Source organism: Musca autumnalis, unplaced genomic scaffold (genome assembly GCF_047663935.1).
Source record: "Musca autumnalis isolate F117 unplaced genomic scaffold, ASM4766393v1 scaffold_5, whole genome shotgun sequence".
In the NCBI taxonomy this organism is placed as follows: Eukaryota; Metazoa; Arthropoda; class Insecta; order Diptera; family Muscidae; genus Musca; species Musca autumnalis.
In genome coordinates this window covers 73,358,717-73,502,895 of record NW_027412088.1, presented here as the reverse complement: position 1 = coordinate 73,502,895, position 144,179 = coordinate 73,358,717, and the positions used below count along the sequence as shown (strand labels likewise).

Here is a 144,179-nt window from a genome sequence, read left to right as displayed (position 1 = left end):
AGAGTTATCTTGCGCTCCAACCACTACACAGGCTGTCATAGGGGATTTTTGCATCTTTCAGGCTATTTTGTCAGGAAGTATGGACTTGTCCCTGATGAAACTTATAGCGTCGTATGGGGGGCAGTGAAAACAAGTTGCTACAACAAAAACCATAGCGATTCGAGAGCAGGTCCTAAACTGAATTTTTCCGAAATTTTGTGTGGGAGGTACCCGAAGGAGTGGACCGATTGAGTCCATATTGGAACCTCATCTATGTCTGGTAGAAATTTCGCGATGTGCAAAGTATGGACCAAATCGGTTACTTACTTTAAGAGTTATCGTGCGCACAAATTTTCCGAACATTTCCGAACTTTACCCATATATAAACCATCTTCGACCTTAAACTTAGTTTAGCCAAATATTACGAAAGCCAAATTTTGGATCCAAACGGTTGATCCGTTCGAGAGTTATCGTGCGCTCCAGCCAACCAGACAGAGGGACGGACATGTCTAAATCAACTCCAAATTGTCTGAAACACATTTCGTCCAAACATACTTGGGGTCGAAACCCATTATTTCGATGAGGCACATTTTGCCCGTATGAAAGTGTATATACCCTCGTTAGCAAAAATGCTGAGGGTAAAACAGCGACACATTTCCAGTGGAATTGTTTGTACTCCCAAGGAACAGTAAATACAAAATTTAAGCCAATTCAGTATGATAACACTAGAAATGCAAACAACTTATAATGGGCATTTTCTGAAAGTACATATTGAGACTACAAAAACCTTACTTGGGTTTTGTGTTCCTAGATCGGGTTTAGATTTTATTGCCTCATCTAAACCGACCTAAAATGAGCCTTTTTTCCAGTGATCGGGCCTTTATCTCCGAAACTAATAAGAATTTTGCTTTGCAGTCTTCAGCAATATTGTAGCACTAAAGTAGTAGAACTTACGTGTCAAACAGATGAACTAGGAAAAGCTGCATCTAGCGCATGAAACTCGTTAAAATATAGAAAAGTTTACATAATTTCTGAAATTCTGGTCAGTAACAACTAAACTGTTGGGAGTTGCAACAAGTAACCTTTCTACGTTTTTCCAAATAATGTGACCATCAATTCTTCAGAACATTCTGAAACTCTAAAATGGTTATTTTACGTTGTTTAAGGGTTATTTCATAACATACCTTTAACAAAACTTATTTCAAACAATGTTCACACAGGCTGTTTATTCTCATGTTGGGGATTTCAATGAATTATTGAAATATTTACCAAATTGTTGTTGAAAAATTTGCTACAAACAAGGCGATAGAGGCATTTTACAACAATATAATGTTCTGAAGAGTTGTGTATTACATTCCAGAGAATATTTTCCCAAAAGGTAACATTAAGAAGAATTTAAAATTTTGGGAGATACGCTGCGAAATATTCACAAATTATAGAATTTATAGATATATTATAAAATTAGAGGCAATAAATGCAGTTTTGCGAGTTCACTATTCCTCCAAATATTATCTTCTTGCTGTTATCTACATGTTTGCTGCAGATGCCAAAACAAGATTCGTATTGGTTTCAGAGATACAGCCCCGATTTGTTTTAAAAATTCGATCTTTAATCATGTTTAGATGAGGCCATAAAAACCGAACCCGATCTAAGAATACAAAACCCAAATATGGGTTTTGCCTATTGGTCCTCTACTTTCATAAAATTCTGGACAGAAGTTGTTTGCACGCGATTGGCTTAAAAATGTTGCACAGTGTAATACACATAAATTATTTTTATTTTTATATAATTTTTGGGATGGGATTCTTTCAAAACTATCATAAAAACTTGAATTCCAAATTACTGTTGACATCATAAAATGTATACACTTTTTTCCTTTTCAAAACAAAAAACTCGAGAAAGCAACTAGGATTTTTATTTATTTGACACTCATATCATATTTCAACAATTCTTCAAATTAAGATAGAAAGCTTAAGGGTATGTCAACTAAATTTTTGTTATTTATTAAAAATATCTTTAAAATTATTTCCTCCTTCATCCCCAACTACCGTCAAAACTATAATTGCCATTTCAGAAGCGACATCATATTTTTGCTTAAATTTAAAATTTCAAAACAAAGACACTTCATAACTTGTTTTTTTTTTTTGTGTAATTCTTATAAATAACAAACTTAAGTAATTTGTTGCTAATTGAAGATATTCAATTAAATTGAAGTGAATCGAAAAAATAACAATTCAAATTCATCAACAATTCATTATTGAGAAAAAAAATCACACACAACCAACATTAACAACACTAGTTGGCTCAATTGAAATTCATTAGGTTTTTTGTTTCATTTCATTTCTATGGCCATCATTAAGATCAGCTGTAGACAACAAGAACAAAAATCTCATCACAATAATGACAATTACATGCCAAAACCCAATGGCCAGAGACACACCAACACATTTTGCTGTCACCGTTTGAAATGGCCAACAGAATTTATTTGTTATGTTTTTGTTTTTTCCTTTGCTATTTCAAGTGAGAGAATAAGCTACAACACTATACAGAAGTAAAAAAAATCGCAGTTATAAATTAATTTAAAAGTCAAGGTTGTCTTTGGCAAAATGAAAAACAACAAAAAAACCCATCGACTGCATTGTCATAATTGAGGTATACAAAATTATTTGAAACAACAAGTATGATTGAATGAAACAACTGATTGAACTGATTTTATGAAAAGCTGTAACGAATTGAATATACCCTTCACCTTGGATTTCGTTAAGACCATAAAAAGAAATGAAAGATTTATACACAATATTAATGGGCAAAAATAAAAAAAATATTATTTTCAATTCTTATAAGGAAAAAAATAAAACCTTACGAAAACTTTTTGGAAGGTTAATAATAAAAAGGAATAATATAAATACAACAAATTAATTAAAAAATATTTTCACTATTTTCATTACCGATATTTAAATAGATCTGTAAACCGTCATAATTGCAAAAATATTCATTCTTCCCAAAGGCTTTAAATATTTTAAAAAAATATTTTCACTATGTTCATTACCGATATTTAAATAGATCTGTAAACCATCATAATTGCAAAAATATTCATTATTCCGAAAGGCTTTAAATATTTTATTTCAAATGTAAATTTCTATAAAAAAAACTCTGTTACGTATTAGTAATATAAATTAGGGGGGTTCCATGTGTCGTATAACAAATATAATTTCCCAAGTAAATATACTCTGGGATTTGACTGGAGAGTATTTTTATTTTTTAGTCGTTAATGTAAATGACAGTTTTATAATGAAATAGTTTTATTATATTCCCAAAAATTGTAATATTCGTATATAAGAAATTTATATACAAAAATAACAATCCACCAGATTATGCTGTAATATATTGACAGTTATTTTCTGTTGTGCTTTGCCCAGAGGTCAAAACTCATTTTTTTTGTTCCATTTGCGGTTCTTTGCAGTCATTAACAATCAATTGTTTACCAGCAGAAGTGGCACATAAATATCTTTTTTTAGATTTGAATTCATATTAATGACTCTCAATTTTGACGGGGGGAAAATATTGTGGTCAATGGAACCTTATGGTGGCATTTCCGTTAAAATGGTTTTGAAAAATTAACAAATTAATTTGGCAAATTATTTCACACTTCTAAGAATAGAAGACCAGCAATTCCGCCATCATATTTTGAAGACAAAATGGTGCATAATTGCCAAAATGACATAATCAATTATGACCTTTTTTTGAAAAGAAAATAATTATGGGACACATAAGGTATTTTAGAGATTTGTAAAGCTTTAGCACGTTTCCAGCTGCTATATATAGCCCCTGATAAAATATTCTTTAACAATTTAAGATTAGAGCTGACAGAGATATACCCTCAGTCTGTGTGAATTGAAACTTTCATCTATGGACAGATCGAATACCGGCTACATAACCAAGATCCTTTTCCTTATATATTTTTTCGATAGATATCGCACGCACAAGTAATTTCAGTTAGTCACCCTATAATGTAGATCTTTTGGACCATTATATCAGGAAACATGGAAAAACATAATATCGCTGTAAACAGCACCACAAGAAATACATTCATTAATTTTTCCAAAGGATCTTCGAGCAGACCTTAAACTTCACTTAAACAAAGGAGTGACAAAATTATTAGGAGATCCACAGTTTGGACCAACAAATTTTGGACCAAGGACGTTATACTTGCGCCTTAAAAAAATTGTACCACGAGTACAATCTGTAGCAAAAAAAACAACGATTTAAAAAGAGGACCTAAGGGTTATGGCCACTTGCAAATTTTACAAAATCTAAATTTTTGTATTAGTCCATTTTAAAGTACAGTTAGAATAATCAAGTCGATCAGACAAAAATTGGCTGTGATATGAGCGTTGGAAAGGAAAAATTCATTATGATTTGTATGTAATATCGAAGTACCAATTGTGGCTCGAAAACGGATGATCCTAACTTCATATGTTTTTGTGGGATTATTATACACATAAAAAGCTTGCCCTCAAGCGAGAGAATTATTAAAAAAAATTAGACGGATTTATGACGAAAAAATGACAAATTTTTATACCCTCCACCATAAGATGGGGGGCGTGTATTAAGTTTGTCATTCCGTTTGTAACTACTCGAAATAATCATTGTAGACCCCACAAACTATCTATATTCCTGATCAGCGTGCAATTCTACATCGATGTAGCCATATCCGTCCATCTGTCCGTCTGTGGAAATCACTCTAGCGTCCGAAAGGAGTGAAGTAGTTGGATGAAATTTAGGTCAAATCTGTTATATATACGTAGGACTTTTGGTATTTAAGGAATTTTTAAGATATTTGTCCTATTTTACCACCAAATCGGTTGTAATTTGGTATTATGTCTTTTCAGAGACTAGCAAATATTTCTACCAAAGTTTGTTTATATAGGTCAACGTTTTGGTATAGAACCCATATAACACTCCGTATATAGTACGCGTCACTTTACCATATTTTGAATGTATTAGTCCCATTTGACCACAGAATCTGTTGTAACTTTGTATTTTTTGTTTCCAGAGGCTAAGAACCATTTCTACCATAAAATGTTTACAGAGGTCCACGTTTTGATATAGTCCCCATAGGATGATACCTCCCGATTTTCGGTATTTTGAAGGTTTCAGCCTCATTATCACATCGAAGTGGCTGAAATTTGGTATTTAGTCTTCGTTGGAGGTACAGAACTTTCCCCCAGAAATTTGTAGGTATAGGTCCACGCCCTCATATAGCCCCCATAGAACGGGGTATTTTCGGTATTTTGAAGGTTGTGGCCACATTAATCCACCGAAATGACTGAAATTTGGTATTTGGTCTTCATTTGGGATATTAAAAGTTCCATATGAAATTTGTTGGTATAGGTCCACGCCTTTATATAGCCCCCATACCTCCCGATTTCGGTGTTTTAAGGTTGTGGCCCCAATATTGATATGGCTGATATTTGATATTTAGTCTTTGTTGGAGGTATAAAACTTTCTCCCAGAAACTTGTCGGTACAGGTCCACGCCTTAGTATAACCCCCATAGAACGGTACCTCCTGATTTTCGGTATTTTGAAGCTTGTGACCTCAATACCCCACCGAAGTGACTGAAATTTGGTAGGAAGTCTTCGTTAAGGGTATACAACCATAGGACGATATCTCACAATTTTCGAAATTTTTGGAATTCATAGGACGATATCTCACAATTTTCGGAATTTTTGGAATTCATTTCAATACAGTTCGTGGTGGAGGGTATGTAAAGTTCGGCCCGGCCGAACTTAACGCTTTTCTTACTTGTTTTAGTTAAAATTGAAATGTTGACTTTGACAGTTCACTATATATATTTCTTTTTTAATGGATTTTTTTAATTCGGTTTCGCTTAAGGACAAGATTATTATGTTCTTAATGTTCCCACGAAAACATATGCTGATCGGTTTATTCGTTTTCGAGCCACAGTGGGAACCGCAAACTGCTTTAGTACAAACAGTGTTTCGTAGTGATCTGCACTTTTTCGATTTTTTTTTGTGTGGAAGGTACCCGAATTGGTAGCCCCATATAGTCCATATTCGAACCTGATATATGTCTGGTATAAATATTACCACGTGCAAAGTATGTACCAAATAGGTTACTATCTTTGAGTGTTGTCATTATTCCTGAAGATGCAATTCATGAAATTGCGCAATATCAAAAATTAATAAAAATAATTAAATACAAATGACCTCGAGCTTGATTCAATAAAAACACCTAACATATTAATATAAAGGTCGAAGAAAACTCAACACAATTTTAGCGAAAAAATTTTGAACCTTTGTGGGGGAGGTATCTGTTGGAATAGACCGATATGGCCTAACATCAAACTTGATCTAAGTTTGGACAAAAAATTGCGAGAGTCAAATTTTGGACCGAATCGGTTGATCCGTCGGAGAGTTGTCGTTCGCTACCGCCAGGCAGAAAGACGGACGGACATGGCTAAATCGACTCCAAATTGTCTGGGGTCAAAAACCCCACATTTTGGTATATACTAGAGTTGGGCAATCCCGTTCAATTGAACTATCCGGATCACTGTCCTCGTTCAAAGACGTATGAGTAACTTCATAAAAACAACGTGTGAAATTAAGTATACGCAGTTTTGTCAAAGAAATTATCGGTGTCCATTGAACGAGATAGTGATCCGGATTGTTCAATTGAACGAGATTGCCAAACTCTAGAATATACTTTAAAGGCTGAGGTTATAACAAGGGTGGACTAACCAATCTCACACCAAAAAATGGCGCCCGATTATATTTTAATTCAAAGATATGGAACCACCTTTTTTGTAGGTGTTGGCCAGTACCAAACTTCGTCTGTCTGTCCGACTGTCGGTCCGGCTGCGAAATCAAGGTACAACTCGCAATTTTTAAGATAGGGCTTTATACTTTGGTGCAGAAGTTTATATTACTGCTAGGATGTTTGGTATTGAAAATGGACTTAACGGGTTCACGTTTTGAATAACCCCCATAGAACTGCACCTCCCGATTTTCAATATTTTGAAGTGTGTGGTCTCAAAAACCAACCGAAATGGCTGACATATGGTATTCAGAACTTTGTTGAAATTTGTTAATATAGGTCCACGTCTTCATGTAACTCCCATAGAACAGTCCCACCCTATTTTCGGTATATAACGGTACCTAACGATTTTCGGTATTTTGAAGGTTGTGGCCTGAATATCACACCGTAATGTCTGAAATTAGGTATTTAGTCTTCTGGTGGAATACAAATTTCAGCCAGAAAATTTTCGGTATATTCCTAATATAGCCCCAGAGAAAAATCCGAGACGATATTCGGTATTTTAACCGCATAGATGACATTTTCTATTTGGTCTTCGTCATGGGTAGAACACATTCTAAAGGACGGTACCTCCCGAATTTGGAAAATTTTAACGTTTTAGCCAAATTATTCACATTTAAGGGATTAAAACATTCCCGCAGAGAATAGTCGGTATAGGTCCATATTTTGATTTGGTAATTTCAAAATCTGTTGACGCTTATGCGTCGATACCATCAACTTGGTCTTATTGTCTTTTACTGCCAGACTTACTTTCGCAGACTCCCTTTCGACTTTTTATCAAGTACTTCATTTACGATCCTTGATATCAATGTCGTCGGCATACTTCCTTATGCGGCATTTCCTTTAATGTGTTTTGGATCCTTTTCACGCAGAAGATTAAAAAGAGTTCACAGAAAAGAAAAATCGCTATTGCTACAAAATTGTTTGGAGGGGGTTTTCCTACATTAAGTAATTAATGAGCTTTGCAGGAATGCTAAATTCGGACATGGCTTAGAATACTTTTGAACGCTTGAGGCTCTCGAAGGCTGCTTTGTAATCAACAAAAATGTTGATCTACATCTCTTGTGCCTTTTCCAGGATTTCAATTCAAGTTATTTTTAATTACAAAAATGTAATTATCATCATCGCCGGGATGAAATCATGATATTGGTAGCGATCAGTAAAATTTTGCAACACTGTCAGTTGGTTTTGAAAAACATTACTCCCTGTAATAGAGGGTAATAAATGAAGTTAAGCCATTGGGGAATACTCCAGTTTAAGCAATCAAATGAGATTGAATCTTCAACAATAAACAAAACAAACAATAATAGCGTGTGACAGTGTTGCCATATCCAGAAATAGCTCTTATCACAGGATGCCACATGGAAATGATAATCATCATAAGGCGCCCCTTCATCTACGCCGCCTAACCATCAAACCCAACGGCGCTTCACGAACGTGAACAGTGAATTTGCAAGATCTAAAGCCGCAATAAAATGACCAGAGAGGAGACTTATACCCCTATAAGTTATCTCTGAGCGACATTTTTGTTGCACATTTCGAAGCTGAAAAACGTCATCATGTGGTACTTTTATAGCGGTTCTTAAAAAAATGGACGAAAAAGACATTGAAGGGAGCGAGTTAGAAGGTCGAAATGCTCTACGAAAATAATCCTCATTCGATTTGACTGAAGACATGTCATCTCATAAATAAGCTAAAACAACAGTTAACAAAGAAATAACGCTAATTTCAGATGCCTTACAGAGTCTTCAACAAAAACTTAATCACGTCATAACTCAGAAGTTCGACTCACGGCGGATCTGTCCTTCGGGATTCTTAATATACTCACCAAGAGCTTTCATCCCCAAAAGGAAAGGAATTACCTCTGCACCAGATTTTCACCTCCTTTTTGTGTAACAGTGTTATTCATTCTCTAGTAGCAGCACGACATTCTTGGTCATATCATGGGTTCCTTACTGGAGGCCTCTGCTATCCAAGTACGGACTATGCGGCTGTTTGCATGCAGTAGCAAATACCTTGACACTGGGGCAATATTTTATCAAGGGTGGATTGAATTCTATCAGCCTCATTCCGTTGTCAGATGTGTCAGTGTGGAGACTGAGTTGCCAGACTGTTGGGCTTTTTAAATTTTAGCATGAAAATCGCCTAGAATAATTTCAATGTAATGGCCACTGGACACCGGTCATGTGTTTTTTAGCGCTCATAAAATATATATTTGGTTCTTGGCTATGGGGGACATGGGCACTGATAAAAGTGGAGTTGAGGAATATCCCTTTTATTATATTATTTTTATGTTATTGTAGCAGAACTATCTTCCACCGGGGTCTAACTGGAGAGTAGATATTTCATTATATACATTTGCAACTAAACTCTTGTATTACATCATGGCAGCTATAATTCAGGTCGTAAACTTAGGCGTTGTTGTGATTTATTTCCTTCTCTTTCGTTTTTCCTGAATGACAGTAATCTTGGTGTTGTACTTAAAAGTACATCTGCCAGATGGTAAACTGCACCTTCCCTAAAAAGAATACGGACATTCCGGAGCAGATTCGTAGATCAAAACCTTTACGGCGGTAGTCAATTTTAGAGAGGTTATTTTTATTGTTTTTTTTTTGTATTAGAATCCTTTTATACGGATGCATTATTAACCCGACTCCCAACCCAACATTTATTGTTCTTGTGGAAGAAAAGCACGGCATATGTTAGCTCACTATCAATAAAGGGTTTAAAGGTAGCTACCCAGGTAATACCACGACGTTGCCAGTGTTCATTTGAGATAAAAGAGGGACTAAAATAAGTCCTGGGATTTGCTATGTTAAAACCGGTTAGGACCATTCCTTGGTATCTTTCATCACCAACGTCTGATTGTTATAATCACAAAATATTATTTCGCTAATCTATAATTTAATAATCAATTTTAGTAGTATCTGGACTTGATGACCCCTTAAAAATTATTCATGTATTTTTTAAATTGTATTTACTTAATAAATCACATTTATGTTTGAAATAATAGCAAAATAAGCATATTCTTAACCATACATACAATTTTAATTAAAATCCATAGATCAACCTTATAAAAAACCGCAAAAATCCCAATCCGCACGACACTTGGCTTAATTAGATTTCATTGTTATATATCACTTATCCAAACAATAATAAAAATGCTACAAAAATAACTTCATACAATTAAGCTGAATAACATTATCCATTACAAATACAAAAGACTTCACAAGATCATCCGACCTCCACACCCCCCACAAATCATATTTATCTTGATAACTTATTAATCCAAACAATCCATTCCCTTTTTGCCAACTCACTTGAAGTCATTAGCGTAGATGAGTTTTTTTCTCAAATTTTTTTCCGAAGAAGAAGAAGAAGAAATTCTTTACAAGAATATGTCATAGTTAATTTGGTTAAACACCAAGACCGCAAAAAAAAACAAATAAACGAACCAAACGAAAATTAGGTCACAAATCAGTTTTGTTATTATTAACGTATTTGAATGGCATCGTAAAATAGAGACGTGATAATAATCCCAAAAAGGTATAGAGGAGGGGAGAGAATATTGGCAAAGCCAAGCAAAAGCGAAAAAAAAAACTTTATAATAAACTGGCAAAAAAATATTTGTTGTTAATAACAAAATACCCGGCACCCTAAGACTCAGAATCTCAGAATAAACAAAAAAAAATGACAAAAAGCCACAAGCTATGATTCAAACCCCCCCAATCCCAAAGAAAGTAAGAATAAAACATTTTAAGCTATGAAATGTAGGTGAATTTTGAAAAGAAAGCGAAGAAAAAGCAACAAATTAAAAAAGCTTACCGCTGATATAATCTCTGTTTTTGGGAAAGGCGTTTACATTTTGATTGAAATGATCAGAAAAAAAAAGAAATTATAGAAATTTTGTTTAAGAATTTTAAATGTTATTTTTATAAGCATAACAAATTGGCCTCCCATAGAAATGATGATGAATGGTTATAGAAAAGTTGTTTTTGTTTTATTTTTTTCGAAGAAATTTTTATTTAGGTGAAATATTTTACAAAGCTACCGTTTCTCCATCATCATCTCCACAAAATTTAAGCACCATTTTGATAATCTTTGATGATGTGGTTGTTTTTTTTTTTTTTTTTTTTTCAATAAATAAGAATAGAAATGAATAATTAAGAAATAATGATGGTCTAGACTGAAGAGCCCTAGATTACCTTCGGGGAAGATGTTTAATAGATTTTGTTAAGTAATGATTTGCCGAAGGAGAATATTAAATCATATGTAATTAAAACTATAGGCAATTGGTTGACTAATTGATGGAACACAAAACTTGCACGTGGGCTAATTCTTGGCAAGGCGAAGGAGAGAGAGAGATGGAGAGAATAGTGTTGATGTTTTTTTTTAAAGAATAATTCTTCAAATACCTTCTGAGGCGTGGATTTCTTAAAAAATATTTCTTCCACTAACTGCAGAAGAATATTTCTTTAACTACCTCCAGAGGCGTGAATTTTTTCGACTAACTTCAGAGGCGTAGATTTTTGTAAAAAAAATATTTCTTCAACTACCTTCAGATACTTTGATTTTTTAAAGAATATTTCTTCAAGTACCTCCAGACGCGTAAATTTTTTCGATTAACTTCAGAGGCGTGGATTTTTGTAAAAAAATGTTTCTTCAACTACCTTCAGATGCATTGTTTTTTTAAAGAATACTTCTTCAAGTGCCTTCAGAGGCGTGATTTTTTTTAAAGAATATTTCTTCAAATGCCTTCAGAAGCGTGGTTTTTAAAAGAATATTTCTTCAACTACCTTCAGAGGCGTGGTTTTTAAAAGAATATTTCTTCAACTACCTTCAGAGGCGTGGATTTTTTAAAGAATATTTCTTCAACTACCTTCAGATGGGTGGATTTTTAAAAGAATATTTTTTCTACTACCTTTAGAGGCGTGAATTTTTTTAAAGAAAATTTTTTCCACCTCCTACAGAGGCGTGGATTTTTTTAAAGAAAATTTCTTCATAGACGTGGATTTTTTTAAAGAATTTCTTCAACTACCTTCTGAGGCGTGGATTTTTTAAAGAATATTTCTTCAACTACCTTCAGATGGGTGGATTTTTAAAAGAATATTTCTTCAACTACCTTCAGATGGGTGGATTTTTTAAAGAAAATTTCTTCAACTACCTTCAGAGGCGTGGATTTTTTTTAGAATATTTCTTCAAATACCTTCAGAGGCATGGATTTTTTTTAAGAATATTCCTTCAACTACCTCCAGAGGCGTGATTTTTTTTAAAGAATATTCCTTCAACTACCTTTTGAGGTGTGGATTTTTGTAAAGAATATTTCTTCAACTACTTTCAGAGGCGTGGATTTTTTAAAACAATATTTCTTCAACTACCTTCAGAGGCGTGGATTTTTTAAAACAATATTTCTTCAACTACCTTCAGAGGCGTGGATTTTTTAAAACAATATTTCTTCAACTACCTTCAGAGGCGTGGATTTTTTAAAACAATATTTCTTCAACTACCTTCAGAGGCGTGGATTTTTTAAAACAATATTTCTTCAACTACCTTCAGAGGCGTGGATTTTTTAAAACAATATTTCTTCAACTACCTTCAGAGGCGTGGATTTTTTAAAACAATATTTCTTCAACTACCTTCAGAGGCGTGGATTTTTTAAAACAATATTTCTTCAACTACCTTCAGAGGCGTGGATTTTTTTAAAACAATATTTCTTCAACTACCTTAAGAGGCGTGGATTTTTTTAAAACAATATTTCTTCAACTACCTTCAGAGGCGTGGATTTTTTAAAACAATATTTCTTCAACTACCTTCAGAGGCGTGGATTTTTTAAAACAATATTTCTTCAACTACCTTCAGAGGCGTGAATTTTTTAAAACAATATTTCTTCAACTACCTTCAGAGGCGTGGATTTTTTAAAACAATATTTCTTCAACTACCTTCAGAGGCGTGGATTTTTTAAAACAATATTTCTTCAACTACCTTCAGAGGCGTGGATTTTTTAAAACAATATTTCTTCAACTACCTTCAGAGGCGTGGATTTTTTAAAACAATATTTCTTCAACTACCTTCAGAGGCGTGGATTTTTTAAAACAATATTTCTTCAACTACCTTCAGAGGCGTGGATTTTTTAAAACAATATTTCTTCAACTACCTTCAGAGGCGTGGATTTTTTAAAACAATATTTCTTCAACTACCTTCAGAGGCGTGGATTTTTTAAAACAATATTTCTTCAACTACCTTCAGAGGCGTGGATTTTTTAAAACAATATTTCTTTAACTACCTTCAGAGGCGTGGATTTTTTAAAACAATATTTCTTTAACTACCTTCAGAGGCGTGTACTTTTTTAAACGAACATTTCTTCAACTACCTTCTGAGGCCTGGATTTTTTTAAAGAATATTTCTTCAACTACCTTCTGAGGCCTGGATTTTTTTAAAGAATATTTCTTCAACTACCTTCAGAGGCGTGGATTTTTTTAAAGAATATTTCTTCAACTTTCTTCCGAGGTGTGGATTTTTTAAATAATATTTCTTCAACTTCCTTCTGAGGCGTGGATTTTTTGAAGGTATTTGACTTCAGAGGCGTGGATTTTTTAAATAATATTTCTTCAACTTCCTTCTGAGGCGTGGATTTTTTGAAGGTATTTGACTTCAGAGGCGTGGATTTTTTTAAGAATATTTCTTTAACTAACTTCAGAGGCGTGGATTTTTTTAAAGAATATTTCTTCAACTACCTTCAGAGGCGTGGATTTTTTTAAAGAATATTTCTTCAACTAACTTTAGAGGCGTGGATTTTTTAAGAATATTTCTTCAACTAACTTCAGAGGCATGGATTTTTTAAAGAATATTTTTTCACTCTTTAGGATACCCCTCCCACAAAATTTCTAAATTTTTACCGCAAGTGCATTTTAGTTTTTGAAATTTAATAGCGGGTATAATCGCAATGCCTGCAAGTCTTCTTTATTTTGGCTAGCTATTTCAAATCTTTTGTACCACAAATTTATATTTTTCCATTTTATTTTTCAATAAAAAGAAAAATATAAAACTCTTTTTTTTATGACTCAGGTTTGTGGCTTAAGTCTATTGTTTTTTCTTGGTTTAAATTCTTTTAAATAACAATAAAAAAATTTTAAAGTAAAACCAAACATTTCAACTTTCAAATATTAACAAAATACAATTAATTCACAAATTATTTATTTTTTTCACCCAAAACAGTAGCAAATGAAACAAAAATCTTTTATTTATCATTTTCTTTGTGGGGGATAATTTTAAGCTTAGCACCAAAAACAATCTAAAGACCAGGAAGAATAAATACCCCAAAAACAGTCATAATAACAACTTTATCTCTATAAACAGTTCAACAAGTTTGAATTAATTACTCCCAACAAAACCGCAGTGTACATACACATGTATGCTGTGGGAATTTGCAACATTTTTTTCGCGAATTAAACAACATTTAAACATCCAACATGGAGAGATTTTATTTTTAAATTTAGTTTCATATTTTCGTTCGAATTATGAGTCATTTGGGGCTAATTATTTTCGGATAGCATAATGCATTGAAAACATTTCTGCATTGTTCGTTATAAATTTGTATGTTGTATATCTTTCAAACCAAAGGTGAAATATGATTCTTATGTATATGGTCCGAATGATTGTGGTTTCGTATGGGTAGATTGGTTTTTGTATTTTGGTGTTTTTGGTAATCAATAAAGTTTTCTTAGAACAAACTAGAAATTCCAAGTCATAGTCTTGACTTATATAGTTCATGGTCTAAGAATTTTTCTTGGGTTATTGGGGAAGTTTGATGATACGTCAATCATCATTTGTTGAAAATTGTTTCAAATATTCAGCAAAATTTTTCTCATTAAAAATGTTTTTGTAATAAATCAACAGGAAATTATTTCAAAGAATTTTTTGGCTTTCCCTTATCAAAATTACTTTTGAGTTATAAATTGAAATAATAGAACTTTAAATTGAATAATACAACCAAAAATATTTTCTGTTTGTGTCTTAAGTCTTTTGTTCTCGTAGTCATATAAGGGGATTTCTGGGTGAAATCGGGCACTTTAAAAAAGTGTTTTTGATTTCCTTTATTTTTTGCTGTATTGATGCTGCTCCTAAGCGAAACATTTTAGTATATTTTTAGATTTCTTTTTCGAATAACGGTTCCGGAGATATCGCGCCTTTACAAAGTCGAATTCTTTAAAAACTATAAGCAAAAACATATTCTTTACTTCCTAAATATTGATCTAAATAGATTTTTTTGTTTTTTATCGTCTATATATAAAAATATAGAAAAAAATTTACACAGTGGGCTTGGGTGCAATTTTCGCGATTTAATATTTTAAATCAATTTTTATCAATGATTATTATCATTATAAAACAAATTACGAACAGACACAACGCGCAAGTTGGATATCGGTTAGTTGCAATCACAACAGTCATAGCCTATTCCACTAAACTTGCCCAATTGCTTAGTGAAAGCACTTCTCGTTCCATGCAAAAGCCGCAAAATCCATACTTGAATACCAGAGGCCTCCAAGAAGGTACCCATGGTATGACCAGGAGTGACGTTCTGCTAGAAGACTGCAGCACAAAGGGCAATCAGTAACCACTCGTAGCGTAGTAAGGGAGTTATCGAGAGAAACGGAAAAAGAGAAAAATGGAAAAGCGGGAGTGGGAGCCATAGGAGCTACAATGGAGATCGGAAATTCTAGCAAAGAGTGAAACATCAAATTGATGTCTTTGGTAGAGACGAGCATGGTAATCTGGTAACAGATACAATAGCGTGCCAATACTAACGAAGACGATGAAGATCACACAGATAGAACCACAGAAGATGCTGCTGAGTGTACACCACCCAGACACGATGATGTAAAAACTGCAATAAACCGGCAGAATTTTACCATCGAAACTGTTCAAGAGTAGACGCGACACGCTAATAACGTGAACATAGCGTACCTTAGCACCATCTGGTGTTCTATGTCCCGTCCAAAAGAAAGGAGATAAGGAACATACATAAGTCTGTTCCCCAATATCAGAAATATTGTGTGAACGACTAACGACTTTGGTCAATAAAATAATTTGGTCATATTAGTAGTGCTACTTTAGACCTGAAAAATCTGCCACTGAACAGATATTTACCTTATGGCAAATTCTGGAGGAGTTGAGATATATTATTACTCCGTAGAGGATTTCCGTATTCACTTTTGAATTGGTGCCACCCTGGTGCAATGGTAAGCACACCCGCCTAGTATGCTGAATTCACGGATTCGATTCTCATGTCAAACTAGTACATCACATTTTCAAAGGTGGCAAAAATACCCATCAACGTAATGTTGGCGACATTTCCTGAGTAGGTCAGCCATGTAAAACTTTTCTACACGACACGCCGTTCGGACTCGGCTATACAAAGTGGGTACCATGTTATTGACCAATATGAAGCGGGAGCACTCATTAATATGGGAGAAGACCCCTTTCTCCCTTTGCAGATATTTGTGGAAACACATCCATATATAGTTTCTGTGCTAAGTCAGATCGAAACTTTGCTTAAATCAAGTGGAGTGCGAAAATTGCGTACTCGGATCAATAAAAGACTTCATTTAAGCAAGTTGTTCAATTAATTGAGTTATGCTTCTGCTACCTGCAGCTTTTTGCGCTAATTGTGATCGATTTTTAAGCGATTCGAGTTAAGACAATTTAAGCTATTCGCTGATTTTTATACCCTCAGCCTTTAGGCTAGAAAGGGTATATACACTTTCATACGGACAAAATGTGCCTCATCGAAATAATGGTTTTAGACCCCAAGTATGTTTGGACGAACTGTGTTTCAGACAATTTGGAGTCGATTGAGCAATGTCCGTCCGTCTGTCTGTCTGGCTGGCTGGAGCGCACGATAACTCTCGAAGGGATGAACCGATTCGGTTCAAATTTTGGCTTTCGTAATATTTTGCCCAAACTTAGTTTAAGTTCGAAGATGGGCTATATCGGTCCACTTCTTCCGGTACCTCCCACACAAAAGTTCGAAAATGTTCGGAAAATTTGTGCGCACGATAACTCTTGAAGGGAGTAACCGATTTGGTCCATACTCTGCACATCGTGACATTTGTACCAGACTTAGATATGGTTTCAATATGGACTCAATCGGTCCACTCCTTCGGGTACCTCCCACACAAAATGTCGGAAAAGTTCAGTTTAGGGCCATCTCTCGAATCGCTTTGATTTTTGTTTTAGCAACTCGCATTCACTGCCCCCCATACGACGGTACAAGTTTCATTAGCGGCAAGTCCATACTTCCTGAGAAAAAAGCATGAAAGTTGCAAAAACCCCTATGACACCGTGTGAGGTGGTTGGAGCGCAAGATAACTCTAGAACGGATCTGCCGATTCGGTCCAAAATTTGGCCTTAGTAATATTTTGTCCAAACATAGTTTAAGTTCGAAGATAAGCCACATCGGTCCACACCTTCAGGTACCTCCCCCACAAAGGTTCAAAAAAGTTCGGAAAAATTGTGCGCACGATAACTCTTGAAAGGAGTGACCGAATTGGTCCATACCTTACACATCCTAATATATCTACCAGATGTAGATCATGTTCAAATATGGACTATATTTGTCCGCTCCATCCGGTACCTCCCACACAAAATTTCGGATAAGTTCACTTTAAGACCTGTAATCGAATCACTTTGATTTTTGTTGAAGCAACTTGCATTCGCTGCCTCACTTACGATGGTAAATTTTTTTTAGGGGCAAGGCCATACTTCTTGGGCAAACAGCCCGAAGGGTGTAAAACCCGCCTATGGCACCATTTGTAATGGCTGGAGATGCACTTCAATAATGGTCAATGTCGATCCATCCCTTTTAGTATCTCCTCCGCAAAACTTTTGATCTTTAAGCCTAATCAACATTTTTGTCGGTTCAAACGCCCAAATTTTTAAAACCCGCTTAATACATACGTTTTTTTGTTTCAAAGTACACAGGCTGAGGGTATGTCTCTGTCGGCAAAGCCGACTGATACGTTTTTACTTGTTTAGCTTGTCGATTCTACCAGTTTCCGCAGTAGGTCTCATGTTTTTTTGTTTTACCCAATATTCCATAATATATAATTGTTCCACAAACATCGCAGGCGGGACATGGGATGCTTCTCTCATATCAATGAGTGCACCCCGATTCATATTAGCTCAATGATACGGGACCTACAGTTTATCGCCGAGTCCGAACGGCGTGTCCTAAGACACCACATGTTGAGAAGTTTTACATGGCTGAAATACTCAGGAAATGTCGTCAACATTACTGAGGGGTATTTTGCCACCATTGAAAAATTTGATGTTGCCTAGCTGGACAATCGAACCCACGACCTTCTGAGTGCAAGGCGGATGTGCATTAGGGTTATGACTTTTTTACAACCTCATATCCCTGTATTATAGCGTGATGAGTTTTGCCATAAGATTACATAAAATCTTAATTATAAGGTGATTCGGTGAAAAAACCTCACGCACAAAATGATTTTAAAATTTGAATTTTTCAAAATTATGGACAATTTTTTGAAGTCACTGAAAACAGATATATAATTGAAAATAAACTTTAAAGACACATGACATAATTAAAATGACATAAAATTTATTTCTCACTATTTTTCTTCAATTCTGAAAATCGTAAAAATGTCGTAAACGCTTTTATTCAAAAATATAATTTTTTAACAAAAAACAAAAAATTTAAAATTTTTTCAAAGTGACTTTTTTCGCGATTTTTTAATATTTGAATGAAATAAACGTTATTATAGTTATTAGTAGGCTTATATTTATTCATTCGTGCAACAAAAAATTATTTTTTGAAAAAAAATTTTTTTTTCATTTCATATATTTTTTCAAAAAAAATTTTTTTTTTAAATCGATTTGTGCGTGAACTTTTTTTATATTTCAATGGAATAAACGATAGCATAGTGATTAATAGGCAAAAGTTCATTCATTCCTGCTACAGGAAATCATTTTTGAGGAAAAATGTCAAAAAGTCATAACCCTAATGTGCATACCATTGCACCACAATATTCCATAAAGTCGTTATACTTACTGAAGACCAAATAAAAGACTTCTATCATTAGAGAATTCCATTTACAGAAGGCCTCATAAAGAACTTGTATTTCCAGAAGTCCCTGTTAAGGTCTTCTATCCATTGAAAATCTCCACTGAAGGTTTTTTATCCATAAAAGGCTTCATAAAGATCATCTACATAGAAGGGATTTCTACGTCTCTAAAAGAGATCTCATAACGGCCTTGTTGTCAGAGAATACTTCATAAAGGTTTTACTATCTACAGAAAATTTATTTTATCCAAAGAAAACCTACTTAGAGGACATCAAACGTTTTTAGACAGTGGCTAGACCCCTCAACAAAATACTATCCGCATTGTGTTTTTTATACCCTCTATTACGGCTAGAATGTTTGGTAATGAAAATAGGCTATATCACTGGATACTCGGTATTTTAAATACTGTGGCCTCAATATTACACCGAAATGGCTGAAATTTGACATTTATTCTTCGTTGGGTGCACACAAATTTCCACCAGAAATTTGTCAGTATAGCTCCACGGTTTGATATGGCCCGATAGAACAGTACCTCCCGATTTTCGGTATTTTGAAGGTTTTAGCCACATTATCTTACTGAAATGGCTGAATTTTGGTAGTTGGCCTTCTTTGTTTAGTCTTGGTAAAAATTAATATTGCTGAAGTTTGAGCTCAATCGGAATATGTTAACACGTGCCACCTGGGGCATCAAAGTTTCCATGGGCCCTATATAGCTAATATTAAAATTCGAGCCGATTTTCACAATTTTTCGTAGAATTAGGTTTTTAGCCACTACAAAGAACTGGTAAACTGTTTTCATCTATCGGTCAATAAATGTGGTCTGTAGAGCGATTTCGTTAAAATTCGCTTTTGACCCCATACAAATTACTATGGAAACTTCAAGGCCCCAGTAGCACGTCTTAACATATTCCGATTTTGCTCAAACTTTGGCAATCTTATTTTTTAACAAAACTAAATATTTTAGGAGAGTCCTGCATAAAAAATTCGACGTCGATTTTTTAAAACCACTCTAAGGTCCACTATAACCCGCATAGAACGGTACCTACCAATTTTCAGTATTTTCAAGGTTTTCACAACATTATCTTACCGAAATGACTGCAAGTTGGTATTTAGTCATATTTGGGGCTAAAAAACTTTCCCCCCAGAAATTAGTCAGTAGAGGTCTACGTTTTGCTATAGCTCTCAAAATCGATTCCTCCCGATCACAAAGTTTTAGCCATAATATACTACAAAATTGTTAAAATTTGATATATAGTCTTCATAGCACCTTCCTACTTTCGGCATTTTGAATTTTGTGGCCTCAATATCCCAGCGAAATGGCTAAAATTTGATATTAAGTCTTCGTTGGGGTATAAAAATTCACCTGAAATTTGTCGGTATATATCGAAATGACTACAATTTGGTATTTAGTGTTCATTATGGGCATAAAACATACATGCCGAGATTTGTGGGTACAGATGCACGTTTTATCGTCTCATTGGTATTAAACCTTCTTTAAAAGAAAGTTAAATTTTACAGTGGCGTAGCAGTTCGACACTTTCATAATGAAAGGAAACTAATTGTTCCATTTTATTTTAATAAAACTCGTTGTGGAGGGATGGTATATAAGTTCGGTCCGACCGAGCTTAACATTGTTCTTACTTGTTTTTTTATTTATTTGATATTACTCGTATTATTTCTCAATATTTCAAATAATTATGAAATTCAAACATTAATAAAAATTAATTATTATTCAATAATAATGTAACAGACTAACAACTAAGAGATTAGCAAATATTGCGCCGAAATAGGCGGTTTTGTTTAACATTTAAATCTGTGTTAATGGCAGAAACGCACAAGACATCTAGAAAAGACCAAACCTGTTACAATAACAAGTTAGCAAAAATACTATCCGAGTAAAGACTAGCATACATACACGGCTTACACACACACACATGCATAGATGGATATGTACATTTCTAGTAGTACATACCCATCTATGCATGTGTGTGTGTGTAAGCTGTGTCAGTAACATTTTTTGTCTTTAATCTTTGGCATAAAATGTTGTTAATTAAATTACAAGTTAAAATGATTTCAGGGTTAACGTGTAATCAGAGAAGTCAGTTGGCTGATTCGTTGGTTGGTTGCTTGGATGGATGGATGGGTGCTTGCAGCATTCATTCATCTTATGGTTCAGCAAGAAACAAGAAATAAATACCCAAAAAAAAGCACAGCCTAAAATAAAACAAGAAAACCACAAAATATGGCAACAACAAGAACGAACCGGCCAGTTAAGGCGGATATTTGTTTGTTTTTATTTTTGCCCATAAAAATTTAGCAATACCCGAAAAATATGGTTTTTTATTAAAAATTAATAAAAAATTAATTATTTAGCAATAATATTCCGCATTTATTAAAGTAATATTCTACAGATTTTCTTTTTAATTAAGTGAAATTTTGCAATAAAATTTCTTTTCTCAAGAAGTGCGTATGGGAAGAACAACAGGTGAGTCACAGCATGGAGTCACTTGTTTTTTAATCTTTCATTTTAATGGCAAATTTACATAAATTTCTACTTGTGGTGTTTTGCGGCAGACATGTGTCGTCCATCGTTGCTATCTCTTGCTGTGTCTGCGGCCACAACGAGGCCAACAACTGATAACCTTTCAACAGTTCTATGACTTAATTTTTTTCAAGCTGTTACTTTTGCTTTGACTTTGAAAGTTTACACTGCGAGAGTGATTTTTTGTTTTCTTGATGACACAGATTTTTATCTTCTCAATCTTTTTTTTTTTTTTTTTTGCCCAAATCCCCCAAAAGATTAAGAAGTCAATGTTAATGATAGACCAAAAAAACACATCTACCGCCAAATATAAACCGTTCTCTGGGCTAAGTCCATTTATAACATTTTGTCTCTTCCCCCCTCCTTCTCTATTCTATGCTATCTATGCTATTCTAACACCAACCACAAAGTTAATAATTTTAATCACGTACCGTTTAGTTTACTCTATATGCCGATATTTAGCATAAAATTGCGGTTTGAAACCAACATTTCTTTTCAACATTCAGTGTTGGTTTAATGTTTGTTAAATTTATTAGCTATTGTAATCAGATCACAAACATGTTAAAGTTTCTTAAATAGTGGGAATTTTTATTACGTTTTTTGAGTTTTTTTTTTCAAATTTGATTTAATATTTAAGATTAAGATTTTACAAATTAACGGATTAATTCGTAAAGACACAAAACTAGAACAATTTGTTCTTGAAGAAGACATTAAAAATTAGAGTTTTTTTTGGTTGAGACATTCCCACGGCCATAAATTTGTATACAAAAAAATTAATTTTTCGACCTCATATATTATAGACAATGTACTAATCAAGGCATACCTTAACTTTTAAGGTTACAATTATGTTTATGCTAAAGAGATTATGTCATATAATAAAATACATGCTCTGTGCCATAAACTGTAAGAATCTGCTATTTTTGAAATATATATAAGAAAAATATTAGACATTTGGAGACTAGTCGATTTTTGTAGGTTCTGCAGCAGACCAACGATTCTATAGAAAATTGAGAGATAAAAAAGCCATCTATTTGTTGTTCACTAAAAACAGTCAAAAATAACTACCTATTTCTGGTGACATGCTCTTGGTAAAATAACGGGTTTGTAAGGAGGTTTGTAATGAGTTTATTGCGGCAAAATACAACATTTGAAGTGTTGCCAGAGAGGAAACTCCACACCAAATATTTATATTTAGCTGCTTAAATAACAACGTCACCGGTCGAATAAATCGATGGGTTTGGGAAATCTTTGCGGTTTTCCTTTTCATTTGCACAAAAATATCTTCGATCACACTATGCAACACTGAAAATGCAAACAACTTCTAGTATGCATTTTTTGAAAGTACATATTTAGACTACAAAAACCCTAGTAGGGTTTTGTCCTGTCAGATCCAGTTCGGATTTTATGGCCTCATCTAAACCGGGCTAAATCTACACTTAAAGGCATTTATCAGGCCTTTATCTCAGAAACGAATAGGAATTTGGCCTTGCTGTCTTTAACAATATTGTAGTCCTAAACTAGTAGAACTTATCTTTTAAAAAAAACGACATAAGAAAAATTCCATCTAGGGCATCAAAATCTATAAAATATAAAAAAAATTTACATAATTGCTGAAATTCTGGTCAGTATTGGCTAAACTATTGGGAGTTGAACCAAGTAACCTTTTGCAAAAATCTTCCAAATAAAGTTCTCAACAATTCTTTAGATCATTCTGAAACTCTAAAATGCTTACTTCATGTTGTTTCAGCGGTATTTTGCAACACGTATTTCAAACACAGTTCACACCAACAGTTTATTCTCGCATTTCGGATTTCACTACATTATTGACATTTTCCTTAAATCGTCGTTGAAAAATTTACTGAAAACAACGGCATAGAGGCATTTTACAACAATGACATGTTCTGAAGAGTTGTGTATTACATTCCAGGGAATATTCCAAAAGAAAATATTCATAAAAAAGTAACGATTTTGGAGATACGGTGCGAAATGTATAAAAATTGTGGAATTTTTGCATATATTTTGAAATTTGAGGCAATAAATGTACTTTTTCGAGCTCATTATTTCTCCAAATATTTTATTCTTGTCCTTATCTACAAATGTTCTTCAGAGGTCAGAAGAAGATTCGCATTGGTTTCAGAGATGTAGCCCCGAATTTCTTTAAAAACTCAATAAATAACCATGTTTAGATGGGGCCATAAAATCCGAGATGGATCTGACACAACAAAACCCAACTAGTGTTTCTTGTCGTTTGGGTCTGTACTTTCAAAAAATCCTCAGTTCGAATTGTTTGCACAAGATCACCTTAAAAATGTTGCACAGTGTAATTCAATTCAACCCGAAATAAAAATTAATAAAAAATTAGTGAGAAATAAGTTGTGTTTATAGAAACATCTGTGACATCTAGATGACAATAGTTCTTAATGCTCGTATTTCCTATGTAAGTTATGCTATGTAATCTCAATTTGATTTTTTTGTTTTTTTTTTTTTTTTTTTGAAATAGTTATTTCAATTCAATTAAGTTAAAAATATTATCCTTAAATATTGTACAAGAGATGACAGTGTGCCGTATGATTAGTAACGGTGCTCATACGCCCTCTTACCTAACAATAATGTCACATATATGCAGTGTTATTAAAAAATAGTACTTCGTCGAAGATGTTTAGAGTTTTCAAATCTAAAATTTTATTCCAGTTATCATTAATGATATCTTACAAAATACGAACTGGGACTTTGAAGCACGGCGGACAAAGTCCAAGGTCACATAAAAAAGTCCTGTTTATCCATGAAAGGACTTTTGCCATATAAAAAGCTGAAGAAATTCTTGTGCAATAACTACATAACCTCTCCTCAAATCGTTTGTTATGTGATCGAGATATTTTTTTTTTTTTTTTGATTATGTTTGTAACATATGGAAATATTTGTCGGAGGCCCTATAAAGATCTGTTAGCGATAACCTGTGCCCCCTGACCGATCTTTTTCTTCGATTGGATAATAATTGTGGCCTGTAGAGCGATTTCCTGAATATTCGCCTTTGGTCCCCATACAAAGTATTATGGAAATAAATATCGGGTTATCGTTAACCAATCTTTAAAGGATCTCATACATATTTTCTTAGCCACAATAATGAACTGTGAAGTTTTTTCATCGATAGGACTATAAATGCGGCCTTTATAGAATTTCACCTTTGGTCCATACAAATTACTATGAAAACAAATATCACTTATGTGGCACGGGTTAACCGATCGCCATAAAAATTCAGATAAAAGGTTTTTGGATCAAATGAAAAAAAATAAATAAATTTATAAAAAAAAAATAAAAGTTACAATAAAAATAGTTTGTAATTTTTTGGTTGGTCCGCCCTAATATATATTTATGATCAGCATAAAATACTAAGACGGTATTACGATGTCCGTCTGTCGTTCTCTCTGTACAGAGGTTTATATTACTCGCAGCATGTTTGGTATTGAAAATATATTTTGATATAGACTCCATAGAACGATGGCCCCAATTTCGGTATTTGGAAGTATTTAGCCTCCTTATATTACGAAATGGTGTTTGGTATTCGTTCGCTATATAAAAGATTCCCACAGAGAATGGTCAGTACCAGACCACGTTTAAAAAAACCCTCACAAAATGGCAACTTTCGATTTTGGGTATTTTGCTGGTTTTAGCTCCATTATCCAAACGAGATGCCTAAACAGTCCTCAAGACAATTTTCGGTATAGATAATAATAATAATAATGTTCCACAAACATCCCAGATGGGACAAGGGAGACTTCTCTCACAGCAATGAGAGCCACCCCGATTAACATTAGCTCAATGATATGGGACCTACGGTTTATCGCCGAGTCCGAACGGTGTGTCTTAAGACACCACTTGTAGAGAATGTTTACATGGCTGAAATACTCAGGAAATGTCGCCAACATTGCTGAGCGATATTTTGCCACCATTGAAAATTTGATGTTGCCTGGCCCGGGAATCAAACTCCAGACCTTGAAAGTGCAATGCGTGTGTTCATATAGCCCCATAAAACGGTTCCTCCTGATTTTGGGAACTTTGTAGGTTGCGTTCCATGTGGTCTTCGATAAGTATTCTATAATAACTTCGGGACTTTTATGAGCAAACCCTGCTGTCATCCATAAAAAGATATTTTGGTATTCTATAAGAAGACCCTATTGTGTTCTGTGAGAAGATTTCATGGTCTTTTTTGGGAATTCCCTCTTGTTTTTTTATGCGAAACCTTGTGGTCTGCTTAGAGAATCATATTGCCTTCTACGAGAAGACATCGTTGTCTTATACGGAATACTTTGTGGTTTTCTGTAAAAAAAAACCTGTGCTCTTCTATGAAAATGGTCTTCATCTTTAAGAAGTCAATATGGTCTTCTGTGGGTAGACCAATTGAAGACAATTTGATTTCCTATAAGAAGAACGTCTTTAGGAATTCCTTGTCGTCTTCTAAAAGTACACTTCCTGGTCTTTTATGATTCTGAGAAGACCCCGTGGTCTTCTTCTACGAAAAGTGAAGGGAAGAGCTTGCAGTTTTCTATAAGAAGGTACTGCAGACTTCTATGAGAATGTGTTGTGGTGTTCTATGAGAAGTCCCTGTGGTCTTCTATGAGAAGACGTTTGGTTATCCATAAGAAAACCGTCCGGTCTTCTATAAAAATTATCCTTTGGTCTTCTATAAAAAATATCGTTTGGTCTTCTATAAAAATACCGTTTATTTTTATACCCTCAGCCTTTAGAATATGCACTTTGATACGATGAAAATATTTCTCATCGAAATATTAGTTTTAGACAACAGGTCTGTTTGGACGAAATGTGTTTCAACAAATTTAGAGTCGGTCTGGCTGGCTGGCTGGAACGCACGGCAACTCTCGAACGGATCAACATATTTGTTTGGCCCTTGATTTGGCCCAAATCAAATCAGATCCAAATTATGATCAACTTGGAAGATGGACCATCGGGTTACCCTACAACAAAAGTTCGTCTTCGCTAAAACGGTGCACACGATAACTCTCGAAGGGAGAACCAAACTTTGCACACCGTAATATTTCCTCCAGACATAAATCGGCTCCGACTATTTAGGTTCACTCCTTTAAGTATCTCTTTGGGTATTTTAACATTTTGGTCAAAAGTGTAGTTCATGAACTCTTCTCAAAGCGTCATTTTTATTTTGACAGTTCACAATTTTTGTTAAAATATAATTTTTAAAATTCAGTTTCGCTTATAGAAAAGATTATTAGGTTCTTAAAATGCCCACAAAATGTATGAAGATCAGTCAATTCGTTTTCGAGCTATCATAGGAAACGCAAAACGCTTTTACAAAAAAAAAATTTACCACAAAACTATTCAATATATTTTTTAAAAACAAAAATTCCAAAAGAAGTTTAAGATGTGCACGGTGCTTTTGAAACAAATTTAAATGGAAGGTGCTTGCACCTGGGAAGTTTTTTCAGATTCTGAAACTACAATGTTCATAGATGAGAAAAATCAAAAAACAAAAAAAAATCGCTGGAGTGCTTTTTAAATAAATCGGGATTCAAGTTGGCATTTTTAAGGGTTTTTGCGATTTCGCTTGGAAACCGCAAGTTCTATCAAAATAAGAATAAAGAAAATGTTGTAGCTATTAAAATTCTCTACAAGATTAAACCTTATAGTATGTTTGTAGGTTTTACCATTTTGGAGATATAGAAGTTCAAATTGGGACAACGCACTGACTGTATCGCCCCTTATAAAACAATGTCATGAAGGGTGCGCCTTAACTAACTTTTAATGAAAACCGCTTACACAAGGAAAGTTTTTGTGAATTCTGAAACAGCAATGTTTATAGATGAGAAAAATCCAAAAACAAGAAAAAAATCGCTGTAGGGATTTTTAAATAAATCGCGGTACAAATTCACACTTTTAGGTTTTCACGATTTTGTTTGGAAACCGCAAGTCCTATCGAAATGGTGCTAAGGAAAATTTTGTAGCTGTGAAAATTCTCTAGAGGAATGACCTTTATGATTTGTTCCCAGGTTGTACCAGTTTTGAGATAAAAAAAACTCAGGTTACATTTTAAGTTTTTTTTTGTGTTTTTCGCGATTTTTCTTGAATGCGCAAGTCTTATCCATATGGGACCTGAGAAAATCTTAAAGCTGTGAAAATTCTCTACAAGACTGGCTTATGTAACTTTTCTTATGTTGTACCATTTTTAGATATTTAGTTTAGTTTAGGTTGGGAATTTGCAGTCATGACATTGTTTTTACAGAAGAAACTACCACTCGCGATGACGAAGGTAGATACGTAGTTTTTCTTCTATTTAAAGAGGGTCAGTCACTCACTTCGGGTGTGGGAAACTCACGGAAAAGTGCGATGGACCAGTTCCTTCGGAACGAAAAACGACTGTTACGTAATCCGCAGCTCAAAAAAGAATACGACGCAAATATCGAAGAATATCTGTCATTAAAACATATGGTGCCTATAAATCCTTTACAAGTGGGGGTCACACCTTAAACAAATATAACTATTTAATATATTTTGGCAGTAAATATTACAGGGGGTTTCCTTGTGTCTTTTGAGGAAATTTTCCGGTTTTTTATTTTATTACACTGTGCAACATATTCAAGGTAATTTTGTGCAAACAACTTCTACTGTGGATTTTATGAAAGTACAGATCTAATCGACAAAAACCGTATTTTGGTTTTGTGTTGTTAGATCGGGTTTAGATTTTATGGCCTCATCTAAACATGGCTAAATATTGACTTTTTAGAGCAAATCGAGGCAATATCTCTGAAACCACTTCGAATCTTGAAGAAAATATTTGGAGGAAAATTCACCTCGAAAAACTGCATCTGTTGCCCCAAAATGGATAATATATCTAAAAATTCCTTTATTTCGTATATGTCGCACCGTATCTCCAAAACTGTTAAAATTTTCGCTAACTTTTCATTGAAAGAAATATCCACTGGAATGTAGTTCACAACTCTTCAGAACATTCCATTCTTGTTGAATGCCTCTAACACGCTATTTCTAGCGTATTTTTCAGAGGGAATTTGGGAATTGAAATTCCAAATATTAAAATACACAGCCTGTGTGAACATTGTTTGAAATATGTCTTGCAAAAGGCATGATATGAAATACAGCCTAAACTACATGAAATAAGTAAATATTTTAGAATTTTCGGAATGTTCTGAAGAAATGGTGAGCACATTGTTTGGGACATTTTTAAGAAAGGTAACTTGGTTCTACTCACAATAGTTTATCTGCTACTGACCATAGTTCCAGAAATTATGAAAACTTCGATATATTTTATAGATTTTAAAACGCTAGATGCAGTTTTTACTAGTTCTTCCGTTTGACACGTAAGTTCTTCTACTTTAGATCTATAATGTTGCTGAAGGCCGCGAACTAAAATTCTTTTAGTTACTGAGCTAAAGCCCTTATAAGTGGGAAAAAGTGTCGTTTTAGCCATGTTTAGATGAGGCTATAAAATCCAAACCGGATCTAACAACACGAAATCCAATTAGGGTTTTTGTAGCCTCAGTATATACTTTCAGAAAATTTCCATTAGAAGTTGTTTGCATTTTCAGTGTTGCACAGTGTTATTAGTGAAAACTTTAGTCTGATCCCTACGCAAAAATTACAAAAAATATATTTCTACTTTTTTGATGTAGTTTGGTTTAAGTTCTTTGATTTAAGTTCTTGGTGTGTGCAAATCAAATAGTAATTACCAAATTTATATCCTTCATTGTTAATTTTTTCCCAAAATATCCTCCCAAATTATGTTATTTCTTTAATGCTTCATAAAAGATTATTTTTAAATCATCCACGATATAACTAATGGTTTTTATATTTCTTTTATTGCAGGTATGTTATTGATAACCAAGCCAAGTGTGAGTAAGAACCTCTTTAAAAAACAGATTTTCGTTACTAAACAGATTAAGTTCTCTTATAAACGGCTATTAAAATTGGTATTAAGTTACGTAATGAAATATAAAAAAATTTCAATTTTAAACGGTATTTATACTTTATGATCGGCTTAATGATGAGTCGTAAATATTTGAGGACCACAACATTTGCAGGTTCCAAAGAAGGATTAATGGATTACAGGCAAATTTAATGAGACATGCTACCAATTTAAAATGTAAATTGACCCAATTCTTCATGTAGTTCTACCAAAAAACAACAATATTTAACGACAAATTTATTAATGTTTTATTAAGATTTTTTAATTCATGTTTTGCCCAACACTGTTTGTGGCTTAAATCTTTGTTTCTCCAAAAACTCTTCGAGTTAATGACTGACATGAAACCACAACAAAATTTGCGTGTTTTTTTTATAAAAACCCCGACAACAAACGGATGTCATAAAGAACTAATAAACCACATTTCAACAACAACAACAACGACCTGAAACAAATTTAATGTACTCCCCCACATTGAATCAGCGTAAAAATTAAAAAAGAACATCAACACAGCATCATTAGACAGACGACATTCATGACACTTGAATCCCCATTGTATGGGTATTTATCGCGGAAAGTCACCCTCTTTGGCCAAATACTTGAAGTCATGACTAATCATTGCTAAATTAAGAATAATATTTATTATATTTCCATATTAATTAATTTTTTCACACACAAAATGCACTCCCAATTATGACAGTGCTGATAATGATGATGATAATCATTTAATGTTTGTTCTTGTAATTTATTTATTATTTCAATTTATAAACAATTGAAAAACTACAAATAAACATAATCACTTAGCTGCCAACCCACTATAAACAAACAAACAAATCTCAAGCTCAGCAAATGATATTTTTAAATTCAAAAAGCTAAAGACGAAGAAGCCGATAAAACTTTATTCATTGAATTTTAAATTTTTGATGAAAAAGAAGCTGAACAACCAACATGCAAACCATTTAAAGTGTCTGGGTGGCTGACTGGCTGTTTGGCTGTGGTGCTGATGAACTTCATTTCAATTCCTCTGCCAGCCTGTCGGTCTGCCTCTGCCTGCCTATCGCGCTGGATGACTGTTATGATGTGTGTGTTGTTCACTTTTGGTGTTGATGGGTATAACTGCCAGCTTTTGTTTTAACCGAAAACCACTCATATTTCATGACGTTTATTGTTGTTGTTGTTTATTGGTTTAATGAAGAGCCAACAAGTGCGTGAGTGTTGTCTGATTGTCATTAACAAGACCAATATTTGGTAAAAACACAGCAACAACAACATCTAAAACCAGGAGAAAAAGGAAACAAACATACAGAAAAAATTAACAAGTGGAAAAAAGCAAATGACACGCTACAGTATAGCATGCTTGATTCGCTGATTGCTTCCCTTAGTGGAAGAAATTTATGGATACAAATTATTGATATATGGAAGATATATTCTGTCTGGAAAACAGGGAGCCATTCTTCCAAAGACTGAAGACTTCTTCCATATATAGAAGACATCCTCCAACTGGAAAACGTTTTCATCTATGGAAGAAATCCGTCTGTAAAAGAATATCTTCCATCTAAGGAAGAAGACATTCAACCTATGGAAGATACTCTTCCATTTATGGAAGAAGATCTTCCATTTATGGAGAAAGATTTTCAATCTATGGAAGAAGCTCTTCCATTTAAGGTCTTCTATCTAGGACTGTGGTCTTTCACCTATGAAAGAAAGTCTTCCATCTATGCAAAGGGTTTTCCATACATGGAAGAGGTATTCCATTTATAGAAGAAGGTCTTCCATCCATGGAAGACGTCTTCCATCTAAGGAAGAAATCTTCTTTTCTGGGAAGAGGTCCTCTATCTAAGGAAGAAGGCACTCCACCTATGGAAGAGTTCTTCTATTTATGGAAGGTGGTCCCATATGAATGGAAGAAGGTCTTCCATCCATGTAAGAGGTCTTCAATGTATGGAAGAAAGTCTTCCATATATGGAAGAGGGTCCTCCATCTATGGAAGAAGGTGTTCTATCTATGGAAGGATGTCTTCCATCTATTGATGAGGGTCTTTCATTTATGGAAGAGGGTCTTCCATCTATTAAAGTTGTCTTCCATCTATGGAAGATGTTTTCGCTTTATGTAAGAAGGTCTTTCCTTTATGGAAGAAGATCTTCCGTCTATGAAATATGATATTCCATCTATGGAAAATTGGCTTTTATCTATGAGAGAAGGTCTTCCACCTATGGAAGAAAATCTTCCATATATGGAAGAGGGTCTTCCATCTATGGAAGAAGGTCTTCCATATATGGAAAAGGGTATTCCATCTATGAAACAATGTCTTCCATATATGGAAGAGGGTCTTCCATCTATGGCAGAGAGTATTCCATCTATGGAAGAGGGTCTTTCATCTATGGAAGAGGGTCTACAATCTATGGAAGAGGGTCTTCCATCTATGGAAGATGTCTTCCATGTATGAAAGATTTCTTCCATCTATGGAAGAAGCTCTTCCATCTATGGACGAATGTCTCCCCTCTATGGAAGAAGGTCTTCCATCTATGGAAGAAGGTCTACCATCTATGGACGAGGGTCTTCCATCTATGGAAGAAGGTCTTCCATCTATGGAAGAAGGTCTTCCATCTATGGAAGATGTCTTCCATGTATGAAAGATTTCTTCCATTTATGGAAGAAGGTCTTCCATCTATGGAAGAAGTCTTCCACCTATGGAAGAAGGTCTTTCATCTATGGAAGAAGGTCTTTCATCTATGGAAGAGGGTCTACCATCTATGGAAGAGGGTCTTCATTCTATGGAAGAGGGTCTTCCATCTATGGAAGAGGGTCTTCCATCTATGGAAGAGGGTCTTCCATCTATGGAAGAAGGTCTTCGATATATGGAAGAGGGTCTTCCATCTATGGAAGAAGGTCTTCCATGTATGGAAGAGGGTCTTCCATCAATGGAAGAGGGTGTTTTATCTATGGAAGAGGGTCTTTCATCTATGGAAGAGGTCTTGCATCTATGGAAGAGGTCTTCCATTTATGGAAGAAAGATTTCTTTCATCTATGGAAGAAGGTCTTCCATCTATGGAATCCATCTAAGGAAGAGGGTCTTCCATCTATGGAAGAAGGTCTTCCATCTATGGAAGAAGGTCTTCCATCTATGGAAGAAGGTCTTCCATCTATGGAAGAAGGTCTTCCATCTATGGAAGAAGGTCTTCCATCTATGGAAAAGGTCTTCCATTTATGGAAGAATGTCTTCCATCTATGGAAGAAGTCTTCCATCTGTGGAAGACGGTCTTTCATCTATGGAAGAAGGTCTTTCATCTATGGAAGAGGGTCTACCATCTATGGAAGAGGGTCTTCATTCTATGGTAGAGGGTCTTCCATCTATGGAAGAAGGTCTTCCATCTATGGAAGAAGGTCTTCCATCTATGGAAGATGTCTTCCATGTATGAAAGATTTCTTCCATCTATGGAAAAAGGTCTTCCATCTATGGAAAAAGGTCTTCCATCTATGGAAGAAGTCTTCCATCTATGGAAGAAGGTTTTTCATCTATGGAAGAGGGTCTTCCATCTACGGAAGATGGTCTTCCATCTATGGAAGGGGGTCTTCTACCTATGGAAGAGGGTCTTCCGTCTATGGAAGAGGGTCTTCAATCTATGGAAGAGGGTCTTCAATCTATGGAAGAGGGTCTTCCACCTATGGAAGAGGGTCTTCCATCTATGGAAGAGGGTCTTCCATCTATGGAAGAGGGTCTTCCATCTAAGGAAGAGAGCCTTCCATCTAAGGAAGAGGGTCTTCCATCTATGGAAGAGGTTCTTCATCTATGGAAGAGGTTCTTCCATCTACGGAAGAAGGTCTTCCATCTATGGGAGAAAGTCTTCCATCTGTGGAAAAATGTCTTCCATCGATGGAAGAGGGTCTTCCATCTAAGGAAGAGAACCTTCCATCTAAGGAAGAGGGTCTTCCATCTATGGAAGAGGGTCTTCCATCTATGGAAGAAGGTCTTCCATCTATGGAAGAAGTTCTTCCATCTATGGAAGAGGTCTTCCATTTATGGAAGAAAGATTTCTTTCATCTATGGAAGAAGGTCTTCCATCTATGGAATCCATCTAAGGAAGAGGGTCTTCCATCTATGGAAGAAGGTCTTCCATCTATGGAAGAAGGTCTTCCATCTATGGAAGAAGGTCTTCCATCTATGGAAGAAGGTCTTCCATCTATGGAAGAAGGTCTTCCATCTATGGAAGAAGATCTTCCATCTATAGAGAGGGTCTTTTATCTATGGAAGAGGGGTCTTTCATCTATGGAAGAGGGTCTTTCATCTATGGAAGAGGTCTTCCATCTATGGAAGAGGTCTTCCATTTATGGAAGATAGATTTCTTTCATCTATGGAAGAAGGTCTTCCATCTATGGAATCCATCTTAGGAAGAGCGTCTTCCATCTATGGAAGAAGGTCTTCCATCTATGGAAGAAGGTTCTTCCATCTATGGAAGAAGGTCTTCCATCTATGGAAGAAGGTCTTCCATCTATGGAAGAAGGTCTTCCATCTATGGAAGAAGGTCTTCCATCTATGGAAGAAGGTCTTCCATCTATGGAAGAAGGTCTTCCATCTATGGAAGAAGGTCTTCCATCTATGGAAGAAGGTCTTCCATCTATGGAAAAGGTCTTCCATTTATGGAAGAATGTCTTCCATCTATTATAGAGGTCTTCCATCTGTGGAAGAAGGTCTTTCATCTATGGAAGAAGGTCTTCCATCTATGGAAGAAGCTAGTCCATCTATGAGGAAAGTCTTCCATCTGTGGAAAAATGTCTTCCATCGTTGGAAGAGGGTCTTCCATCTACGGAAGATGGTCTTCCATCTATGCAAGAGGTCTTCCATCTATGGAAGAGGGTCTTCCACCTATGGAAGAGGATCTTCCATCTATGAAAGAGGATCTTCCATCTATGGAAGAAGGTCTTCCATCTATGGAAGAAGGTCTTCCATCTATGGAAGAAGGTCTTCCATATATGGAAGAAAGTCTTCCATCTATTGAAGAGGGTCTTCCATCTATGGAAGAGGGTCTTCCATCTATGGAAGAGGGTCTTCCATCTATGGAAGAGGGTCTTCCATTTATGGAAGGGGTTCTTCCATTTATGGAAGAATGTCTTCAATCTATTGAAGAGGGTCTTCCAGCTATGGAAGGGGGTCTTCCATCTATGGAAGAGGGTCTTCCATTTATGGAAGGGGTTCTTCCATCTATGGAGGAATGTCTTCCATCTATGGAAGAAGGTCTTCCATCTATGGAAGAAGGTCTTCCATCTATGGAATAAGGGTTCAATCTATGGAAGAAGGTCTTCCATCTATGGAAGAAGGTCTTCCATCTATGGAAGAGGGTCTTTCATCTATGGAAGAAGGTCTTCCATCTATGGAAGAGGGTCTTTCATCTATGGAAGAAGGTCTTCCATCTATGGAATAAGGTCTTCCATCTATGGAAGAAGGTCTTCCATCTATGGAAGAAGGTCTTCCATCTATGGAATAAGGGTTCCATCTATGGAAGAGGGTCTTTCATCTATGGAAGAAGGTCTTCCATCTATGGAAGAGGGTCTTTCATCTATGGAAGAAGGTCTTCCATCTATGGAAGAAGGTCTTCCATCTATGGAAGAGGGCCTTCCATCTATGGAAGTAGGTCTTCCATCTATGGAAGAAAGTATTCCATCTATTGAAGAGGGTCTTCCATCTATTGAAGAGGGTCTTCCATCTATGGAAGAGGGTCTTCCATCTATGGAAGAGGGTCTTCCATTTATGGAAGGGGTTCTTCCATCTATGGAAGAATGTCTTCCATCTATGGAAGAAGGTCTTCCATCTATAGAAGAGGTCTTCCATCTATGGAAGAAGGTCTTCCATCTATGGTAGAGCTCTTCCATCTATTGAAGAGGGTCTTCCAGCTATGGAAGATGGTCTTCCATCTATGGAAGAAGGTCTTCCATCTATGGAAGAGGGTTTTCCATCTATGAAAGAATGTCTTCCATCTATGAAAGAATGTCTTCCATCTATGGAAGAATGTCTTCCATCTATGGAAGAAAGTCTTCCATCTATGGAATAAGGTCTTCCATCTATGGAAGAAGGTCTTCCATCTATGGAATAAGGTCTTCCATCTATGGAATAAGGTCTTCCATCTATGGAAGAAGCTAGTCCATCTATGAAGAAAGTCTTCCATCTATGGAAGAAGGTCTTCCATCTATGGAAGATGGTCTTCCATCTATGGAAGATGGTCTTTCATCTATGGAAGAAGGTCTTCCATCTATGGAAGAAGGTCTTCCGTCTATGGAAGAAGGTCTTCCATCTATGGAAAAGGTCTTCCATTTATGGAAGAATGTCTTCCATCTATTATAGAGGTCTTCCATCTGTGGAAGAAGGTCTTTCATCTATGGAAGAAGGTCTTCCATCTATGGAAGAAGCTAGTCCATCTATGAAGAAAGTCTTCCATCTGTGGAAAAATGTCTTCCATCGTTGGAAGAGGGTCTTCCATCTACGGAAGATGGTCTTCCATCTATGCAAGAGGTCTTCCATCTATGGAAGAGGGTCTTCCACCTATGGAAGAGGATCTTCCATCTATAGAAGTTGTCTTCCATCTATAGAAGTTGTCTTCCATCAATGGAAGAGGTCTTCCATCTATGGAAGAGGTCTTCCATCTATGGAAGAGGTCTTCCATCTATGGAAGAGGTCTTCCATCTATGGAAGAGGTCTTCCATCTATGGAAGAGGTCTTCCATCTATGAAAGAATGTCTTACATTTATGGAAGAAGGTCTTCCATCTATGGAAAAAGATATTCAATCTATGAAAGAAGGTCTTCCATCATGGAAGAAGGTCTTCCATCATGGAAGAAGCTCTTCCATCTATGGAAGAAGGTCTTCCATCTATGGATGATGGTCTTCTATCTATGGACGAAGGTCTTCCATCTATGGAAGAAGGTCTTCCATCTATGGAAGAAGGTCTTCCATCTATGGAAGAAGGTCTTCCATCTATGGAAGAAGGTCTTCCATCTATGGATGATGGTCTTCTATCTATGGACGAAGGTCTTCCATCTATGGAAGAAGGTCTTCCATCTATGGAAGAAGGTCTTCCATCTATGGATGATGGTCTTCTATCTATGGACGAAGGTCTTCCATCTATGGAAGAAGGTCTTCCATCTATGGAAGAAGGTCTTCCATCTATGGAAGAAGGTCTTCCATCTATGGAAGAAGGTCTTCCATCTATGGATGATGGTCTTCTATCTATGGACGAAGGTCTTCCATCTATGGAAGAAGGTCTTCCATCTATGGAAGAAGGTCTTCCATCTATGGATGATGGTCTTCTATCTATGGACGAAGGTCTTCCATCTATGGAAGAAGGTCTTCCATCTATGGAAGAAGGTCTTCCATCTATGGAAGAAGGTCTTCCATCTATGGAAGAAGGTCTTCCATCTATGGAAGAAGGTCTTCCATCTATGGAAGAAGGTCTTCCATCTATGGCAGAAGGTCATCCATCTATGGAAGAAGATCTTCCATCTATGGAAGAAGATCTTCCATCTATGGAAGAAGGTCTTCCATCTATGGAAGAAGGTCATCCATCTATGTAAGAAGGTCTTCCATCTATGGAAGAAGGCCTTCCATCTATGGAAGAGGGTCTTCCATCTATAGAAGTTGTCTTCCATCTATAGAAGTTGTCTTCCATCAATGGAAGAGGTCTTCCATCTATGGAAGAGGTCTTCCATCTATGGAAGAGGTCTTCCATCTATGGAAGAGGTCTTCCATCTATGGAAGAGGTCTTCCATCTATGGAAGAGGTCTTCCATCTATGAAAGAATGTCTTACATTTATGGAAGAAGGTCTTCCATCTATGGAAAAAGATATTCAATCTATGGAAGAAGGTCTTCCATCATGGAAGAAGGTCTTCCATCATGGAAGAAGCTCTTCCATCTATGGAAGAAGGTCTTCCATCTATGGAAGAAGCTCTTCCATCTATGGAAGAAGGTCTTCCATCTATGGATGATGGTCTTCTATCTATGGACGAAGGTCTTCCATCTATGGAAGAAGGTCTTCCATCTATGGAAGAAGGTCTTCCATCTATGGAAGAAGGTCTTCCATCTATGGAAGAAGGTCTTCCATCTATGGAAGAAGGTCTTCCATCTATGGAAGAAGGTTTTCCATCTATGGAAGAAGGTCTTCCATCTATGGAAGAAGGTCTTCCATCTATGGAAGAGGGTCTTCATCTATGGAAGAGTTTCTTCCATCTATGGAAGAGGTTCTTCCATCTATGGAAGATGGTCTTCCATCTACGGAAGATGGTCTTCCATCTAAGGAAGAGAGCCTTCCATCTAAGGAAGAGGGTCTTCCATCTATGGAAGAGGTCCTTCATCTATGGAAGAAGTTCTTCCATCTATGGAAGAAGTTCTTCCATCTATGGAAGAGGTTCTTCCATCTATGGGAGAAGGTCTTCCATCTATGAAAGAATGTCTTACATTTATGGAAGAAGGTCTTCCATCTATGGAAAAAAGTCTTCCATCTATTGAAGAGGGTCTTCCATCTATGGAAGATGTCTTCCATCTATGGAAGAGGTCTTCCATCTATGGAAGAGGTCTTCCATCTATGGAAAGATCTTCCATCTATGAAAGAGGTCTTCCATCTATAGAAGAGGTCTTCCATCTTTGGAAGAAGGTCTTCCATCTATGGTAGAGCTCTTCCATCTATGGAAAAAGGTCTTCCATCTATGGAAGAGGGTTTTCCATCTATGGTAGAAGGTCTTCCATCTATGGAAGAAGGTCTTCTATCTTTGGAAGAAGGTCTTCCATCTATGGAAGATGTCTGTCATCTATGGAAGAATGTCTTATATCTATGGAAGAGTGCCTTTATCTATGAAAGAAGGTTTTCCATCAATGGAAGCACGTCTTCCATCTATGGAAGAAGGTCTTCCCTCTATGGAAGATGTCTTCCATCTATGTAATAAATCTTCAATTTATGAAAGAGGTCTTCCACCTATGGAAGAGTTCTTCCATAGACAAATCATTCCTCAATTAAAAGAACGTCGCATTTCATTGTGCTCAAAATATTGCACTCTATTCTTTGCCCTTCTTCTTCCATTAATTTTCCAATATTAATTACCCCTCTGAGCCATGTAGGGTACCCTACAAAAAACTGTGTCTACAATGCTTCTCAGATATTCACCTACAAAGTCCGGCAAAAATTAAGGAAAATGTCATGGAAAAATGAATTGGTAAAAAATGAAATTCCTCTCTACCAATGACAACTGCATTTCAAAAGTAAACACAACAAAAATTGCAATTGTATACTTTCTTTGTTTTCAGCAAATTTCTTTTGCCTTTGGTGCGGAAGTTTTTGTCATTATGTCTTATTTGCTATTAAAATAATATCGCTGCTTTATTAATACATACACACACATGTATACTGTTTTTAATGTATGTCAATTACAAAGGTTTTTTTATTTGGGCATTATTACATGTGCACCTTGGAGGAGACTCCTTGTTTGAACTAATTAATTAAATAATTTTAAACAAAAATAGGCACTCTTATAACCAAACAATTCACTTGCTATGTGAATGTAGGCATGTATGTGTGTATGTATGTATATATGACAATGGCACATGGCATGACAATGCATTTGAAAGCTTAACCACCACAGCCAACCATATTATGGTTGATGGTTGGTGGTGTCACCATTACCACAAGAAGCTTATTTTTTTTCAAATTTGTTTGTTTCGTTGTTGTTGTTGTTGATGGCGGCTGTTGACTGTTGCCGCATTGCTACCAGAAAATAGCAAAGAAAGACAAAAAATAAAAAAAAATTGTCACAACTTTTTGTTGGTTAAGGCGTGCATGGATTTACTTACATACCTACAAGGTAGACTACTGACAAATTAGGCACAAAATAGATGGAGTTAGTGATAGTTACAATGTGCATTGCATGCATGACACAATACCAGTGGTCGTCGGTCTACTACTTTTTGAGGCCACAACCAGTAGCTGAGCTTTTGCTGTTGTTGTCGTTGTTGTTGTTACGGTTAAGAGTCAATACGATGGAGGTGTGGGAATTTGTGTTTGTTTTGATGGGAAATCTAAAGATTTAAGAAATAAACATGACATCAGGCAGATAGACGTAAATAATAAAAATATAAAATGGGCCTACAACATTTTAATTAATTATTTAAATATTATTTTTTAAATAAATATTTATCTTGTTATGGACCTTACCATTTCTACTACTCCCTCCTACGTACACCAACAACTGGCATAATTTTGTCACTTAACTGCATATCAGAAATGTAAAAAACAAAAACTCGATTTTTTCCTCATTCACGTTTTTTTCAACTGAAGTCATTGCAAGAATTTCATGCAAAAATTATTATTGCTCTTTCATAATTTACATTTCGTACACGAGTTTTATGTTGGGCCATTGCTGTCAGCGACGTGGTATTTACTGTCACAAGTAAACTAATTACAATATCATGAAATGTGAGTTTTAGAAATAGAAAGAAAAAAACATTTATAAGCGATTTTAAAAGAATTTCAATGAAAATCTTTTGGCAGAACATTAAAACTCTTTTGACAAAAATAATATATTGTCTCTATTCAGAGATCATCGGTCGAAGTAAATCAATCACAATTCTTGAGCTTAAATGAATTTTTACATACATCCATATGCTCCCATACATATCCCTTAAGGGACACGGGAGACTTTTCTCATATCAATGAGTGCACGCCGATCATATTAGCTCAATGATGTGGGACCTAATTTTTATCGCCGAGTCCGAACAGCGTGTCATACGACACCACTTGAAGATACGTTTTACATGGCTGAAATACTCAGGAAATGTCGCCTACATTACAATGAGGGATATTTTATCACCGTTGGAAGAAAGTATGATGTGTTTGCCCTGCCTGGGAATCGATCCGCAGACTTTCTAAGTTCAATTTATATACAATTTAAGGGCTTTTGTGCAGGAGGTACACGAAGGAATGGTACATAGTTCATCTTCGAACTTGATATAAGTTTGAGAAAAATATTATGATGTGTAAACATTAGTCCAGTCTCGGTCGCTTTCTTCCACAGCATTCGTAAACATCATCTATTTTAGTGGGTCTTCGTAGAATTTTTAGAGCTTTCGGGTCATCATATTTTATTGATGTAAACAGGACCACAAGAAGTACTTTCCATTAAAATTCGCCCTAAAACAGCCCCTATGCCCAAAATGTTGAACTCTTAGTAGGGAGGTGACCAAAACTGTTTTCCAATACAGACCTTCTTGGAACATGAAGTATGTGAGAAGACGTTTTACGATGTGCAAAGTTTTGGCTAAATCGGATACTCAATTCATAAGTTTAAGTGTTCATCAGTTGGTTGATTATTTAGAGCATTTGGAATAATATCGGAGGAAGTATGGACTTGTCCCTAAAAAAATTCCACCGTTGCACAGAAAATTTCATGACGATCCGAGAAGAATTCGTAAATCACAAATGTGCCAAAAATGTTGAAATTTTGTTTTGGAGGTACGCGAAAAAGTGGACCGATATAATCCATATTCCATGCTGATATATATTTCGACGCGCAAAGTTTGGACCAAATCGGGTCTCCGTTCAAGAGTAATCGTGCGCACCATTTTAGCGATAAATGTTGAAATTTTGTTGAGAAGGAACCCAAAGGTGTGGATCGATGTGGCTCATCTTTGAACTTGATCTAAGTTTGTACAAAATATTACGAGAAACAAATTTTGCAAAAAAAAAAAAAATCGGGTGATCCGTTCGGGAGTTATCGTGCGCTCCATCAGCCAGACATACCGTCATGACTAAGTCGACTCTAAATTATATGAAACGGATTTCGTCCAAACATACTTGGGACCTAAAAATTATCACAGGGTTAATGGTTGATTTAATAAATAGCCTTCAGTCGTCTCTATCTCTACTTCAGACAGTTATTTGTATAGATTAGAGGAAGGGTAGAAAATATACCTTCAAAGAGGACATCAGTCGGGCTCATGATTAGGTTGTGCAGCCATTTTAGTCTACCAGAGAAGTTAACAACTATCGCAGGGTAAATTAGTTAATCGTTGTATAACATTTGACTCTGGTATTAGTATTTAATTTTTCAAGGACATTTTTATATCCTCGTTATCCTTGAATGAAATAATTTATAATAGCTATAAAGGTCATAAGGTCAATACTCTCCACTTTGATATGACACCAACACTAGCATCGTGCGAAATTTAAAGTCCTTTAAAAGGTCAACAGGATAAGAAAACGAAAATGCTTAAATGTCATTTTACTCCATTTTACCTATAGTTTCAGACGTATATAGTCCGGGTCATGTGTAACGATTTTTTTTTTTTTTTTGAAAATAGTCGGACGGTGTAATCAGTTAATTTAAACATTTCCTGAAAATTTAAATTCTTGAAATTCACAACAGTTCAGCGATCAGAGTCGATAAAGTAGGGTGTTTTATATAACTGTATGGCTGACGTAGTCTCCGATCAGAGCATTCACACTGTACCTTTATACTGCCTCACTGTAAATGTTATTCGCTTGAACCTTTGGACTTCTCTTCCCAGGTTATGAAGATCTCCCCTTGCGTACACGAGCGGCCGAATCCTGTCCACAAGATTCTGGCAGGGTTGTTCAAGGCGATAAAACCCAAGTACCATCGACAACATCTTGTTGTGCTAATGCACCGGTAAAATCATGAAGATGGTCCACTGGTATCATGAGGAGGCACCCGGTTTCAGTTCTCAGGTCGGAATTCTGGCAGGTTTGAATATTCGTCCACTGCGTAGCGCTAAAACTTGCGTACCACACTGGCGCCGCATAGCTTACCACAGACCCAGTGCTGCCGTCCTGCGACTTGAGAACTTTATCCCTACTTCGCAAATAGCAGAGGCTTGAGCGGACGACTTAAACATGATGTCGAACGTTACACCCAATATCTTGGGGTAGTTAGTGAACGGATCAGGACACCATCGATCATTGTGTTCCGGGTTCAGACTAGTTAAACGACTACCACCAACAGCGTTTCAAACACGGCCGAAGAAAAGTCTTGGTATGGTTGACGGTATCGATGACCTTCGATAGATCAAAAGCCACCATAACTGTTATTTCGCAATGCCTGTTCCGATTCAGCCCACGACTGATATGTGCGGATATGGCGTATAATACTGTATCGGTGCTGTGCATTTTCCGAAATCCATGCTGATGTTGGGAAACTGCATCTCATCATTGCTACTAGCGACGAGAGGGAGATCGGCCTGTACGATACAGCTCTGCTAGCATCATTGCCTTCAGTAGCGGGACCTCAACGCCAACTTTCCAGTCTTCTGACACAATACGGATGGTTAATGATATATTGAGAACACTTGTCAAATACCCAACTCCGGGTTCATCTAGTTGCTTAAGCATTACCATTGCGATTCCATGAGGGCCCAACGCTTTCATCGCAAATTGTGGTGGTACCCCATCGGCTGATAGTGCCATATAAGAGCACACTATTCTTTGCCTGTCACCCTTGGGATGCTCTATAAATAGCCAGTTAAAATAACATGCCCAACTCTTCGGATCATTCACCGTCACTCCTTTGAAAGAAATAATCGTTCTAGCATCCTTCTTTACATAATACCGTACCAATGTTGCACTGCTTCAGGTGGTCTTGCCACTTTTAACGCTTATGCTCGCCTACTAGCCTGTTGTCTTAATGACTGAGTTCCTAAATTGTTGGGTCTTCAGAGGCGTACGACAAAGATAACCACACTCATTTGACCGGGAGGTATATATGTATCGACTGGCTATACAGCTGTGATGTTACCCCCTAGCCATTGCCTAGGAGGGAATACCAAAGCTCATGGAGGGCATTGAAGTCCCTTAGCGCCAGATGTCGGGCACAACTATTAATATTCAGCAGGTTATTACTTTCCACAGTATAACAAATAGTTACCATAGGAAGGCCAGAAAAAGTCTTCTTATAGAAGACAAAGGGTCCTCTTATAGAAGATTTCTTGGTCATATATAAGAGGACTTCGTTGCCTGCTATAGGGACAGCTCTTGGTAGTATATAATTAGGCATCTTGGTATTCCATAAAAAGACCGGTCGATCTTCTGTAAGAAGACCTTTTGGTCATCTATATTAAGGCCACTTGGTCGTCAATAAGAAGGCCTATTGGTAATCCATAAGAAGTACTCTTGGTCTTCTACAAGAAGACCTCTTTGTCTTCTATAAGAAAATCAAGAGATCTTCTTATAGAAGACAAAGGAACCCCTTGGTATCCATACGAAGATATCTCGGTCATCTGTAAGAAGAACTATTGGTCTACTACAAGAAGACCTCTTCGTCTTCTATAAGAAAAACTCTTGGTCTTCTACAAGAAAACCTCGTTGTATTCTATAAGAAGGCCTCTTGGTAATATATGTGAGGACCTCTTTGTCATCTATATGAAGACGACTTGGTCGTCTATGATAAGACCTCTTGGTAATCCATAAGAAAACTTCTTGGTCTTCGATAAGAAAACCATTGGTCTTCTACAAGAAGGTCTCGTGGTCTTCTATAAGAAGACCTCTTGGTCTTCTACAAGAAGGCCTCGTGGTCTTCTATAAGAAGACCTCTTGGTCTTCGATAAGAAGACCTCTTGGTCTTCGATAAGAAGAACTATTGGTCTTCTATACGAACACCTCTTGGTAATCCATTAGAAGACTTCTTGGTCTTCTACAAAGAGCCTCCTGGTAATTCATAAGAAGACTTCTTGGTTTTGGTCGTGGTCTTCTATAAGAAGACCTCTTTGTCATCTATTTGAATACATCTTGGTCTTCTACAAAAAGAATTCTGGTAATCCATAAGAAGATTTCTTGGTCTTCTAAAATGGAACTCTTGGTCTTCTACAAGAAGACCTCGTGGTCGCCTTTAATTAGACATCTTGGTAATCCATAGAACTCCTGGTGTTCTATAAGAAGAACTCCTCTATAAGAAGACGAAAAGATCTCCAAACGGAAGACCAAACGGTCGTGTCTAGACAAGGTGATCCATAAAAATAACTGGATCTTCTAATAGACCTATTGGTCTTCTATAAGAAGAACTTTTGGCTTTTACAAGAAGACATTTTGGTCTTCAATAAGAAGACCTCATGGTCATCTATATGAAGACCTCTAGACGAATGGATTACCAAGAGGTCTTCATGTAGACCTTATGGTCTTCTACAAAAAGACTTCTTGGTCGTCTATAATAAGACTCTTGGTAATTCATAAGAAGAATTCTTGGTCTTCTAAAGGAAGAACTTCTCTGCCAGAAGACCAAAAGATCTAATAGAATACTAAGAGGTCTTCTTATTGAAGACGAAGAAGTCTTCTTAAACAAGACTAAAAGTTCTTGTCTAGACCAAGAGGTCTTCACATAGAAGACAAAGACGGAGAAATCGCATTTTAGTAGACCCAGGGTCGTCTTGTAGAATACCAGTATCATCTTATATGGAACCAAGAGGTCATCTTATTGAAGACCAATTGGTCTGCTTATAAAATTAAGAATACTAGGATATATCTTCTTTTAGAAAGCCAAATGTCTTATTTTAGTTGACTAAGGGGTCTTTCTAGAGATGACCAAGCGATCTTCTTTTGGAGGAGTATGGCATCTGCTATGGCCTTCTGATAGAAGTCCAATAGGTCACCTATGGAATGTTTCATATAGATGTTCAAGAGGTCTTCTTATTGATGAACACCGAAGAACTGAGAATGAATAAATAAATAAAAATTTTGCAATTATTTCTTTTTATCTTCATGATTGTTTTTCTTTTTCATTAGTTTTTTGTTTCGTTTCATTTTTGTTTTTTGTAGCGGTTTATCTTTAATCTCTTCAAACATACGTGTCAATATTTGCAAATTAATATGTTTCTTCTTCCCTTTGCAAACTTTGTTTGTTGTCTTTTTCATGTTCGTCCGTACTTCTTGTTTGATGGCATGCGAATGAAGACACACTTCTTGGCTGTGATGTGGCCTCCATACCCTCTGGCCATACCACCTAGACACCACATAGTGGCACATGATAGTCAATCCCTATTGCTTGCATAGCAAAAACAATAGAGCAACCAACAAAATATGGATTATTATTGTTATGGCTTTTTCATTCATCGCTCGTTCATTCACACATCCCGCCAGCCAGCCTGCAAGCTGTCCAGATTTTTATGCTTTACACCTTGACGGCTATTAAATGAAGACAAAAGCAAGCCATACAAGACACAATAGTAACACAATTTGTGGAAAGATTGTTTTTTATGAGTTGTTGTCATTGCGCTTTGTGGCTAGATGTGCCTGGCTACCTATCGCTGTTGCCGGTAGCTAGCCAGGCTGGCAGCCTGTTGCTCCAACAAAAATAATGTTATTATTGTTTCGTTGTTTTTTGCAATTTTTTTTATTATTTATTTATTTTTTGTTTTTTTTTTTCTTCTTCTTCTGTTTGGCCTAAATCTATGATGTAATCTTGTGGGACATGCAAAAAAGTGGGGTTTTTGTTGTAATAGCAGTTGTTGTCGTGTGATCTCTTTATTGTTTTTCATTCATTGTGAATGATGCATTTCTGTCTTCATTGGAAAGACATTCAATGTTGCAATCGATGGACGAAAATGTGTATGAAAAAAGGAAAGAGGCAGAGCAAAAAAAAATTATATGAAAATTTAACAGGTTTTTTCCAACTGAGATTTTGATCCAGATGTTCATTGAGTGAATGGTGGATATATACATTGTATGTATGTGTGTTTGTTATACATATTACTCACATACATAAATACTGAATAATTTGCTCTAATTAGGAGGAGACATGGAAATGGAAGTATGAGCTAATAAGTCTTAAATTATCCTAATTTTCGAAAATGTTCTCCAAAGAATTCTTCCCCTTTACCACCCCATTTTACAAAGCTTCCTAGCCATTTCTATATCCGAATATGTAATCCATTCATTAACTACTCGTGTCCCAAAGAATGTTCGAAATGCTGATGAGGCGATGATATTCACACCGTTGCCAATACCAATGACAACGGGAGGTGATGATAACATTGTCTTTTTTTTACTCAAACACATTTATCAAAAACCATTAATCATTTCCCTATTTTTTTCTTCTTCATAACTTTCAATTACAAAACTAAAAAACTAAAAACTAAAAATTCTAAAAAAAAAGTTCTAAAAATATTGCTCGAAGGAAGAATATACATAAAGACGTAAATAATTAAAAATGAAGAATTATCACACTGACCTACTAACTCAGGCTGTTGCCTTCATCGATGGAATTCAAAACAAATGTTACGTTAATTAATGGTTTCAAGGTAAACCGTTAAGCTGTGCTGGAGAGATTAGTTATTAAAAAAGAAATGACTTAAATTTTGTTATTATTTTTTCTTTCCATGGTTATGAAATGTTATGTATGTAATATGGAAGTTATAGCATAGCTTTTTAAAGCAACATAGCTTTTATTTACACTGGGAGCTGTAAACGACATATGAGAAATTTTTACATTTTTTTCTAAAAAAATGTCGAACTTCTAAAAAAGTATCTTGAAGACTTTTAGTCTTCAATAAGAAGACCACATGGTCGTCTATAAAAAGTATACTTTCTCTTGTGTTAGAAGTCCACTTGGTCTTCCATAACAGGACCTCTTGGTCACCTATAAGAAGACCACTAAGAGGTCTCTTAGCAGGAGGCAAAGGCGTCTTATAATAGAAGACCAAGAGGTCTTATAACAGGAGACCATAAGGAATTCTAATAGAGAGGCCAATAGCTCTTCTAACACGAGACCAAGACGAATTCCAAAAGGTCTTCTTCTAAAAGACCGAGAGGCTTTCTTACAGACCACAGAGAGAGTTCTTCATATATGATCTTAAGATATCCTCTTACGAAATGTCACGAGATCTTCTAATAGTAGATCCAGAGGTCTTCTAAGCGGACACAAAAAGGTCTTTAATAGGACACCAAGACGTCTACGAATTGAAGACCATGGGGTCTGCTAACAAGAGATCAAGAGAAGATTTCTTGGTCGTCCATAAAATTAGCTCTTGATGGTCTATAAGAAGAACAACAGATCTTCCACTATGGTCTTCTTCTGAAAGACCAAGAAGCTTTCTTACAGACCACAACGATTACTTCATATAGGAGTCCAAGAGATCCTCTTATGAAATGTCACGAGGTCTTCTAGTAGAAGATCCAGAGGTCTTCTAAGAGGACACCAAAAGGTCTTTAACAGGACACCAAGACGTCTACTGATAGAAGACTAAGAGGTCTTCTTATAGAAGACCAAGACCCCTTGGAGATAAAGAAAAGATCTAACAGGAGATAAAGAGAAGATCTCTTGGTCGTCCATAAAAAGAGTTCTTGATCGTCTATAAGAAGAACAACAGATCTTCCACTAAGTAGTCCCTTATAGAAGGCCAAGAGTTATTCTTATGGAATAATACCAAAAGATCTTCATATAAAAAAGATCTTCGTATATACGACTAAGAAGTCTTCTTAAGAAGACCTCGTGCTTCTTATGGAAAACCAAAGAGTCTTCTTACAGAAGACAAAAAGGTTTTGTAATACAAGAACAAGAGGCGTTCCAATAGAAGACAGAGAGGTCTTCTAATAGAATACCAACAAGTCTTCTTATAGACGACTAACAGATTTTCTTATAGAATATGATAAGGTATTAAATACCAAGAATTCTTTTTATAAACGATCAAGAGGGTTCTAAAAGACCAAGACCAAGAAGTCTTCTTATGAAAGATCAAAAAGTCCCCTAAGAAATACCAAGAGGTCTTCTTATAGAATTCCAAGAGGTTTTTTTATAGAAGAAAAAGCGGTCTTATTACTGAAAGACTAGATGTCTTCTTGTGGTATACCAAGAAATCTTCTTATAGAAGATAGAAGAGTTATTCTAAAAGAAGACCAAGAGATTTTCTTATAAAAGGACACGAGGTCTTCCGACAGAAGCCAAGATGTTTTCTTATGGAAGAACACAAGGTCTTCCAACAGAAGATCAAGAGATCTTTTTATATATGACCAAGAGGCGTTGTAATAGAAGACTAAGAACAGTTCTAAGATAATGCAAAAAGGTCTTCTTAAAGACGACCAAGAACCCTTCTTATATACTACCAAGAGGTATTTTTATAGAAGACCAAATCGTATTTCTATAGGTGTTCTATTGAAGACCAAGAGATCTTCCGATTGAAGACCAAGAGGTCTTCATTAATATGAACAATAGTTCTTGTTTAAGAACACTTCTATAACAGGACCTATAACAAGATCTCTTGGTCTTCTACATGATGACCTATTCGTCTACAATAAGAAGATCTCTTTGCCCTCCATAAGAAGATCTCTTGACCTTCTATAAAAAGACCACTTGGTCTTCTATTAAAATACCTCTATCGTCTGTAATAAAAACTCTTAGTCTTCTATAAACAGACCTCTTAAGAATCTTTATGAACCAACATTGGTTGTCTATAAGAAGACCTCTTGATTTTCTATAAGAGGACCTTTTGATTTTGAAGACCTGTTGGTACTCTATTCGATGGCCTCTTGGTCGTCTATACGAAGACCCCATGGTCGTCTAAAAGAAGACCTCCTGGTTTTCCATTAGAAGTCATGCAACCACAAAATGTTTTGTGGTTGCTGGACGGTTGGACAGTTATCGATAACTGCAAAATATCGACATTCAAAACTGACAATGTGTATTGCTCTTTAGGAGACTTATGTTAGAACACCGCTTGGCCTTTTATTGGAACACCTCAGTAGAAAGACCACTTTATTTGCCACTTGGTGTTCTACAAGATGACGTCTTGGCCTTCTGTAATATGACCCCTTTAAATTTTATAAATTGATTATCGCCGAGTCCGAACGGCGTGTGTTAAGACACCACTTGTAGAGAAGGTTTACATGGCTGAAATACTCAGAAAATGTCGCCAACTTACATTACATTGAGAGGTAATTTGCAATCCTTGAAAATGTGATGTTCTGACTGGCCTGAGAATCGACCAAGGCGAGTAAGCATACCATTGCACCACGGTGGCACAGATCATTAGGACTTCTATAGATATACTTCTTGGTTTTCTACAAGAAATCCTCTTAATCTATACTTATAAAAGAGTTCAGTAATGATGACTCACTGACTGACTGATAATCAACGCCCAGACTAAACGGCTGGAGCTAGAATCTTGAAATTTTGGGTGAGGGTCACTCATGGACCGAATAGGTCAGATAAGGCTCGGTTTTTGGAAATTCGAAATAGAACAGTACGAAAAGTACTAAAAGGTACTAAATATGGTACCCTTAGTATTAGGCAAACGCTAAGAGCTAGAATTCTGAAATTTCGAATGAGGTTCACTGATGGAGAGTTAGAAAGGTGTACCAAAGGGTTTTTGGAAATTCGAACTATAAGTGTACGAAAAGTAATAAAAGTTACTAAATTTAGTACCATTTGGTATAACGTGAACGGACAGAGCTAAAATCTTGAAATTTGGAATGAAAATCAAGGTTTAGAAGATAAGTTGATATTAGGAGGTGGTTTTGAAAATGTGTACTCATGTGTACGAATAGTACTAAATAGTACTAAATTTGGTAAAATGTGAATTTAGGCGAACCGATAAAGTTGGATTTCTGAAATTTGGAATTACTATTACTGTTGGAGTGTAGGTTTGAGATATGGAGGTAGTTTTCGAAATTCGTACATATGGGTACGGAAGGTACTAAATAGTACCAAATAAGGTACAATTTGGATTTGGGGGAACGGATGGACCTGGAATCCTGAAATTTAGAATTAGGATTACTGTCGGAGTGTAGGATAGAGGTATTTTGGAAATTCGTACTTTTGGGTACGAAAAGTACTAAATGGTACCAAATTTGGTACAATATGAATTTAAGTGATCGGATAGAGCTGGAATAGTGAAATTTGGAATTAAGATTACTATTGGAGTGTGGGATTGGTATACTTTTGGAAATTCGTACTTATGGCAACGAAAAGTACTAAATGGTACCAAATTTGGTACAATTTGGATTTGGGTGATCAGATACATTTGGAATCCTGAAATTCGAAATTAAGATTACTTTTGGAGTGTTGGATAGAGGTAGGTTTGGAAATTCGGAACTATGGGAACAAAAAGCACTAAATGGTACTAAACTTGGTACAATTTGGATTATGGTGATCTGATGCAGCTGTAATTCTGAAATTTGGAATTAAGATTACTGTTGGCGTGTAGACTTGAGGTAGTTGTGGATATTCGTACTCTTCGGTACGAATAGTACTAAATAGTACCAAATTTGGTACAATTTGGGTTTGAGTGAACGGATATAGCTGAAATTCCGAGATTTGGAATAAGGAGTACTATTGGAGTGTAGGATTGATAAAGTTTTGGAAATTTTTAGTTATGGGTAGGAAAAGTACTTAATAGTACTAAATTTGGTACAATTTAGATTTCAATGTTGGGATACATTTGGAATCGTGAAATTCGGAATTAAAATTGCTGTTGGAGTGTTGATAGTGGTAGGTTTAGAAATTCGTACTTTGGATACGAATAGTACTAAATGGTACCAAATTTGGATTTGAGTTATCGGATGTATCTGGAATTCTGAAATTCGGAATTAAGCTTATTGTTTTAACATAGCACTGAGGTAGTTTTGAAAATTGGTACTTATGTGTACGAAAAGTACTAAATGGTACCAAATCTGGTACAATTTGGATTTGGGTGAACGGATATAGCTGGAATCCCGAGATTCGGAATAAGGATTACTGTTGGTAAGTAGGATTTATGAAGTTTTTGAAATTTTTAGTTATGGGTACGAAAAGTACTAAATGGTACCAAATTTTAATTTATGTGATCGGACACATTTGGAATCCTGAAATTCGGAATTATTGTTGGAGTGTTGAAAGAGGAAGGTTTGGAAATTCGTACTTTGGATACGAAAAGTACTAAATGGTATCAAATTTGGTACAATTTGGATTACGGTGATCGGATGCAGCTGTAATCCTGAAATTTGGAATTAAGATTACTGTTGGCGTGTAGGATTGAGGTAGTTGTAGAAATTCGTACTCATGGGTACAAAAGTACTAAATGGTACCAAATTTGATACAGTTTGCATTTGGGTGAACGGATATTTTATTATAATTTATGTGATGTTGATGTTGGAGTGTTGATAGATGTAGGTTTAGAAATTCGTACTATGGATACGAATAGTACTAAATGGTACCAAATTTGGATTTGAGTTATCGGATATATCTAGAATCCTGAAATTCGGAATTAAGCTTATTGTTTGAACATAGCACTGAGGTAGTTTTGAAAATTTGTACTTATGGGTGCGAAAAGTACTAAATGCTACTAAATTTGGTACAATTTGGATTTCGATGATCTGATGTAGTTGCCATACTCAAGTTTGGAATTAAAATACCTGTTGAATTGTAGGATTGATAAAATTTTAAAAATTTTTAGTTGTGGGTAGGAAAAGTACTAAATAGTACTAAATTTGGTAAAATTTGGATTTGAGCGAACGGATGGAGTTGGAATCAAGAAATTTGGAATTAAGATTACTGTTGGAGTGTAGGATTGAGATATGGAAGTAGTTCTTGAAATTCGTACTTATGAGTACGAAAAGAACTACATTTTGTACAATTAGGATTTGGGTGAAATTATAGCGCTCGAATCCTAAAATGTGGAATTAGGTACACTTAGGGGTACGAAATGGTTCCATGTGTGGTACAATTTTGTATTGGTTGAACGGATAGATCTGGATTCGTGAGATTTGGAATTAAGATTACTGTTATCATTTGCTTATAACGTCCGATTTACACAGGATTTGGTACAATTTGTTATTGTGTGAAGGGAATTTAGGAGGAGGTTCGTATTTATGCATTTACATGTAAAGTACTAAATAGTTCTATAATTGGTTTTGGGGGAACAGATAGAGCTGGAAATGAGGATGGCGGTTGTTGGGTTAGGCCGTATTTGCGCTGAGAACCTCAATTAAAATATCTCAAAAAATGTGGACTGCTCTTGATGTGTAGGCGTGACGAAAATCGGACTAAAGTGGTACGTATTAGTACACAAAATGTTTCCACCATTCTATATTATATATTGTTTATTTGTTTTGTATATTTAACGCATACGAAGTAGCGGGCACTTTGCTAGTCCTTTATATTTTGTACTTCTTGACAACCTTTCAAATACCAAAAATAAGCATTTAGCTGAAGTAAATGAATGCAAATCAATTCTTTCCACGAGTTTTTGTTGTCTCATTTTTTTAAAAAAATGCATGACATTATTTATTTGAATATTCCCCAAAAATAACTCTGATTTCATGCATCGATAAATTGATAGAGCAGTAAATATCAATTTTGTAGCATTCCATACCATTAATCAATTCCACAAAACAGATCATAGTCATGGGGGTATTAATTCATAATTATTATCCAAAAAACGACAAACAATAGCTATGCTGGCACACTATCATTAAATGGAGAGAGAATAAAAACAAATAAAAACAAAAACTTTTCAAAACTGCAACTAATGAAGTCATCAGTAAATTGGTGCATTATTGTGTGTGGTGAAAATACAAAGATTAAAGGTAGATGACAAAAATTATTTAAAAACTAATAATTTTTAATAACATCTTTAAAACATTGTATATTGATTGTTTTCAAATAACATTTTCCATTAATCTCTTTCACTAGTAGGTCATAGTTTTTAATTGGGTTTTTATGGTATATAAACAAATTAAAGCAAAGCCCAATGAACCTTAAAATAGTAAACAAATTAGTTAACTAAAACAAATTAATACAAACCCCATTGACCCCTTAAATACATAGTAAACAAATTTCTTAAACTAAAAGTACAATTTTATTTGCATTTTGTTGTTATCAGAAATTGAAACCATGTCCATTAGCTTAATGTGTGTTTTAATGGATCCAAAAAAGCAAGGGGAGGGAGATGGTTGGACATTCGTGTCTTTTATTTACCAAAAATTGTATTTTTTTTTTGTTTTTTGCTGTTGTCATTTTGCACATCTGCCGTTGTCGTCTGCTTACTGTGTTGCATTATTTAAGGCCATCCTCCAACAACAACAACAGAAAACCGAAAACAATTTTGCAAGGTGTCAGGGTAAAGCCAAAAATTACCCTACTCATTTCACCATTATTTGCCGCAAAGCTATTAATGGCATGACGGCTAATATCAGTTTTGGTGATGGCCTGGAAACTAAAACTTCAATTTGAAATAAATTTTAATGGTATGTAATTATATTGTTAATTATAATACTTAAATCGAACTAAAATAAGTCAATGGTAAATTGAAAATGGTTCAAGTTTAAGGGCCGATGTTGATTTTGAAACATAAATATATATTTAGGAACATATCATTACCTCCTGACCTTACTCATTTTGGAAAAAATACAACCCTATGATGCAACTGCCCATAAACAAACTTCCAGTCCAAACTTCTAGTTCCGCGTCTACAGCAATGCGCCCCGTATTATACGACTTTTAAGTAGGCTCGTCATCGCTCATTCTCATAAGAATATTTTTTCCAACAGTCCTCTAATCGCGAATTTATTCAAGATTATTTTTTCCAACAGTCCTCCAGGCTTGGATTTATTTAAGAATATTTTTTCCAACAGTCCTCCAGGCGTGGATTTATTCAAGAATATTTTTTCCAACAGTCCTCCAGGCGTGGATTTATTCAAGAATATTTTTCCAACACTCCTCCAGGCGAGGATTTATTCAAGGTGTGGCTTTATTCAAGAATATTTTTCCAACACTCCTCCAGGCGAGGATTTATTCAAGATGTGGATTTATTCAAGAATATTTTTTCCAGCACTCCTCCAGGCGTGGATTTATTCAAGAATATTTTTCCAACACTCCTCCAGACGTGGATTTATTCAAGAATATTTTTTCCAACAGTCCTAAAGGCGTGGATTTTTTCAAGAATATTTTTCCAACGCTCCTCTAGGCGTGGATTTATTCAAGAATATTTTTTCCAAGAGTACTCCAGGCTTGAATTTACTCAAGAATATTTCCAAGAGTACGCCAGGCTTGGATTTACATAAGAATATTTCCAAGAGTACTCCAGGCTTGGATTTACTCAAGAATATTTCCAACACTCCTCCAGGCTTGGATTTACTCAAGAATATTTCCAACACTCCTCCAGGCGTCGATTTACTCAGGAATGAATTTATTAAAAAATAAAATTCCAACACTCCTCCATGCGAGGATTTATTCAAGAATATTTTTCAACCGTTCTCTAGGCGTGGATTTATTCAAGAATATTTTTCCAATATTCCAGTTTTTTCCAACAGTCCTCCAGGCGTGGATTTATTCAAGAATATTTTTCCAATATTCCAGTTTTTTCCAACAGTCCTCCAGGCGTGGATTTATTCAAGAATATTTTTCCAATATTCCAGTTTTTTCCAACAGTCCTCCAGGCGTGGTTTTATTCAAGAATGTTTTTCCAATATTCCAGTTTTTTCCAACAGTCCTCCAGGCGTGGATTTATTCAAGAATATTTTTCCAATATTCCAGTTTTTTCCAACAGTCCTCCAGGCGTGGATTTATTCAAGAATATTTTTCCAATATTCCAGTTTTTTCCAACAGTCCTCCAGGCGTGGATTTATTCAAGAATATTTTTCCAATATTCCAGTTTTTTCCAACAGTCCTCCAGGCGTGGATTTATTCAAGAATATTTTTCCAATATTCCAGTTTTTTCCAACAGTCCTCCAGGCGTGGATTTATTCAAGAATATTTTTCCAATATTCCAGTTTTTTCCAACAGTCCTCCAGGCGTGGATTTATTCAAGAATATTTTTCCAATATTCCAGTTTTTTCCAACAGTCCTCCAGGCGTGGATTTATTCAAGAATATTTTTCCAATATTCCAGTTTTTTCCAACAGTCCTCCAGGCGTGGATTTATTCAAGAATATTTTTCCAATATTCCAGTTTTTTCCAACAGTCCTCCAGGCGTGGTTTTATTCAAGAATATTTTTCCAATATTCCAGTTTTTTCCAACAGTCCTCCAGGCGTGGATTTATTCAAGAATATTTTTCCAATATTCCAGTTTTTTCCAACAGTCTTCCAGGCGTGGATTTATTCAAGAATATTTTTCCAATATTCCAGTTTTTTCCAACAGTCCTCCAGGCGTTTTTTCCAATATTCCAGTTTTTTCCAACAGTCCTCCAGGCGTGGATTTATTCAAGAATATTTTTCCAATATTCCAGTTTTTTCCAACAGTCTTCCAGGCGTGGATTTATTCAAGAATATTTTTCCAATATTCCAGTTTTTTTCCAACAGTCCTCCAGGCGTGGTTTTATTCAAGAATATTTTTCCAATATTCCAGTTTTTTCCAACAGTCCTCCAGGCGTGGATTTATTCAAGAATATTTTTCCAATATTCCAGTTTTTTCCAACAGTCTTCCAGGCGTGGATTTATTCAAGAATATTTTTCCAATATTCCAGTTTTTTTCCAACAGTCCTCCAGGCGTGGTTTTATTCAAGAATATTTTTCCAATATTCCAGTTTTTTCCAACAGTCCTCCAGGCGTGGATTTATTCAAGAATATTTTTCCAATATTCCAGTTTTTTCCAACAGTCCTCCAGGCGTGGATTTATTCAAGAATATTTTTCCAATATTCCAGTTTTTTCCAACAGTCCTCCAGGCGTGGATTTATTCAAGAATATTTTTCCAATATTCCAGTTTTTTCCAACAGTCCTCCAGGCGTGGATTTATTCAAGAATATTTTTCCAATATTCCAGTTTTTTCCAACAGTCCTCCAGGCGTGGATTTATTCAAGAATATTTTTCCAATATTCCAGTTTTTTCCAACAGTCCTCCAGGCGTGGATTTATTCAAGAATATTTTTCCAATATTCCAGTTTTTTCCAACAGTCCTCCAGGCGTGGATTTATTCAAGAATATTTTTCCAATATTCCAGTTTTTTCCAACAGTCCTCCAGGCGTGGATTTATTCAAGAATATTTTTCCAATATTCCAGTTTTTTCCAACAGTCCTCCAGGCGTGGATTTATTCAATAATATTTTTTCCAACACCCCTGCAGGTGAGGATTTATCCAATAATATTTTTTCCAACAGTTCTCAAGGCGTGGATTTATTCAGGAATATTTTTCCAACACTCCTCCAGGCATTGATTTATTCAATAATATTTTTCCAACACTACTCCAGGTGTGATTTATTCAAGAATATTTTCTCCAACACTCCTCCAGGCGAGGATTTATTCAAGAATGTTTTTTTCCAACAGTCCTACAGGCGTGTTCTCCAGTTATGACTGTTCCTTGGTATCTTTCATCCCCTAGATAAGTCAAATATATCGTCCATCGTACTATATTTGATACGATTTTCAGACTTAACCATAAGACGGAGATTCCCTATTCCTATGAGCTAATCGGCCTACTCTATTTTATTAAAAGAGATGTCTCTCCTTGTTGCTTTTAGTTACTAAAGTTTAGTAACTTATTTTATCCATCTTTTTCTCTCTCTCTCTTGCTCGATTTCTGTAAACCTTTTTTCTCTACAAACATAAAATAAAACAAGTAAGAACAGACTATAGTCGGACGGGGCCGACCATGTGATACCCTATACCACTAAACGCGTCTTCTTGAGATAAAGTTATAAGATGTGCATTAGAAATTTTACCAATTTTCACACAAAAGTTTTGATCAATTTAACCCGCTAAATATTATCCGATCATACCATTGACTTGCACGCTACTTCTTCATCTCAAACCAAAACTACGTTTAAAATTTCGCGCCGATCGGACTATTATTGCGACCTACAGAGCGGCTACAAAATCGAGCAAAAATTTTGTTTTTGGTCCATTTCATCCCTTTAACATTTCACGATCATCGCCAAAAACTAATCAGTTCTATTCTGGTCCAAACCCGACCTCCATACTAAATTTCGTGACAATCGGTCCATAATTGCGGCCTCTAGCTTGATTACAATTTTTAATGGACGGACAGACGGACGGACGGACGGACGGACACACATCGCTAAATCGCTTTATCTCGTCGAGATATGAAGTATGGTATACCACATGAGGGGTCTACGACGAATATTTCGCGGCGTTACATGAATTTTTGGGAAAACAAACTTATTATACCCTTTTCCACATTGTGGTATAGGGTATAAAAACACAAAATTCACAACATTATTTCCATTTGTCCCATTCCAAAAAAAAAGTCAAAAATATACAAACAAAAAAGTTTTGCAACTCTCAAATTGAAAGTAGCAAAATTAAAGCATAAATAATTGTAACGAAAAAAAAAACTAAAGCATATCTAATTGAAGCGTTGACATTAAATCTTTTGGAAGAAAAGATACATTTAATCAATTGTTGTAATTGAATGCAATAATTTACCACATATTTACACTATCATTGATGCTGCAGCAAATTGTTAGTGCTTTGTTGCTGCTAACGTTTTGTTGGTGTTCGCCAGTAAAACGCAGATAACACAAAGTATGACAACTATTACCTAATCGTGCAGTCGGTAATTGTTATCATTGATACACTCACTCACTGTCACTTGTCAATTGAAGCGGCAGCTAAGACAGGTGGTGGCGTTTGTGTGTGTGTGTGAATGTATGCAGTGCAGTCAGGTTTCTTGAATTAGCCCACTTTTTTGATGTTTCTATTTACAGTAAATCAATATCAATTACCACAAAACTTTAAGCTTTAACATGATTTCATCAGTCAATTGAACGAAAAATACAACAATATCATGAACAAAGAGAGTAACAGAGAGAAGTACAAGAAATCTGGATATATGTACATATATGTATGTATGTATCTGCATGGTGCCTGGCTTATATGAAGTCGTTTTATGTTTACGAAAACCCGATGAAAACTGCCAAAACAAAACATACAAGAAACGCTGATACAAATATTCAACGCAATTGATTCAACTTAAAATCGCTTACTATGGAGGGGAAAATAAAACAAAAGAAACACTGAGACACATTACAGAAGAGTTTATCTCAAATAGGAAATCATAAATGTTCAGGAAAGGTGCCGTGCAACAGACAAAAACATTTTTTTTAATATTAAAAATTAACTTAATTTATGCTTAATTATAAAATCTCTAAAATCGTTTTAACAATGGCTAAAAATAAAATCATGCGCAAATAATAAACAATTTGCGTTTTATAGCACTTTTTTCGTTTTCTTCTTCACACGAATTTAATGGTGTTTGTTGTTAAATTAAGTAGCGTATAGTTATGCCAAAAAGTTTTGTTAAATGGTTTAATAAAATTTAATTTGTCAAAATTGCTGATTTTATAAATAAAACAAGTGCTGATGATTTGAGACACATGCTCTATACATTAGGGTTATGACTTTTTACAACCTCGTATCCCTGTATGATATTTTGATGAGATTTTACCTAAGATTGCATAAAATCTTAATTATAAAGAGATTCGATAAAAAAGCTTCCGCACAAAAAGCTTTTAAAGTCTAATTTTCAAATTTTGAAAATTTTTTGATGTCACTGTAAGCAGATATTTAACTGAAAACAAAATAAAGGGGCACTCGACATAACCAAAATGACATAACCATGCGGCCTACCCCACAGTGCTCTTAACACCGGGTGGATACGATGCTTCTGCCAACGCCCCCGCACAAAAAGTACGAGTACCAATTCGCTCACACGTATTTGGACGTGATCGCCTCCTTTGTTAGGAGAGGAGCCTATGAACTCTTACCTTTATTTGGGTCAGGCACCGGGTTGAAGTGCAACTCCACACTCGAGCCGAAGCTCTTCCCGCGATTTGGGTCTTAACCACAGCAGAACAGTCTGAGTGGATGATTGGCACGGCATCCACATAAGGACACGACGCCGCGCCAACACCAATTCCTCCAACTCTCCCCCTATTCTCCTCCAACACCAACACGCCCAACTGTAGAGATGACTATGTGGAGGAATTGCCTCCACCAAGTCTAGTCCTTCTCTTTACAAACATTTGACGTGCAAAACTACTTAAACAACTAAAGGTCCGCCTGTCTTCAATTGCCCTACTGAAATCCCACCCCGCCCCTCCATACTTGATACCCATATTGACTAAATCTCTAACGTCATCATAGTATCGGCATTCCGTCAGAATATGCCGCCAGTCTTCAGTCAACCAACACCCACACAAATCTGTCCATACCTGTCCCGGATAGGTCTCTTGCATGTAAACATGCATTTAGGGAGCCATGTCCCGTCAGTAAGAATCAAAGACTCATGCTAAAACCGAAGTCTGGGCGGTACAGTACGAACGTAGCGTCACGAATAAATTCGTACGTCACCCTACCTTTGTCGCTGTCCTTCCACCTAGTCCGCCACCTATCAGAAGCACGCTCCCGAAAGCTTGCACTGCGCTGCCTAACATCACCATCTACCAAATTAGAAGGCCCAAGAAAATCATTCTCAGACAGTTGCAAGCCACGCTTCAGCTTATACAAAACAGTTCTACATCTCGCTTCCAGGTCAAAGGGCAGGGAGCCAAGTAGCAACTACATTGCCTCCGTAGACACAGTGCGACACACTGGCAGGGAAGCCTCGCTCCACAGCTGTCCACACCATCTCAATGGCTCCCACGACACAAGCCCTTCTTCCACTGAAATAACTCGACCAGAGAACAAACTCCCGACACCTAATCTCAGACAGCTTAGCGAGCACGCTATCCCGCGAAAGGAAGTCAAATGCGCCTTAAAAGTCCACAAATATGCCTAAGACATATTTGGCATTTGACCCGCTCAGACTGTTCTGCACATGCATCAAGACGTCCACCGTACCACTACCCTCGACAAAGCCCATCTGATGCGGTGAAGGACTGGATGTACAATCGATCCGAGGGACAAACATTGACTCGGATCGCTACCTTGCTACAACAAGATACTTATCCAATTAAACGTAATCACAACAGATTGCCACAGCATTTCCACTCAACTGGACCAATAGCTTAACGAAAGCACTCCTCATTCCGATAACATATCGCACAGTGGCAAAGTGTTGTCCACTCCATACAAACAGCCGTAAAAATTCATACTTGGATACCAGAGCTTTGTAATTTAGTACAGAAGTTTCTTTTACTCCTAGGATATTTGGTATTGCAAATGGGCTATATCGGCCCACTTTCCCAAAGAAATTTGTCTGTATATGCCCACGCCTTCACATTGTCCCCATAGAACGGTACCTCCCGATTTTCGGTATTTTGAAAGTTGTGGCCACAATAATCCTCCGAAATGACTGAAATTTGGTATTTGGTCTTTAATTAGGCTACTAAACGTTCCATATGAAATTAGCCGGTGTAGGTCCACGCCTTCATATAGCCCCCATAGAACGGTACGTCCCTATTTCCGGTATTTTGAAGGTTGTGGCTTCAATATTCCTCAAAAATGGCTGAAATTTGGTATTTAGTCTTCATTGGGGGTATAAAACTTTCCCCTAGAAATTTGTCGTTATAGGTCCACGCCTTAGTATAGCCTCCATAGAATGGTACCTTCCGATTTCCGGTATTTTAAAGGTTGTGGCCTCAATATTCCACCAAAATGGCTGAAGTTTGGTATTTGGTCTTTAATTGGGGTACTAAACGTTCCATATGAAAATAGTAGGTGTAGGTCCACGCCTTCATATAACCCTCATAGAACGATACCTCCCTATTTCCGGTATTTTGAAGGTTGTGGCTTCAATATTCCTCGGAAATGGCTTAAATGTGGTATTTAGTCTTTGTTGGGGGTACAAAACTTTGCCCTAGAAATTTGTCGTTATAGGTCGAAGCCTTAGTATAGCCCCCATAGAATGGTACCTCCCTATTTTCGGTATTTTGAAGGTTGCGGCCTCAATATTCCACCAAAATTGCTGAACTTTAGTATATGGTCTTCGTTTGGGGTACTAAACGTTCCATATGTGGCTTAAATTTAGTATTTAGTCTTCATTAAGAGTATAAAACTTTCCCTTAGAAATTTGTCGTTATAGTTCGACGCCTTAGTATAGCCTACATGGAACGGTACCTCCCGATTTTTGGTATTTTGAAGGTTGTGGCCAAAATATTCCACCAAAATTGCTGAAATTTGGTATATGGTCTTCATTTGGGGTATTAAACGTTCCATATGAAATTTGGTGGTATAGGTCCACGCTTTCATATAGCCCCCATAGAACGGTACCTCCCCATTTTCGGTAATTTGTAGGTTTTAGCCTCATTATAACACCGATGGCTAAAATTTGGAACTTAGTCTTCGTTGGGGGTATAAAACTTTCTCCCAGAAATTTTTCGGTATAGGTCCACGCCTTCATATAACCCCTATAGAACGGTACCCCCGATTTTCGGTATTTTGAAGTTGTGGCCACAGCAACCCACCGAAATAGCTAAAATTTGGTATTTGGTCTTCATTTGGGGTAAACTTTCCATATGAAATTTGGTGGTGTAGGTCCACGCCTTCATATAGCCCCCATAGAACGGTACCTCCCAATTTTCGGTAATTTGTAGGTTTTAGCCTCATTATCACACCGAAATGGCTAACACTTGGAACGTAGTCTTCATTGGGCGTATAAAACTTTCTCCCAGAAATTAATCGGTATAGGTCCACGCCTTCATATAGCCCCCATAGAACGGTACCTCCCTATTTCCGGTATTTTGAAGATTGTGACCTCAATATCCCTCCGAAATGACAGAAATTTGGTATTAAGTCTTTGCTAGGGGTATAAAACTTTCCACCTGAAATTTATCGGTGTAGGTCCACGTCTTCATATGGGCCCCATAAAATGGTAACTCCCAATTTTCGGTATTTTGAAGGTTCTGGCCTCAATATCCCACCGAAATGGCTGAAATTTGATATTTAGTCTTTGTTAGAGGTAAAAACCTTTCTGACTAAATTTCGTCGGTATAGATCCACGTTTCGATATAGCCCCCATAGAACGGTACCTCCCGATTTTCAATATCCCACCGAAAGACTGAAATTTTTTATTTAGTCTATTCCAGAAGAGAATTATCAGTATAGGTCCGCGGGTTCCTATATCCCCAATAGAAGCGTACCTCTTGATTTTCGGTATTTTGAAGGTTTTACCGAAATATCGGTATAGGTCCACGCCTTCATATAGCCCCCATAGAACGGTACCTCCTGATTTTCGGTAATTTGTAGGTTTAAGCCTCATTATCACACCGAATTGGCTAAAATTTGGAACTTAGTCTTCGTTGCGGGTATAAAACTTCCTCCCAGAAATTTGTCGGTATAGGTCCACGCCTTCATATAACCCCCATAGAACGGTACCTCCGGATTTCTGGTATTTTTAAGGTTGTGCCCGCAATATCCCTCCGAAATGACTGAAATTTGGTATTAGGTCTTCACTAGGGGTATAAAACTTTCCACCTGAAATTTATCGGTATAGGTACACGTCTTCATATAGACCCCATAGAATGGTACCTCCCGATTTTCGGTATTTTGAAGGTTGTGGCCTCAATATCCCACCGAAATGGCTGAAATTTGATACTTAGTCTTTGGTAGAGGTAAAAGCCTTTCTGACTAAATTTCGTCGGTATAGATCCACGTTTCGATATAGTCCCCATAGAACGGTACCTCCCGATTTTCGCAATTCTGAAGGTTGTGACGTCAATGTCCCACCGAAAGACTGAAATTTTTTTATTTAGTCTTTCATGGGGTTATAAAATATTCCAGAAGAGAATTATCAGCATAGGTCCGCGGGTTCCTATATCCCCCATAGAAGGGTACCTCTTGACTTTCGGTATTTTGTAGGTTTTAACAAAATATCGCAAATTTGGTACTTAGTCTTCCTTGAGTCGATAGATCGATGTTTTGATATAGCAGCCATGATGTTTTGATATACCCGAATTTAGGTGTTTTGAAACTTGCTGAAATTTGGTATTAAGTCTTATTCATAAACGAAATGAAACTAATTGTTCCTTTTTGCTTCAATACAACTCGTGGTGGAGGGTATAACAAGTTCGGGCTGGCTGAACTTAACGCCGTTCTTACTTCTTAGTTTTTATTATAGAACAGTCATTTGATAATAATATTTTTGTAAAAAAATAATAAAAATTCTCCAAACAAAAACATTTTCGAAATGTTGCCTTTTTAGGGCGAAGATCATTTTTTTTAATGATTTTTGTTAATTTTCTCGTTAAGAGTTAAGCTTGATGATCTGAAATTATTTGCAAGTGAAAAAGGAAAGCCAAGGACTCGAACCCACATAGTCACCAAATTACGTTACCTGGTTTCATTGGTGGTAAAGCAAATCTTCGGACATATCGACTATGTAATGGCTTCTCTGTCCTAGAACTTATCGTTTTTCAAATGCAAATGAGAAAATTAACAAAAATAATTAAAAAAAAAATGATCTTCGCCCTAAAAAGGCAAAATTTCAAAAAATAAAAAAACAGGCTGAGCCCGGCTGGGATTTGAACCCACGTCCTTGAAAAACATATCAAAAAATGTTGTCATGGCGTGTTAGCGTTCAAAGCCAACTCATAACTTCAAAGTCAGCGCAAAAAGCGTTTGTCATGAAGAAAATACATTTCTGTGGCCAAGTATCCGCGTTAATGTACAAAAACACATTTGCATTTGAAAAACGATAAGTTCTAGGACAGAGAAGCCATTACATAGTCGATACGTCCGAAGATTTGCTTTACCACCAATGAAACCAGGTAACGTAATTTGGTGACTATGTGGCTTCGAGTCCTTGGCTTTCCTTTTTCACTTGCAAATAATTTCAGATCATCAAGCTTAACTCTAAACGAGAAAATTAACAAAAATTTTCAAAATAAAAAAATTCAAAAAAAAATATTGAATTTTAAAATTTTGACATTGTTTAATTTTCCATCAACTTTTATATATTCAGTTTTTATTACTATATTATTGTTGTAAAAATATTACAAATCATAATTTCTAAATTAGATGCAATGACCTTTGTAATAATTTATCTTTGAAATAGCCAAAATGATTTCTAATTTTTGTATTTTTTACTCTCTATTACAGACTAATCTTGGTAAGTACAAGAAGCCCGCCAAATACCACAAGTTTTACACGTCTACACATCTTTTATTTATTTAAAACAAAAATCTGCATATAGAGTTGCTTGAGGACAGTTTAAGACATTAAAACAGATTTTGGAAATTATTACATATTTGAAAAAAAACTATATTTGTCTAAATTTAATTTTTATAATTTAAAAAAAAATTGGAAATTATTATTTTAAAAAACTATATTTGCCTAAATGTAATTTTTATGATTTTACGCTTAAAAAAATTTGTGTAAATTTAACATAATTTTCTTGTAATAATGTGTAAAATGTTCGCATAATATTTTGTTTGAAGGCGAGGCGGTTAGATCAAACTATCATTTAACATTTTGTCACATTATAGTTTTGTTTTATCATAAACCATCAAATAGCCAGTCATCAAATGTTAAAGATCCATACCGAAACGAAATTCCGGTTCCATATTTCTTCAATAATGTTTATTTAGTAATTCACATTAAATCATTATTAGCAACACTTGAGAAATATTTTATCTGTTTTTTTTTTCTACATTTGATTTTTGAAATTAATTTAGTTAATCTTTTGGCCCGGCCAGCAAGTAGTTTGACTAGTTAAGCATTAAAATCCATGGCAAGAGAGCTTCAAACATACATAATATGAAAATTATTAAGTAAATATAAAAAACACATTTAATGTTAATGTGTTAATTCCTATTTATGAGCAAGAAAACATTTTAAATTTTTTGTTTTGCTTCTTTGCTTTAATATTGAACTGAAAAAGATTATGCGATTTTAAGTGTTTTGTTGTGATTATATTAGCAGATATACCTAGCTATGAAATAATCAACAACACTTTTAGAAATGATAACATTATAACCGAAAAGGTCAAGAACTTGAGGGGTTATACACCATGGTTTATAAAAATTCATTGGTGTCATCAGGTTTTATGTTAAAGAAAAAAGAAGTGTTAAAACGTTTGATTAAAATAGAATAACATAGTGGGGAGATCTAAATTAACAATGAAGAAATGTTTTCGGTGGCAAACACTCTACCCAACATTTTCATTAACATTGACAAATCTAAACGAAATCATGTATCCTAGTCATTTTCATGGCAGAAATACTCAGAAAATTCTGTGTATAATGCCGGATATTCGAAATCAAGATGGAAAAATAAACATATTAAACAAAAATCCAATTTTCTGGCACCGAAACAAACCAAACAAAATATTTTTTAACAAATCCAAGTTTTTAGTTCTGGTTACCCTGTCCTGTCCTGAAGACGCACTTAAAATATTTTTACAAAATCTACTTTCTTGGATATAAAGAAACCAACTTAAAAAATCCACGTTTCTGGCACCGATATTCACCGTCTGTCGGAATTAGTTCCAGGCAGGGGTGCCAAGTTGGTGGTTTTTCCGCTACTTGTGGTGATTTTTGACGTACAAAAACCACTGTTTAAGCAGGAATGTCAACTGTTTTAAGGCAAAAATCGCTACAGAACTATGGTGCGTATGTGGCTGTAGCGATTTTTACCACGGAACAGTTGGCATCCCTGGTTCCAGGCCGGAAGTTCGAAATACAGCCCTCTGCGGGTAATGTAAACATTGGTCTGAGACCCACCACAGTTTTTTTAAAACCCCGCATATAACTCTGAAGAACCACGAAAATCTAAAAAATCCAAAAATCTGGGTATGGAAAAAAACCCACGTTTAACTACAAAATTTAAAAAAATCACTCCGAGATTGAATACTTAAAAAAAGAATATATAAAATATTCTTTGAAAAAAATTCGCCTTCCACGAAAAAAATTCTTTGCAAAAAAAACTACGTTCGGCAAAAATTTTTTAAAATTCTTCTGTACGTTCCACGAAAAATGCTCCGAAAAAATCTACGTTCCACAAAAAAATATTTTGAAAAATCCACCATCCACAAAAATAATAATTGAAAGTCCACAAAAAAATCTTTAAATAAAATTCCAGTTCCATATAAGGTTCTTTGAAAAATTAAAAACAAAATCTAAAAAAATAAAAAAAAACTTTGTTTTAACTCCACATTTTGCCAAAAAATCTTTAAAAAAATCCATGTTTAACAACATTTTTTCAAATTCTAAAAAAATTAAAAAAAAATCACCGAGATTGCATGGATAAAATAGATTATATAACAATTCATTGCAAAAAGTTCTTTGCAAAAAATCTACGTTCGGCAAAAATTCTTCTTTACGTTCCACGGAAAAATGCTCCGAAAAAATAAAATATATTGAAAAATCCACAATCCACAAAAATAAAATTTGAAATTCCACAAAAAAATCTGAATAAAATTTCCCTTCCATAAAAAGTTCTTTGAAAAATTAAAAAAAAAAATCTTTAAAAAAACTTGAAAAAATCAACGACCCATAACATTTTTTTAAAATCCACATTCCGCCAAAAAATCTTTGAAATAATCCACGTTTCACAAAAATTGTTTTGAAAACTTCTACAAAAAGATCTTTGACAAATATCCACGTTCAACCAAAAAATTCAAAAAAAAAATCTACAAAAAGTTCTTAGAAAAAATTCACGTTCCTCCAAAAATATTTTGAAAATGTCCAAGTTCTACAAAAAAATCTATGAAAATCCCCCCAAAAACATCGTTGAAATAATCACGACACACAAAAAATTCTTTTAAAAATTGTCCAAAAATATTTGAAAATAAAAACCACGGCCACAATTTTTTTTTTTAAATCCACTTTCAACCAAAACTACAAAATGTTAAAAAATCTTTGAAGAGTTCAAAATTATGTCCCAAAAAATGCTTTTAAAATCCAAGTTCCACAAAAAATACGTTAAAAAATTCCCCAAAAATATTCGAAAAAAATTAAAATTCCATAAAAAAATACTTATAAAAAAATATCCACGTTCCGCCAAAAATATATTAAAAGATCCATGTATTTTCGAAAAATTCCGCAAAAAATCATAGAAGTAATCACGTTCCACAAAAAAATTCTCTGAAAAATTGCCAAACTATCTTCGAAAAAATCACGTTCCACAAAAAATTCTATGAAAAATTTCCCAAAAAATCCGAAAAGAATTCACGTTCTATAAAAAATACTTTTTAAAAAAAATCGACGTTCGACCAAAAATATATTAAAAGATCCATGTATTTTCGAAAAATTCCCCAAAAAAATCTTTGAAAAAATTACGTTCCACAAAAAATAATTCTTTGAAAAATTCCCCAAAAAATCTTCACAAAAATCACGTTTCACAAACAAATTCTTTGAAAAATTCTCCTAAAAAATCTTCAAAAAAATCACGTTCCACAAAAGAATTTTTGAAAAATTCCCCAAACTATCTTCGAAAAAATCACGTTTCACAAACAAATTCTTTGAAAAATTCTCCTAGAAAATCTTCAAAAAAATCACGATCCACAAACAAATTCTTTGAAACTGTCTTCGCAAAAAACTATGTTCCACAAAAAAATTCTTAAAAAAAATATACATTACACAAAAATACTTTGAAAAAAATCCTATTCCACAAATATACTTTAAAAAAATCACGTTCCACAAAAAAATCTTTGAAAAAACCAGGTTCCACAAAATTACTTTGCAAAATTCCCAAAAAATCTGAAAAAACCACGTTCCACCAAAAATACTTTGAAAAATTCCCCAAAAATTTACGTTCCACAAAAAACTGTTCAAAAAAACACGTTCCACAATAAAAACTTTGAAAAATTCCCCAAAAATCTTAAAAAAAATCCATGTTAGACAAAAAATACTTTTAAAATTTCCTAAAAATCCAAGTTCCACAAAAATACTTTGAAAAATTCCCCAAAAAAAACAAAAAAATACTTTAAAATAATCCCTAAAAAATCTTATCTGGTTCCACAAAAAAAAAATGTTCCAAAAAATCACATTCCACAAAAAACACTTTGAAAAATTTCCCAAAAATCTTTAAAAAATCCATGTTCCACAAAAAATACATTTAAAAACTCCCTAAAAATCTTTAAAAAATCTACGTTCCACAAAAATGCTTTGAAAAACTCACCAAAAAAATTAAAAAAAAAAACTTTTAAATATTCCCTAAAAATCTTTAGAGACCATATTCTACAAAAATACTTTGAAAATTTACCCTGAAAATGTTAGAAAAAATCAAAGTTCCACGAAAACTAATTTAAAAAAACAAGTTCCAAAAAAATATTAAAAAAAACAATGTTCCTCACGAACACTTTGAAAAATTCTCCAAAAAATCTTTAAAAAAATCCACGTTCCACAAAACATACATTTAAAAATTCACGTTCCACAAAAAATACTTTTAAAAATTCCCCGAAAATATTTAAATAATTTAAAAAAACCATGTTCCACAATACAAACACTTTTTTAAAAAAGCCACGTTTACAATACAAATATTTTTTTAAAAAAGCCACGTTTACAATACAAATATTTTTTTTAAAACTCCACGTTCCACAATAGAAAGATTTTTTTTTTTAAATTCCACGTTCCACAATACAAATATTTTTTTAAACTCCACGTTCAACAATACGAATATTTTTTTTAAAACTCCACGTTCCACAATACAAATATTTTTTGCAAAATCCACGTTCTACAAAAAAAACTTAAAAATACTTTTAAAAATTCCCCGAAAATATTTAAATAATTTAAAAAACCATGTTCCACCATACAAACACTTTTTAAAAAAGCCACGTTTACAATACAAATATTTTTTTAAAAAAGCCACGTTTACAATACAAATATTTTTTTTAAAACTCCACGTTCCACAATAGAAAGATTTTTTTTTTAAATTCCACGTTCCACAATACAAATATTTTTTTAAACTCCACGTTCAACAATACAAATATTTTTTTTAAAACTCCACGTTCCACAATACAAATATTTTTTACAAAATCCACGTTCTACAAAAAAAAAATAACTTAAAAATACTTTGAAAAATTCGCATTCCGCAAAAAACAAATCTTTCAAAAATCCACATTCTTTAAAAACTTAATTTAAAAAATAGACGTTCAACAAAATATACTAAAAATCTTTGAAGAAAATCGAAGTTCATCAAAAAATAGTTAGAAAAAATCCACGTTCCACAAAAATACTTCGAACAAATTCTTGAAAAAATCTAAGAAAAACTATAGGTCCAATAAAATAAATTTTGAAAAAATTCACGTTCCCCAAACAATACTTTAAAATTTTTCTAAAGAAAATCTTTGGAAAAAAATCACAAAAAAAAAATGTTAAAAAAAAATCTTTAAAAAATTTACCTTCTACCAAAAATAATTTTTTTATTTTATTTATTTATGCTCATGCAAAAGCCTAGCCTAGCCCATAGGGCCATGATCCGTTCCAAAAACCACTCTACATTTACTGCTCTCAAATAATTTAAAAACAAATAAACCCATGTTCTAGAAAAAAAATTCTATGAAAATTCAGGATCCACAAAAAATAAAAAAAAAATAAAATTATTTACAAAGAAAATAATGAAAAATAAACGCTACACAAAATAATTCCTCAAAAATCAATAAACATTCACGTTCCACATTTTCTTTACCACAAAAAACCAGGTTCCACAAAAAAATTCTTTGAAAATTCACCTTCCACATTTTCATTACCACAAAAAAAACCAGGTTCCACAAAAAATTCTTTGAAAATTTAGGTTCCACAAAAAATTAAATGAAAAATCCAAAAAAAAAATTAAAGTTATTTACCAAAAAGATAATGAAAAATAAACGCTACACAAAAGAAATCCTTAAAAATTTACTTTTTAAACATTCACGATTAATATTTTCTTTATAACAAAAAACCACTTTCGAAAAAAAAATCTTTAAAAATTCAAGTTCCACAAAAAATAAAATTATTTACACAAAAATTAATAAAAAATAAACGCTACACAAAAGAAATCTTCAAAAATTCACTTTTTAAACATTCACGTTCCATATTTTCTTCACAACAAAAAACCACGTTCGAGAAAAAAATTCTTTAAAAATTCAGGTTCCAAAAAAAATAAAAAATAAATTAAAATTATTTACACAAAAAATAATGAAAAATCTTTAAAAAATCCAAAAAAAAATAATTAAAATTATTTACACAAAAAATAATAAAAAATTAACGCTACACAAAAGAATTCCTCGAAAATTCACTTCTTAAACATTTACGTTCCACATATTCTTTACCACAAAAAACCAGGTTCCAGAAAAAATTTTCTTTGAAAATTCAGGTTCCACGAAAAAATCTTTGAAAAAATCGGGTCCACAAAAAAATTTCTTTGAAAAATCAACGCTCAAAAAATCTTTGAAAAAAATCCAGGTTACACAAAAAAAAAATATTTAAAAAAAAAATCCATTTTAGAAAAAATCATTTTGTGTAAATCAAGGCTATAGTCGGGATGGGGCCGACCATGTGATACCCTACACCACTACCCCTGTGCATAAGCTTTGCACTGGTAAACATTTCTTTTAGGGAATATAATCCGACTGCCACAAAAATAATATGCCTCTTTCTCTCTGGGACCCCCATAAGCAACCAAAATTTCGTGACCATCCGATCAAAATTACGACCTGTAGCTTGATTGCAACAAATGGAAGAATTGGGTGTATTACCGACTATTGTGGTATCTCCCTTGTTCGACTACCTTCGCCAAACTGCTTTACACCAATGTAAAGATAATATTTTCTTCTTCCATTGACAGGCTTTGCCGTTGGAATACCACTACCAGAAGCCGATATATTCACAAAGAATAAAACTTTGAATTTGTCTCCAAAAGAGTTTTTCCCCATTCCGAACCCTAAATATTATCCGACTATCACCAAAATCAATAGGCTTCTTCTTCTGTGGGGCCCCCATCTACCGCCAAAATTTCATCACTATCCGATCAAAATTCCAACTTGTAGCGTGATTACAAAAAAATGGAAAATTGGGTTTATTACTGAATTTTGCAATATCTCGGTTTGCTCACTTACGCCAACATACATATCTCTGCTATTTGACCATCTACGACAACCTACTTTACATCGTTGTAAAGGTGATATTTTCTACTTTCCTTGCCAGGTTTTGCTTTTGATATAACTCTTAAAGAAACAGAGATATTGGCTTTGAAATGAAATGTTGACTTTTCTCCAAAAAAGTGTTTGCCCATTCCGACCCCTAAATATTATCCGACCATCACCAGAATCAATAGGCTTCTTCCTCTGTGGAACCCCCATTAACCGCCAAAACTTCGTGACGATCCGATCAAAATTGCGACCTGTGGCGGATTACAAAAAAATCGGAAAATGGGATGCATTATCGGCTATTGCCACTCCTCTGCTATTTTACCACCTACGACAACCTACTTTACATCGTTGTATAGGTGATATTTTCTACTTTCCTTGCCAGGTTTTGCTTTTGATATAACTCTTAAAGAAACAGAGATATTGGCTTTGAAATAAAACGTTGACCTTTCTCCAAATAAGTGTTTGCCCATTCTGACCCCTGAACATTATCCGACCATCATCAAAATCAATAGGCTTCTTTCTCTTTGGGACCCCCATTAACCCCCAAAATTTCGTGACGATCCGATCAAAATTGCGACCTGTAGCGTGATTACAAAAATATCGGAAAATGGGATGCATTATCGGCTATTGCCATTCCTCTGCTATTTTACAACCTACGACAACCTACTTTACATCGTTGTAAAGGTGATATTTTCTACTTTCCTTGCCAGGTTTTGCTTTTGATATAACTCTTAAAGAAACAGAGATATTGGCTTTGAAATAAAATGTTGACTTTTCTCCAAAAAAGTGTTTGCCCATTCCGACCCCTAAATATTATCCGACCATCACCAGAATCAATAGGCTTCTTCATCTGTGAGACCCCCATTAACCCTAAAATTTTCGTGACAATCCGATCAAAATTGCGACCTGTAGCGTGATTTACAAAAAAAAATAGAAAAATGGGATGTATTACCGACTATTGCGATATCTCCGTCATTTGGTTACCTACGCCGACCTAGTTTGCATCATTATAAAGACGGGATCTTCTACTTTCATAGTCAGGCTTTGCTTTTGGAAAGTCCCCAACCAAAGCAGTGATAATCGTCATTATAATTAAAATCGCAAAAATGAAAAGTTGGGTTTTATTTGCGACTATTGTGATATCTTCGTTGTTTGATCACCTACGAGAACCTACTTTACATCATTAGAAAGGCGATATTTTCTACTTTCATGGCCAGGTTCTGCTTTTGGTATACCCCGTATAGAAGTTGAGATATTCGTTTTGGAAAAAAACGTTGTCTTTTTATCCACATAAGTTTTTGCCTATTCCGACCCCTAAATATTATCCGACCATCACCAAAATCAATAGGCTTCTTCCCCTCTGGGACCCCCATCAACATCCAAAATTTCGTGACGACCTGATCAAAATTGCGACCTGTAGCGTGATTACAAGGTTTAGATGGACAGACGGACGGACGGACGGACTGACGGACGGACACACATAGCCAGATCGACTCAGCTCGTCGAGACATTCATTTTGGTATATATAAGTATGGGTCTACGACCATTATTTCGATGCGTTACAAACATTTTGGCCAAAACCAACTTATAATACCCTCCTCACATAGTGGTGTAGGGTATAAAAATCCATATTCGACAAAAATTGAAGATATCAGCAGAATACGTTATGAAAAATAATATTCTTTAAAAAATCTAGATCCACAAAAGAATTTTTTGCAAGATCCACCTCCAAAAATTCCTTGAAAAATTTTCTGGTCATACAAGAAATTCTGTTTTAAAAATCAATGTTTTAAAAGAATTCTTTGAAAATGCCGCATCTACAAGAGAGTTCTATTCAAAAAAAAAATATTTTCCTTTGAAAAACCTTGAAAACTTACGTTTTTAAAAAATTCAAGTTTCTGTTCCACAAAAAATTTATCTATTTCTGGCCGTAAAGACTAAGACTAGATATGATTTTTCTAATGTTGAAATATAATGACATGAAGTTTTGCAGTGGTGAGTAGTTTCTAGCTATAAGCGTGGATTTGTAGAAGATTATGTGTTGGACAGCTACTTGTAGCTGATTTTTTTAAATATAATTTTTATGTATTTTTTAAAGAATACAGGGGTCTCAGAAGTGTTTTTAAAAAATTTACTTTTGTTGATGAATATTTTTTAATTTTTATTAATTTTCACGTTGAAGTTGAGCTGAATGATCGATTTTGAAAATGAAAACGGAAAGCCTAAACCACCAATTGGTGCTTGTGTGGGTTCGAATCTTCATCTTTAATTTTTCACTTGGCAAAAAATCTTCTATAATTCAGCTCAACTCATACGGGAAAATTAATAATAATTAAAAAAAATATTCATCCACAAAAATAAAATTTTTAAAAATCACTTTTGAGACCCTAGCATTCTTTAAAAATCCAAAATAAAAAAATAAATAAATACAAAATTTTATTTAAAAAAATCAGCAACGTGTTGCTGTTCAACACATAATCTTCTACAAATCGACGCTTATATCTAAGAAACTTCTCACCAAAACTGCAAAAGTTCATGTCATTATATTTCAACAATAATATAAATGTCATAATAACAAAAACTGCAACTCCGTCATTTCCTACTCAAAACAAAAATCTCAACTTAATGTTTGTCGTTTTCAAAATTTTGGAAGCTGCCAATACAAAATGACAAACTTTTGTTTGAAGCGGTTAATTCTAGAATTTTACCAAACACATTTATCCCCAATAATGCTAAGAGACATATCAATTGCCGGTTTACCATACTAGTGATATTAATGTGTGTGTGTGTGTGGGTATGTGATGATGGCATCACATCACAGAACGAGTTAATGAAACCGATGATGATGATCAGCAACTTTGGTTTAACAGAATATCAACATTAAATTTAATTAACTTGTTGGCCTTATCTTAGATTTGTGTGGTACCGCTGCTGTCGTCTGACTGGCTCACTGCTTGCTTGTTGATATTAAATTTTTAATTTTTTTCCTTTCTTGCAAAAATAAATATTAAAATAATATGTAAAATAACACTGAACTACAAATTCTTAAGGTTTAATATCTTAAATGAAAGAAAAATTACTAAAAATTACTGATTCTCAGCCACGTGCCTTTTTGTTACCGTAATCTACTTATTTTCACTCACTCTGTAATTATGCCGTTTATTAAACGAAGGATAACAAAATAAAAAAATTACATGGAATGATCATGAGCCCTGAGAGTGAAGCGATTAGATACAAAGTCCATCCCAGAAGAATTGTTTTTGCTCAAGAGAATTCAAGAGTTTTATAAATTATCAGAAATGATTTTAACATGGAAAAATGTCCATTAGGTTCTCGTTGAAGTTGAGCTGAGTTTTTGCAAGTGAAAAATGTCATTAATAAATCAATCAACTTGTAGCCTAGTGTAGATTATTTTTCATAATATATTAATCGTCATTACTTGTTGTTGTTTGTTTTTTTTTTTATTTCGATATTTGATTTACAATTTGGATCCGTTCATCTATTATTAATTTTTATGCATTGAATGTATAACTGGTTAAGGTGTGTTTTGGTATTTTAACGAAATCACAAAAAATCCGATTTTTCTTGTTCATCTGATGCACGTACATTTTGACAATGAATATTCGCATGGTTCCTTCAAATATTATTTATATTTGCAAATATTTGATTTTGAGTGATATTCATCATTATGAAAACAAAACAAAACAAAAAAACAAATGTAATTTTATTCGATTTGAAAATGATGAACACCGTTTACTGATGATGAGTTGTTGTGTAAATATTATTACAAAAACAAAAGTCTCATTCATTCAGAAAACAAAAAAAATCACCCAGCAAGGGATTTATACACAATCTGTCTGTCTATGAATAATACATTTAATTTGAAATTAAATTACTTTTATGTGATTTGAGTTTTTTTTTCATTTTAAATCCGCACTTGAGGAGTGGTATAATTTGACAGTAATCTGTTCAAACAACAAGTAGTTGATTATAAATCATGTTTTGTTTACTTAACCAAAGCTAAGGGTAGGGGTTAAGCTTATTTTATTGTTGTCTTGAAATATATAAAACTATTAACCTTTAGTTTAGTGGGGAATTAGTAATCAATACAAACTGGTCCTCGATATGACCTTGTGGGTTTCTAGAAGAAGAATGGCTCAGAAGACCTACAATAGGAAGACCTTTTGACATATCAAAAGAACAAGATTACTCGCAGGAGAGCAGTTTGGTCTTCTCATGGAAGACCAAGAACTTCTCAGCATTTTTCTATGAAAAAGACTTCCTAAATTCTTTAAGGAACTGAGGAGATTTTTTTCTTAGGAAAAACTTCCTCAGAAAACTGAGGAATTTTTTAGAGAAAAAACTACCTCAGTGCTCCGCAGAGAAAATTTTCTATAGAAAAAACTTTCTCAGAAAACTGAAAAGATTTTTTTGTATAGAAATAACCTAGAGAACTGAGAAAAAAATCTATAGAATCAAATTTCTCAGGAAGCTGAGAAGACTTTTTCTATAGAAAAAACTTCCTCAGTGAACTGAGAAGAATTCTTTCTGTAGAAAAAACTTCCTCACTGAACTGAGGAAAATTTTTTCTGTAGAAAAAAATTGCTCAGGGAACTGTGGAGAATTTTTCTGTAAAAAAACTTCCTTAGGGAACTGAAAAGAATTTTTTCTAGAAAAAAGACTTGATCAGGGAACTGAGGAGAATTTTTCCTATAAAAAAGAAACTCCCAAGTAACTGAGGACAATTCTTTCTATAGAAAAGAAAAATTTTTCTATGGGAAAAACTTCATCTTTTTTCTATAGAAAAAGTTCTTCATGGAACTAAGAAGAATTTTTCTACAGAAATATCTTTTTCTGGTAACTAAAGGGAATTTATTCTATTAAAACAGAGAACTGAGGAGATTATTTTCTGCAGAAAATACTTCCTAAGAGAAATGAGGATATTTTTGTATAGAAAAAACTAACTCAAGGATCTGAGGAGATTTTTTCCAAATGGGAATTTTCCACAGTAGTCTGAGGTTATTTTTTTATATAGAAAAACTTCGTCAGGGAACTGAGATTTTTTTTTTCTTAAAAAAATATTACTCAGGGAACTGAGGAAAATTTTTCCTTTAAAAAGGCACTCCCAAGGAACTGAGAAGAAAGAAATATGGAAAAAATTCCTCAGAGTACTGAAGAGAATTTTTTTCTACGGGAAAAACTTCCGCAGGGAAATGAGGAGATTTTTTCTATAAAAAGCTTCTTCAGGTAACTGAGGAGAATTCTTTTCTATGGAAAAAACTTCATTATGGAACCGAGGAGAATTTTTCTATAGAAAAAAGTTCTTCATGGAACTAAGAAGAATTTTTCTATAGAAAGATCTTCCTCAGGGAGCTAAAGAGAATTTTTTTATTATAAACTCTCCCAAAGAACTGAGTAGATTATTTTCTATAGAAAATACTTCCTCAATGAAATGAGGATTAGGGTTATGACTTTTTGACATTTTTCCTCAAAAATGATTGTCTGTAGCAGGGATAAATGAACTCTTGCCTATTAATCACTATGCTATCGTTTATTCCATTGAAATATAAAAAAAGTTCACGCACAAATCGATTTTAAAAAAATAATTTTTTGAAAAAATATATGAAATGAAAAAAAAAATTTTTTAAAAAAATTATTTTTTGTTGCACGAATGAATAAATATAAGCCTACTAATAACTATAATAACGTTTATTTCATTCAAATATTAAAAAAAGTCGCGAAAAATGTCACTTTGAAAAAATTTAAATTTTTTTGTTTTTGTTAAAAAAATATATTTTTGAATAAAAGCGTTTACGACATTTTTACGATTCTCAGAATTGAAGAAAAATAGTGAGAAATAAATTTTATGTCATTTTAATTATCTCATGTGGCTCTAAAGTTTATTTTCAATTATATATCTGTTTTCAGTGACTTCAAAAAATTGTCCATAATTTTGATAAATTCAAATTTTAAAATCATTTTGTGCGTCAGGTTTTTTCACCGAATCACCTTATAATTAATATTTTATGTAATCTTATGGCAAAACTCATCACGCTATGATACAGGAATATGAGGTTGTAAAAAAGTCATAACCCTAATGAGGATATTTTTGAGGATATTTTTGTATAGAAAAACTTTCTCAAGGATATGAGGAGATATTTTTCTATAGAAAAAGTTGCCACAGGAAACTGAAGAGAATTTTTTTTCAGGGTTCTGTGATTTTTTCCTAGAAATATATTCCTCAGGGAGCTGAGGAGAACTTTTCTATAAAAAAACTTCCTCAATGAACTAAGGAGAATTCGTTCTACAGAAAAAAAACTTCTTCAAAAACTGAGGAGAATTTTTTTCTATGGAAAAAAACTTCCTTTTCTCTATAGAAAAAAAAAACAGTCTCAGTTCCCTGCGGAAGAGATTTTTTCTATAGAAAAGACTTCCCAAAGGGAACTGAGGAGATTTTTTTCATAGAAAAAACTTCCTCACGGAACTATGTAGAATTTTTCTATAGAAAAAGTTCATCAGGGATCTGAGGAAAATTTTTTCCATAGAAAAAGTTTCTATAGAAAAACTCAATTCCTTGAGAAATATTTTTCTTTAGAAAAAATTCTAATAAATTCTCAGAGAAAGATTTTTCTATAGGAAAAAGAAGTTTTCTATAGAAAAATGCTCCTCATTTTCCTGAGGAATTTGTTCTATTCTGTTCCATAATCCAGATTTCTCTATAGAAACAATTCTAATCTGTTTACCGGGGAAATCTTTTCTATAGAAAAAAATTCTCCTCAGTTGTCTCTTTAGTATAGAAAAAAACTTCCCCAGAAAAGACTTCCACAGTAAGTTGATTAGAATTTTTTTCTATAGAAAAAACTTCCCGAGGGAACTGAGCAGATTTTTTCTATAGAAAAAAACTTCCTCACCAAACTGAGTAGGATTTTTCTATAGAAAAAAACTTCCTCAACGAAGTGAGTATAATTTTTCTATAGAAAAAAAAAATCCTCAGAGGTCTGAGGAGAATTTGTTTTCTATAAAAAAAAAAATGTTAATAATTTCTATAAAAAAAACTCATTTCCCTGATAATTTTTTTCCGTTTGAAAAAATTCTAATAGATTTTCTGAGGAAGATTTTTCTATTCATTCAGTTCCATAAAGTAGTTTGCTCTATAGAAAAATTTTAATCAGTATAATGAGGAAGTCTTTTCGATAGAAAAAATGCTCCTCAGTTGTCTGAGGAGTTCTTTCTTTTCTATAGAAAAATCTTTCTTAGTTCCCTACAGAAGATATTTTTTCTATAGAAAACACTACCTCTGTAAGCTGATGAAATTGTTTTTCTATAGAAAAGAAAGAAGTTCCTCAGGGATTTGAGGAGAATTTTGTTCTATAGAAAAAACGTTCACAGGGAAATATTTTCTATAGAAAAAACTCATTTCCCTGAGAAAAAATTCTAAAAAATTCTCTGGCGAAGATTTTTCTATCAAAAAGGCTTCCTCAAGGGACTGAAGAGTTTTTTCTATAGAAAAAACTTTCTCAAGTAACTGAGGAGATTTTTCGGAGGATTTGTTTCTATAGAAAAAATATCCTTAGTTTTCTGAGGTAGTTTTTTCCTACAGAAAAATTATCCACAGATCCCTGAGGAAAATGTTTCTATAGAAAAATTATCCACTGTTCTCTCAGGAAGTTTTTTCTATAGAAAAATATTCCTCATTTTCCTGAGGAAGTTTTTTCTAATAACTTTCATAATGTAGTTTTCCCTATAGAAAAAATTCTAATCAGTTTATTGGGGAAGTCTTTTCTATAGAAAAAAAATCTCCTCAGTTGCCTGAGGGAGTTTTTTTCTATTAAAAAAAAATATCCTCGGATGCGCGAGAGAGTTTATTTTCTTTTTTAATGAGGAAAATTTCCCCAGTTCCCTGAGGGAGTTTTTCTCTATAGAGACAAATCTCCTCAGTTCAATGCGGAGTTTTTTCTATAGAAAAAAATCTCCTCAGTTCCCTGCGGAGTTTTTTCTATAGAAAAAATCTCCTCCATTCACTAATGAAGTTTTTTTGATAGAAAAAATCTCCTCAGATTCCTAAGGAAGTTTTTCTTTAGGAAAAAATATCCTCAGTTCCCTGAGGAAGATTTTTCTAAAGAAAAACTCTAATCAGTTCCCTAATGCAGTTTTTTCTATAGACACAATTCTGATCTGTATACTGGGGAAGTCTTTTCTATAGAAAAATTCTCATAATTTTCATTTTTTTTTTTAAGAAAAAAATCTCTCTCAGGTGGAAAAAACTCTCCTTATTTCCTTGATGGAGTTTTTTATTGAAAAAGTTTCCTCTGTTTCAACTAGGAAGTTTTATCTTAGGATTTTTTGTTTCTGTAGCAAAAGCTTTCTCAGGACACTGAGGAGATTCTTTTCTATAGAAACAATTTTCCTAGGGAAGGAATACGATTTTTAATAGAAAAACCTTCCTCAGGTAATAAGATTATTTTTTTCTATAGAAAAAACTTCATCAGGGAATAGAGGAGAATTTTTCTATAGAAAAAATTTGCTCACAGAACTATATCTCCTCACTTCTCACCTTTATCAGAAAAATTAAAGTAATTTTCGTATAGAAAAATCTTCTGAGAAGAATTTTTCTACAGAAAAAAACTTATTTATGGAGCAGAGGAAATTTTCTTCTTTAGAAAATAGGAGGACGGAGGAGAAAGAACTGAGGATAATTTTTTCTATAGAAAAAACTTCCTTGGGAAACTGAGTTGAATTTTTTCTGTAGAAAAAAACTTTCTTAGACGACTGAGGAGTATTTGTTCCAAAGAAAAAAGCTTCATCAGGAAGTGAGGAGAATATTTTCTATAGATAAAACCTTTACAGGGATTTGAGTAGAATTTTTCTATAGAAAAACCTTCTTCCGTCAACGAAGTTTTCTTTAGAAAATACTTCCTCTGGGAACTGAGGAGAAATTTTTCTATAGCAAAAAGTCCTTAGAAAAATCTCCTCAGACAGTTGAGGAAATTTTTTCTGTAGCAAAAAATCTGCTCAGTACCATGAGGAAGTATTTTTCTATAGAAAAAATTCTCCTCAGTTCCCAAAGGATGTTGTTTTATAGAAGAAAATCTGATCAGTTTCCTGAGAAAGTTATTTTATAGAAAAAATTCCTTTCAGTTCGCTGAGGATTTTTTACCTATAGAAAAATTCTCCTCAGTTCCCAAAAGAATTTTTTTCTACAGAAAGTTTTGTTTAGAAAAAATTTTTTCTCCTGTGGAAGCTTTTTCTATAGAAAAAATCTCTCCATTTCCTTGAGAAAGTTTTTTCTAAAGAAAAATTGTACTCAGTTCTCTGTAGATGATTTTATTATAGAAAAATTTTCCTATTTTCCCTGTGAAAATTTTTCTATAGAAGAAATTCTCTTCAGATTTCTGAAGAAGTTTTTTCTATAGAAAAAATAACCCTATGTTCCCTGCAGAAGATATTTATGTAGAAAAAATCTCCTCAGTTCTCCGAGAAATTTCTTTATTGGAATTTTTTCTGTAGGAAATTTCTTTATTAGATTTTTTTCTGTAGAAAAAAATTCTCAGAAGACTGTGGATAATTTTTTCCTTAGGGATCTGAGGAGAATTTTTTCCAAAGAAAAAGCTTCCTCAGGGAACTGAAGAGAATTTTTCTATGTTCAAAACTGCCTCAGGGAACTGAGAGTTATTTTTCTGTAGAAAATACTTTGTCAAGGAATTGCAGAGTATTTCTTTCTATAGAAACACTTTCTTTTGGAGAATTTTTTTGTAGAAAAACTTAATCGAGGAATTGAGTAGAATTTTTCTATAGAAAATTTTTTTCAGGGAAATGAGGTAATTTTTTTCAGTAGAAAAAACTTCTTCAGAAAATTCAGGAGAATTTTTTCTATAGAAAAAACTTCCTTATGGAGTAGAAGGTAATTTTTCTCCTCAGGTAACAGAGGAGATTTTCTCTATAGAAAAAACTCTCCTCAGTCACCTCCTTTTTCTCAATAAAAAAACTTCTTCAGGAAACTGAGAAGAGGAGAGTTTTAACTGAGAAAGAACAAAGTCCTCAGTTAACAGAGGAGATTTTCTATTTAGAAAAAAATTCTCCTCTGACAAGTGAGGGAGTTTTTTCTATAGAGAAAATCTCCTCTTTTACCGGAGGAATTTTTTTCTATAGAGAAAATCTCCTGTTACCTGAGGAAGTTTTTTCTATAGAAAAACTCCCCTTTATTCCATAAGGAAGTTTTTTCTATAGAAACAATTATCCTCAATTTTCTAAAGAAGGTTTTTCTATAGAAAATATGGTGAATATATGTGTATGTAGGCCCATAAACCCATAAAACACCAGAAGATGTTCTCATAAAGAAATAAAATAAAAGACTAAAGACACAAACACTCAATTTTAGTCCTATGAAAAAACAAAAGACTTAAGACAAAGGCGTTGTTATGTACTATTATTGACAATGGAATGTTCTTCGCTTACTTAACACATTTTACAATATTCAAAATCATAATAATTCAATTTCATAATGTTAACAAATTCAAAACCTAACTTCCTTGTGAAATAAAACTATTTTTTAAATTTGGGATATTCCCAAACATTTTGACAACATGAAGATTCCATGAGTCATAGGTAAAGTAACATGTTTCAAGGACATATCATTAAAATGTCGTTGATGAAAATCTCTAAAATATTTCATAATATAGACAGCAATTGGTCTCATCTTTTTTGGAATTTATTAAATGATTTTTCTGCACCTATTGTAGGTGGCCAGCTACTTTTATTTACGAATTTTGTATTTCATACTAAAATTTCCCTCACAACCCTACCCTTGAACTTTAAATTAAAAATTCAAAAAATATTCACTTGACACTCAAATAATATTGAAATTGCATTGAAAAACAATAACCGAGTCAAGTTGTATTGCTAAAAGCTCAAAGACATGTACGGCTGGTGATTAACCATCAATTGCAAAAGTTGAAATTTGTAGTTTGGTTGACAGCAGTTATTGTTATAGTTGTTGTTGTTTATGGAACTTATATTACTTTTGCTTTGTTTTAGTTTTTTCTGACTTTTAATAAGAAAGACTCTATAGCACAATTATGGCCTGGCTTGTAGCTCTGACTAAAGCACCACACGCTGTAAGGCAAAAATAAAGAAAAAAAAATTAATCAACTCACATTTAATGACCACCAAACGACCTTGCCATACATGGTGCGTACATGGTAAACTGAATAAAAACAAAAACAGCGAACTTCACAAGAAACCTCAACACACACACGCACACAAGATGTGTGGTAGTATGCGCAAATACATATTAACAACAAAGTCCGGTATTACAGTTGGATTTTGCGTATGTTTTTTTTTTTAATTTTAAGGTATTCTACCAAAACAGAAGTTTATCCAAAAACTAGCTGTTCCGTTTTTTGGCACAGCATAAATTTACATGGACATACAAAGAGGTAGAGGGAGGGCATAGGGTATACTTCTTTTTGGAATCCAAAATATAGTAATTTTTGGTAAAGAGTTTTGTTGGATTGGCGCCAAGTGCAGTACACGTTTTTTCTTAATATTTAGGAAGCCAATAAATCGCTGGGTAAATAAAACAACAAAAATCAAGCTGCACGCCACACATGACCTTGAAAGACAAACAGTTGTACATAGTTAAGTTATGGCAGACTTATGTAAGTTAAGTAATTGCAATAAATAAATTACACAAGTTTTAATACAAAAACAAAAAGCACTATTATACGGACATAGCAAATATATATTGTCTTTTAAATGCCACTTAAACTATCTCTAAATAAACAACAACAACAGCGTTGTTTATAGATTTGTCGATGGACAAAGGGTTTGTCATATTTTTCGTTTAGTCACAAAATTTAATTGCAAACAGCACACACACTCACACACATACACATTTATTCTTTTGATTAATTTTAAGCAGGTTTTTTTTCTTCTTTTCTTTAGTTTTTCATTTATTCTCTTCTCGTTGTCTAGGTTTTTGATTTTGTCTGATTGTGTATTTGTTGTAAAGCTTTATGCTAAAGCATGTTCGTCATGCTTCATTGCATTGGATTGCGGAAGATTATAGCCCGCAAAGTCTGTCGTCGGCTGTTGTGTTGTTGATACTTTATTGTGAGCCTCTCTGTGTGGTTTTAATGATTTGCTGTCATTTATCTGCTACTTAAATTCTGCCGCTTTTATAAGGTCAGCTAATCATCACAGAAAACCCCAAAAGGGAAGACATAAAATGATAATTGAATGTGTTAAAAGCGTCATGTGTGAGCGTTTGAAATATTAGAAACTTAAAAATGCCGGTAAATTAAATTTGTTATAAAAGTGTTTTTGTTTATTTTTTTTCTTGAAAATGTATACTAAAGACTTAAGACACATACATTTAAGATACATTTCTAAGGAAAAAATTTTCTAGAAAATTTTGTTCCTCAGTAGCCTGAGGAAACATTTTCTATAGAAAATTCCTCCTTAGTTTTACTGAGGAAAAATTTTCTATAGAAAATTCCTCCTTAGTTTTACTGAGGAAAAATTTTCTATAGAAAATTCCTCCTTAGTTTTACTGAGGAAAAATTTTCTATAGAAAATTCCTCCTTAGTTTTACTGAGGAAAAATTTTCTATAGAAAATTCCTCCTCAGTTTCATTGAGGAAAAATTTTCTATAGAAAATTCCTCCTCAGTTTTATTGAGGAAAAATTTTCTATAGAAAATTCCTCCTCAGTCTTACTGAAGAAAAATTTTCTATAGAAAATTCCTCCTCAGTTTTACTGAGGAAAAATTTCCTCAGTTTTGCTGAAGAAAAATTTTCTATAGAAAATTCCTCCTCAGTTTTGTTGAGGAAAAATTTTCTATAGAAAATTCCTCCTCAGTTTTGCTGAGGAAAAATCCTCAGTTTTGATGAGGAAAAATTTTCTATAGAAAATTCCTCCTCAGTTTTGCTGAGGAAAAATCCTCAGTTTTACTGAGGAAAAATTTTGTATGGAAAATTCCTCCTCAGTTTTGCTGAGGAAAAATTTTCTATAGAAAATTCCTCCCCAATTTTGCTGAGGAAAAATTTTCTATAGAAAATTCCTTCTCAGTTTTGCTGAGGAAAAAATTTTCTATAGAAAATTCCTCCTCAGTTCTGCTGAGGAAAAAAATTTCTACAGAAAATTCCTCCTCAGTTTTGCTGAGGAAAAACTTTTCTATAGAAAATACCTCCTCAGTTTTACTGAAGAAGAATTTTCTATAGAAAATTCCCCCTCAGTTTTACTGAACAAAAAATTTCTATAGAAAATTCCTCCTCAGTTTTACTGAGCAAAAAATTTCTATAGAAAATTCCTGCTCAGTTTTACTGAGGAAAAATTTTCTATAGAAAATTCCTACTCAGTTTTACTGAGGAAAAATTTTCTATAAAAAATTCCTACTCAGTTTTACTGAGGAAAAATTTTCTATAGAAAATTCCTGCTCAGTTTTACAGAGGAAAAATTTTCTATAGAAAATTCCTCCTCAGTTTTACTGAGGAAAAATTTTCTATAGAAAATTCCTCCTCAGTTTTACTGAGGAAAAATTTTCTATAGAAAATTCCTCCTCAGTTTTACTGAGGAAAAATTTTCTATAGAAAATTCCTCCTCAGTTTTACTGAGGAAAAATTTTCTATAGAAAATTCCTCCTCAGTTTTACTGAGGAAAAATTTTCTATAGAAAATTCCTCCTCAGTTTTACTGAGGAAAAATTTTCTATAGAAAATTCCTCCTCAGTTTTACTGAGGAAAAATTTTCTATAGAAAATTCCTCCTCAGTTTTACTGAGGAAAAATTTTCTATAGAAAATTCCTCCTCAGTTTTACTGAGGAAAAATTTTCTATAGAAAATTCCTCCTCAGTTTTACTGATTAAAAATTTTCTATAGAAAATTCCTCCTCAGTTTTACTGATTAAAAATTTTCTATAGAAAATTCCTCCTCAGTTTTACTGATTAAAAATTTTCTATAGAAAATCCCTCCTCAGTTTTACTGATTAAAAATTTTCTATAGAAAATCCCTCCTCAGTTTTACTGAGGAAAAATTTTCTATAGAAAATCCCTCCTCAGTTTTGCTGAGGAAAAATTTTCTATAGAAACTTCCTGCTCAGTTTTACTGAGGAAAAATTTTCTATAGAAACTTCCTGCTCAGTTTTACTGAGGAAAAATTTTCTATAGAAAATTCCTGCTCAGTTTTACTGAGGAAAAATTTTCTATAGAAACTTCCTGCTCAGTTTTACTGAGGAAAAATTTTCTATAGAAAATTCCTCCTCAGTTTTACTGAGGAAAAATTTTCTATAGAAAATTCCTCCTCAGTTTTACTGAGGAAAAATTTTCTATAGAAAATTCCTCCTCAGTTTTACTGAGGAAAAATTTTCTATAGAAAATTCCTCCTCAGTTTTACTGAGGAAAAATTTTCTATAGAAAATTCCTCCTCAGTTTTACTGAGGAAAAATTTTCTATAGAAAATTCCTCCTCAGTTTTACTGAGGAAAAATTTTCTATAGAAAATTCCTCCTCAGTTTTACTGAGGAAAAATTTTCTATAGAAAATTCCTCCTCAGTTTTACTGAGGAAAAATTTTCTATAGAAAATTCCTCCTCAGTTTTACTGAGGAAAAATTTTCTATAGAAAATTCCTCCTCAGTTTTACTGAGGAAAAATTTTCTATAGAAAATTCCTCCTCAGTTTTACTGAGGAAAAATTTTCTATAGAAAATTCCTGCTCAGTTTTACTGAGGAAAAATTTTCTATAGAAAATTCCTGCTCAGTTTTACTGAGGAAAAATTTTCTATAGAAAATTCCTGCTCAGTTTTACTGAGGAAAAATTTTCTATAGAAAATTCCTCCTCAGTTTTACTGAGGAAAAATTTTCTATAGAAAATTCCTCCTCAGTTTTACTGAGGAAAAATTTTCTACAGAAAATTCCTCAGTTTAAAATGGGAAGAATTTTTTCTACAAAAAAAATTCTTTAGGAACTGGCCAAAATAAGGACTCAGAATTTTTTCTATCGAAAAAGCTTCTTCAGGAAACTGAGAAGAATTTTCTCTATAGAAAAAACTTCCTCGGGGAACTGAGGAGAATTTTTTCTGGAGAAAAAACTTCCTCTGGGAACTGAGGTGATTTTTTTCTATAGAAAAACCTTCCTCAGAGAATTGAAGAGAATTTTTTTCTATAGAAAAACCTTCCTCAGAGAAACTGAGGAGAATTTTTTGTATAGAAAAAACTTGCTCAGGGAACTGAAGAGATTTTTTTCTGAATAAACACTTCCTCACGGAACTGAGGAGAATATTTCTATAGAAAAAACTTCCTCAGGGAACTGGCGAGAATTTTTTCTATAGAAAAAACTTCCTCAGGGAACTGGCGAGATTTTTTTCTATAGAAAAAACTTCCTCTGGGAACTGAGGAGAATTTTTTTTTTATAGAAAAAAACTTCCTCAGGGAACTGAGGAGAAATTTTTCCATAGAAAAACTTCAGAAACTTCTTCAGTGAACTGGGAGAATATTTTCTATAGAAAAATCTTCCTCCGGGAACTGAGGAGTATTTGTTCTATAAAACAAAACTTCCTCAAGGAAGTTATGTTAATTTTTCTACGGAAGAAACATCCGCAGGGAACTGTTTTTTCAACAGAAAACAGTTTCTCAGAGAACTGTGGAGGAGAAGTTTCTATGGAAAAATTTTGATCAGTTCCTTTTTTCATAGAAAAAAATTTCCTCAGTCCATAAGGGAGCTGTGAAGAATTTTTTCTTAGAAAAAACTTCTTCGGTACTTCCATGGACCAATTCTCCTCAGCTCCATAAGAAGCATTTTTATATAGAATTCTCAAATTTTTTCTATAAAAAAAATCTTCTCAATTTCCTAAGTAAAATTTCCGTATAAAAAACTTCTTTTCTATAGAAAAATTCTCCCCAGTACCCCAAGGAAGAAGAATTCTCCCACAGTCCCCTGAAGAAGTTTTTTATCGAGAAAATTTATTCAGTTCCCTGAAAATAAGTTTTCTATGGAAACATTGACACTAATTCCTGAAGAAAATGTTTCTATAGAAAAAAGTTTCTTCAATACCCTGATGAACTTTTCCTCTAGGAAATATTCTCTTCAGTTCCCTGAGGAACCTTCTCTTTAGCTCCTTAAGAAACATTTTTACATAGAATTTGCAGGGAAAGTTTTTCCATAGAAAAATTCTAAGTTCCCACAGAAAAAGTTTTCTCAAAAAAATTCTCCTCAATTTCAAGAGTCAATTTTCCCTATAAAAAACTTTCCTATAGAAAAATTCTCCCCAGTCCCCTGAAGGAGTTTAAGCAAAAAACATTTTTCTATAGAAAAATTCTCCCCAGTCCCCTGAGGAAGTTTTTTATAGAGAAAATTTACTCAGGGTCGTGAAAAAGTACTCCTAAGTTTCCTCAGGAATGTTTTTCTATAAAAAAGAAAGATTTTCTCGATAGAAAAAGACTTCCTGTATGATGTAATACCTGTGAATAATCAATTTTCTCAAACTTCGAACGGAAACTCCCAACAAAGTTTCTGTTTACAAATTTCAATTCTTGTGCATGTGTCTTAGGTCTTTTGTTTATAATTTTCAATTGTCGTCGTTTGTCTATATTGATTTGGAGTGAACGCATTACAATGTAAGCGGAACCGTTTTATATTACATGCAACAACAACAACAGCAACAACAAAACCAATAACAATGTTACAAAAAATTCACTTGTCGGCATCATTACTTTGTAATATGAAGCAAAGAATTTCTCAAGATATCAATCAAAACAAACTGAGCTGAGTTGTAATTGCAAAGCTAAGTAAACATAAATTGACAGCAAAGAAGGTAAGACAAAAAACATAATTAAATGCGTTCACTTTTTCATTGACTTTGTGTGTGCAAGATTAACACCCAAAACAACGACAACAACAACTAAGCGGGTGTCAAAAAATCAACAATAAATTTGATATGAAACAACAGATCAATTTATTCAATACAAAGACAATAGAATAGCATGTGATAATTCACAAAACGTTTTAAGATTAAGCGGGAATTGTGCTTGGCATCAGCGTTGTGGTGTAGATGTTGTTGTTTTGTGGTGGCCGTGTTGGTGGTTATGGGGAATAACCCAGGCGCAGTCATCATTCTATGCATTAAAACCATTGACCATTTTTTTATGAATGGCTTTGTTGCTCTTAGCTCAAGTCTTTTGTTTTCTAGCCAATGAAATGTGTGTGTATTGAGTTTAATAAATTGTCTTTATTTGTTGTTTTAATAACTGTCAATATTGATTTAATGTTAACAACAAATAGTCAATATTACCATAAACCCTATTAAAACTTTGTAGCGCCTTTTGTGGATATATGAATGTGGTTATAATTATGACGAGTCTCGCGATAATGATGAGGATGTTCCTGAATGTTTTTTATTTGCATAAATGTGAGAACATTGTCACTAGCTGATGCAGTAATAACATTACATTATTTATTTAATTTTCTAATTTGGGCAATAAGGGTATGTAGAAAAGGGTTATGGTGTATATGGTCTGATGGCAGAAATTTCCAAAAAAAAAAAAAAAAACATTGAGGCGAAGTTTCAAGAAAAAAATTTCCAGAATAAAATGTTGAAATTAATGTTTTTTTATTTTCTGTTAAGAAGGCAGCATAGAAAAGCTTTTGAAATCTACTAAGAATCTGCAAATCGACTATGCTCTGAAAAGGAAATCTTAAAGAATACACAAATTACGCTGTGATATTCTCCTAGAGTCACCGTTGTGCAATGGATGGTGGGTATTCGGATTCAAAACTCCAACTGGACAACAACTTTTTCAGCTGTTGTGAAACCACGGAGTCATTATAGCAAAGGAGCAATTTACACACTGGCAGATGCACTTGCAAAGTATATGGCCGATATTACTGGCAAAGAGGAAATAACAGGGATTGGGAAAAGCGTCACAACAACACCCAATGGCGACACACTTTATTATAGCCGCCAGGAGTTTGGTTGTGGATTTTTAGTTCGTCGATGGCTAAAACATCTGGTCTCTAGCTCCTCCACGGTGAAAGACTAGCTACAATTCAGATAAAAGCTATATTCTTCCACATCAGTCTTGTCGGCGCCCATGCCTACACCGAAAACAAGGACGAGCGATCCAAGAATCTTCTTTTGGAAGACCTCGAGGACCTGTTATAGAAGACCTTGTGGACTTCTTGTGAGAAAAGTTTTTTATGTAGAAATCTTTGGAGAAGTTTTTTCCTTAGACAAATTCTCCTCAGTTCTCTGAGAAAGTTTTTCTTCTGTAGAAAAAAAATCTCTACAGTTCTTTGAGTAAATTTTCTCTAAAAAAATTCTCGAAATTTTTGCTACAGAAAAATTGTCCTCAATCAACTGAGGAAGGTTCATCTATAGAAACATTCTCCTCAATTCCCAACTATGAGATTTTTTTTTTCTTCTTTTGGAAGACCTCGAGAACCTGTTACAGAAGACCTTGTGGACTTCTTGTTAAGGACCATGAGGGGTTTTGTAGAAACATAAAAGTATTCTTATGAAAGGGTTGGAGATCTTCTCATAGAAGACTTAGAGGTCCTTCTAAAGAAGACCTAAAGGCCTTCCAATAGAGGACCCAGAGGTCTTCCTATAAAAGACCTAGAGATCTTCCTATAGAAGACCTAGTGATCTTCTTTGAAAACCTAGTGGTTTTTCTATAGAATATCTAGAGGTCTTTCTAAAGAAGTCCTAGAGGTCTACCTATAAATGTCTTCCTATAGATATCCTAAAGGTAAAGGTGGAAGGCATAGAGATCTATCGCTAGAAAGAAGGGGTCTTCCTACAGAATAAATAGGGGTATTCCTGGAGAATATCTAGAGATCTTCCTATTGAAGCCTTAGATGTCTTCCTATTAATGGCTAAGAGATCTCATTAAAGAAGACGTAGTGGTGTTCCTACAAACGAAATTGAAGTCCTAGAGGAAGTCTTCCTATAGAACAGCAGGAGGTCTCCCTATAGAAGACCTGGAGGTCTACCTAAAGAAGACCAGGAGGACTTCCTATAGAAGACCTCGAAGTCTTTCTATAAAAGACCTGGAGGTCTTCCTATAGAACACCTGGAGGTCTTCCTATAGAACACCTGGAGGTCTTCCTATAAAAGACCTGGAGGTCTTTCTGTAGAAGACCTGTTGGTGTTCCTATGGAACACCTGGATGTCTTCCTATAGAAGGCCTGGAGGTCTTCCTATAGAAGACCTGGAGGTCTTCCTAGAGAAGACCTGGAGGTCTTCCTAGAGAAGACCTAGAAGACCTATAAAAGACCTGGAGGTCTTCCTATAGAAGACCTAGAGGTCTTCCTATAGAAGACTGGAGGTCTTTCTATAGAGGACCTATAGAAGACCTGGAAGTCTTCCTAAAGAAGGCCTTGAAGTCTACCTAAAGAAGACCTGGAGGTCTTCCTATAGAAGACCTGGAGGTCTTCCTATAGAAGACCTGGAGGTCTTCCTATAGAAGACCTGGAGGTCTTCCTATAGAAGACCTGGAGGTCTTCCTATAGAAGACCTGGAAGTCTTCCTATAGAAGACCTGGAAGTCTTCCTATAGAAGATCTGAAGGTCTTCCAATATATGACCTGGAGGTCTTCCTATAGTAGACCTGGAAGTCTTCCTACAGAAGACGGACAGGTCTTCCTTTAGAAGGCCTGGAAGTCTTCCTATAGAAGACCTGGAGGTCTTCTAATAGAAGACCTGGAGGTCTTCTAATAGAAGACCTGGAGGTCTTCTAATAGAAGACCTGGAGGTCTTCCTATAGAAGACCTGGAGGTCTTCCTATAGAAGACCTGGAGGTCTTCCTATAGAAGACCTGGAAGTCTTCCTATAGAAGACCTGGAGGCCTTCCTATAGAAGACCTGGAGGTCTTTCTATAGAAGACCTGGAGGCCTTCCTATAGAAGACCTGGAGGTCTTTCTATAGAAGACCTGGAAGTCTTCCTATAGAAAACCTGGAAGTCTTCCTATAGAACAGCTGAAGAATTTCAGGTCTTCCTATAGAAGACCTGGAGGTCTTCCTTTAGAAGACCTGGAAGTTTCTTTAGAAGACCTCTAGGTCTTCCCATAGAAGACCTGGAGGTCTTCCCATAGAAGACATGGAGGTCTTCCCATAGAAGACATGGAGGTCTTCCCATTGAAGACCTGGAGGTCTTCCTATAGAAGACCTGGAGGTCTTCCTATAGAAGACCTGGAGGTCTTCCTATAGAAGACCTGGAGGTCTTCCCATAGAAGACCTGGAGGTCTTCCCATAGAAGACATGGAGGTCTTCCCATAGAAGACCTGGAGGTCTTCCTATAGAAGACTTGGAGGTCTTCCTATAGAAGACCTGGAGGTCTTCCTATAGAAGACCTGGAGGTCTTCCTATAGAAGACCTGGAGGTCTTCCTATAGAAGACCTGGAGGTCTTCCTATAGAAGACCTGGAGGTCTTCCTATAGAAGACCTGGAGGTCTTCCTATAGAAGACCTGGAGGTCTTCCTATAGAAGACCTGGAGGTCTTCCTACAGAACACCTGGAGGTCTTCTTATAGAAGACCTGGAGGTTTTCCTATAGAACACCTGGAGGTCTTCCTATAGAACAGTCCTGGAGGTCTTCCTATAAAAGACCTGGAGGCCTTCCTATAGAAGACTTGGAAGTCTTTCTATAGAAGACCTGGAGGTCTTCCTATAGAAGACCTGGAGATTCTCCTATGGAAGGCCTAGAGGTCTTTCTATAGAAGACCTGGAGATTCTCCTATGGAAGGCCTAGAGGTGTTTCTATAGAAGATATGCAGGTCTTCCTATGGAAGACTTTGAGGTGTCCCTTTAGAAGTCCTAGAGGTTTTCCTAGAGAAGACCTAGAGTTCTTCATATAGGAGACGTGGAAGCCTGCCTTTAGGAAATCTATGGATCATCATATAGAAGACCTAGAAGTCTGAAAGTCCTGAATATCTTCCTATGGAAGTCCTAGAAAACCTAGAAGTCTTCCAAGAGAAGATTTGAGATCTTCGTATGGAAGACCTAGAGATCTTCTTATAGAAGTCCTGGGGGCCTTTCTATAGAGGAAGAGGAAACCCCTGTGGAAAAAGAACTAAGAGAATAATCGGTAAAATGTTGTTTGGGAAGTATATGAAGGAGTAGACCGATATAGTCCATATTCGAACCAGAAATACATCTGGATAAAATATTACGAGAAACAAATTTTAGACTAAATCGGTTTATCCGCTCGTTATTTATCTTGCGCCTCATTTTAGTGAAAATTTTGAACTTTTGTGGGGTAGGTACTGAAAAGTGTGGACCGCTATGGCCCATCTTTGAATTTAATCCTCGTTTGAACAAAATAATACGAGGGCCAAATTTTGGACAAATCGATTGATCCATTTGAATGTTATCGTGAGCTCCAACCAGCCAGACAGACGGACATGGCTAAATCGACTCCAAATTGTCTGAAAAGGATTTCGTCCAAACAAGCTTCGGATCTATAACCATAAAGCTTCAAACGTAAAGCCAAGCGAGAAGTTCAAGGCTCCGGTGGAGTAAACAAGTGGAAAACAAAATCAAACGTTATGATTTGCCAAATTGGGAATGAAAAGCAACAGCAAATATAGAGGAACGAAAAATTACTCTTAGTTCGGCTTATAGGACGGACAAGTGTCCTGTAGACTGTCATCTAAGTAACTTTTTGAGTCCCTTTAAAAATATTATCTGAAAAATCCATTTGTGTGTGTTTCTCAATATATTTAAGATGAAATTTTTTTAATGGACTCAAAAAGTTACTTAGATGACAGTTTACAGGACAGTTGTCCGTCCTATAAGGGGCCCATACTATTCTTTTATTCTTTAAAAAATAGAAGAAAATGAAGCAATTGATTCTTAAAAAATTGGGAAACACTCACAAACGGATTTTTAAATAATATTTTTTAAAGAGACTCAAAAATGTTGTTTTTAGAAAATTTAAGGGATAAGAATAAGCATGGATTTTTTATGGAACTAATTTTTTATGAAACATTTTTTGATTTTTTTTAATATTTTTCTGTAGAATTGTCAAACACGTGAAAAATATAAAAGTGAATTTTAAAGGACAATTTTTGAAGGAAAATTAAAAAAGGAAAGACAGTTATTAAGGAACCACCAGAGTCAGGAACGTGGTATTTTTTTAAAATTTTTAGGAACTTTTCAAGCTAGAAAAACTGGGACTTTTAAAAATACTTGTTGAGGACTTATCAGAGACAGAAAAGTGGACTTTTTAGAAATAAAAACAACCATTATCTTATAGCCAACTAATTCGGCCAGCAAATTAATACAAATAAATTTAAACTTCCATTACACTATTGGCTTCACCTCCAGGATTAACTCTGAAAGCTAGAATGTCTGTTAGTCAAGTCGAATTATTCAAGCTTTCCACATTTCCAAAGGGATTGAAAACAATTGAATTTTTAAATTGAAAATTCATAAATTATGAATCATAGCTAAATGTTGTGTCAAAAATGCATTAAGCAATTATTTATGAATTTTGCAAATACATAATTGTCAAAAAATCATAAATTATTCAAAAATGTCTAAATGCAACTTTTCAATAAAAACCGCAAGACACACTTCTTGGGCTGGATAAAATAAAAGACATTTTTGGTTTCTATGCACACCCAAAAACCGAAAGACAAAATCCACCAAAAAAAGGTGTGGTACAGATACAGGGTTCCAAAAGAATAACAGTTATAACAAATAAATTAATAATAAATTATTGTTGTTATTATTAAGTTATTAAGACCATTGTCTTACTAGCTGTGGCAGCAGCAGCAGCAGTTTGTCCAGGGTGTTAACATTTTGTCTTTTTTGCTTTAAGCAAAAAACAAATAAATAATAAAAATTAGAAAAATAACAAATAAAACAGCCAAGACATGAACTCAACTAAAAATAATCTGGTTTCTTTTTGTATTTCTGCCAAACAACCTTGAAAGTACGCTAAAAATTATAAGAAGAAAAAAACACTGGCAACACAATATGGACAAAAAAGATTTGATCTACAGCGCAAGACCAAGACATCGAGAATCGAGAGACGACATATGGTAGTCTTATAACATAATGTGGTAGTCATGTAAATAAATAAATGTGAGTGTGTTTTAGAGTCTGTCCACAAGATTTTAGCTTTTTTTAATTCTTTTAGCAGCAGTGTTGTGTTTTCTGTTTCAAACCACCTTGTCATAGAATAACAAGAGATTTGAGTGAATGGTGACCAAGCTTGATGGCGAAAAACAACAAAACAAGGGGTTGTTTGGGTGGGTCTTAAACAACCACAGGCAAAGAACTAACAGCCACCGATGTGTTTTTTACTCTTGTAGCACCCAAGAATATTTCATTTGTTGTATTAAATGTTAAATTTAATACGCTCACACGTACGTACATACCTACATACATATGTATACACACTTGTAATCACCAAGATTAAGACCCGCATAAGCGTAAATCTGAAGCTAGTAAACCAGTTTAATAAAAATTATAAATTAAAACAAAATGACTTTGTTTTTTTTTAATTCGTGTTTTTTTTTTTGTTCTTCAAAACTCTTAAGTGTTGTGTTATAAATTTTGTTTCTGTTGTTTTCTGAAACTAAATCCGGTTAAAGAACTCCAACGAAAGAAAAAATTCCCAAAAATAAATTAACAACAACCATATAAAACTAATTTAAAAAAATAATATACCATAAATGCCTCAAAACACAATAGTTTATGTCTTTTGTTGTTATACATAGTTAAAAGTAAAAACTATAGAAGAAAAAAAATAAACAAAAGAATATAGGAAATTGGGTGGGCATTGCTCCTAAAAATAATGATTTCAATATCCATAATTATAACCCTAACGAGAGTACATAGACTTAGATACCAGCAAAATGGAACTCATCTGTCTGGATGGCTTGTGTGCACAATAATTCTCTGTCTTAACTTAGATCACGTTTGAAAGTAGGCCTCTTAGGCCCACTTCTTCTGGAAGCTCAAAAATAAAATTTCAAATTTTTTCAGTAAATTAGTGCACAGGAAAGAGTAACCGAGTTGGTACTTATTTCATACGTCTGTGCTCTTCTCCCAAAACAATATTTTTTTATACCCTCCACCATAGGATGGGGGTATATTAAGTTTGTCACTACGTTTGTAACTACTCGAAATAATCATTGTAGACCCCACAAAGTATATATATTCTTGATCAGCGTGCAATTCAACATCGATATAGCCATGTCCGTCCGTCTGTCCGTCTGTGGAAATCACTCTAGCGTCCGAACGGATTGACGTAGGTTGATGAAATTTTGGGAAAATATGTTATATTTACGTAGGACTTTTGGTATTGAAAGCGGGCTATGTAGGTACACGCTTTCGTATAGCCCCCATACAAAATGACGCGTGACGCGTCGTTGTTTTAAGGAATTTTTAAGATATTTGGCCCATTTTACCACCGAATTGGTTGTAATTTGGTACTTTGTGTCTCCTGAGGCCAAAAAATATTCGTACCAAAGTTGGGTTATATAGGTCCACGTTTTGGTATAGCCCCCATATAAGGCCCCATATAAAGTACGCGTCATTTTAATATATTTTGAATGTATTAGACCCATTTGACCACAGAATTGGTTGTAATTTGGTACTTTGTGTCTCCTGAGGCCAAAAAATATTCGTACCAAAGTTGGGTTATATAGGTCCACGTTTTGGTATAGCCCCCATATAAGGCCCCATATAAAGTACGCGTCATTTTAATATATTTTGAATGTATTAGACCCATTTGACCAAAGAATCGGTTGTAACTTTGTATTTTGTGTTTCCGGAGGCTAAAAAACATTTCTACCATAAAATGTTTATATAGGTCCACGTGTTGATATAGCCCCCATAATACAATATCTCCCGATTTTCGATATTTTGAACGTTTTAGCCTCATTATCACACCGATATGGCTGAAATTTGATATTTAAACTTCTTTAGGCGCATAAAACTTTCCCCCAGAATTTTGTAAGTATAGGTCCACGCCATCATATAGCCCACATAGAACGGTATCTTCCGATTTTCGGTATTTTTAAGGTTGTGGCCACATTAATCCTAACCGAACTTAAAGCTTTTCTTACTTGTTTTAAATCAACGTCTTTGTTCTTCTCTTAAAAAATATTTTTTAAAAACACAACATTTGTGTTCTTCTGTTAAAAAAAAAAATATTTTTTTTTTAAATTCACGTTCTCTCAAAAAATATTTTTTTTAATATTTGTGTTATTCTGTTAAGAAGATATTCTTTTTTAAAAACTCCACATTTGCGTTCTTTTGTTAAAAATATGTTCTCCCAAAAATTATTATTTTTTAAAAATCCAAGTTTATTCAAAAAAGAAACTAAAAAAAATACACGATCTCTCAAAAAATATTTAAATAATATCCACGATATCTCAAAAAAAATATAAATATTAAAAAAAAAATCACGTTCTCCAAACAATATTTTTTTTTTTAAAAAAATCCACGTTCTCCAAACAATATTTTTTTTTAAAAATCCACGTTCTCCAAACAATATTTTTTTTTTTTAAATCCACGTTCTCTCAAAAAATATATTTTTAAAAATCCACGTTCCCTCAACAAATATTTTTTAATAAATACACGTTCTCCAAAAAAATATTATTTTGGAAAAAACCCAAGTTCTCAAAAAAAATATTATCTTGGTAAAAAATCCAAGTTCTCCTAAAAAATATTTTTTTTTTAAAAAATCCACGTTCTCTCAAAAAATATTTTTTTAAAAATCCACGTTCCCTCAAAAAATATTTTTTTAGTAAATCCACGTTCTCCAAAAAAATATTATTTTGGTAAAAAATCCAAGCTCTCCTAAAAAATATTTTTTTTTAAAAAACCACGCTCTCCCCAAAAATATTTTTTTAATAAATCCACGTTCTCCAAAAAAATATTATTTTCTCCCAAAATTTTGTCTTAAATCCACGTTCTCTCCCAAAAAAATATTTTTTTAAAAATACACAATCTCTCAAAAAAAATTTAAAAACTCCCCGTTCTCCCCAAAAAATATTTTTTTCAAAAATCCACGTTCTTCTAAATAAATATATAACTTTTTTAAATGCACGTTCTCCCAAAAAATTTCCACGTTCTTTGAGAAGATTTACATGGCTGAAATACTCAGAAAATGTCGCCAACATTACTGAGGGGTATTTTGTCACCGTTGAAAATTTGATGTTGACTGGCCGGGGAATCGAACGCACGACCTTAAGCGTGCAAGGCGGATGTGCATACCATTGCACCACGTTGGCACCCAAATATATTTTCTAAAAAATCCACGTTTTCTCCAAGAATATTTTGTAAACCAATCCAAAAAATATTTTCTAAACACCCCACGTTCTTTCTAAAAATATTTTGTAGAAAATTTACGTCTTCTCCAAAAATACTTTGTAAAAAATCCACGTTTTCTCCAAAAATATTTTGTAAAAAATCCACGTCTTCTCCAAAAATATTTTGTAAAAAATCCACATTCTCTAAAAATATTTTGTATAAAATCCAATCCAATATTTTGTATAAAATCCAAGTTTTCTCCAACAATATTTTGTAAAAAATCCAATCTACATTCTCTCCAAAAACATTTCGTTCTCTCCAAAAATATCTTGAAAAAATCCACGTTCTCTCCAAAAATATTTTGAAAAAATCCACGTTCTCTCCAAAAATATTTTGAAAAAATCCACGTTCTCTCCAAAAATATTTTGAAAAAATCCACGTTCTCTCCAAAAATATTTTGAAAAAATCCACGTTCTCTCCAAAAATATTTTGAAAAAATCCACGTTCTCTCCAAAAATATTTTGAAAAAATCCACGTTCTCTCCAAAAATATTTTGAAAAAATCCACGTTCTCTCCAAAAATATTTTGAAAAAATCCACGTTCTCTCCAAAAATATTTTGAAAAAATCCACGTTCTCTCCAAAAATATTTTGAAAAAATCCACGTTCTCTCCAAAAATATTTTGAAAAAATCCACGTTCTCTCCAAAAATATTTTGAAAAAATCCACGTTCTCTCCAAAAATATTTTGAAAAAATCCACGTTCTCTCCAAAAATATTTTGAAAAAATCCACGTTCTCTCCAAAAATATTTTGAAAAAATCCACGTTCTCTCCAAAAATATTTTGAAAAAATCCACGTTCTCTCCAAAAAAATTTTGAAAAAAATCCATATTCTCTCCAAAATTATTTTGAAAAAATCCACGTTCTCTCCAAAAATATTTTGAAAAAAATCCACGTTCTCTCCAAAATTATTTTGAAAAAATCCACGTTCTCTCCACAAATATTTTGAAAAATGCACGTTCTCTCCAAAAATATTTTGAAAAAATCCACGTTCTGAATAAATCCACGTTCTCTCCAAAAATATTTTGAAAAAATCCACGTTTTCTCCAAAAATATTTTGAAAAAATCCACGTTCTCTCCAAAAATATTTTGAAAAAATCCACGTTCTCTCCAAAAATGTTTTGAAAAAATCCACGTTCTCTCCAAAAATATTTTAAAAAAATCCACGTTCTCTCCAAAAATATTTTGTAATAAATCCACGTTCTCTCCAAAAATATTTTGAAAAAATCCACGTTCTCTCCAAAAATATTTTGAAAAATTCCACGTTCTCTCCAAAAATATTTTGAAAAAAATCCACGTTCACTCCAAAAATTTTTTGTAAAAAATCCACGTTCTCTCCAAAAATATTAAATATTTTGTAAAAAATCCACGTTCTCTCCAAAAATATTTTGTAAAAAATCCACGTTCTCTCCAAAAATATTTTGTAAAAAATCCACATCCTCTCCAAAAACATTTCGTACTCTCCGAAAATATTTTGTGAAAAAAACCATGTTCTCTCCAAAACTATTTCGTAAAAAATCCTCGTTCTTTGTGAAAAAACCATGTTCTCTCCAAAACTATTTCGTAAAAAATCCACGTTCTTTGCGAAAAAAACCATGTTCTCTCCAAAACTATTTGTAAAAAATCCACGTTCTTTCCAAAAATATTTTGTAAAAAATCCACGTTCTCTCCAAAAATATTTTGTAAAAACTCCACGTTCTCTCCAAAAATATTTTTTAAAAAATCCACATTCTCTTCAAAAATATTTTGTTGAAAAATCCACATTCTCCAAAAATTATTTTTAAAAACCACATTGGTCTCAAATAAATATTAAAAAAAGTCCACGTTGATATCCCAAAAATATTTAAAATATCCTCATTGGTCTTAAAAGAGAATTAAAAAATCCAGGTTGTTCTCCCAAAATATTTAAAAAAAATCCAGGTTGTTCTCCCAAAATATTTAAAAAAAATCCACGTTGGTAACCAAAATATTTATAAAAACTCCACGTTGCTCACCAAAAAATATTTTTAAAAAATCTGCGTTGGTCTGGTTAATCTCCCAGAAATATTTAAAAAAATGCACGTTGATCTCCCAGAAATATTTAAAAAAATGCACGTTGATCTCCCAAAAATATTTAAAAAAAATCCACGTTGGTCTCAAAAATATTTAAAAAAAACACGTTTTTGTGGTCTCCAAAAAAATATTTTTTTTTAAATCCACGTTGGTTTCCAAAAAAATATTTTTTTTTAAATCCACGTTGGTTTCCAAAAAAAAAATACTTTTTTAAAATCCACGTTGGTTTCCAAAAAAAATATTTTTTTAAATCCACGTTGGTTTCCAAAAAAATTTTTTTCTTAAATCTACGTTGGTTCCCAAACAAATATTTTTTTTTAAATCCACGTTGGTTTCCTAAAAATATTTTTTAAAAAACCACGATAGTTTCCAAAAAAATATTTTTTAAAAACCATGTTAATCTCCAATAAATATTTAACGAAAATCCACGTTGATATCTTAAACATATTTTTAAAGTATCCACGTTTATCTCCAAAAATGTTTAAAAAATCCACGTTGGTCTACAAAAAATACTAAAAAAATCCGCGGTGATCTCCCAAGCATATTTTAAAAAATAACCACGATTATCTCTCCAAAAATATTTAAAAAAGTTCACGTTTAAAAATCCACGTTGGCCTTCAACAAATATTTACAAAAATCCACATTGGTATCCAAAAAGAATTAAAAAATCCAAGTTGGTCTCCAAAAATATTTAAAAAATCTCCACATTGGTCTCCAAAAAGAATTAAAAAATCCACGTTGGTCTCCAAAAATATTTAAAAAAACCTCCACTTTGGTCTTCAAAAAATATTTAAAAAAAATACACGTTAGTCACTAAAAAGTATTTTAAAAAATCCACGTTGGTCTCCAAAAATTACTTAAAAGAAATGCAAGTTTCTGCGGTCTCCAAAAAATATTTTTTTAAAAAATTCAATTTTCTGGGGTCTCCAAAAATGTTAAAAAACTCAATGCTTTCGTGGTCTCTTTAAAATATGATTTACAAAATCCATGATGGTCTTCAAAAAATATTTCAAAAAAAGTTTCTGTAATCTCCAATATTATTTAAAAAAAAAAACACGTTTCTGTGGTATCCAAAAAATATTTTTATTTATATTTTTCTGTTGATTCCCAAAAATTTACATAATTACTTTCATTCCAAAAATAACACTCTACCTTTCCAAAATTAAACTTAACAAAAATCCTTGAAATTACTTAAAACTATTTCCTAATATCATCCAATATTTTCGAACAACACCCCAATTACTCATCTTCTTTATTATTGGACATTTGTGTGAAGAAAAAAACACTCCAAATCCAACAATACCAAATTGGCCACACACAACATTATGATGCTGCAATTTCGTTTTATTAACAATATTTCACCCATTACTTTTTGTGTGACGTTTTTGTTATTTTTAGTTTTATTTATTGCTTGTAATACTGCTTTACACAAACATAAATAAAAGGGATGATTACACATAATATTCACCTCAAAATGTCATATCACAATAAAGTATGCAAACAAAAAACTTAAGACACAAACTTTGTCAAAAATAAGGCCCTCTTAACTTCTTAGATGTTTGACAAACGATTTTGAAAATTATACTTGGTTTTAGAACTTAATTCAATTACGGTTTTTTTCATTCACTATTTTACCACTTAACAAACAATGTCGTTAACTTTAATGAATCTAATTTCAATAATTATACAATACTTGTTGATTCTAACTGTAGAATATGAAGAAAACCAGAATAAATTGAAATATTTGTGTGTATTTAGCTCAGGTTTTGTCTTAAAACATTTATCCAGAGAGCCAGAATGAGAGAAGAAGAAGAAGAAGAAACATGTTTCAGTTTCAGATTTTGCATTAACTCAAATTAATTTACATAATTTTTGTATTTTGAATACAAAATTTTATTAATTTTACCAGTTATTTTTTTCGAACAAATAAAAGCAGAACTTGTTCTGCCATTTCGAGCGTTTTAGCTTCTTTTTTGTTGCTAAGATATTGAAACTGTACACACTCATACATTGAAAAACCAATATATGGCAAAAAATCTTCAACATATATGTTTTAATAAATTATTATAGATGTGTATATATGTCTTGTTTTTTTCTTAAAGAAGTAAAATATATATAATTAACCATGGCTTAAATATTCATTAAGTGAAATTTCAAGAAATACACAAATTAATTAAATTTTTTTTCTGCTCAGAGAAAGAAGAAAAAAGTAAAAGTTTTGCTTGTATGTTGTTGTATTGGTTGTCGTTACTTGTGTTGTTGTGAGAATTCAATTTCATTTGAATTCTCGTTTAACAACTCTGTGGCCAAATAGAAACAATAACCACCACACCAACGCCGTAGACATAGACATTTGAAGAGTTTGACAAAAATTAGCCACAACAGTAGTTCCTTTTAGGTCGAACGGAAAGCAAGCTTTTAACAAAGAAACGAAGCAAAAAAAAACATTGGGAATTAAAAATTTGCGGCGTAGTGACTTTAAAAGGAACTGTTCATAAAAAAACGCTCAGAAATTAATTTGAAATTTAATTTAATTAAAAAAGCATTTCTTTTTTCGTTAAAAAAAGAAAGGTGAGTGTTTGGAAATTTCTCCTATATGGAGTGTTTGTTAATTTATTAAGAACAGTGGAGAATTATAAAAAATTGTGGAAAGGATAAATTTAATAAACACATATAATATAAAAGATGTGAAAATATACTAAAAAAGTACGCTAAAAATTAAATAAAACCAAAAAAAAAAAAGAAATGTAAAGTGAAGACAAAAAATAAAATTTGTGAACTAACAATTACAAATTAATACAAAGAATGAAAGTTCCTAAAAATCAAAAAAAAAAAAAAAATCGAAACTGTTAGAAAATAAAAAATATATTTAATAAAAAAACCATACATATATTTGGAAATAAATGAAAACTCCTAAAAAATTTAAAAATATCGAAACTGTTAAAAATAAAAAAACATATTTAAACAAAAACAGCAAAAAAACTTTGTAGAAACTTTGAAAAATATTTTCCGAGATTTCAAAAGTTGCAAAAAATTGGTTTAAAAACAATATGAAAATCATGTTTTGAAACAAAAGCTTAAACAATATCAAATACACATACTTTCAAAAATACAATAAAAAAAATAAAAAAAAAACTAAAAATACAAACATTTTAAAATTAAAAAATTATAAAAAATACTTTTAAAATAATTCGCACTTCTGCCCCAAAAAATATTTGTAAAAATACTATATGGTTCTATTGGGATTCTAAAAAATATTTTTAAAAAATAAACGTTTCTGTGATAATCTAAAAATTATTTTTTTAAAAAATCCAAGTTGTTTATTGCCCAAAAATATTAAAAAATCCAAGTTTCTGTATGAATCTAAAAATATATTGAAAAAAAATCCAAGTTTGGAACTCTAAAAAATATTAAAAAAACATCCACCTCCCTAAAAATATATTTAAAAAAAACAAGCTTGGGACTCTTAAAAAAATATTTTTAAAAAATACACGTTTCTGTGGGACTCTAAAAAATTTAAAAAATATCACGTTTTTGTAAGCCTCTAAATTGTTGTTTATTATTGCCCAAAATATTTAAAAATTCACTTTTCTCTAAGACTCTAAAAATAAATTAAAAAAAACCAAGTTTGGGACCCTAAAAAATATTTTAAAAAAAATTACCTCCCTAACAAAATATTTAAAAAATCCAAGTTTGAGGCTCTACAACAATATTTAAAAAAATCCACGTCCCTGTGGTGCTCTAAAAGATATTTTGTTGCCAAAAATTATTTAAAAAAATCCACGTTTCTGTGAGACTTTAAAAAAATATGTTTAAAAAATCCACGTTTCTGTGAGACTTTAAAAAAATATGTTTAAAAAATCCACGTTTCTGTGAGACTTTAAAAAAATATGTTTAAAAAATCCACGTTTCTGTGAGACTTTAAAAAATATGTTTAAAAAATCCACGTTTCTGTGAGACTCTAAAAAATATGTTTAAAAAATCCACGTTTCTGTAAGACTCTAAAAATGTTTAGAAAATCTACGTTTTTATGGGACTCTAAAATATATTTTAAAAAATCAATTTTCTATGGGACTCTAACAAATATTTTAAAATAATCCACATTTCTATGGGACTCTAAAAAAATATTTAAAAATATCAACGTCTCTATGGGACTCTAAAATATGTAAAAAAAAACTCCATGCTTCTGTGGGACTCTAAAATATATTTTTAAAAATCCACGTTTCAGTGGGACTCTAAAAAATACTTTTAAAAAATCCATGTTTCTGTGGGACTCAAAAAAATATTTTAAAAAAATACCATGTTTCTGTTGTTGCCAAAAAAATATTATAAATATATTTGTATGGGACTCTAAAAACATATTACAAAAAAAATCCACGTTTCTGTGAGACTCTAAAAAATATATTAAAAATAAAAGTTTCCGTTGGTTCCTCAAAAAAAAAATGTTAAGAAAAAAAAAACATTATTTTAAAATTGGGACCAAAAAAAATAAAAAAAAAATGGTTTGAAAAAGCAAATCTAAAAGGTATGAAAAACTAAACTAAAAACAAAAATTTCCAAACCTTTTTTTGGGAATTATAATTACGGATTAAAAATAATATTAAAAACAATTTAATAAATTAAGAAAAAAAATGGAAAACAAATGAGAACTCTTCAAAATTCAAAACACTTATAAAAAATAATAAATACTTAAAAAAGCAAATACGAGTATAATTTATTACCATAAAAACTTGAAATTTATTTTATCCTCCTCAAAATTTGGATTATTATTTGATATTGTTCTCAGGTATTTATAAAAAACAGAAATCAAATAGAGAAATATCTCATAATTCCAACTACGCCACAAGGCCAAATCATACATACATATCGTCACCTGAAATGCCCAAAGACGAAACCCATAACGTAACCCTTTGAGTGTTACGTCTTTGGATATTTCAGGTGACGATGTGTTCCTACAAACATCCCCCAAGGGACAAGGATGGCTACTCTCACATCATTGAGTACACCCCAATTCATGTTAGCTGAATGATAAGGGACATATTTTTTATAGTCAAGACCGATCGGCGTGTCTTAGGACAACATTGATGGCATTTTTCCCACTGTTGCACAGTGGGAAAAAATACCGATCTAGCGTGCGGAAAATCCAACAATAGACTTTGATGGACTTACCAAAAAGTGCAGAATGGGGTGATTTTGAACTCTTATTATACCCTCCACCATAAATTATGTATATTCAAATCAGATTTCAGCCATTTTGGTTGGATGATGTGGGTGAAATTTAAAAAATACGGAAAATCGGGCGGTACCTTTCTATGGGGGGGCTATATCAAAAAGTGAACCTGTATCGACAGTTCTCTGTTGGAATATTTTATACCCGTAACGAAGACTAAATGACAAATATGAGCCATTTCAGTTGGATAACGCGGCTAAAATCTTCAAAATTACCAAAATCGTGCGGTACCTTCCAATGGGGCCTATATCAAAAAGTGGATCTGTACCAACAATTCTCTGTCGGAATATTGTATACCCCCAACGAAGACTAATTTCCTAGTTTCAGCCATTTCGGTTGGATAATGCGGCTAAAATCATCAAAATTACATAAATCAGGAGGTACCGCCCTATGGGAGTTAGATCAAAAAAATATATAAATAATACAAATAGGTCAATTTTATGAATAAATGAAGTAAAATTGAATTTTTTCCCACTGTGCGTTGCCGTATGTGATGTTATTTAGCCTGGGAATCCAACTCGGACATTCAGATTTCGAGTTTTTATTTATGGTTTTATAAAATCTTACATATAAGGTGATTTGGTAATACAAAAAAAAAACTCAAGCTCAAAATAATTTCAAAATTGTTATTTAAATTTTTGGAAAAAATTTTGTACTCACTGTATACAGATATATAATTGGAGACAAGCTTTAGAACCACTTGTTGTATGATTCTTGCTTAGGGTAATGCTGATTAGAGATTCATCCTTTTTCCAATGCGTCTTCAAACAGATAGTTCTTCAAAATCTTCAGCGCGAAACAATTGACTACTGAAACAATGGTCGGTCGGCCCATGAGTAAGAAAAGAATGAACAGATTTACGCACCCTGTTCCGAGTTTCAGGCATCCAAATAAACGCCGGAAGAGCTAGAATGGCACGAGATGTTTGGGATATGCTTAAACTTTACAAAGAGGTTTTTACTCGTGACGGAAGAGAAACTATACGTTGTCTCTGCAGCCGCCTGTTTCCGTAATCTCCGTTTTACCATAGAGCTCATCTTCCATGACAACACAAAGAACGCGATCCAGCTCATGATGCTGAACTTGGGTATGTGGTGCCCTTTCTCTTCGAACATTTGCTGCAGTCGAACTACAACGCCTGTCATTTAGCTTGGTATTCCCGCTTATTGTGTCGGTAACTACAGGTTCCCTTGGTCCCTTTTTCATACACTTGACAACTTACTACACGTTCTACTTTAGGGATACGTAAAATCGATTTCGGTTAATCGATTAATCGATTATTAACCGTAAAATTTCCAAAAGTCGTAGTCGACTATTGATTGTGCGAAAACCGAAAAATCGATTATTCTTAGTCGACTTTCGGAAGACGGAGTCAACTATTGTTCGTAGTCAACCATTAGTCGTAGTCTATTATTATTCGTAGTCGGCTATTAATCGTGGTCGACTATTAGTCGTAGTTGACTATTGGGTGTGCTAAAACCGCATAATTGGTGGTATTTTTTATACATATAACCATCACGGATCGCATCAACGAAAATGGTCGATTATATTCGATTATAATCGATTTTCGGCGGTTAAAGATTAATCGAAAGTCGACTTTTAGAACACTCGTAAATAATCGACTAACCGAAAATCGGGTTTTAAGTTTTTGACGAAAACCGAATAATCGAAAAACCGATTATTGCGATTCACTGTGTATCCCTATTCTACTTATGAGGCAATACAAGAACGTCTGAACTCGAAGGAAAACTTAGAGTAGATTTCCCGCAAAATATGCCTCATCAATAGATATAGATTAAGTAAGTTTATCCACTTCATGCAAACAGCCTCCCACATTTGTGGCCCATCTTATGGTGATGAGTAAAAAAAAAAAGAAAATTTGGATTTGGATTATGTGGCAATACAAGTATGTCGGCTTTCGAAGACAAAACTAGAATTAATTTCCACTGAGTAATTTTGACTACTTCTTTCACCTCGTTAGATATATATATTTAGTTCTCTTAGCGGATAGTTTTCAAAAATTTACCCCAAGTAATTTGACATGAAGTGTGGTCAAAACATGTCGCTTCTATAGCGTGATTCTCCTCTAACTCATTTTTTGAGTTACCGGTACAATTACATCGATAAAATTAAAACAAAAAATTATGAATAAAAAGTTCAAATAAAAATTTACAGTACTCTTGCTATCGGTAGAACTTTGCGGCCACATTTTTTAGTCGCTAACTTACCGAAAAAATATCGTTAATCACGAAATTTATAGACATTTTAATTTTACCGATTTTTATCGGTAACTCAAAAAATGAGATAGAGAATCGCACTACTGGAATGTTTGCACGGTTCTCTTGAAGCAACTTTATATGGAAGGTGCTTACTCCTGGGAAGTTTTTGCAAATTCTGAAACTACAATGTTCATAGATGAGAAAAATCAAAAACAAAAAAATCGCCGGAGGGATTTTTAAATAAATCGCGATTCAAGTTGGCATTCTACCCAGGTGTAAGCATCTTCCATTTAAAGTTGCTTCGAGAGCACCGTGTTTGTTGAAATATTTGTTTTTATTTTTCCGTTACAATGATAAACAAAACCTAATTTTCTATAGTTGTTTAATCTTGTAGTTTTATTTGTGTTTGAAATAAAAACCATAAACATAACCTAGTCTTTATTTATTATTTAAATATTTTAGTTCTGTTGCCATTCGAAATTCCCCACATGATTCATGTGTGTTGTGACGTCAATGGTTAACCCAATAATAAAATTTTCTAATTTTTAAATTTTCTATGTTTCAAAGCTACTAGCGGAGACACTGGTAAATACTCTTGACGGCAAGAAGTGAATTTATTATACCGCCAATGTGACAAATTATCATACAAAACAAAACCAATTTCATTGGCAGAATGACAAAATAGTTGTGTCACCATTTATGGTTAAAGGCTATAAAACAACTTCTTAATTAAAGACAAAAATACTGTATGGATTCTGTGTCAAAAGATTATATTAATTCTATTAACAAACACAGACACCCATCACACCCATCCATTCATTAAACACCAAGCGACCGATTATGCACGACCCACCCACACAAAACTAAAAGATCCGTGTTTCTAAAATTTCTTTTTATTAAGAAATCGAGTTGCTAATTGTGTAGATCGTGTTGTGTTTCAAAATACGCATTAAAATCAAAGTCGTTAAAACAATTGAAATTTGATTTTACTTACAAAAAAGAAATGGCATTTATTTTAAAATGAAATGGAATTTATTTGTTTTTTTTTTTTTTTTTTGTAAATTATATGACCCTTCCCCCCACATTACTCCCATTTGTACTTAACAAAAAAAGAAAGTATTTTTCTTTTCTATTATTTGGGTAAAATGCCTGACATTTCATCACGTTTTATTCCAGTTCACTGCTGATACACAATATGTAACAAAATGTCAAATAAATAGAAGAAGACTTTTGGGAATTTTCTTTTCTTTTTCAATTAAAAATTCTAGTCATTTTTTTTAACTGCATATGAAAGACAACCTACCTATCAGACAGAAGGAGAAAGATTGGGGAAACACTGGAAATGCGTGCAATTTAAATTAAATCAAAAACCTTGGCTTACATTCTTACATGATTTTGTGTGGCACTTTTTAACGACCAATGTAAACTAAATTGGTGCATTATTTGAATTCAATATTGTATTGTATTTTGTAACCGCAACGACAACAACAACAATTTCAAATACTTTTGCTGTTCAATTTTATGATCCCCACTTTTTCTTCGTTGTTAGAATGAAAGTTCACTCTTGACACATATTTGCCATGGAATTTCATGTATTGTTATTGTTGTTGTTTTGGAATTTTCTTTGAACTTGTAATGTGAATTTGTTGTTAAATTAATTATTCGCCGCTTCATTGTTTATACCCTACACCACTATGTGGGGAGGGTATTATAAGTTGGTTTTGGCCAAAAAGTTTGTAACGCATCGAAATAATGGTCGTAGACCCATACTTATATATATCAAAATGAATGTCTCGACGAGCTGAGTCGATCTGGCTATGTGTGTCCGTCCGTCAGTCCGTCCGTCCGTCCGTCTGTCCGTCTGTCCGTCTGTCCATCTAAACCTTGTAATCACGCTACAGGCCGCAATTTTGATCGGATCGTCACGAAATTTTGGATGTTGATGGGGGTCCCGGAGGGGAAGAAGCCTATTGATTTTGGTGATGGTCGGATAATATTTAGGGGTCGGAAAGGGCAAAAAACTTAGGTGGATAAAAAGACAACGTTTTTTTCCAAAGCCAATATCTCAGCTTCTATATGGGGTATACGAAAAGCAAAACCTGACAATGAAAACAGAAAATTTCACCTTTCTAATGATGTAAAGTTGGTGCTCGTAGGTGATCAAACAACGAAGATATCGCAATAGTAGCAAATAAAACCCCAATTTTCATTTTTGCGATTTTAATCATATTGACAAATATCACAGCTTTGGTTGAAAATTTTCCAAAAGCAAAGCCTGACTATGAAAGTAGAAGATCCCGTCTTTACAATGATGCAAACTAGGTCGGCGTAGGTAACCAAACAACGGAGATATCGCAATAGTCGGTAATACATCCCATTTTTCTATTTTTTTGGAAATCACGCTACAGGTCGCAATATTGATCGGATCGTCACTAAAATTTTAGGGTTAATGGAGGTCTCACAGATGAAGAAGCATATTGATTTAGGTGATGGTCGGATAATATTTAGGGGTCGGAATGGGCAAACACTTATTTGGAGAAAAGTCAACATTTTATTTCAAAGCCAATATCTCTGTTTCTTTAAGAGGTATATCAAAAGCAAAATCTGCAAGGAAAGTAGAAAATATCACCTTTACAACGATGTAAATTAGGTTGTCATAGGTGGTCAAATAGCAGAGATATGGCAATAGTCGATAATGCATCCCATTTCCGATTTTTTTGTAATCACGCCACAGGTCGCAATTTTGATCGGATCGTCACGAAAGTTTAGTGGTTAATGGGGGTCCCACAGAGGAAGAAGCCCACTGATTTTAATGATGGTCGGATAATATTCAAGGGTCGGAATGGGCAAAAACTTATTTGGAGAAAAGGTATACGTTTTATTTCAAAACCAATATCTCTGTTTCTTTAAGAGGTATATCAAAAGCAAACCTGGCAAGGAAAGTAGAAAATATCACCTTTACAACGATGTAAAGTAGGTTGTCGTAGCTGCTCAAACAACAGAGATATCGCAATAGTCGGTAATGCATCCCATTTTCCGATTTGTTTGTAATCACGCTACAGGTCGCAATTTTAATCGGATCGTCACGAATTTTTCGGGAGTTGATGCGGGTTCCACATAGGAAGAAGCCTATTGATTTTGGTGATAGCCGGATAATATTTAGGGGTCGGAATGGGGAAAAACTCATTTGGTGACAAATTCAAAGTTTTATTCTTTGTGAATATATTGGCTTCTAGTAGGGGTATTCCAACGACGAAGCCTGTCAATGGAAGAAGAAAATATTACCTTTACATTGGTGTAAAGCAGGTTGGCGAAGGTGGTCAAACAAGGGAGATACCACAATAGTCGATAATGCATCCAATTCTTCCATTTTTTGCAATCAAGCTACAGGTCGTAATTTTGATCGGATGGTCACGAAATTTTGGTTGCTTATGGGGGTCCCAGAGACAAAGAGGCATATTATTTTTGGTGGTAGTCGGTTTAAATTCCCTAAAAGAAATGTTTACCAGTGAAAAGCTTATGCACAGGGGTAGTGGTGTAGGGTATTACATGGTCGGCCCCATCCCGACTATAGCCTTTGCTCACTTGTTTTCGTATTGACCAAGTCGCTCAGACAGTCGGTAGTGTGGAATTCAAATCACGCTTAGGCGCTCTCTGTGTGTGAATTTTTATTATTTTTTATACCCTATACCACAATGTGGAAAAGGGTATAATAAGTTTGTTTTCCCAAAAATTCATGTAACGCCGCGAAATATTCGTCGTAGACCCCTCATGTGGTATACCAAACTTCATATCTCGACGAGATAAAGCGATTTAGCGATGTGTGTCCGTCCGTCCGTCCGTCCGTCTGTCCGTCCATTAAAAATTGTAATCAAGCTAGAGGCCGCAATTATGGACCGATTGTCACGAAATTTAGTATGGAGGTCGGGTTTGGACCAGAATAGAACTGATTAGTTTTTGGCGATGATCGTGAAATGTTAAAGGGATGAAATGGACCAAAAACAAAATTTTTGCTCGATTTTGTAGCCGCTCTGTAGGTCGCAATAATAGTCCGATCGGCGCGAAATTTTAAACGTAGTTTTGGTTTGAGATGAAGAAGTAGCGTGCAAGTCAACGGTATGATCGGATAATATTTAGCGGGTTAAATTGATCAAAACTTTTGTGTGAAAATTGGTAAAATTTCTAATGCACATCTTATAACAGCTAGCCCGGAAAGCTAGTGCACAGGGATAGTGGTATAGGGTATCACATGGTCGGCCCCGTCCGACTATAGTCTGTTCTTACTTGTTTTATTTTATTTAATTTTTATTTAATTTTCTGAAGGTAAGCCCATGTAACTCAATTTTAACTACATATTTACATTTGCAAAGCGAGAAAGGGGACAGACCAAATATCCATCAAATTACATTGTAATGAGTGATTTTAATGGTTTTACAATTTTTCTAAAGCCAACTTTATAACCTCCACATTGATATGTTTACAACACTCAAGGGTAATGTCGCAGGTTAGGTTTTTTTCGTAAAAGAGAATAAATAAAACACTTTTCCCTAAAATATTTAAATTGCTTGATTAGAGATTTTTTCGTCTCGAGCCATTACAAAGTTTTGTTCACTTCATGCAGGCAAAGGAACTCATTGCACCACTTACTTACTTACTTAGCTGGCCCATTACAGAACATTTGTTCTATAGGCCGAACTAAGAAGAGATCTCCATTCCTCTCTATTTGTTGCTTTGCACACTGGAATACCGCGCCTTGTCATCTCATCATCCACTTGTTTGCGCCATCTATTCCTTGGCCTGCCAATTCTGCGTGCACCGCCATGTGGCATGTATTCATACGCCTTTTTAGCGGGTTCATCATCGCTCATTCTTATGATATGGCCTAGCCAACGCAATCGCTGCATCTCGATACGTTTAACAATATTCATGTCGTTGTATAGCAGATACAGCTCTTGGTTCATGCGACGTCGATATTCACCGTCAACGCAGATTGGTCCATAGATCTTTCGAAGAATTTTTCTCTCAAACACACCAAGCACTGCCATGTCCGCTTGCGCAAGTACCCAGGCTTCGGAGCCATACATCAGCACGGGTAGTATCAGTGTTTTGTAGAGCGTTATTTTTGTTTGACGAGATGTGGCTTTGTTTTTAAACTGCTTACTTAATCCAAAGTAGCATCTGTTGGCCAATACAATTCTTCTTTTTATTTCACAACTGATGTCGTTTGTTGTGTTGACGGAGGTGCCGAGGTAGACGAAGTCTTTTACTACCTCAATATTATAGGAACCAACTTCCACAGTCGGTCCGAGCTCAATGGACGCATTGCGCGTCGACACCATCAACTTGGTCTTCTCACCGTTTACCGCCAGACCCACTTTAGCAGATTCTCCTTCGACCTTTATAAAGGTATCAGTTACTTCTTTTACTGATCGACCCATGATGTCTATATCATCAGCATAAGCAAGTAACATGTGACTGTTGGTGTAGATTGTGCCACTTCTTTTGACGTTTGCCTCTCGTATAACCTTTTCTAGCAGGATGTTGAAGAGGTCACACGAAAGGCTGTCTCCTTGTCTGAAACCTCTTTTGGTACCAAACTCTTCGGAGAGGTTCTTTCCTATTTTAACTGAGGACCTCGTGTCAGTTAAAGTCATTTTACAAAGTCGGATGAGCTTTGCGGGAATACCAAATTCAGACATGGCTTGGAATACCTTTGAGCGCAGCGGACTGTCGAAGGCTGCTTTATAATCGACAAAAAGGTGGTAGGTGTCGATCTGCATCTCTTGGGTCTTCTCCAGGATTTGCCGCAGGGTAAATATCTGGTCAATGGTGGACTTGCCAGGTCTAAAGCCGCATTGGTATGGTCCAATAATCTCGTTGACCATTGGCTTTAGTCGTTCGCACAATATCCCTGACACGATCTTGTAGGCAATAGGGAGTAGACTTATGCCCCTATAGTTAGAGCATACAGTCTTATCTCCCTTCTTGTGGACGGGGCACAGGATACTCAGGTTCCAATCGTCGGGTACTCGTTCTTCCTGCCAGATGGTGCTAACTAGCTGATGAATACACCTTATCAGCGTGTCGCCTCCGGTTTTGAACAGCTCGGCTGGTAAGCCATCGGCCCCTGCTGCCTTATTATTCTTCAGCCGATTTATTGCTGTCTTTACCTCATCTTGGCTGGGCGGTATACATTCAATACCATCTTCTGGGATTGGGACTGTGGTATCTTCGTCGTCTTCGCTGCTATTGGATACCAACAGATTTGAAAAATGTTCTTTCCATATCCTGAGTACACTATCTGTATCAGTTACCAAATTACCTTGCTGGTCTCTACAGGAGGATGTGCCTGTACCAAAGCCATCAGTTTGATGCTTGACTCTTTGGTAGAATTTTCGGACTTCATTCTGGCTCCTGTACATCTCGATTTTTTCACACTCCCGCTTTTCCATCTCTCTCTTTTTCCTGCGGAAAAGACGTTTCTCCTCTCTCCTTTTCTCCCTGTATCTCTCTCGTGCGCTACGCGTTGCTACGGATTGTAAAGTAGCCTTATATGCCGCATTTTTCTCTTCGGTGGCAGCACGACACTCCTCATCATACCATGGATTCCTTGGTGGAGGTCTCTGGTATCCAAGTATGGATTTTGCGGCTGTTTGCATGGAGTGGGCAATGCTTTGCCATTGCGCTGATATGTTATCGGGATGAGGAGGGCTTTGATTAAGCAATTGGGCTAGTTGAGTGGAATATGCTGTGGCTATCTGTTGTGATTGCAGCTTACCGATGTCTAACTTTCGTGTTGTGTCTGTTCGTACTTTGTTTGCTACGTTTAAGCGGGTGCGTACCTTTGCTGCAACAAGGTAGTGGTCCGAATCAATGTTTGCGCCTCGGAAAGATCGTACATCCAACACGCTCGATGAATGTCTTCCATCTATCACAACATGATCAATTTGGTTTCTTGTTTTCTGATCTGGAGACAGCCAGGTGCCCTTATGAATATCGAGATGATTAAATCTGGTACTGCTAACTACCATGTTTTTTGCAGCTGCAAAGTCTATCAGTCTCATACCATTGTCAGATGTTTCACTGTGGAGACTGAATTTCCCGACTGTTGGGCCAAAGATATTCTCCTTTCCAATTTTGGCATTAAAATCGCCTAGAATGATTTTAATGTCATGGGCAGGGCAACGGTCATATGTTTCCTCTAAGCGCTCGTAAAATATATCTTTGGTCTGTTCATCCTTTTCTTCAGTGGGAGCATGAGCGCAGATAAAGCTGATGTTGAAGAATTTAGCTTTTATTCGAATTGCAGCAAGTCTTTCATTCACTGGAGTGAAGCTGGATACAAGATGTTTTAGTCTCCGACTAACTACGAATCCACAACCAAACTCATGCTTTACGTCATGGCAGCTATAATACAGTGCGTCACCTTTAGGTGTTGTTGTGACGCCTTTCCCAATCCATCGTATTTCCTGTATGGCAGTAATATCGGTCTTGTACTTTTCAAGTACGTCTGCCAATGCGAAGACTGCACCTTCTCTATAAAGAGTGCGAACATTCCAGGTGCAGATTCGCAGATCATGGTCCTTAAAACGTTTGCGGGGTTCGTCAACTTTAGAGGGGTTTGTTTTTCTTTTCTTTCGTTTTTTCATAGTAGGCTGTTTTTTCTAGGGGAGGGTTACTAACCCGACGCCCAAACCCAAGTTTTTAACGTTCTTATGGGTGAACGCGCGGCACATGTTAGCTCACTACCTTTAACGGGTGTTAAAGGCAGTTCCCCAGGTGACACCACGGGGAGGTCAGTGTCCACTTGGGATGAAAGAGGGACCAAGATAAATCCTGGGCTTTGCCATGTTAAAACCGGTCAGGACCGTTCCTTGGTATCTTCCATCCCCTACGTCACCCATTGCACCACTAGGGATGTCATAATGCTACAAAAAATAGACAAATTTTAAACTACATTAAAGCGAAAATTTGGAATTTTTGATATAATTTCTTTTAGCTTGTGCCGGCAAGGATTTCTAGAGTTTTTAGACCATTATATTAGGAAATATGGACTTGCACCTGAAAAATGGTACTGTCGTAATAGGGGCCGCGACGACAACCTACTGCAAACAAATGTCAAAACTATCTGAGACACAATCTCCATTTCTTCTTAAAATTTTGTGTGGGAGTTACCGGACAGAATGGATTGGATATAGTTCATATTTGAACCTGATCACATTTCTCGAAGTATTATTACAATGTGCAAAGTGTGGATCAAATCGGTTGCTCCCTTCGTGAATTATAGTGCGCACAATTTTTTAGAGAAATGTAGGACAGGGCTAAATCGACTCCAAATTGTCTGAAACGGATTTCATCCAAACATATTTGCGGTCTAAAACTGCTATTTCGATAGTTAGGCTGAGGGCATAATCACTTGTTTTTTGCCTTGGCAGTTGGTGTACTTCTGCAGCCATGGATGCGAGAGTGGTCCCCGATTAAACACTGGTATACTTCTGTACTGACTGGGCGTCCAAACACCCAAACATGTACTGCATAGAAAACTCATTGGTGTGCTAATGTATCTTCGCATTCTCCTTTAGATGTTATGTTATTAGCAGGCACGGTTTTACATTCCTCAGACCAAGGTCTTTGGACCTCTCCTTCTGGATCAAGAAAATCTTTCCTGATGTACCTAGATGGCGGTTGCCTGGCCACAAGTGGTTAGTGCTTGGAATCAGGGCAGCATCCACTAATATGTTCAAGTTCAGCTTTATTTCACTTGTCCATGTGGGGAACTTTCTGGCTGTGGATATAGCGAAGGATATATTCATTCTAACTTACTTAGATGTAAGAATAGATTTCCAAACACACACTTTCAACAGATCAACTAATGTATACTCCTTATGAATAGGTCGGCACTGGTATTGAATAGTTCAGCTCAAGCTTCATTCCTTATTCCAAAAGAAATCATGTGCCTAAAGACCCTTTTCAAAGGAAATCGTGCCTTTAACGACCCCTTCCAAATTAAATCGTGTCTCTTAAGACCCTTTCCAGGGGAAAGGGTGCTTTTAAAGAACGGTTGCTTCTAGAGATCATTTCCCAAGGAATGAGTGCTTCTAAAGACCCCTTCCAAGAGGAAGGTTGCTTCTAAAATCCCTTTCCAAAGGAAATCATGCCTCTAAAAACCCTTTCCAAAGGGTCTAAAGACCCCTTCCAAGAGGAAGGTTGCTTCTAAAATCCCTTTCCAAAGGAAATCATGCCTCTAAAAACCCTTTCCAAAGGGTCTAAAGACCCTCTCCAAAGGATATGGTAGTTCTAAAGACCCTTTCCAAATGATATGGTAGTTCTAAAGACCCATTTTAAAGGAAAGTGTGCATTTAAATACCTTTCCCAAAGGAAAGGGTACTTTACAAACCCTTTCCCAAGGAAATGGTGCTTCTACAGACCCTTTCCAAAGGAAATTATGCTTCTGAAGGGTGCCTCTAAGAAAGAGGAAGACACTTTCCAAAGGAATGAGTGTTTTTTAAAACCCTTTCCAAAAGAAAGGGTGCTTCTTAAATCCCTTTGCAAAGGAAAGGGTGCCTCTAAATACCCTTCCCAAAGGAAAGGGTGCCTCTAAATACCCTTCCCAAAGGAAAGGGTGCCTCTTAATACCCTTCTCAAAGGAAAGGGTGCCTCTAAATACCCTTCCCAAAGGAAAGGGTGCCTCTAAATACCCTTCCCAAAGGAAAGGGTGCCTCTAAATACCCTTCCCAAAGGAAAGGGTGCCTCTAAATACCCTTCCCAAAGGAAAGGGTGCCTCTAAATACACTTCCCAAAGGAAAGGGTGCTTATAAGTATCCTTCCCAAAGGAAAGGGTGCTTATAAGTATCATTCCCAGAGGAAAGAGTTCTTCTAAATACCCTTCCCAAAGGAAAGAGTGCTTCTAAATACCCTTCCCAAAGGAAAGGGTGCTTCTAAGTAACATTCCCAAAAGAAAGGCTTCTTCTAAATACCCTTCCCAAAGGAAAGGGTTCTTCTAAATATCCTTCCTAGAGGAAAGGGTGCTTCTGTATACCTTTTCCAGAGGAAAGGGTGCTTCTAAATACCTTATCCAGAGGAAAGGGTGCTTTTAAATACCTTTTCCAGAGGAAAGGCTGCTTTTAAATACCTTTTCCAGAGGAAAGGGTGTCTCTACAGACTCTTTCACATTATCCAAACAAAAGGGTCTCTCCAAAGACTCTTTCACATTATCCAAACGAAAGGGTCTCTACAAAGACTCTTTCACATTATCCAAAGGAAAGGGTGCTTCTTCAAAACCCTTTGTGTGCTTCTAAAGATTCCTTCCAAAGGTAAAAATTTCTAACTTTATTCCGGCTTTTAAACATTTCGGGTTTTTCATGTCCAAGATTTTTCTTCTTTTCGTTTTTCTACTGAAAAAACACTTCTTTCCTCTCCTTCTCTTGTTACATTTCCTTCACACCTCGTGTTGCCGCTGACTGCAGATAACCTTGAATTACAGACATACCATCGATTTTGATACCCAAGTATGGATTTTCCTGCGGTTTGAATAGAGTTCGCTATTGCTTTATTGCACTTCCACATTATAGGACAAGTAACGTCTTCCCGCATGCAAATAAGCTGAGCATAGACATAGACTTGTGCAATCTGTTGTCTTCGCAGCTTCCTCCTGTGTTAGATAAAATTTTTAATGGTAAAAGGAACTGGTCCGAATCGAAGTTCGCTCCTCCCTGAATCGTTCACATTTCTAACACACAGGAAGAATGTCTGCTGTCTATTACTATAGGGCCGATCCGATTAGCCTAATTTAATATATTTTCATTGATGTTTTCCTCCTCTTTTGACGACTAATTGTGAGGTCAGGCGGTTTGGCACGGGGGAAACCCGATAATAATTTGCCGTCGGCGGCTTTGACACAGCTGCAAGTTGATATATGACGACGAATTGGTGTGATGACTCTAGAAGTTATCCTTTCGAGCTTTGGTATCGTCTTTTATACAATAATACAGTGGTCATAAAGGTCGACCTCGCAGACCTTTATAGATCTTCAAAAGAAGATCTGCTGTCAAAGAAGACCTTATGAAAGGTGGTCTCTCCACAGATGACCTCTTAAAACGTCTTCTGCCTATAGAAAAGTAAATATACAGGACATTTTGAATTACTTTTTTCTGCCCATAGAAACCCTTATGAAGGCCTTCTGGCCTTAGAAGACCTTTAAAAAACGTATGTGTACAGAACACCTTTTAGGAGGCCTTTTCCTTTTATGAAGACTTTTGAACGACCTTCTGTCTTTGGATTTTCTTTTAAAATATATCCTGCCTTCTGTTTGTTTTTTTCATCTGGGGATATCGATGTGGCTTTGGGAATGTCACAGTATGAGAATCTGGTACTGCTCACTACCATCGATCAACCCCATTCCGTTGTCGAATGTTACCTTACGAAGGCAAAGATTGCCGACCATGGAAACGAAAATCTCTCCCAATTTTAGCGTTAAAATCTCCTAAAACAATCTTAATATCGCGGCGGTCATATGCTAGAATATATTCTTGGTCTTTTAAATTTTGGTCTAATTATCAAATTCACTCCCCGAAAAAAGTTGCTCCAATTTGAAGCAATAACAAATCAAACACTACCACACACATCAAAGCAGACAATTTTAATCTGAGACATTCCAAACTCAATTAGAATGCATATCCCGACTTAAGCTATAAATATCATTCCCCTTATCTCATCAAATAATTTTGTTAATACCCAAAGAAAACAAAACGTTGCTACTTAATTTGAGATAATCATCAAATCAAGAGATGCATTTCATTAACACCCCAAATGACAAATTTACAAAATGTCAAAATGTTTCAACAAATTAGAAGATACATTAGATATTCCAATTTTGTATTAGCATTCGTAATTGGTGATTAAAAAAGAAATTAGAACATTGAAATTGAAAATCGAACATTTAAATGCTTTGACACGTTTGCTTGCGTGTGTGCGTGTGTGTGTCTTAAGTCTTTTGTTTTGTTCTGTTTTTCGTGAACTTCTCATCCAAATCATGAAATCATTTTTTTTTACAATAACAATCGTGAGAGGCTTAATCTTAATAATTATTTCCACAAAGTACATACATTGTGTTTGTTTTGTTTTTTTCTATTATTGTTGTACAAAAACAAAAATTGTTTTAGCTTCTTACACATACAAATATTGTTGCTCATCTATTTGTCATTAACATTATCTGCAAAATATGACTGCTGGACAAATAGACAAACAGACATACATACCTTACCTGGAGGAGACATTGCATGTCCACCAGCTGTAAAGGTTTAGTCACACCAGTTAGCCAATCCACCACTCGTCGGATCTTACGGTACTTATTTGGTATGCACCTCAGGTTAATGTGACATTGATTTTTTGTTTAAGCAGCAACAACAACAGTAACAACAAAACATCAAGAATAAGTAATAATACGTTTTTATGGCATTTGATTTTATTTTGGGGTTTTTTCTGTCGCTGGCATTTTTTAATTTATTTAATTTTGCTTTGCCGTTGTTGCTGTTTTTTTTTTTTTTTTTGGCTTAGAAATCCCAAAACTTGCCGAGCTTCTTAAGTTATTTTTGGGAAGATTATATCTTGGTAACAATATATGATAGCTGCTACTGCTGTATATTATAAGTGTATGTGTGTGTTTTGATCATGATTTTGTGTGGGGAGTTGTTTTGACATTAACAAAAGAATATTTTATTCTGTGTGTTTGAGTGTGTGTTTTTTTGTGGATTTGCCATGGATTTTGAAGAGAAAGTGTAATGGCAAAATGTGTGAAATGTCAGGCAATAGCTTTCAATTAGAACTTAAAATTATTATTTTCAAACAAGTAAAGCTACTTTAATATTAATGCATTAACGGAATTTTAAGAACAGGATTTTTATTGATTTTACTTAAAAAATAATTGATTATAAATTTTAATGGGAGTACTTTATTTTGGTGCATACAAAATTATAAAAGTAAAATTTAAAAAAAATGGTGAGCAACAATAAAAAAACTTTTGTTTTTAAAACCTCTATCGAGAATCATGTTGGAAAAAAGAAATTGTGAAAAGTTTCCTTACAGATCATTTGCTGCATAAGTCGAACTAAAAATGAATATTAATTCTTAGTTCGACTTATGGAACAAATGATCTGTAAGAAAGATTCTCGATAGAAGTTTTAAAAACAAACAATTTTTCTAATTTTTGCTCTCCAATTTTTTTTCAAATTTCACATTTGTTATTTTGTACGGATCTTGGACATATGTACATATATATCCACTTAAAATACCATACTGGAGTAGCATGTTGTCCATGTTGTGAACACTTTAGCTTCAGATTTAGCGGCGTATATTTTTAGTCTTACCTATTTAGATGGCATCATATTCTAAACAGAAAATTTTATTTTCTACGCCGAACTAAGAATATATTGCCAAACTCATCTAACTTCTAATTTACTTCTCCAATTTTGAATTCCATATTCTGTGATATCATTTTCAAAATGGTCATTTTGTTAGAGTTTTGTCCTTGCCTTGGAGCATATACGTCAAATGAATTCCTGCATTCCTGCAGCCAAAATTTGCCTGATCAACTAATGCATAATCCTTATCAGTATGTCGCTACTGGTCTTGAACAGTTCTGCGGGTGGCCCATCAGATCTTGATGCATGCCTTATTGGTCTCCAGCCAATTAATTACTGCCATGAACTCACTTAGGCTCGATGCCATCATTTGGCATTGCTTCATGGGTATACTCATCGCCGCCCATCTTTGAAAACAAAAGCTTGATAAAATGGCCCTTCCAACCTCTCAGCTCGTTATCTACATTATCATCACCAGTGTGGTATTTTACACTCCGGGCTTCATTATGACTTTCGGGCTTCATTATGACTTCGGAACATCTCGAATTGCTCATTAATTTCCTTCTCTTTATTTTTTCTTCTAAAAAAATATAGAGAGGAGTCTCTCTCATCTTCTCCAAATATTTTTCCTTCGCCTTGTATAATGCGTTCTTCTCTTTTGTAGCTTTACACCACTCCTGATGGTGCCATGAATTTGTAGGTGGTGGTTTATGTTATCAGGTATCCTCATCGCCACCCATGTTTATTAACAAAAACTTGATCAACTCTCCTTCCAGCTTCACAATACTTTATCTGTATTAATTATCAGATTACTCTCAGCATCTTTGCAAGAGAATGTGTCTGCACCATTCCCCCACAGTATTTGCAATTTACACTCTGGTAAAAATTTCGAACTTCATAAATGCCTCTGAACATCTCGAATTGCTCACTTTTTTCCTGTTCCCCCTCAGTATTTGGGGCTTACACTCTGGTAAAAATTTCGTACTTCATAAATGCTTCAGAACATCTCGAATTGCTCACTTTTTTCCTGTTCTTTCTTTTTTTCTTCTGAACATACGCTTCCCCTCTCTCTCTCTCTGTCTCTTATCTTCTTCCTAATATTTTCCTTCGCTCTTTGTGTTGCCTTTTAGTAGCCTTAGGACCCTTCTGTAGTGCGATTCTCTAAGTCATTTTTTGAGTTACCGACAAAAATCGGCAACTTTAAAAAGCAAAATTATGAATGAAAAGTTTAAATAAAAGTTGACTACACTGTGGCTATCAGTAGAACTTTACGACTACTTTTTATTGGTCGCTAACTTACCGAATAATTTAAATTTTACCGATTTTTATCGGTAACTCCAAAAATGTGTTGGAGAATCGCACTACTGATCGTACCATGAATATGTAGGTGGTGATTAATGGTACCCAAGTATAGATTTTGCGGCTGTTTATTTCTTATCATTGTGCTTCCACATTATCGGGACAAGAAGTATCGTCTTCCAGTATATGGCGGCAGTCTAGACACTGCTGCAGCTTCATATATTTATATGACGACGAATTGGAGTTACGATCCGAAAAATCGTTATATTGAGCTCCACCAGTTCCGGCTCCGTTTGGGAACCAACTTCATAACGAGGTTGTATGGGTACCAGTCCCTAGGTCTTTGGTGGTAGTTGGTAAGGCTCTTTGAGGAATATCATGGCGGCTGTGTTGCCCAGAATTGCGGGAAGAGCTTTGGTTCGAATGGGATAGAATTTTCTACCGACTGTCTGAGCTATAGAAAGACAAGTGTTTTGCTTTGCAACCAACGGTGTAAGAGCCCGGTGTTGAGAACGCCGTGGGGCTTAGTCGTCAAGGCAAGAACCAATGTATATCGGTTTTTATACAATAATACAGTGGTCGTAAAGGTAGACGACGCAGACATTTATAGAAGACCTTATGAAAGATGATAAGATGACCTCTTAAAGTATCTTATGTCTATAGGAGACTTTTTGAAGGTCTTCTGGTCATTTAATTCGCTGCGTTCTCTCTATAGAAGACCTTTTAACAGTCCTTTTTCCTTTAATGAAGAGCTTTATAGACTTCCTTTTAAAAGATTTTCTGTCTATAAAAAGACCTTTTGGATGTTCTTCTTCCAAAGTCTTTGGGAATAGAAAACCTGTTGACAGGTATTTTGTTAATACCTTTGAAAGATTATCTGAATGATCTCCTGTCTATAGAAAACTTCAGGACAGGCCATCCTTTCGAGCTGTGGTATCTGTGGTATTAATACAATAAATACAGATGTCGGAAAGTTTTTTAGATCTTCAAAAGAAGAAGGCCTTATGGAAGGTGATCGATCCACAGATTACCTCTTAAATGGTCTTCGGTCTATAGGAGACTGTTCAAAGGGCATTCTGAATATATAGGGCATTTTAAGAGAAATGTTTCTGTCTATAGAAACTCTTTTGGTCAAATAGAAGACATTTTGAAAATGCATTTTGCCAATTTAAGACTAAATGCAGGCCTTTTTCCTTCTAGGAAGACCTTTTGCCAATGGAAGACTTGTTGAAAGGTCTTTTGTCGATAGAAGTCATTAGAAAATGGGTACCTTGGAAAGATCATCTGCTGGGTTTACTGCCTGTAGAAAATGTAGGAAAGATGTTCTAAACGATATTTTGTCGATAGAGGACTTTAGGAAAAATCAATAGAGAACCCATTGAAATGTCTTCGGTATATAGAAGACTTTTGTAAACCGGTTCCAGCAATAATATCTTTGGAAGAGCTTCTGAAGGATTTCCAGTCTGTAGATTACTTCAGGAAAGGTATTTTGAACGGTTTACGGTCTACAAAAGACATTTTAAACGGTTTAGGAAAGGTATATAGAAGACCCATATAAAGGTCTCCCGTTGTAAAACCGCGGCCTTTTTATAAAAACGAAACGAAAAATATGTTTAAGAACTAAGTATTACAATATGAATTTACCTAACATAGACTAGTGTGTAAAAGAGATAGGGAGAATGCACAAATGTCTACGAACGCATCTGCAATAAATCTTATGTAGAGGTCATATACACTCTTTCTTATCTTATGTGTGGCAAGTAAACTCGCTACGGTTATCAGTCGGCAGGATAGATTACATCCAGTAATCTATATCAGACTTATCACATTTAGCAATGGAAAGTCTTATCTCACTTTTTTTCTCTCTTTTGCTCTCAGGTCGCAAGGACCTTCTTCTCAATCTTGCTTGCGTCCAAGCTACTTTGTATTTCGTATTTCAGTTTTCACTACTACCGTTGTCTAGATCTCTATTTTTGTTCTGGGATAAGCTTTGCATTGCATCTATCACGAGTCTCTCTATTCCAAATTGTCTGCCATTTTCCAAATTTTTCATCATTTAGTTGACAAATATCTGCTGCTGTCTATTGGACGCTCTTCTGCCATAAAATCTATGGGTACCATGATCTGTACAGTTGGTCCCAAAACAGTATGCAGATGCAACTCGCATTTCCGGCGTTCTTTGCACCGCTAACAATTTTTGTGCTCAGTGTTTAGTAGAAAGGCTCAGAGCCAAGACTTCACATCCGTTGATTAGGATGATATTTCAGGTTTACGTTAAAAATTTTTCTTATATGGCCACCCGATATTGGCTATCAATCTACTTAGTTGCCTTGTAATTGTGGTAGATTTTTCACTAACGCGGTTTATTGCGCGGTTACCTTTAGAAGAATTCCATTTCTCCTTCCTTGTTTTCCGCTATGAATATTTAATACGAAATTCCTTAACGTTATCTTTTCTTTTTCTCCGTTTTTTCTTTTTTTTTCTTCCCAAAAATTATTGCCGTCTTTTGACCAAACAATAAATTCCTTACAAAAATTCCCTTTGTAAGTCCAAAATATTTTCACGTATTTATTTAAATAAATTTTGCTCTGATTAATTTCAACAAAAATTAAACAAATTTTTGATATTGTTATGCTAAAGTAAGAAAAATTCTTATTCCATTTTTTTAGTTTGTATGTGACCCAATTACTGTAACAATAATTTTGCAAAGCTTAACAACAACATGGTTGCATATTTTGTTGCAACACCAACAACTGCTACAAGTCGGCCATTGCACCAAAAACATCGGGCTCGCCAAACAAACAATACGGAAAAGAAACCACAAATTATTTAATGCACTAAAAACAATCACTTGTTGTTTTTGTTTTATAAACACAAAAAAACATAACCATAAATTTCAATAAATGGGTGTAACTGGATTCATTTTTGCGCTCAAAAGATTTCAATCACTCTCATTACGTGCTTAGCACAAGCAATGCTGGTGCTGCTGCTGCTGATTTTTCAATTCCTTCAACTGCCACAAAGAAATCAAATGACAATTGACATTTTCCAAAACTGCACAACGGCAACAATAACAACTAGGAGTTGAATATATTGAACAAACCCACTTTGTAATCATGTTGCTGGGTAATAATAAAAAATATGAATTTATGTTTCTTTTGTTGTTGATTTGTTTGTTGGTTAATTATTGCATAAAATCATTGCATTACGATTTTTGGTTATTGAAATTTATGCTAGTCATAAATACTTTTTTTACAAAGTATGGCTTTTTTCGAAGCTCTCCAAATCCAAGAAGTTGGGTTTTCAAAAACATGTAATGAATTTTAAGAACAAGAAGTAACAGCAAGTTATTTGACATGAGCAATTAGTTTTGTATGTTCCTTCATTTTTTTTTTTTTTTTGTAAATTACAAAATTGCCATTCCTATACGCCTCTCAAATTTATTCCATTCATTCATCCATCCATCCACCTTCTACATCAATTAAGTTTTATTAAAAGACAAAAGAAAAATTTTGAAAAGTCATTCCCCTTTTCCATGGGAATTATATAATCCAATCTATGAATTATGTACATATGTGCGTGTTTAATAATTTACTGTTATTATTTTGTGATCTGCAAAAAACGAAACATATATTTTTAATTATTAATGCCTGCCTAGAGTCAACAACCTTCTGCATTATTTTCTGTAACACAAATTATTTATAACAAATTTACTAATTTTGTTTCTTGTTTTCTTCTTCTTTTTTCAGATTGGCTAACAACTTCTATCCCCCAATTAAAGCTTCAATTAACCCCACCTACAAAAACAAAACAAAAACACATTAAAAATGATTTCACGTCGCAAGATTATTTCACGTTCTTTGGATAATTTGGATGCCATAGGTCCAAATACAGAAGAGGAAGAGGACGTTTGGTATGACAAGGAGAAGCTGTTTAGGGTAAGTAAAGCAAAACGCTTAGAACATGGCAGCTCAAAACGGTGTTTTTTCACACGAAAGAGAAAAAACACCATTTAGGAGAAATTAGGAAAGAACGATTTTTGGAAGTTTCTGTCGACTTTTCAATCATTTTTGCGCTTCAGTATCCTTTAAAACGGCTCCCCAGATTAAACAATTAACAATTTAAACAAAAAACCTACAAAAACATGCACTTATTTCTGTTTCAAAAAAAACCGAAAGAAAATTGATGATGAAACATTTCACCGTTCTGAGCAGGGATCTTTTATGGTCTAAGGGAAATAACGTATTTCTTTTTCGAATGTTTGAAGTGAGTGCATTGCTTCGGTAAAGTAAAAAAAATATTCTTAACAACTAAGTATTTTAATATGACTTAACCTAACTTAGACTAGTGTGTAAAAGAGAGAGGGAGAGTGCACAAATGTGTACGAACGGATCTGCCATACAATCTTATGAAGATGTCATAAACACACTTCGTTATCTTATATGTGACAAGCAAACATGGTGCACATGGTTATCAGAAAAAAATTTTAGCCATTTGATAAAAAAAATCAAAGATTCAATCAAAAATTTATCGATTTTCCGGCGATAAAAAAATTTTTATACTGACAAAATTCTATAAAATTATTTGAACACAAAGTAAAAATACAACTGATAAAAAAATCACATATTGACAAAAATATTTATCAAAATATTCCACATATTCCATTTTATCAGTTCAATATAAAAAATCGATAAATATTTTAGTCAATATGCGAAATATTTTATCAGTTGTTTTTTTTTCTATGTGATCAAATAATTTGATCGAATTTCGTCAATATGATAATTTTTTTATCGCCGGTTTTTTTCTGTGTAGGGACATGTTTATATTATAGCCTTTTGCAGGGTTAACCTTCTTAATGAGGATTTATTTGACGTATTCGCAAGGGAGTTGACATTTGAAACCCAGTGGGTTTGTTAAATCCGGTTATATATAAACATACTATAACTCAGGCATACCACATGCGACAAAGGAAATTCTAATTACATTATATTCTAACGACCTCCTACGAAAAGGCGGTCTGCTTACCACATGTTTTTTTTTCAAGTGGACTGTATTAAAAATAGATCCCTGTTTAACTAGAAATCTCTCTCCTCTACACACGCAATCCTTACCAAGACATTTACTATCTTTATTAGAAAGTCAGCCTGTTCGCTACCTGAACAGCTCCTTTTAGTTTAGTTCTTTTGAGTGAACTGCATATGTCGATCTTTTAGTTCAGTAGTTTCATCAATCTAACTCAGGCATACCACATGTGGCAATGGAAATTCTAATCTCATTTTAATCTATCGACCTCCTTCGAGAAGGCGGTCTGCTTACCACCTGTTTATCTTTTTTTAAGGGGACTGGATCTCTGTTTAACTAGAAATCTCTCCCCTCTATGCACGCAACCTTTACCAGAACATTCACTATCTTTATTAGAAAATCAGCCTATTCGCTATCTGAGCAGCTCCTTCCAATTTAGTTCTTTTGCGTGAACTATGTCGATCTTTTAGTTCAGTAGTTCCAGCAATCTAACTCAGACATACCAAATGGGACAATGAAAATTCTAATCTCATTTTATTCTAACGACCTCCTTCGAGAAGGCGATTGGCTTACCACCTGCTTATCTTTTTAAAGGGGACCCTGTACCTGTTTAACTAGAAATCTCTCTCCTCTACACACGCAACCTTTACCAAGGCATTCGCTATATTTATTAGAAAATCAGCCTGTTCGCTACCTGAACAGCTCCTTTTTAGTTTAGTTCTTTTGCGTGTACTATGTCGATCTTTTAGTTCAGTAGTTCATCAGTAAGCTCTGCAGTTCAACTCTTATTATTTTGATGGATCATTAGATAATTTGCTTTGTTTGTGTGCCAATATAAGTTGGTTGGCGAAATTATTTCTCTTCGTGGTACACGATTGTTGTTTTTCGCTCATTGAGTGAACTGTAATGAACGGCCTTGACCGACCAAGTTCATTGGCTCTTTTCGGTGAATCGCTGCACTGAACTTGACAAGCGAAAGTATTGGCAACATAGAGGACCAGTCAGGGAGAGCTGATCTCCTTGACAGAAACTGAGGACAAATTAGGCACCGTATATTTATAGATTGTAGAGGGCCAATCTAATCACAGAAGCAGATATATTGCTAAGTTTTAACCCAATTAAAACGGCAATGATGATGGCAGTGGCTTAGGCAATGCCCGACAGGCCGATGCATGTGACGACGAGTAGCGACAAGTTGCGGTGGCGTCCGATATACAGGACAGGAACGACCCGATGGCTGAATATATTTGGAATAACATCTTATAAACTAACAAAAAAGGTTTCCTGAGCTACGTATTTCAAGCTGTGGTATCGGCTTTTACACAATAATGCAGTGGTCATACAATTCGTCGACTCATAGAATGATTCGACAGAGATCTGCTGTCTAAGAAAACCTTATGAAAGGTGAACTGATCACAGATGACCTCTTAGAATGTCTTCTGGGTATATGAGACTTTCTGTATATATAGGAAATTTTGAAAGACATATTGCTGCCTATTCCATAGAAGACCTTTTAAAATGAGTTAAAAGTACTTAAAATAGCCTTTTTCAGCCCATGAAAACCTTTTTAAAAATCGTCGATCTATTGAGATCCTTTTAAAGTATCTTCTGTGCTATAAAAGGCATTTTGAAAGACCTTCTGTTTATATAAGGCATTTTGAAAGGGAGTTCTGTCTACAGAGATTTGTTTAAAAGAGGACTTTAGGAAAGCGGTTCTATCCATAAAAGAAAGGACTTCTGAAAGGTCTCCTGCCTGTAGAAAATTGTTAGAAAAGTACTTCGGAATAGAAGATAGAAGAGTTCGGAAAATATAGTCCGTACATAGAAGATCTATTGAATGTCTTTTGTTTATAGAAGACTTTTGGATAGGGATTCCACTTATCAAGTACTTTTGGAAGATCTTCACATCTATAGAAAACATCAGGAAAGGTATTTTGAACGGTATTTCCTCTACAGATAACATTTCTACCTGTAGAAGATATCTTAAAAACTATTCTCTGTATACAGAAGGTGTTTTTTAAGCTAACTATAGAAGGCTGCCTATAAAATGTCATTTTATAGAAGGCTGTCTATAAAATGTCAGTCTGACTACAGATGACCTTTTGAAAGGCCTTCTGACTTTTGGAAAGGTATTCTGTCCAATATATAACCTATGAAAAGTCTTTCACCTCAGCGGCAATCCCTTGTAGGCTTTGCGCTTAATTGTCCCAACGTCCAGAGAGTATTGCTACAACTGTTACTTAGGTCTTTACTCAATATTCTTCATCGATCCCGAAGTATTTCGTCAACCCTCAAATGGCATTGCGCTTAGACTTAGAGAGAATCGCTACAACCCAAACTTGGTCTTCCATGCAGTTCAATAAATTGGGAGTATTGACATGACACATAGGCGTCGTCATTGCAAAACAAAGAATCTGAAATACTGCTGGAATCCTTACTGAACTCTGCGTTTTATCTAGTCTCCCCTTTTATTGTTTTATTGTTGAAGTTGGCTTAAACTATATGGCCGCTTGAGATACCGAATGTGCGTTGGTATTACTCTTGTTAAAATTTCTTCTCGCTGTTTTGTTGGTCTCGGCATTTTTGTGCTGATTATTAGCTTTTCTTTTTGGTGAAAATTGAGATTATTTTTTTTTTGGTATTTTGAAGCTTTTCACCTCAGGAGTTTGTCACCGGTATGTAGCAACAGCTTCTTCATGAACTTTAAGTTTTTACTTTTGATATTCAGAAACTGTCACTCTGTGCGCCACAGGATTTTCTGGCTGTTATGTGGTAAAAACTTCTCTATGAATTTCGGGGGTTGTCTTTTGTCAGGATTCCCAGGTCTCATTCGCTGGTATATCGCAACTGTTTCTCTATGAACTACGGAGTTTTTCTCCCGATATGTAGCAACTGATTCTGTATGAACCTCGGAGTTTTTTTTGGTATGCAGCAATTACTACTCTATGAACATCGGTGTTTTTATTTGAGCCCCGTTGTGCTGACAACGAATTCCCTGTGCATTTCAGGAATATTTTGTCGACATGTCCCAGGAGCAATTTCCATCTTTTTACAATGAACGTTGTGCGTTATTTTTTATGCGAATTTTCTATGGAATTTCGACGGTATTATCTCCCTTGTGTGGAACAACATCTTCTCAATGAACTTTAGGGGTTTTCTTTTGATATCCAGAAACTGCCTCTCTGTGCACCTCATGATTCTCTCACTGGAATGCAGCAACAACTTCTCTATGAACCACGGGGCATCTCTATGAACATTAAGATTTTTATTTTTGTAAGTGGCAGTGGAGTTTCTGTGATTTTCAGAATTATTTTGTCGATATGTCGCACCAGCTATTTTCATCTGTTTACTACGAACGTTGTACGTTACTCTAGTGCGTATTTTTCTAGCTTCTTCTCTATGAACTTCGTGGTTTTTCTTCTGATATGCAGTAACTGCTTCTCTATGAACATCGGGGTTTTTATTTGTGTGAGTGGAAACGATGTTTCTGCGCTTTTGAGGAATATTTTGATGATATGTAAGTGTGTCACGGCAGACATTTTCATCTGTTTACTACGAACTTTGTGCCCTACTTTAGCGCGCCCTTTTCTATGGATTCTTTAACCAGATTCATTCGCTGAAATTTAGCAGCAGCTTCTGAATAAATTACGCAAAACGCTTACAAAACGTAATTTTAAATAAAATGTTTATATGTGTGTTTATGTGTGACTGCTCTTTGAGTCGTCCGAAAACAAACTGATTCTCATAATTTTCTCTGGTATTTCGTGTTGGTAGTGACTAAAGGGTTGCCATGTATGTCCATTCATTAAAACCTCTGGAGTATTGATGTCCACGCCTGCACGTTGTCGTAACAACAGAGAATAACGAATTCAAAAGAGAGCTAAGTCAGCCGTTGTTTAACATAGGGCACTGATGGGCAAATTGCGAGAGACTCATGTATTTTTTACACTTTTGTGTGTGAGGCAGAGCATTTCTGCCCATCAGTGACATAGGGACATTACTCTCCCATCTATTCTCTCTCATTTATTTTGGACATCAATGCTCTGGAGAAATCGTCAATATAATGCCCGATACTCTCTCATACTCAATAATTAAATCTTATTATTAATATTCTCTCTCTCCTCTCAATTCTCTTGCCTTTTAGGATCACATAAATGAAGTGCTCAGCAAATGGGAACAAATCGATGATGAGATTTGGGCTAAGATCATTGTCTTCGAAAAGAATCGTAGAGTTGCCAAGGCCTATGCCAGATCTTCGGTAATTTCAATAAATGGTTCTAAACAAGGATTCGATGGTGTCAGGTGGGTATTGAATATTTCAAAATATTTTTCGAAAACATTAACCTTTATTTTTGATTTTCCACATTTCCACAGAATTGGCTTGAACGGCTTTGACAATCCCATGCGTGATTCCGAAATCAAGGTTATCAAGAAATCCATTGGTGATGGATTCAAAATTAAAATGGATGAAATTGGTAATGTGTTCATCAAACGTTATGGTAAGAGTGGTGTTTTTGTGCACAATACAAGTCAAACAAATGAGGAGACGGTGATTGGAGCAGATGTTTTGCAAATGCCCAATATGGCTTTGCAGGCAGGCACCTCAGCTAAGGTAAGGTTTTTTGTTTTGTTTAAAACATTTTTGGAAGTTAATCTTTCTTTTTTAAATTTATAGCTCTTCGATATGCGTAAATTTACCACAAACATAAATCGCGAAATGGGTCGTTCATATCCGGAAAGTTCACGTCTGCAACGACAGTGTCTATCGGCCATATCATTGGTAAAATCAAATAATAATCTAATCAATTGCCCTCTGTGGATACTGGTCATTAATGTGGTAGCCATCGATATGCTTAAGAATCGTTTACAAAGTGTACCCAAAGCCATGGGTAACGGTAGTGAAGATCCCTATTCGACAATTGAAAGTCAAGTCGGTTTAATATATCCAACACCTGCAGCTTCAGATGATTCGAATGCATCGTCGAATTCATCTAGTAAGGGTAGACGCAGTTTATATAATATTGGAAATTATTTGGATGATAGTCCCTATGTGCCAAAGGTAAGTAAAAAAGGACTATTTTTTAGAAGCTGAAATATTTTAGAAGATATTTTTAAGTATCCCGCTCCTAAACTATTGAGATATTTCACCGTCTAGCTACCGACAAATTTATATTTTTTTAATATAAATTAATTTATTGTTCTTTTGTTATAGCCCGATTATGAAATCTATAATCAATCTGTGCCAATGTTAGGCGGTAAGAACAAAAAGTCATCCACCACAAATCAACAGCGCAAAAAGCAAGATGATCCCTATTATTGTGGTCTACTGGCACGCATTCCCAATTTCATTAAAACCTCAAAGAATTCCAATTCCAGTGGCAGTAGTAATTCAAAATTAAGTAAAAAAGATGCCAAAATTGCACGAAAAATCTCAGCATCACAACAGCAATTGGCCAATTTGCACCAACAACAGCAGCAGCAACAGCAAACACCACTGCCCATAGCACAATTCCATCAGCAATGTGTCGGATATAACTATTATCCCTACAGGCTGTATTCGCAGAATCATCGTTTGTCACAGTCACAATTATCACTGTGGGACTCACGCAGTTTAATAAGTGCGCATGGTAAGTTGTTAATGGTATAATATAAGCTCTGTTCCAGAACTAAAAAGTTTTTACAACTTTTATCACTTTTACACATTTTGCGTTCCCGTACACAAAGTTTATATGAAAATCGTTTACGACCTTTACCACTTTACCAATAATGTTTACATAGTACTGGATTTAGTCGCTAGTCTAAACGTACACTCGTACACACTCGCTATAATTACCATATTTTTTATGAAATTACTAAACAAACTTTGTATTTTTTTTTTTCTTTACAGAATAAACTAAAATTAAAATGGTCCTGCAATATCCCGTATACCGGCGGAGGCGGCGTTATGCATGGAAGCATACGATTTTTTATTAACTATTTATGTAATTTGTTTTTAATTTATAGTCTCTATATGATAATTTATGTTAATAATTTTAAGAGAGTTTGTGTTTTTTTTCTACAAAAAACACATCGAGGAGCAGACAAATCTATGCTGTTTTACAGTAACGAACAAAAGCTTTCTTCTCTTAGCGTATTATCATCATAATATCGCATCAATTTGTTCGCTATTGTGAAACAGGCGAAAAACGATTTAAAATTCATAAAACAAGTTGTGATTATAACAATTATTATTTTAAATTAAATTAAGCACAAAAGTCCTTACAAAAAAAAACTTTTGTTAATGAATTATTTTAATATTTAGTTGAAAGAAAGAAGAGCAATCAAATAATATAATACGAAATAATACTCGTCATATTCTTATTATTATATTTAATAAATATACAAAATCAAATAAATATATATGCAGCATACATATATAAGTCATAAATATATATTATATCTACTCGTACTTATATTTGCCATAGTTTTCTTATGTTCATTTGTTTTACTATTATTATTGTATTTTTTTATAATTTTACATAATTTAATTATTAAGACTGAAAAATGTCCTGTTCATTTTATTTTATTATTATTTTTATTTCCTTAAACTATATGTATGCCCCCTTTAAGCAATGAAAAAAAGCAAGAAATTTTAAAAAGGGATCTTTGTTTTATATAAGGGTTCTTTGTTATTATTATTTTTGTTTTATTTGTACATAAAAATATGTGTTTATTTCAGAAAAAATAAAAACAACAATATTGTAAATAATTTTTTTTATAAAGTATGATATACAAAAGACATAAGTTTAGCAGTATATAAATACTTAAAGAATATATCAAATTTTTTTATTAAAAATTTAAGTCGATATCGATATAATAGGTGTGTCTGCGTACATGATATGCTGTGACCATTGCAAGTACAAATACACACCTAATAATTATCCATATTTTATTTATAATAAATGAAAGTCATAAAAATTAAATGCTATTGTTTTTAATTCATTCGGTGGATAGACTCACTCAAGACAAACTGAACAGGTGGTGATATCGACAAATATTGAATATTTTATGTCAACATTTTCTTTATGTTGTTGGGAAAATTACAACAAAAATTACAAAGGAATTGAACGCATCACATTCGACCAGCTTTAAATATTATTGGAGATTACAGAAATATATTTAAAAAAACATTTTTTTAGACCACAGAAACTTGGGCTTTTTTAAAATATTTTTTGGAGACCAATGTGGAAACCAACGTGGATTTTTTTAAATAGGAGAGGGACTTCAACGTGTTTTTTTTAAATTTTGGAATTTTTAAATATTTTTCTTGAGACCAACGTGGATTTTTTAAATATTTTTTAGAGATCAACGTGGATTTTTTTTAATATTTATTGGAGAGCAAAGTGGTTCTAAAAATAATTTTTTGAGAGAACGTGGATTTTTTACAAAATATTTTTGGAGAGAACGTGGATTTTTTACAAATTATTTTTGGAGAGAACGTGGTTTTTTCACAAAATATTTTTGGAGAGAATATGGATTTTCTACAAAATATTTTTGGAGAGAACGTGGATTTTTTACAAAATTTTTACACAATATTTTTCGGGAGAACGTGGATTTTTTACAAAATGCTTTTGGAGAGAACGTGGTTTTTTCACAAAATATTTTTGGAGAGAACGTGGATTTTTTACAAAATATTTTTGGAGAGAACGTGGATTTTTTACAAAATATTTTTGGAGAGAACGTGGATTTTTTATAAATTTTTAACACAATATTTTTGGAGAGAACGTGGTTTTTTCACAAAATATTTTTGGAGAGAACGTGGGTTTTTTAAAAATTTTTTACACAATATTTTTGGAGAGAACTTGGATTTTTACAAAATACTTTTTGAGAGATCGTGGTTTTTTCACAAAATATTTTTGGAGAAAACGTGGATTTTTTACAAAATATTTTTGGAGAGAACGTGGATTTTTTTACAAATTTTTTAACACAATATTTTTGAAGAGGACGTGGATTTTTGTTACAAATTTTTTAACACAATATTTTTGGAGAGAACGTGGATTTTTTCACAAAATACTTTTGGAGAAAACGTGGTTATTTCACAAAATATTTTTGGAGAAAACGTGGATTTTTTACAAAATATTTTTGGAGAAAACGTGGATTTTTTACAAATTTTTTAAAACAATATTTTTGGAGAGAACGTGGATTTTTTACAATTTTTTTAAAACAATATTTTTGGAGAGAACGTGGATTTTTTACAAATTTTTTAACACAATATTTTTGGAGAGAACGTGGTTTTTTCACAAAATATTTTTGGAGAGAACGTGGGTTTTTTACAAATTTTTTACACAATATTTTTGGAGAGAACGTGGATTTTTTACAAAATATTTTTGGAGAGAGCGTGGATTTTTTACAGAATATTTCTGGAGAGAACGTGGATTTTTTTATTTTTGTAGAGAACGTGGATTCTTTAAATATATTTTGGAGATTAACGTAGATTTTTTTAAATAGTAGTGGGACATAAACGAGGTTAAAAAAAATTGGAGACCAACGTGGATTTTTTAAATATTTTTCTGGAGACCAACGTGGATTTTTTAAATATTTTTCTGGAGACCAAAGTGGATTTTTTAAATATTTTTGGAGACCAACGTGGATTTTTTAAATATTTTTGGAGACCAACGTGGATTTTTTAAATATATTTTGGAGACCAACGTGAAGATTTTTTTTTTAATATTTTTTGGAGATCAACCTGGAGTTTCTTTTTAATATTTTTTGGAGATCAACGTGGAGTTTCTTTTTAATATTTTTTGGAGATCAACGTGGAGTTTTTTTTTAATATTTTTTGGAAATCAACGGGGAGTTTCTTTTTAATATTTTTTGGAGATCAACGTGGAGTTTCTTTTTAATATTTTTTGGAGATCAACGTGGAGTTTCTTTTTAATATTTTTTGGAGATCAACGTGGAGTTTTTTTTTTAATATTTTTTAGAGATCAACGTGGAGTTTTTTTTTTAATATTTTTTAGAGATCAACGTGGAGTTTCTTTTTAATATTTTTTGGAGATCAACGTGGAGATTTTTTTTAAATATTTTTTGGAGATCAACGTGGAGTTTCTTTTTAATATTTTTTGGAGATCAACGTGGAGTTTTTTTTTTAATATTTTTTAGAGATCAACGTGGAGTTTCTTTTTAATATTTTTGGAGATCAACGTGGAGATTTTTTTTAAATATTTTTTGGAGATCAACGTGGAGTTTCTTTTTAATATTTTTTGGAGATCAACGTGGAGTTATTTTTTAATATTTTTTGGAGATCAACGTGGAGTTTTTTTTAATATTTTTTGGAGATCAACGTGGAGTTTCTTTTTAATATTTTTTGGAGATCAACGTGGAGTTTCTTTTTAATATTTTTTGGAGATTAACGTGGAGTTTCTATTTAATATTTTTTGGAGATCAACGTGGAGTTTCTTTTTAATATTTTTTGGAGATCAACGTGGAGTTTCTTTTTAATATTTTTTGGAGATCAACGTGGAGTTTCTTTTTAATATGTTTTGGAGATCAACGTGGAGTTTCTGTTTAATATTTTTTGGAGATCAACGTGGAGTTTCTTTTTAATATGTTTTGGAGATCAACGTGGAGTTTCTGTTTAATATTTATTGGAGACCAAAATGTTTCTAAAAATAATTTTTGTAGAGAACGTGGATTTTTTTATTTTTGTAGAGAACGTAGATTTTTTATTTTTGTAGAGAACGTAGATTTTTTGTTTTTGTAGAGAACGTAGATTTTTTATTTTTGTAGAGAACGTGGATTTTTTTATTTTTATAGAGGACTTGGATTTTTTACAAAATATTTTTGAAGAGAATGTGGATTTTCACAAAATATTTTTGGAGAGAATGTGGATTTTTACAAATTTTTTACACAATATTTTCGGAGAGAACATTGATTTTTACAAAATACTTTTGGAGAGAACATTGATTTTTACAAAATACTTTTGGAGAGAACGTGGATTTTTTACAAAATACTTTTGGAGAGAACGTGGTTTTTTACAAATTTTTTAACACAATATTTTTGGAGATAACGTCGTTTTTTCACAATATATTTTTGGAGAGAACGTGGGTTTTTTACAATTTTTTACACAATATTTTGGGAGAGAATGTGGTTTTTTCACAAAATATTTTAGGATAGAACGTGGATTTTTGGAGAGAACGTGGATTTTTTACAAATTTTTTAACACAATATTTTTGGAGAGAACGTGGTTTTTTCACAAAATATTTTTGGAGAGAACGTGGTTCTTTCACAAAATACTTTTGAAAAGAACGTGGTTCTTTTACAAAAGATTTTTGGAGAGAATGTGGATTTTCTACAAAATATTTTTGGAGAGAACGTGGATTTTTTAAAAATTTTTTAAACAATATTTTTGGAGAGAACGTGGATTTTTTACAAAATTTTTAACACAATATTTTTGGAGAGAACGTGTTTTTTTTACAAAATATTTTTGAAGAGAACGTGGATTTTTTACAAAATATTTTTGGAGAGAAAGTGGATTTTTTAAAAATTTTTTAAACAATATTTTTAGAGAGAAGCTGGATTTTTTAAAAAATACTTTTGGAGAGGACGTGGTTTTTTCACAAAATATTTTTGGAGAGAACGTGGATTTTTTACAAAATATTTTTGGAGAGAACGTGAATTTTTCACAAAATATATTTGGAAAGAACGTGGTGCAATGGTATGCTCAGCCGTCTTGCACGCTGAAAGTCATGGGTACGATTCCCCGGCCAGGCAACATCAAAAAATTTTCAACGGTGGGAAAATACCCCTCAGTAATGTTGGCGACATTTCCTGAGTATTTCAGCCATGTAAAACTTCTCTAGGAGTGGTGTCTTAAGACACGCCGTACGAACTCGGCTATAAGCAATAGATTCCATATCATTGAGCTAATATGAATCGGGGTGCACTCATTGATATGAGAGAAGTTTCCCATGTCCCCTATGGGATGTTTTTGGAACAATTACTATATATAGGTCCACGTTTTGATATAGCCCCCGTAGAACGGTATCTCCCAATTTTCGGTATTTTCAAGCCTCATTATCAGACCGAATTGGTATACATTTTGTATTTGTATTGTATGACCATTAAACTTTCCCCCAGAATTTTGTTGCCATGGGTTCACGTCTTAGCATAGCCTCCATAGAATGGTACATCCCGATTTTTATTATGGTTATAATTTCCGTTAAGAGTTTTCCACACGAAATTCGCTCTAGCTCCACGGAAGGAGGAGATATCCATGCTAAGGTTATCATAGCACACGGAAACTCAGCAACAGGTACATCCTCCAGGTTACTGCCTTCCCAAAGTGAGTCAATGACATTAACTGCCTGAATAAGAAAATCTATCAGTTCTCGCAGCTAATGACCTTGACTCCCTTGTATATGCTTGTACGTTGCTCCGATTCACAACGTCTGAGATGTGGAAGTCCCTGAGATGACCTTCGACTAGCAACCAATGAATATTACCAAAACATTCATGTTGTTGTTACAATAGTATATGATGTGTTGGTAAGTTAGTTTTTCTGCCTGATCTGGCTTTGAGTCTATCTTCAGTTCTAGAAATGTGGCTGATTGGATGGGTTGTAGCCACAAAGCTACTACTGGATTTAGTTGAGTAGGTTTAGCAGGGCAGCTGAAAAGGACAGTTCCTGGATAGATGTTTTGCCCTATAGGAATTTAGACGACTGCGTTATCCCGAGAGTAGTCGAGCCAAAACTACAGTATTCACACGATAGTTATTTATGGCATCTACATCTGTGTGAATGCCATTCAAACCAGCTTAATAGGCTTGTTAATCTAGGGGTTCTCTCTCTTGTAACGTTGGAACTCTCTTTCTCCGGACATACCTGCGTATGGTGATTTCAATAACTTTAACGGTAACGCCCGAACAAATACTGCAACGAGAGTATTCCATAGTGTTGCTGTACTGGAAGAATCTTTGTCTCCTAATTCATATGGTCCAGCCTGTTGCAGTTCTCAGGGCGGCTTTCTGACAGATTTGAATATTTTTCCATCGCGTTGCACTTATATTCAGGGACCACTCTAGCGCTGCATAGCTTACCACGGACCGACCTATCGCGTTATATATGGTTTCTTTATCAGCAACCCAAGTGCTGCCGGCTAGGGACTTGCGGACCTTATTCCTACATCTTAGCTTGTCGCAGATATCTGTGGCATGTGACCCCTAGAATCTTGAATATTCGCCCTGTCACTCCTGGGGTGTTCGACAAACTGCCAATTGAAATAACTTGTGCACATCTTCAGGTCAGTCGCCAAACGTGACTTCATTCATTCCAGGGTTCGAGAGTGAGTGACATGACCGTTGCCCACAATTCACTTAGTCAGACTCCAATGTGGCAACTCTTCAAATGATTTAGCCACTTGTTCCGCCTATGCTAATCGACCAACCTGATAACTTCCAGGCTCTGGGGTTGGCACGACGAAGCTCAACACATTCATTTGCTAATCCCATCGCCTCTGCTTGGAAATTTGGTCTCAGTTTGGGTATTCGACCAGTAGATTTATGGCGAGTGGCTGCAACAGATCTTAGGCAGATCTCTGAAGCGGTGATTAATGAACTCTCTGATACTAGGACAAATAGCTTCCCCATGAATGATGAAAGTTCGACGTTCTGGAGCGATGGAATCGGGCGGTCTGCTGATGGAGACAATCTAGGGGGAATGCTCTGACCCAAGAGAAACGACGTGTTGCCAGGTGACATCTGTGATCTGTATGATCTGTGACACTCTCCGCTCATTCTGGTAGGGGTGTCCTCATTAATTAAATTACTAAAAGGATGTATTAAATGCAAGGATGCATTTTCAGGGATTGGAACAGCAACGGCTGGTGTTAACTTCTGCAGGTGCGGCCGCCGTTGGGGGGACTTTCGGGGTTCCCGTATTCTGATGACGACAACGACTCACTGGGGTCTGTGTTCCCTCACACGGACGAGTCCAGATTAAACACTGTGATGCACCCACTCCCGATATCTATTGCATTTCACTGAAATTTGAGTGTGGTGGATGCAGATGTGACAAACTGAGCACATCCATATTGGTCCTGGAGTTTTCGCCGGGTCGGAGGACCAAAAGAAACCGGAAGATGTTGCTCCCAACATATCCCGGAAACACAGAAAAACATTAACATAATTCTGAATCACATTTTTTTTCTTACACTTTGCGTTTTCAACACCATTCAGCGATTCGTTCGCTTCCGCGACTCGTAAAATATTTAAAAATGCCAGTTCGTTCAAAAATCCATAAAAATTCAACGTTTATGTCGTACCGGCCACCGATATAAGATCGGACTCCTATTATATCAAATGTGGTGCTTCCAACTCGACATGTAAGCCTTCAACCAGACGCAAATGCTGGCCCCTTCCCCGTTGACATACTCGTACTTCCCACAGAGAAATTCGACCGTCCACGGTTCAACCAACCTTTTGATTATTGGAATAATTATGTTCCAGCTATAAACTGGAATCACCATTATTATTATCCTCATCTACAACAACAACTATAACCACCACATCCAATGGACCATTTGCATGAGGAGATCAAGATCCTGCCGGTGCGTCGACACAACAGGATGTTGACGATGCAGTACTTGCTTGGATGCCATAGGTAAGACCAACCAAATCACCATCTGGTGGATATGCCCGAACCCCCCAGGCGAGTCAGGGAGTATTATCGTGATCTGAAAAAGGTGGTCCACATATATAAATGATAACCCCTAGATCAACGTTCTTATCAGGCAGATTTGAGAGATATTCACACTGATGCGGTCCTGAGGCTTCAGAAGCCTATGGTGCGAATTTCGTCCTCGAAGATCACTCACTCACCAGGGGAAGAGCAGCAGTTGCCAGGGCAAACGAAAGTCGTGTTGGCACAACTAAGATGTGGTTGATGCAGCCGCCTCAATTCTTACCGGACAAAGATTGATGGCACGCAGAATATCTGCCCAGCATGCGACACCTGTCCGCATACTACGCAGCACCTTTTTAGCTGCCCAGCCAACCCGACTAACCTAACTCCACTCTCACTTTGGACTAATCCTATTCAGGGGCGTCCTTTCTGAACTTGGAGCTGGAGGCAGAGCCGAATGAATGAAGTGAAGACAAACACATCCATATAAAAGCTGCTACGACAACAACAACCACGTCCTAGATACAAGCAGCAGTACCAGCTTGTAGAATCACCCTGTTCGATACGACTCAGAGACTGTGAAATGAGCACCAACTACAGATGTGTCCAACCCTCCATATCAACCCCCCAAACCTGCCAAGAGGGCTCACGCCACTAAGCCCTTGAAGAAAGAGTCGCCCCGTCCGAAGAAAATGCAACGTTTCGAGACATTATCCGCTCCGTAAGTGGTGGAGTCCATCGTCATTTCGTCAGATGATGAGGTGCCATATACCCCACCAGCTCACAACAACACAAACACTCCCCCACATTCACAATCACCATTATAAGCATATACACGACGTAACCAGCCTCCCACCAAACCTGGACAATGGCTCTCCATACCCTACACAACTATGTGGGGTGGGTACTATAAATTGGTTTTCGCCAAAAAGTTTGTAACGCATCGAAATTATGGTTGAAGACCAGGGATAGGCGATGTGCGCTTACTGAGAGCAAGTGAGCGAAAACTTCAATGTAAAATGCATTGAAATGTATACTTACTTGCTCTCAGTAAGCGCACATCGCCTATCCCTGTTGTAGACCCATACTTATATACCAAAATGAATGTCTCGAGGATCTGAGTCGATCTGTCTGGCCATCTAAACCCCGTAATCACGCTACGGGTCGCAGTTTTGATCGGATAGTCACCAAATTTTGGGTGTTCCGGAGGAGAAGAAGCCTATTGATTTTGGTAATTTTGATTATATTTAGGGGTCGCAATGGGCATAAAACGTACTTGGAGAAAAATTCAACGTTTTTTCCAAAGCGAATATCTCAGCTTCTTTAAATTGTTCCACAAACATCCCATAAGGGACAAGGGAGACTTCTCTCATATCAATGAGTGCACCCCGATTCATATTAGCTCAATGATATGGGACCTACAGTTTATCGCCGAGTCCGAACGGCGTGTCTAAGACACCACTTTTGTAGAGAAGTTTTACATGGCTGAAATACTCAGGAAATGTCGCCAACATTACTGAGGGGTATTTTGCCACCGTTGAAAAGTGTTTGGATGTTGCCTGGCCGGGGAATCGAACCCATGACCCTATGTGTGCAAGGCGGGTGTGCATACCATTGCACCACGGTGGCACCCAAAGCCACCAGCTTCTATAAAGGATATACCAAAATCAAAACCTGACAATGAAAGTAGAAAATATCACCCTTCTAACGATGCAAAGTAGGTTATCGTAGGCGATAAAACAACGAAGATATCAAACTTAACTTTTTATTTTTGCGATTTTAATTATAATGACGAATATTACAGCTTGATTGATAGCTCTACGTTTTGCTCGGTCAATGAGGAGAGTGTCACAGCTCGCCAGACATAACTATCGTGTCACCGGGTCTAACAAATGACGTTACCTGCAGGCCGTCATTCCCTTGAATCAGACCATCTCCCATAATTGTCTCCATAAGCAGACCACCCGATTTCATCAACTCTGAAGGCCGCACATTCGTCAATCATAAGAACGCTGATTAGCCCGGTTTCAGAGAGTTCACCAATTACCGCTTCAGAGAATTGCCCAATACTTCTAATGTTCGGGTAGCGGATAGGAATACCCCAAGTATGATCAAACTTCCCAGCAGAAACGACGGGATTAGAAAATGAGCGTGATGAGCTTCGTCGAGACAAACCCAGTCACCGCAGAGTCAGGAAGCTGACACTGGAAGTTAACAGGCTGGTCGGCGAGCAAAAAGGGAACAAGTGGTCAAATCATCTGAAGAGTTGCAACATTGGCGTCGATTTAAGTGAATTGTGGGCAAAGGTTAAGTCACTCTCGAACCACGGAAGGAAGGAAGATAGGACCTCAGTCACGTTTGGAGACGTTACGTTGGCTGACCGGAAGAGATGCGCAAGTTATTTCAATCGACAGTTTGTCGAGCACCTCGGGCGTGACAGCGGGAAGAGTACTACGTCGCATCAGACTTCTTTCTGTCGAAGATGAACCACCACAGTTTACAATGGATGATGTTGCGAACGCCATCAGGAACGCTAAATCATCCAAAGCGTTGGGCCCTGATGGAATCTCCATGGTAATGCTGAAACAGCTAGATGAGCCGGAAGTAGAGTATCTCACTAAAGTTCTCAACTTGTCGCTATCCACCCTCATTGTTCCCGAAGTCTGGAAAATGGGCATGGTGGTCCCACTACGGAAGCCCGGCAAGGATGCCAGCAAAAGTGAATCGTACAGATCGATTTCGCTTTTGTCACCCGTAGCAAAGACCCTTAAGGCCTTAGTCCTCCCCAGTATCAGAAATAGCTATCAAGTTACCGATTATCAGCATGGATTCCGTAAGCAGCACAGCACGACAACTGCGCTGCACGCCATTACAACACATATTTGTCAAGGACTCAACCAGAGACGGCCGTGCGATAGAACAGTGATGGTGGCGCTTGACTTATCAAAAGCCTTTGATACAGTCAGGCACTTCACGCTGCTTGAGGACATTGAGCAGACAACCCTCCGGCCAAGCTTGAAACGTTAGATAGTCAATTATGTATATGTGTGGACGCCAGTCGTACGTGGAATTCAGGAACAAGAGAGTTAAACAGGGAAACAGTTCCCCAAGGTGGAGATATCTCCAGAATTGTTTAACTTCTACCTCTCCTGTATTCCGCCCCTCCAGACGGCATTGAGATCGTAACGTATGCGGATGATTGCACGATCCTGGCGTCGGATACCAACCTGATGACATATGTGAGAGACTGAACAACTATTTAACCGATCTTACCACCCTTTTTCATTCGAGGAATATGCACATTTCCGCCACAAAATCTACAGCCACTCTGTTCACCACATGGACAGCGCAGTTTGGACGTGAGTTGAATGTCGTGGTCGACGGTAGCAGAATTCCGACCACAAACTGCCCTAAACTTTTAGGGGTCACATTCGACACTACATTCAGGTCGTCCGCACATGCCACAGCTATCTGCGATAAACTGAAATTTAGGAACAAGGTCCTCAAGTCCCTAGCCGGCAGCACTTGGGATGCAGATAAAGAAACTTTGTTGACCATGTATAAAGCGATAGGTCGGTCTGTGGTAAGCTATGCGGCGCCAGTTTGTTCCCCGAATTTATGTGACACACAGTAGGATAAGATTCAAATTTGTCAGAACGCTGCCCTGAGAACAGGAACAGGGTGCCTCCTCAAATCTACAGTGTACCATCTACATGAGGAGGCAAAGA

At 34.8% G+C, this 144,179-nt stretch overlaps 1 protein-coding gene across 2 annotated transcripts; it reads left to right on the top strand.

The window, feature by feature from the left end:
• Window positions 1–64,327: 64,327 nt before the first annotated feature.
• Window positions 64,328–133,753, top strand: reb (rebuf). Of its 2 annotated transcripts, none has more exons than XM_073992546.1 (7): window positions 64,328–64,340; window positions 125,519–125,707; window positions 130,936–131,093; window positions 131,166–131,403; window positions 131,467–131,850; window positions 132,004–132,418; window positions 132,679–133,753. In XM_073992546.1, exons 2-7 carry the CDS (start codon window positions 125,597–125,599, stop codon window positions 132,681–132,683), a joined length of 1,311 nt encoding a protein of 436 aa, XP_073848647.1. In that variant the 5' UTR covers window positions 64,328–64,340; window positions 125,519–125,596; the 3' UTR covers window positions 132,684–133,753. The 2 variants fall into 2 exon arrangements, with proteins under 2 accessions (XP_073848647.1, XP_073848646.1); XM_073992545.1 differs by lacking the exon at window positions 64,328–64,340 and adding an exon at window positions 102,012–102,234.
• The last annotated feature ends 10,426 nt before the right edge of the window (window positions 133,754–144,179 follow it).

Bases quoted from the DNA above. Each gene is read 5' to 3' on its own strand.
- reb (XM_073992546.1), top strand. From the start codon at position 125,597: ATGATTTCACGTCGCAAGATTATTTCACGTTCTTTGGATAATTTGGAT. The intron at 131,094-131,165 runs GTGGGTATTGAA...ACATTTCCACAG, and splicing joins CAAGGATTCGATGGTGTCAG to AATTGGCTTGAACGGCTTTG. The intron at 131,851-132,003 runs GTAAGTAAAAAA...CTTTTGTTATAG, and splicing joins ATAGTCCCTATGTGCCAAAG to CCCGATTATGAAATCTATAA.